The sequence below is a fragment of the Lonchura striata genome, chromosome 2, assembly GCF_046129695.1.
Source record: "Lonchura striata isolate bLonStr1 chromosome 2, bLonStr1.mat, whole genome shotgun sequence".
In the NCBI taxonomy this organism is placed as follows: domain Eukaryota; kingdom Metazoa; phylum Chordata; class Aves; order Passeriformes; family Estrildidae; genus Lonchura; species Lonchura striata.
The window spans coordinates 25,032,636-25,176,814 of record NC_134604.1 but is presented as its reverse complement, the minus strand read 5'-3'; the positions used below and the strand labels follow the sequence as shown (position 1 = coordinate 25,176,814).

The window sequence follows — 144,179 nt, the reverse complement described above, 5'->3', positions numbered from 1 at the left end:
AAAGGAATCTTATTTTTTCTTTTTCATCTGAAAACTCTTGTGGCAGCATTTCAAGTTGCTTAGACCATGTTTCAGTGAAAATTACTTCCTACTTTTCCTGTGCTGTGGAGTGGCCAACTGTAATGGAGGATCGGGTATGTGATTAGGTTTCCTAAGTGGCAGGCAGGGGAGTGCATCTACTTACAGAATTATTGTTAAAGTGAGGAGCTTTTGGGAGTTCTCTGCAGGAACTCTGGTTTGTTGGAAGCATTCCATCAGATTTCTCAAAAATACTCATATTCTGAAAAACTGCAGTCTTTCCTGCTGCCTTTTGGATTTACTAGAGCCTTGGGCAGGCCACTGGCCTCTCTGTGAGCATGCACTTGTTTAAATACACCCATGTAGAACAAAGAGAGAGAAAGACATGGCCAGGCAATATTTATTTCCATTTTGACTGACTTAAAGTGAAGGGTGACTGTGAGCATCTGCAGGACTTGCTGTTGCTCAGTGGACAAGAACTTGTCAGAAATGTTGGGCTGGTTATATGTTATGTGAATGGTGTGCTTTATAATTGCTCTTTTTAGTCCTGCATTATCAGAGGACAATCTTACTTTCTATGCTTCAGACAAGTGCAATTGAGAGTGAATAGCTCTTCACAGTGATACCTAGGATCCAGTTCTGTTCCCTTCAGAAAAATTGGCAAAAAATCCCCAAAATTATATTATGTGAAGAAAGAATCTCCACTTGGGTAAATGGCATGGTTTTAGACACACTGCACTAACTGAGGGGCTCCTGAAAGAATGGAGAATTTTACAGGCCTTGATTGATGCAGAAATGTCACAGAAGCAAGCATAAGAGAGGACAATGTCCATGTAATACTATGTATGCAGTGGACATGTGCATGGGTGTAGGAGTGACCTGATTTGGACCTGATTTGGACCTGATTTGGGAGAGCAGGGACTGCTGCAGGAGCAGGAGGGAGGACACTGACAGAGCTGGAGAGCTCTGGGATTTGCCCACAGTAGTCAAGTTTGTACCTTGTATGGTATAAAGCTTGATATTTCAACTACCAAAGGCATCAACTTTGTAGACTAGGCAGAAAAAGTATAAATGCAAATATCACAGAGGTTGGAGGGAGGAGGGAAAGGAGTGTTATTCTGGTTTGTTTATCAAGAAACAGAACTTTCCTGGGACACAATACAAAACTACAAGCCTATTATGCTACTGCTTTTCCAGCTCCAGCACCAGCTCTTTTCTTTTCCAGGTGAGGCATTATTGTGTTAATACTTGCAGGAGGAGGGAAGAAATGAGTCCAAATGCCCCTGTTTGAAATGTCCTATCAGTGCATAAAATATGTCTGCGGATTTGAGAATTACGCTGACTTCACAACAGTAAATTTCAGATAAATAATTTATCTCCTGCAAACACATTTCTGTGCTCTTACACATCCATTTGTTTCTGGAAAGCAGTGGGGGTGTTGGGGAGGCAGAAGTGATTGGTGCTCACTGGGGAACTTTCCATGGAGCTGCCTGTAGCTTGGGTGTTGTTGGCCGCTGGAGGAAGGGTTTTGTTCTCACAGCCACCAGCTCCCACATCATAAATAAAGCCATTTTGGAAACAGGAGGCACCTTGAGCTAAAACTGGCATTTCTCATAATATTGGCAGATCAAGCCAGCAACTGTTGATTTTAAATGTTTAATGAGCAATATGTTGCTGATTCTGATCATAATGTTGTGTTTTCCTAACCTTTCTCAATGTGCTCCCTTCTGCCGTATTGCTGGCACATTTCCAGGAAAGGAAGAAAGGGAAAAAACACAAACCCCACCACGAAGGGTGAAGAAGAAAATTGAATGAAAAATATGGAGAAGGGGCATAAAAGGCAGGGATAGAACTTTACTAACAGGAAGAAACAGCAGCAAGATATTGATGTCATGTCAGAGTATTAAATTGGGGATTGCACAGGAAAACAGCTTTTCCCTGCAGAGGTATTCATACTGAGAGAACTGGAAAACAAAGCTGGTTGCTAAAAGGAGATGGACAGGAAGAGCTGTGTGGAGATGAACCCCTAACCAGGGAGTCCCTTGAGACAGTTCAGTGTGTTGTTTAAAAGCAGGTGAATTGAAAGGGAAGCAGTATTGCACAAATCAGTAAGATGCTCAGTCACTTTCCTGCCAGGCTCATAGAACGCTTACTGTAGAGACTGTCTCCAGTATGCTGTATTTTTTCCAATTTGTTTTTGTTCTACTTCAAAACCTTTAGTGGTTCAGCATAAGCCTGTTTGACACTGAGTTTCGGGTTGGGCAACAGAGAGGCTTAGAAAGATGAGTGGGTATCTGTGAATACAAAGGAGGCTTCACTGGCCAGCAGAGACAGGAGTATGCAATGGAAACAGGGAAAGGCTCCTTTTATAGTACTAGATAGCACCTGGTTTTGCTGTTGCTCCCATCCTGGACCAGATCCACCTTTTACTGGTGTGGGTACTGGCCGCTGTTTGCTGGAGAAGACTGAGCTATCGCTTACTACACACCATGACTCATGAGCTAGCAGAACTGCAAGACTCCAAATACTGGGCACTGAACTCTTGTTTTCTGACCAGAGAGGTTTTGGGCAGCAGGGTCAAATATTTCCTACCCAAGTTCCATGCACACTACTCAGCAGGTGCTAGCCAGAGAGCTATTTTGTAAAAACATGGAAGATTTTTGTAACATGTTGATTGGGCTCTTGAATGAGACAAGGCATTTTCTCATCTTTTAATCATTACCTGTTTGGCTGATGTTTAAATCAATGAGTGCATGCCAAACACTCACTGCCCTATTAGAAAGACGTTTCTTGTTTTACACGATGGCTTATTTATTGCTTCAATTGTACGTACGGCACAATATATATTGTCCAAAAGGGAGATATAGTTACCAGGTCAAATTTGGTAAAGGGAGAATTTTTCTTTTCCTAATGAGGAGCATATAAATTTTGCAGGGCTTGTTATGCTTTCATTCCAGGCTGCTGCATACAAATTCTGTTATATAAAGTTGACCACACACAAATAGATGTATGGGAAAGTGAGTTGAAACACTGTGAGATAGAAGTGGAAAGAAATGGGACACAGAGGACTTATCTAAGAGCAGCCTTGCCAGAAGAAAGAGCAGAGGTCCAACCAGGACACTGTTTGACCTCTGGCAGTGAGAGAATTTTAAGGGCCTCTTATTTGTATAACTTGTTGATTCATTGTATTTCCTTCATGGTTAATCTATCACTTCCCTAAGTTACTTATTTAGTTGTTAACAAATGAGAGTGAAGCATGGATATATGCTCCGTACTAAATTTTCAATTTTGAGAGCCAGTATGCATGGATTGCTGGATTGACCTTCTCTCTCTCTGTGTTTGAGTCCCTCTTTTATACCACCATGGTGTCTTCTGTTGTTTTCTTGCTTTCCTGTTTATGTGCTAAGCATCAAAGCTACTACATGCAAAAAAATTTTAATTAGCCTTGAGCATCCCACTAGGGTCCTCAAGTACAAACAGGCACAGGTCTTTACCAGTTCAAATTAAACACATCTTCAGTGGGTCATCTTCAAGGAAATCTCCAGCAGTCTAGCTTCTGTAAGTGAAGTTCTTTGCTGCCAACACCTCCAAGTGATTTCTCTTTAGCTGTAGCATATTTCTTCAGCTGTAGCTTTTTTTTTTTTTTTTTTTTTTAACTTTCTCTGCTCTCCACCCCCTGGTTCAGTTCTTTACAACTTTGAAGTAAAAGGATGGAGTCTTTTCCAGCCATGTGGTGCAATATGGCATCATCCCCCTTAAAGCAATTGCTGAGTAACAGACAGCTATAAAAGCAAAACAAAGCTGCAAGTATGAGAACTCTTCTCCTAGATGTTTCACCAATACACTATTGCTGCATGAATGCTCTTTGTCATTGTAGGAGCTCAACTGCGTTGCAGTCAGGTTTCAGTCTTGTGGACATAAATACAGGTGTAAAGAAAAAAGGCTTCAAAGATAAAAAGGAGACTAATAGGGAAAGAGGAGGAGGGAGACAGAGTAAAAGGAAAAACTGAAAAGACAGAGGTATGGGAACTGAAGAGGGGGGGGAAAAAGGGTGAGGAATTTGAAGCAGGGATGTGATGGGTAAATAAAGCAGGAGGGGTGATTCAGATCTCTGGGATGGAAAGGTCTGAGGCTGAAAGCTCTTTTTGGCAGGGCAAAACCCTGCAGAATGCAATATAATCTCTATCAGGGTCCTTCAGTTTGGAGACATATATATGGAGCAGGGTTTATTGCAAATTCTGGTTAATAACTTTCTTGAAGGGGAAAACTTCTGTATTCTCTTTGAAATACAATTTCTTGTCTCATAAATTGAAACAGCTGTGGCTGTTCCCTCTGCACACAATTTTTTTTTTCATCTTCTGCCTTTTTTGCTGGGTGTGTGCATATGATTTTGCTTAATGATTTTTCTCTGCAGAAGGGACCCAGAGTGTGGTGCTGTATACAGGTTTGTGATCAGTGTCTTTGCACAGGCACAAGAAAAATGTCTTGGGCATTTTCTGCTATTAGAGAGAAACAAGTGTTAAGCTATTAGTCTGAATCTAACTTAGACTGCATTTCTCCTGAGAAAACTCAGTAAGAATTTCTGCAGCCTCATTCTCTAGAAAGACTAAGCTGAGATTTAATCTATCACCACGATCAGGCTCTAGTCTTGGACCTGTAAAAGCTGCTTATACCTCCATAGTAACTATGTAGAAAGCAGAGCAAAGAAGGTAGGTGAGGATATTGACAGTCTGTATTCCTTCCTTATATCTTAAGGCATTGCTTTCTGCACAAGGATGGTGATGGGCACCACAGTGCAGGTGGGGAGAGGTTTCCCTGCCTGGAAAGGGGAGCAAGACCATTTTCCTCCTTGTGATTCTGTGATTCTAAGCAGTGCTAGATATTCTCTGCCAGCATCAAACCATCTCTGTCTCTCTGAGGACTCCTAAATGTCTCTTCTTCCTTTTTTTTTTTTTTTTTTTTTTTTTCTTTAATTGAAAGAGCCAAGATTGCCTTTAGGCTTGTGCAGCTATCAACCACTTTTGAGGACTACTGAGTGTACAGAAACACAGGGACTCAAACCTTCCTGCCTTCAATTCACTATCTTCTCCCAAGCTAAAGTGGTCAAATCCCTAAATCATTAAACAAGTGATATATGAGTTAACATAGCATGCTGACAGCACCAGTGTGAACAAATGTCCCAAGGAGGTTCAAATTCAGAAGGCTATATGTCACCTTCAGCCACCTGCTGTTTGGAAAGAGTTCAGGAAGGCTTTGGGATTCAGTAAAGAAATATCTGAGTAGGTATCTCAGTTTTTCATTTCTCCATCTCTCTTCCATGACTCTCTACAAGTGCCTCCAGCTGGAAGAGGTAAGGGGTGTAGAAAAAGCCAGGATTCATTAGATCTGAGTGCAGAACTCTTTCCCCTCATAGCAGACCTCAGCCTTCTCAGTGTATATAGCAGATGAGAGCCTTTTTAGGCCAGCTGCTTGTTCAGGAGATCAAGACCAGCAAAGCCATTTCTCCTGTTGGGTAAGGAGCCAGACCTGGTGGTCTCCAGCAGGTTCAGTTTCATCCTCATCTCCTCTTGCAGCAGCTTCCTGCTGCATTCCAACCCATGGGCTCCCTCCCATGCCTGCATCCAGAGGCCCAGCTCTGCTGGTGGAGCTGGGGCACATGTCCTTTACCCATCAGAATAGATTTGTGAGAGCACCAAAACCTCAAATCACCCTGCTGACAAGTGACTGGAGAAGTTCTCTGTTTCGTTCCTCCCTGAGCTGCTTGGCAAGCACACTCCCCTCCAGGCAAACCACGCTGTGTTCATAGCAAGAGCCATGGGGATGAAGAGCAAAAGAAACTCACAGGGGCTCTTCCAGGGCTACATGGAAAGTGCTGCAGGTTGTCTTCTACATCTCCTGGAGTGCTGGAATGAGAGCAGACAACTATGGTTTCTTCTTTGTCTTTCTCCTGCATGAATTGCAGACTTTTCAGAGGACCTCTCTGTGTTTGAGAGGGTAGCAATAAGAGCATTTGTTTGTCTAGAAATGTGATGGCTGTTCATGTGGTGTATTTTGTCTGCTTTTAATGAGATGAAGCAGGCAGAAAGTAAGGAGGGGGAGCTGGCACCAAATATTCCCACTCCATCCCAAGCCCTCACTACCAAAGGTCATGGGAACTTACCTTTTGTCTCCTTGTATGCCTCTGCATGTATACACAGCACATAAGTGTCCAAGGTCCTCAGTGGTACTACCAACAGCCACAAATTGTCTGTGAGCAGTGGAATTGTTTACCACAGATCAATATAACAGTAATACATCTGGAAGACTCTGGCCTCAGTTGCCCCTTGTATGTTGTATTCCCAGCCAACACTAACTGCATTCCCCATTGCTTTCCCATGGCAATTCACCTTGCTCAGGGCTCTGCGTGTTTGCCCTAACCCTCTGCATCCCCTTGCTTCTTTTTAATCAAACTTTCATCTCTATCTCATGCTCTGTGTCTCTTTCTTTATTTATTTCCCTTTCAGTCCTTCTCCTGAAGACTTGAGTCTCACAAGCTATCTTCTCTATGCTACTTTTTAAATTATTTGTTGTCTTGACAGTTCTTCTCCTGTTCTCAATTCTCCTTTCTTCTCTCTTCCCTCTCCCCCTCTATATGCAAGCTCATACAGCCTGCAAATTATGTCAAGACCTTCTCCTCCTGAAGTAGTGGGGAAATACAGTCTGCAGGTGAATTTGCCATTTTAATATAGTTAACATTCCTCCCATCCTTAACTGTTCTGCAACTGCAGACTGCTGCGATTAGTAGCATAAAATCCCACCATGATATTGACATAACCTACAAGTCAGGAAGTTGTTATAATCAAACCCAGCATCCCTTTTGGAATGCTAGACTGAGAAATACAAGGACAGCAGTTTTGAGAGCAGTTGAGAAATAAGTGTTTAAAGAGAGGGCATTTGAAAACCTGTTTTTTAATATTATTTCAATAGCTTATGGTCAAAGTTGCAGGATTTTTTCCCTACTGAATCCTAGCCTATACAGAGTACTCAGACAGAGTACTGGTGCTGGAAAGGTGATAGAAAGGAATTTGATTGAAATGCTGGTTATTAAGAAATGCTATTATCCAGTAAAAGTGCCACAGGGCCTCAATCCAAGAGGCACAGATGATTATTGTGGATGAATTCTTAGTCCTTGGAGGCCAGGTGGGAGGGCACAATTGTTGTGGTTTTCCCCCACCCACAGTAAAACCTTAAGCAGCCTTGGAGGAGCCACCCGTAAAAAAACAAATATATGTTGTGTTCTTTGGAAAGCAGAGAACCAAAGAAAGAATAGAAGATACCCCAAACTATTTGTCATCCTCATACTCCACTCTCTTTGTTTCCCTCCCTCTGAAACCCACATAAAGCAGTTTGTATGTTATGGTGATGAGAGACAAGGGGAGATTTCTGTCCCCAGCTGGTGATCAGTTTATTCACTGAAGTATGAGGATTGATAGCACTTGTCACTAATAGCCCAGCTAATATAGCTGCAGATGCTACATTTAACCATATAAACTGTGAGGCACAATTGCAGAACAAAGGCCTCTGGCCTACACCACTGGAAAAGGAAGTGGAGCAAATTCCTAAAGGACTGATGGAGAATTGCAATGCTCCTGCACCCACAGGCAAAAGGAGGATGTGTCCTACTTCTCCATGACACTCTCTGCAGGATGTGTGTCCATGTGTAATTTACTGAGTGCACATGAAAGAACCAAATGAAAGAACCTTGTGCATGATAGCAAGGTATGGGCAGGAGAAAGCAGGGAGCTCCACTGCATGTAGAAGAAATGAAAGGAGCAGTTGGGGTAGGAGGATGTGCCCTGGCACATTTGGCTGTCTTTCATAACACCATATTCCTGACATCTTTGCCTTGATATCTGCAGCCAAAAGGAGTCAGAACATTTGAGAAGATGTGCTGCTGTCCAGCAGCACAGCTGCATAAAGCAGGGAGCAGCTTCCAGGCAACTTATACCAGAGCCCTTGAGCAAGGATTATGTAGTGCTGTGAGGACAAGTTAGGGAGAAAAAAGGGAAGGTTTGGGCTTTTTATGGCCCCCATCATCAACTGGCAGCCTCACTCCCCTTCTGCTTTCCAGGAGAGTTTGAAACAGGTGTTACAGATTTTCAGCCATTAATGAGGGGTCTTTTCCCACCTGCCAAATGTGTTATGTCACAGATGTGCATGAGGCTGCGTGGATGCAGGCACCATGCAACACTTGGGAGGCAAATGATACTTCATACTTCAGTCCTCCACATGCAGGACCACAGACACTCCCTGTGCTCATCCTCTCACCCTCTCCCCTGCCTGCCAGCATTCCTTCCTGCACATCCTCACCTAAATGCTCTGTCCTACTTCCAATCCCACGCCCATTATTCCACATGGTTTTTCCACCATTTGTAGACATGCACACATATGTGCAGTCTAATCCCCAGGCACCCTTTCACCCACCTGCATTTCCTCTTGCATCCCCACAGTCTTTGGCATTGCTTTCCTTACGATGCTCGGCAGCTCTTGCCCACACACCAGCTGGTACTCACTCATCCTCACCAGACTCCCATGTTCTCTGTCTCTGAATGCCCCGTGTTGTAACCAAGCTGTTACTTGTTCAGTTCAGTCATGTGTGTGTGTCCTGTCAGACACACATCTGCAGTCAAGTGGCCCAGAACAAGACCAGCATGTATCAGGGTTAAAAATGAATATGCCAGGAACATCCCTCTTCTCTAAACTTTCACCCTGATATCATAGCCCCCAGGGGGTCATTCTGTGGTGTAAAGAAAGCTGTTTGTGGTTTTCATTGAAGGAGAACACAGGGGAGGAAAGTCCAGTCCAACACCTAGCCCTTCAAATGAAGTGACTTGTCAAGTATGCAACTGTGGCAGGGATTTGAGAAGCAGTAAATTTAGCAGCACTCACTTCCACTGACAACCTGTCATGTGCTTGAAACATAAATAGTGGTGGAGACAAATCACTGCTGTTTTCCTATTAAGCTTTGGCCCACTGGCCCTCTAGCTTGCCAGCAGCATTTCTACCTGGCCTCCCTGTGTGCCTTGTCTCAGGGACAGATGTGCCTCCCTGTTAGAGGCTTTGGGAGAGTCAGAACAGGAATTATCATGTTGTTATTTCCTAGGTGTCCTTGGTGTCTGGGTACTTGCTCCTCAGCTGATGGATTTCTCGCTCAGGCTGTGTGCTGCTGGCACCTCCTCCTTCCACCCAAGGTTGAGGAAACATGGACCCTCTCCTTAGAGAGCCTATGGTTTTCACCCCTGCCTCTGCTTTCTGCCACACAGACTGGCAAGGTCACACTGATGGAGTAAATGAGGCACTGATTTGAATAAAAGGGTAGAGGTGAAGTTTTCCAATGCACCTGAGTGACTTACAGGCTCAAAAGCCATTTAAAGCCAAATGGTCTTGTCCTGTTAAAGCATTTAGTGGCTTTTGGAAACTCTGCTTTCAAATATTAATTATTATATAACCATTTAATAAGACATGCCATCAGAAGCTCACATTAATCTTTACAGAGATGAGAGACATCCCTTAGTACTTTAAATTGAGGAACCAGGGATTGAGTACATTTCACCTTCTTCCCTCTCTCTTACCAGTTTTGATGCCTCTTCCTCTCTCTCCTCAAGGAAGATGAAATCATGGCAGTGATTAAGGTGGCCTGCTCTGTGCTTTTTAATTAGAGCAACTGCTGTTTCAGTTCCAGTGAAATTCTCACAGGTGTGCAGTTGCAAAGGCACTCTAATGAGACCCCTGCCTCTCCGGGAGCTTGGCAGAAAGGAGCCAAAGAGCCCTCAACATAACACGGATAGTTTTTCATATTTTCTTGCATCTTTTGGCTGACTTGGCTACTGTGGGAGCAAGACATTTCTCTTCCCACAGGAACTAAATGTGTCTGGGGAGTTGAGAGACGAGAAATAAATGGATTCCTGTTCATGATGGTAATAGGGGGATTCAGAGAGGCAAAGCCCAGTGAGACACATTTTAAATTACACAAGTGGCCATGGTCTGCTCATGCCAGCACTGTTACAATTGTTGGAAATTTTAAGTAATCATCAGAACAAGTATTAAGGAGTTGGTATGAAGGCAATGAAATATCTTTTAGGTTTGTCTTCAGACCCCTTCCTAAACTTACGGGGTAAGCTGTAAGTCAGAAAGGAGTTGTTTTGATACTGTTTGTTCTACTTACAGTTTCCTGCTTTCTCCCATTCTGATGACTCCCTTCTTTTTTCCCATATATCTGGGAGAGAAACCCTGTTTCACAGCCAGGATTTTCAAATGTGCTGATGGCCAACAGCTACACTAGCAATGGGAGTAACTGCATCAGGGAGAAACCTCAAAACCAGGTTTTTTTTCCTCTCTGCCTGCCTCCCCTATAGGACTACACAAGATGCAATATTAGGTGTGGAGCAAATGCCTTCCTTCTCCTTCACAGCCACTGCTTTGCAAGTTTGAGAGAGAGAGTCTTTATTCTTTGGAAAACAAGGGAGTGGCTAAATGCATAAGAATTAAATATCCTGGACCGAAGCAATCATTTATCTGAAGTGCTATCACTATGAATCAACGGCAGGCACCTCAGATGATAATATCACAGGAGCCAGCCCAATTGATCAAAAGTCTCTGCAATGTGTGAGCCCAAACAATCTCTTCCTGGCACAGCCCACCCTGCCTCAAAACTCTGTGATTCTCACCTTGATAATGCTGGCAATATTTGATGCCTGCTGAATCCTGAACTCAGCTACTTAGTCTCATCTCCTGATCCCTTGTTGTGCTCCCCACAGAGTATTCCCCTTTCTTCTTCCACCAGGAACAGATATGGGGGATGGTGTCAGGAAATTACTATGCTGGATCTAATTGAGAAACATTGCAGCAAGGAGAGGGGTCAACAGAAAAGCAAACAAAATTATTTTTCAAGAAGCTAATCCACCTATACAAATATTGGCGCCAAGCATCACAACACTCTGGCATGTTTTTGAAAGGGTAAATCTTGCTAAGGGGTGGCTTAACTCTTTGACCTCATTTTCTCAGTTGAAAACTACAGCAGTTTAAAAGCAGAGTGGCTAGATTCAGGCTGATACAGAAATCCTGGTCTTTAGGTTTTGTTTGTGAAGTTGGTGTTCAGAGAAGCCTCAATGCAAACAGGGATGAACTACAGGAATTGCCATCTTGCAAAAGGACAGGAGATTCAGGGGTTGTGTTATCTGGTCATGAAGCGCTTGGCTTCAGCTTACAGAGAAAGAGCCACAGCAATGCCTAAGCCTCTGAATTAATGCTCTTTCCCATTTCAAGTAAATTTGTGCCAATTCGTAATTTCTCAAGACTTCTTCCAAGTTTCAAACATATAACAATGTAATTCTGTGGACTAAGTTGAATCATTAAGGAGGAGGGATCGTCAATTTTTAAAAAAAATTTTAAGTTAGCTCGAAGTTCTGGGTTCATCATTATCCTCTCATCCCAGGAAGTACAACTGAACATAGGACAGAAGGGAACAAACACCTTCTATTTAAAAAAAGGGAAACATTCTGGTGGATACCTACAAAAGCGAGCCACTTGATTCTTGCACAATAGTATATTGAGCATGTCTTGTGCTACATAAGGCACAAGAGACTTTGTAAAGAACATAACAAGGATTTTTAAAGATGCCACCAAACACAGACCAACCCCTATAGTTCCTAGAGTGAGTAACTGGCACAGTTGGTACCAGTGAGTGCCATCACACGAGGTTTCCCTAAAGTCTGGGGCTGACATAATGATTTGTGGAATTAAACTAGGGACTGCATTGCAGTCTATCATTGCTCTTCACTGGCAGGACAGAAATTACACAGTTCAGTCAGGTTTCTTGCCCCAGAAGGGACTTATTGCTGTCAGTCTTTTCTTTGGTCTTGTGTTTGTGAGAAGGAACTTGTCTTCAAACTGTGCAACAACAGCACAAGCACATTGTCCAAAATAAGAAATCTTGTAGGAAAAGGAGTACACAAGGCCACATGAAAGGAAACCATCTGACAGAGTCACTAGAGACTGTAACAGCTGAGTGCTTGCTGTTGTATTTTATGCCTTTTGTAAGTGTCCATGACATGCAAGAAAACTCAGTCCCCTCCATCAGCTCTGGGCTTGCATTACCATTTTGTGCTTAGCACAGTGGGAAACAAAGACCTATTGATTACACACCCACACCCCCTTAAACACACCCTGATGTTCCTCTTGCCAGGGGCAATTGCTGGCCCATCTTGTAGGTGGTGGAGGAAGGGAACACAATACCCTGCAATGCTGACCACACTGTTGGGAGTGAGATTGATGCACTGCCATCCACAAGTGCACCTCAAACAACTTCTGTGCTTCAGCTGTGATTCTTTGTCTGACCTTCTGTTTTCAACCTCCATTTCATTAGCTGCTCCAGCACTGTTCTCGCAGCCCTGATGAGTTACCAACCCCTGCCTTCCTAAGGCTCTCAAAGATGTGCTGACATCTCGTTCATTCATCTAGTTGATGGTGACTCCTACATCATGTTATTTTAAAGTATCCTTCAAAAGGCAGCAGGCAAAAATTTTGTGATGCAGAAATGGTGCAGCTATTGGTTTGTTCACGTTTATATGTCATTTTCTTGGCAGTAAAATTAAGGCTTGGTGTTTAGTAGCATAGTCATGACAACTTGCATTGCAGTACGCAACACTTAGGGAGTATAGTATTGTAGTTGTGACATTACATGACTTAATTTACCTCATGGTTTATAATTTACTTTATACATTGGCTTCGCAGCCAAGTTCTGTTCAAGAGTAATTAATCTATAAAAAAAATACTGTTTGTGTTCATTTAAAAAAAGTGTTAACAAATTTGGGCTAAATTCACTAAGTAATTTTGAGGAAAAAACATTGTGATCTTCTTCAACATGAAATTGTCTGATTTAAATTGTATCTTAAATTGATGCAGAACATTATTCCTTCTTCTGGTTCAGCAAAAAGAAGAAGAAAGCCACTGGTCAGAGGGCTTTGACCTGAAGTGGGTCTGGATTTTTTTCAGGGGATGGTTCACTTTCTTTCTGGCATTCACATGTGGATTTTGAATGGAAAATCGAATCAGCTGCTGACATGAAGTAGTATATTGCACACCTACTCCGTGCCCAGACTCAGGGCTGTGTGTGAGAGAGTGTGATGAGCCTTAGTGATCGTTTATTATAGAAAAGAGGGGGTGGAAATTCAGAGATAGAGCTGATGTGCTGAGGCTGCCTCAGGCAGATGACCCCCACTGACATGCACCCACAGCTGGGATGCAAACTGCATCTGAGCTGTCAGATTTTGGCTTCCAGCTCCTGGGTAGAGCCGTCAGCAATGGGCAAGCAGTCCCAAGTGGTTTGGTCAGTGCTGTCCCAAGAGAGAGAGCACAGAGACATTGTTCATTCTGGGGAAGCTGTTCTCAGCCTGGAGGGTTTTGTTTGCATGCTGGATGCTTGGAGTTTGAAAAGAAGGAGCCAATGAAAATCACAGGCTCTCTTAACCCAGGTCATGCCAGTGGGTGCTCATGTTCCCCCATCCAGGGAGCTCCTTGGGCACTGTCCTTGGCTCAGGAGGCAGGGCAGGCAGTTTTGCACATAAGGTGCAAATGTGATTGCTGATGAGCAAAGTCCTGGTGAACGCAAGGGGAAGCCATGCCAGAGTGTTTCCTCCCTGTCTGACTCATTCTCATTCATGAAACCAGAGCCAGGCCAGAGCCCTCCCTGGCGCTGCTCTAGTTTTTTGGTTTATGTGTAATAGCTACAGACCTGAGGGCATGGGAGGCATGAGGCCAGCTTAAACAATAAATACCCTGCTGTGCCTTGCTGCTTAAACAGAGTAATTACTGCCTTACTACATGTGACCCCTCTGTTCCTGTCCCTCTGGCAGTTGTTGTTTCATTGCTCCCTTTCCACAAGGGATGGCTGTGCTTCTCTCCCAGCTGTTCATCTCTCTGTCTGCCGCTGTCTCACCTCCCGTCTTTCTCACTTTCTCAGTGTGTTTCTCTTTGTTAGTAGCTGAATACCATTTTCTCTTTTTCTCAGTCACTGAAGAGTCTCTTTTTTTTTTTTGCGTTTCTCTCTCCCAGCCACTCTCCCTCTCTTCATTCTCCCTCTGTTTTTTCTCCATCTATTTTTGTCTTCTCTCAAGCTTTCCCCATTTTCACCACTTCCCATGCTACTCTAGATTTTCTGCCTGCCTTCCTCACTGTAGCTTTGTAGCACTAGCTGTCCCCTTGCTTATCCACCATCTGCTCCTCTCTACTGATCTCTTTACTAAAAACAAGCCTCTTCAACTAAGGGATGGGAAAAAATGACTACAAGCTCATTGGAATCTGTGAGGGCTGAGGAGACAGAGACTGATAAATGAAAACTTCAAAGTTTTGAATTAAAGAAAAGAAAACCCTCAGCTGGAGGTAAAAAAAAAAAAAAAAAAAAAAAAAAAAAAAAAAAAAAGTCAGAGGCTCCCTTAGCTATTTTTGTCTTTCAGAAGCCTGTTCTTAGGGAATAGAAGGTGCAGAGGGAAGGAGGAAAGTTAGGTGAACAAAACCTCAAACACTAAATGGATAGTGCAGAGACAACAAAACCTGCAGTTCAGCAATAGAAGTTTCTACACACAAAAAAACTTCAAATGGCATCCATTGATTTCCAATCTTTTTTATCTCCTTGCATCTTGTTTTATGCCCAACAAAGACGCATAACCTATTCTGCTCCCCTCTTTTCACATCTACAAAGATGCTTGGAGGGAAAACAAACACAGGAGCAGGGTGGCTGATCTCTTTCTCCACATATCAGATGCAAACAGATACTTTCAGCAAATCTAAATTTCAGTTTAATTTAAGACTGCAGCAGTGTTTAAAAAAAATAAATAAGACTGCTAAAGTAATCTCTGCCCAATAAGAAAGCTAATGTTGGATGCACGGACAAGAGAGGAGATGAAACAAAATGTATCTGCCACCTCTGGAGGTCAGCTCCCCCTTTGGAGATGTAAGAAACTAGGGCATGAAGGGAAAGGCCTCTCTGGTAGAAAATGTGACTGAATGTATTGCTGGCCCTGACTAGCTGAAAGAGCTGTCTGCACACAGTACAAGTGGGATTTTGACTGGGTGTGGGTCATTTGTAGAAAGATAGCATTCAGCCTTTGAGGAAAGAGTAATGGTGTGTGGCAGTGCAAGGGGCCATTTGGGTAGAGGTGAGAAGGGCCCATAAATGCCTGGGGAACATGATGTCAGTCTGTGTTTCTGCACACACAGGTGGATTTATAGATGTGTAAATACACAGTATATAAAATACAGAACACGTATTATATATATATATATATATATATTTATATATATATGCATATATGTGTGTGTATGTGTATATATATGTGTGTGTATGTATATATATATGTATGTGTATATATATATATGTATATATATATGTATATATGTATATATATATATATATATATATATATATATAAAAAATCTATATGAAAGCACAGGCAGGTGTGCACACCAGCAAGGACAATATGCAGAGCCAATGGGGTTGTACAAGGCTATTTCCAGAGGGTAAGGGAAAAGGAAGGATGCTTGCCAGCAGGCTAGCATAGCCAAGCAGATTTGCTGTTCAGCTTCATTATTTACTGGGTCCAATTAGGAAGCCAGGGGATAGGAAATGTGGCTGAGGCAAGCAGGCCTTCAAAGCCTTCCTCCTTCACACATCAAAGCTGTTACTGCAGATCCCTCTGCAAAAAAGGCTCTGCCAGCTCCGAGCAGCAGCAGCCGCCTGGCTCGCAGTGCTCAGGGTCATTCCCTCTTGGTTTGATTGTCAAGCCTCCTGGGCTCGTGCTCTCTCTATCTCCAGCCTCCAGAGCAGAAAGCTGCTCTTTCTGATTCACTGGGACAGAGTTAAGGAGCTAAAGCTTGGCAAGATGGTGTTTAATGGGGCTGTAGCAACAAGCCAAGCTAACTATGAACATGTGAAAGACAAAAATCCTGCAGGGAAGCAGGTTGCCTACAGACATGCAAGGGGATGGTTTAGGATGCAAAGAACTGCACTGAGTGAGAAGTCATCCACCTAGGGGAATCTGAAAGGATCCTCACAGGGAAAGGAGTGTACAGAACCAGGCAGAACAGCAGGACACAACCCTTGTCAGCAAGGAAGCTTTGGCAGTATGGTCAGAATTTCATCCCTTGATAATCTGCTGAAGGCAAATGTCTTCTCTTAATGGGATTGGAGTGGCTCTCTTGCCAGGAGTTGGCAGTCCCTCTTTCACCTAACAGAATATGTTCATTGCTATCAGTACCAAAGAGCATTGTCCAAACCTTCTCCCTCCCTGCTTTGATAAACTGCACAGTGACAACCATCAGTTCCCTACCAAAGCTGTCTCCTATGCAGAAACATTTGTAAATTCACTCAATGTATAAAGTTCTGTTCCTACTCCCCCCACCCCCTGTTTGCCTTAGAGGTTAGAGTTAATATGACTCACCTAATCTGGCTGCCAAAGTGAATTAGTGAAAACATCTCTACAGCTCTCTGCAAGATATCACATCCTGACATTTCTCTAACACATTGTGATACATCTTTCCTCTTGCTGCTCTGTACTACAACACCTCAATTTTATATAAATGCCTTTTGTTAGAAATGGTTAATGTGCTCTTAGAGGGGACAAGGCAGCAAGTAAAAGGGTCTGTCTTGAAAATTGAGAGCAGATCAGTTCTTGTAGCAAAATGTTGATGCTCAGGGTCAGCATTGCAGAGACAAGAACAGTGCTACCACTTATACAGCAAGAGACTGTCACAGAAACTTTCCCTGAAGTGTTATGCTTACACATGTGTGTCCTAGAGCAGGAGAATGAGGAGCTGAATAGGGTTATTGATGTCTTTGACATGGCTTTTAGAACAGAAGCTGTGCTTTTCACTTAATTCCAGGGCACTCCACTGGGCAAGCCAGCAGCTCCTCATGTCTTGGGAGGGGTCCAGTGTAGCTGTAAAAGCTCTCCTGCTGGACATGGTACACAGTACACTCCAAGTGTATGTATTTTTTTCAGGGGAGAAGCTCAAGAACATCTTCCCTTGGGAAAGCATCTACCCTTGTAGGTTACTTTGGAGCTCCACTGATGTAGTTCTCTGACAGACTTAACAGCACCCATAATGAGGGTGCCACTCTATTAAGAGCTGGTTAAGTCACCCTCAACCTTGTCTTCATTACAGTGACAGTCTTGTGACAAGGGCAAATTGCAGGAGAAGCAAGTCCCACTTGGAATGAACCCTGTGCATAAACAAGGCAGAATTGCAGAGCAAATGAGTTGCAAAACAGAGGCAAATTATATTTTAACCTTTTCTTTGTGAGTCTTTCCCTGATGTCTGATTAACTTTCCAGTCAACTCACTGACCTACCAACTGGGAGTGCTGCTGTGAAAGGAGTGTTGGTTGTCAGCTCAGTTTGGGGGTGGGATTTTTAAAGTGCTTTATTAGCAGGTAGCAATATGAACAATATGAACAATATGAGCAATATGAACAATATGAAAATCTGGGAATTAAGAGAGTTCCCCAACAGAAATTATCCCTGTTGTAGCAAAACCAGAAACAATGTGCTGCATCTACAAACAGCAGTGTGGTGCAGTAGTTGCAATGCAATCCTCCATCTGTGTTCAGCCACGATAACATCTCATCTGAAATGCTGTGTTCAGTTTGGGGTATCACACATCCAGAAAAATATAAACTTGTCAGAGAGGTCTAAAAGCAAAGAACAAGAATGATCAAGAGCCTAAAATTGTCTCACCTACAGAGGAAGGTTGAAAGACCCTGGCAATGTTCAGCTAAAAGAAAAAAAAAAAAAAAAAAAGATGACAACCGAGGGAGGAACTAAGTGATTTAAAAGTTGATAAAAGGCTATTGTAGAGAAGGAGGGAATGATTTGTTCTTTTTGTCTGTAGTGGCTAAGACAAAAGTAATAGCTTTAAATTGCAGCAAGGGAGACTCGGGTCAAACTTCAGGAAACTGCTCAAGTGGTAAGGACAGCAAAGCACAGGAACAGATTGTCAGGAGTGGCTGCAGAATCTCTGCTCCTGGAGGGCAGAGGATGGCTGTGTCCATGACATGACTCATGTGTCCTGCTTGAGATTGGGGAATGGATTAGATGGTGACTGAAGTCCCTTCCGCTTTTCTGAGACTCACCTAATTCTGGTTCTACTGGGGTTAGGAGTCCCTAATATATACATGAGTTCCAGCAATAAAAAACACCTGTGAAAATCCCACACTACTTCCTTCTCCACTGACTCATGACAGCATTAGCCCAGTGCAGAGCAGAGGACTGAGAGCCATGTCCTGGCAGCAGGAGCCAACTTTGCCTCCTTCCCCTGTGCAGAACGCTGCTGCCATGCAGGAAGGTCCTGCAGCAGACTGTTGGGGAATGCAAAAAACAAAGCAGTTGTAAATTCTAGACATAGCAATGAGATTTTCGCTACCTGAACATCTGGTAGGAGCTGGAAGAAGGGACTGCTGATTAGCCCTGCTGAAAGAGAGGGAGGGAGCCCTTGTCTTTACATGAGTTTAATAGGTACACTGCTGTTTTCATGCTGAGTCTCCATGACGGGGGGTTGGTTTTCTCCTAGAATGATTCTGAAAATTGCCTGTGGGGAAAAAAAAAAAAAAAAAAAAAAAAAAAAAAAAGACAAAAATAATTATGTAAGGGACAGAGTTCTGAGCAGATTTTGAAGCTTCTGAAGTTCCTCTCTGATGCTGAAGGGAACTGCACGCAACTGGCATCACCAGTGTGTGTGGCCAGGCTGACCTGGCCAAGACACTGCAGTAAGTCTGTGCCTCTGGGGTGGGATTTGTTGCAGGTGGCTCCTGAGAGGGAAGTTCAGCTCCAGAGACCAGACTTACCCACTGCTTTCATGCAGTTCCATAAACCAAGGTGAAGAGTAGGCACTATTTGAACTCTCAAAAACTGCACTTTTGTGAAGTGGGCAGGGTTTCAGAAGTGCTCAGCACCTGTTGAGCAGAAAATACCTTCTAAGCAAAGAGTTTTTTAGAAAATCTGACCACTCTCTGAGGAACCTGAATGGGAGCTCTTTTGATCTGACCTTTTCCTTTTTTTTTTTTTTTTTTTTTTTTTTTCTCAAATCTGTCTTTTACCCTTTTAGGGTTGGGGGCTGATTTCTCTAAACATACACAGGCACACAACTAGGGCTTGCCATTTCTAATGCTGCAGAGCAGTGCTTACAGCCTTCTGAGAGGAGGAAATGTGGTTCAGATTCTTTCCAGGAGATGCCTTACTTTGCTTTCTGAAGAAATAGGGTAGATGTACCAATCCTAATATTTCATGCTTCCCTGGCAACTTTCATGCAATGAATCCAATGTGTTTTACATGGGTTAACCTCACTGCCCTGCTCTAACCAGAGGTGGTGGGAGAGGGGGGGCTATTTGCTGCAGTTTACAGAGGGAGAGCAAAGGGGTGACTCACTCGAGGTCACACAGTGAATTAAAAGCAAGGCCACAGACCTCCCCCGATGGCTGCCCCATCCACAACCCCGACTGACACTCAAGTCACTGTTTTCCAAAGTGTGTAAGTGAGGCAGCACAGTTTAAATGTGTCATTTCATATGTACAGTAGCTCAGGGATGCGTGATGATTATTGGTCTCTGCAGATCAAATTGCAGTTTGTTTCTCTCAGTTTGGCCGTGTTTAACGGTAGCTTGATCTGATCGATGGCACTTCAGGGTGGTGGTTGCTCTGGGAGACAGAAAGATATTTTTCACAGTTTTGCAGTGGAGGAAAGGGTGCTGACAACACATCTGAGGACCCAGCTAGCCCTGATCCAGCACATCATCCACAGTGTGACTAACCTCTGGTGGTACTCAGCCATCACACTAGTGAACTTAGTCTGATCCTACATGGTGGAGATTTTGCTTCTCAGCCTGGGCAGCCTGTGAGATGCTATGTATTGTACCACCTGTATGGTGCCTGCCAGATTTTCAGTTTTCAGCGGCTTCTGAAGTTTTAAACGGCTCATGACTGTTGCTTATTTGCAGACTCCATGTTGTGATTGTTCCTCCATGACAATTTCCTAAATCTGAAAGTCTAACAGAAACACTCTCTGTATTTTTCTGTCCTACCAGGCAGAGAGTTTGAAGGTGAGGAGGAGTACCTGGAGATCCTGGGGATCACACGAGAGCAGTCGGGCAAGTACGAGTGCAAAGCTGCCAATGAAGTTGCCTCAGCAGACGTCAAGCAAGTCCGGGTCACTGTGAACTGTGAGTACATCACAGCTGGGGCTGGGCAACAGGGAGAGCTTTGCCCACAGGTGAGGGTTAGTTCAGTATAAACAGAGAAGTGTTTCTGGGCTTGGATTACACAATCTGAAGAGAGGGCACTAAGAAAACTGTCTGCAGTCAGACACTTGCCACAGGGTACAGTTTGTGCTTTAAACCTGGTAATATATAAGAAAAGGCTGGGGGAGGTGTGGTACAAAGAGACAGACAGAGAGGGAGAAAGAGAAAGAGCTGTGAGTTGGCCCCGTCTCTCCCCTCCAAAACACTGGCAATGCCTTGTTTTCACTCATTGATATTCGGGTGAAGAGTAGCGTGAAGAGAAGCTTCACCAAGGCAGCAGACAGAGATAAGGGAGGGCTCAGCTGGCTCAGAGCAAACACATGCCTGCCTGCACCCAGCCATCTCTGCAGAGCCTACACGGCTATCACAGCCAGGGGACACGGGGCAGAGGCACATGCTAATGACAGGGTGCAAACTTAACTTTTATGCTGGTTTCAGGTCATTAGTTTAAAGGTCTGTCTAAAAGACTCTTTGTGCACCAGTGCAATATAGAAAGGGGTTTTGGCCAAAGGATACAGCAATCCCCTAAAAGCACCAAGTAATCTGTGGCTTACTTCCACATGTGGATTGGGGCACGGATCCCATCCCATATGTGCTTAGACAGATGTCCACTCTGCTGGCATCCTCCTTTCACAGGAACACAAGATACTTCAAACTGATGTTACTCTTTAACCCTGCATGTGTATATGTCCACCTCCATACGTGTATGGCTTTGGCACCTGAGTGAAGTAAAGTGAGCTATCCTCATGTACCTGCTTCGTTTCCTTGCTTGGAGGCTAATAACTTTGCAGCAAGGATGGATGAATGGGAGTGTGTCCTCTCCTGACCTTCATCAGTTTAAATTCAGACTTAAACCAGAATATTAACTTAAATTGAAATTGGATATGGCTACAGACATATTTCTGGGTGCATATTCAAGCCTTGATTCACAAATAGAACTGCTAGGGAGGAGATTAGGGCAGAGAGCTGATGGCATCAAGGGTTTCATGTAATACCAGTCTTAATTTGACAGTAGGTGATTATAGAACTTTTCAATACCATTCTTGCTCTTCGTTTTTTTTCCCTTGGTCCCATGTGGGCAATTGACATCAAATCAACATTTCTGTCTTGCTTAGAAGTTGAGTTTATAGGCTCCCTGCAGCATCTTCTGAATATACTGGTTTTTATAGTTCCCTTAGAAACTGGGTGTCTGTGGTTTAGTATCAGCTGCCTCATGGGCCAAATTTGGCATTAATATGAACTGTAGTAGCAGATTTTCTGTACTGAAAGTATAGAAGTGTCAAAAACAGCTGAATTTATAAACGGGAGGCTTTGCACAAGAACCAATTAATAGTAGTTTCAAACATTTCCATGAAACATAATTTCTAATGGTGCTTTAATGTATTTGAAACTGATTGTTTGTATAAAGTCAGAATGTTTGATTTTGATTTAGTTTCAACACACAATAACTATACCACAGTAAGAAATTAAACATTTTAACTGTTGAAAAATATGAAAAAAAATGATGCTAATATGTAGTGTAATTTGTAATGTAAGCAACTTAAAATTCATTAAGGACAGATTTTTTCTTTTGAAAGAAAGGGAAATAAATCTAAGAGACTATGAGTATCAAGCAGGGAAAAAAACAGTCCTATTAGAGGAATGAAAACTAGATATTTGCATACATCTTTCCTCATCCTGCTTTGTTAAACAACACCACAAGAAGCATAAAGTGGGAAAACCACAGTAAGTTTGAAAAATGGGGCCTGTCCAACCTCAGGATCTTCCTGGCCATCTCTTATCATCTGCTGTGGAGCACTGTCAGCTCGGACTGCAGGAGAAAACATTTCACTTTGCTTTGGTCTCACACTACCACCTTCAGGCTTCCCAAGTAATTGCCTTGGCACATCACAGGGAAACTGAGGCCTGGGAGGAGAACAGCTAAAGGGAACCCACCCCTGGCTTCACAGGCAGCAAAGGGCTGCACACAGAGCAGCTGCTTTCTGCAATAGGCTGGTTTGTTTGGGACTGCCACCTGCCCCTTCTCCCGGGAGAGCACTGCACCAGCTTCTTCAAGTGGTGAATATGGGGGCTGCTCAGAGAGAGGGGCTGGGCTCCCTGCCAGCAGACTGGGAAGAAGGCACTTGCTGGAATCATTTTCTAGGACCATGGAAAGATGCCCGTTCATTCTGTGACTCGCCTCTTGTACCAGATTCATGAAATAGAAAGGTTTGTCTTGCTGTAGACAGTAAGAAGATAGACTGCGCAAACCAAAAAAAATCTAATAAGAATGGTTAAAAAATCATCTTCACTATCCTTTTATTATCCCTCCTCCTTTTCAAATTAAAACATTTACATGAACTTAAGCCTCTGAATGTAGGATCCTATTTATGTAAACTTATTAATATTTATGATGTTAGAGGGCGCACTGCAATATCCCTAAAGCCCTGCATAAAATCCCAATTAAGGTCAGGGAAGGGATCATATTGAGATGGCTAATGTGTTCACAAACAAATTTCCTTCCCTACATTCTCCAGACAGAGTTATTTTCTTCTCTTTGACTGACACAATACATTTTGCTTCTTTTTTTCTTTTTTTTTCTTTTTTTTTTAATTTGGCCTTTCAGTTCTGGGACAGATACAGATAGCAGAGTGTGTTTCATGGTAACTTGAGTCTCAGCAAAGTATCTGTCTGAGTCGCAGCCCTGTAATCTCAGGGTATGCAAGTATTAGTGACGAGAGACAAGGCACTTATTCCTTGATCCCTCTCAGCAGTCAGGTGGAAATAATTCTGCCTTTTAACATGTAAAGCTTATCGCTTAATATTTTGAACATGGGGCTGGGATCGAAGATGCCAGTGCCTACCCTACCTGCTACCCAGCCAGTACTGAGACCAAGCTCCGGCAGAGCACACCAATATATCTTCCAAGTTTGTTTTGCCCATGGCACAATGCTCAGACTTCACAGTAAGCAGAGGTGGGAGCACCATGCTGGGCTGAGGGCAAACTTTGCAGAGCAGTCACAAGCAAGCCCTTCTGGAGCTTTTCACAAAGGACCATGTCCAGGAAGGTATCAGGACTTGTAGCCTTGGACACCTAAGCGAAGTGTCTCAACATTGGCTCTCAGATTCACACCCACAGCTTCTGCTAAAGTTCTTCTCTTTTAAGCCATTAATGCATTTCTGTTTCATACATGTTCCCTCAGTCCTTTCTTAATATAGTTTTGGCATTAGGCAAAGAGTTTGTGTGGAATACAATTTTCACACTAGTGTTAAATTCCTTCTTTATTCCTTTAATTTTGCTGTCTTCCTTTACCCTTGATGAAGTCTTTCCTTCATCTTCTTCTCTCTGATAAGCCCATGTGAACTACAGATCCATAGGTAAATAGAAATAAATTGCAGAAGTCCATCATTAACCTTAACTTTGCCTGTGTATGCCTGTGCATTTATGACAGAACATTATTCAGCAGTGCTGAAGAGAAGCACGTGTAAGGAGTGCTGCTAATGTTGTATATTAAGGAAAGTTCAAAGAGCAGTGTTCTGCAGAGGAGCAGGGGAGGAAAGAGCCACAGCAAACAGCTGCTGTGAGCCTCCAGTAGCCCAAAGAATTTGCATGAGGCAGGTGTCCCTGACATAGTTTCACTGTTTTGTTCCACCTGGAAGTGTGTGGATTGACCACGTGTTTCCTTCCTGCAGACCCTCCCACCATCACAGAGTCCAAGAGCAACGAAGCGGCCACGGGACGACAAGCCTTACTGCGGTGCGAGGCATCAGCAGTGCCCACGCCTGATTTCGAGTGGTACAGAGATGATACCAGGTAAGGCCTTCAGCTTGCCTCTTCCCTCCTCTCTTCTTCAGTCCATTGAATAGGGGTTCCTGTCATCCTCCCCAGCTCCTCTCAAACAAATTGCTCCTTACAATCCATTTGAGACATAGCATCCCATCAGTCTTGGCAGAGCCAGCATGGTCATGGCTGGAGGAAGTAATTCCTCTCTGCACTGGAGATGCTGAAGGAAGTGCAAAGGATGGAGCTCTTGCCTTGAAGTAAATTATGGGCCAATACCCAATTAATACACTGTTTGTGTGTTTAGAAGCCCATGATACAGACCAAAAAGTTGGTAGTATAAGTCTTCACTTAGGTAATGCTGCTCCAGATGCATTCTTCTAGGGAAAGGAGCTGCTGAGGTATGAGATTCCCTCATCTGTGCAACCTGAGCCTTTCAGACTTGCATATGAGAATAAATGAGAAGAGAAAAAGGATCCGTCCTTTCTACCTGAGCCTTTACCTGGCATTAAGAAGGTTATTACCCTACATTTTAGGGTAGCCAGCCCTGAACAGGGTGCCCAGGTTCAGGGTGACTCAGCATTGGTACAGGCGCATATTGTGAATCAGTGTTTCACAAAAAATATGTTGCTCAAATACAGACTAGCCTTCAGCTGACCACGATGTGTTCATTTCCAGAGTGACTCAGTGCTGGATAAATTCTTCCTCCCTTTCCATTTTCTTGGGTCTTCACTGCTTTACCATTGGCATTTAGTCCCGCTGAACTACTACGTTCCTTTCATTTCCTCCTCCTGTTTTCCATCTTGGTCTCTTTCTTTGGTCTTCCTTCTTTGGTCTCTTTCCTCTCACATCCCCTCCCTGCTTCCCTCTATCCTCACCTGCCAGCTGGACTAAATGACTTTGCTGCGTGCTGGGGAGGGATTTCCTTCTCCGTACACAGCTGCCATTGCACTGGGCACCTCTTCTCTTGTCTTCCCAGGATAAACAGCGCCAATGGTCTGGAGATAAAGAGCACGGGGAGCCAGTCTCTGCTGATGGTGGCCAATGTCACTGAGGAGCACTACGGGAACTACACCTGCGTGGCTGCCAACAAGCTGGGAGTCACAAATGCCAGCCTATACCTTTACAGTAAGTACGGGAGAGGGTGAAGGGAGCCTCACAAAAACACAGCTGTGCAGGAAGCACATGATAGCCAAAACTCAGGAAGGCATCTGCTTGACAACCCAGTCCCCTCAGACCTCCAGCCATGACCTGGCTTCCAGCACTCTGCTTCAGATACTTAAGTGTTCATACTTGCCTTGGAACACAAACACAGCCAAATTGAAAGCTTTACAGTCAAGCCCTTTGATTGACTGGCTTTACTGAAGACAGATTTTGTTAAAATAATAAAAATGTGTTTGTTTTAAAGCTGGAAACAAAAAGCCCTTTAGAATGACAGACCCTTTAATAAGTAGACAGAAGGCCAGGACTCAGAGGATCCATGACAGCTGAGAAATGACAAGTAATTCAGAGAGATGGAGAGAACTAGCCACCGAGCCTGAGGAGAACAGTGACAGAGTCAAGAAAAAGAGAAATTGGTTTGAAACTGGAAGGGACAGAAATGAGAAAAGACAGAATGATTTTAAAGGGATATACCATAGGGACCATGGGGGAAAAGGTAATCAACAGATGAAATATGGAATAAGGTTCCTTGGATCTCATTCTGCTACCTTTCAGTTACTGAATTTGTCTTAGTAAGTATACAGACAGAAGCTGGGACTAGACCAAGCACTAGAGCAGAGTTACCTGCTGGTTCTGAATTTTGCAGCTGATTCAAACCTGACCCTAAACAGAGCCCCTCCCCTGCCCCCCACCTACCATCCACACACACATACAAACTGTGGTGTATTTAAAATGCAGTTTCCAATTCCAGGTCTAAAATTTGGGCTAGGCTTGGCCCACATGATATTGGCATCAGAGATACACTGCAGCAAAATGACCCACTCACACAAATGAACACGTAGGCACAAAAGTGACTGATGGCAGTGTTCCTGTGACAGTCTCAAATTGAATTAAAACTCTCATGTCATGACCTGCATGTCCTTTTAATCAGAAGAAAACAAAAAAAAAAAAAAAATCTGTGTAAAGCAGTCAGTATGGGATGCAGTTTAGTTTTAGTCTAGTTTCTGCTCTCACCAAAAAATCCAAAGTTATAGTTTGGTTATTTTTAACAGATGTAGTGCAAAAGGATAAATCCATGGGCATTCTTTGTTCACCACCTTTGGATTTATTTCATGGCAGTTTGAATATTTGCAAGTTGAGGTATATTTTGTGGCAGTTATTTTTTAAAGAACAGATATCATAAAAGAACATATATTTGATTTCCTGTAGCATTGCAGCACACAAAGCAAATTTGTACTTTGAAAGTCTTTTCACCCTGGTCTTGTGACTGTCATGAGAGTCAAAAAAAATCCTCAGGCAGCAATCTGGAACACAATTTTCAAATACTCCAGATTTGTTCTTGCTGATATTAATATAATTCTAAGTTTAGAATCCATTATTTGTGACTGAATTCTAAATTTGGCCCTCTCTGTTGGTTCCTGTTACACAGATGAGCTGAAATGCATCATTGAAACAAAATACAAGATGAAATTCAATAATGTATATATGCACATATGATTTTAGCTGGGGGGGTTATTTTGCTAGAGAAGCATTTTGCATGACTTCAGAACTTCACCTCAAAGGATCTCAAAGGATTTGCTAGCAATGAATATTTTAATATCCCAAGTCATTTAGAAATGGGTGAGTGGTGTTAGCACCATTTTGCAGTAGGAAGTTAAGGTACAGAGTGAAGAAGTGGTTTACCCATGGTCATAAAATGAGTGGCAGAACCAGTGAGAGACCCAAGGAAACCTTGCAAAGTTGCTGTTCCATGAGGAAATGTAGCAGCTCTTAAAGATTATTTGCAACAGTGGGGATCCTATTTTAGCCCCTTTTTGATGTGTAAGAACACTTTCTTTCAAGTTTTGGATTTGGTTTATCATTTTTTAGAAATTCAAGGCTTGTTTATACTGGAGGACACTAGAGCACTTCACAAGAGCCAGGAGGATGGAAGTGCAGGAGCTGAGAGAGATTTGATGATTTTTAGTGAAGTCTTTCTAATTTGTTTTTATTGCTTGGTTAATCCCTACTTTTTCACTGTACAATTGCTTCATATTGTTTCAGGAAATCTATGTTCTAGTTAGTGCAGAAGAAGGAAAGAGAGAGAAAAAAAATAAATTCAGGCAGACTACAGCTGCTATTTTGAAGGTTAAGAAATCAGGGGGGAAATGAGTGAAGGGAATCCAGCTTCATAAAGATAAAGAAAGCTGCTGAAAAAAACCTACAAGCTCAGATGAAAGAAATACTGTAGTGATCACACAACAGCTGAAATAACAGGTAATGCACATTCCCAGCCACACACCCAGACAGAAAAATATAGTGCCAAGTTTTTGCAAGGTACTGAAGATACTCAGATACTTGGGAGTGTTTTTCATCCCTGGAATCAGAGATCTTATTTCCTTTTTAAACAGAGAACAAGCTCACTGTATAGCAACATCCCACCAGGGAGGTAAGTACAGCAATGGTTCCTCAGCGTCCCATTGCAGCACAAAAAAGAATGGCAGCAAGGAGTGAAGAAACAACCAGAGAGTTAATAATGAGCTACTGGCAGCTCTGTCTGAGGTGGAGGGCAGACAGGGAGCCAGCGAAATGATGTGAAAGAAGAGTTTAGCAATAGAGAAAAATTGGTGGCTACCATTTCATGAAATCTCAGTCAGCATTGAAAAACTCTCAGAGAGACTGAGTGCCTTAGATGTCAATGTCATAGATAGAAGATGCATTAAAATACAAAAGCAGCCTCCTTGAGCTTCATGAATAGATACCTAGTGATCTTCCTTAAAGGATGTAGCAGTAGGATTGCCTGATGTAGGTGGAGAGATTTTACCCCTCACTCCTGGAGACTGAGTTTACAACAACATAAATATGGCCCTACCAAAGGTTTAACTTGCCCAGGAAACTGTCTCCAACAGCAAATTTGGAGTATGTTTGTAGAGAGGGTACTTAGGTACAGTTTGATGATACAACTGATCTAATAGCTTGCTGACATTCCTTGTTCCCCAGCCCTTTTGCTCATCCTGCTCTCTGCCACATGTTTTTGTTGTTTCTCATATTCTGCCACTCAGTGGACAACCCACTGAGGTTGTCCAACCTGCCAAACCAGTGAATAGGTAAATGAGCTTTACTGCTCATCTCCCTAAAATTCCCCAAATGTTTTCTTTCGCTGTACTGAGCTGAACTAGTTGATGGCTGGGCTCAAGAGGCACCAAAGCCCACGCAAGAGAGGAAGCTCTATCACACATCTGTGGGTGTGAGGAGCTGGGAGGCAGAACCATGTCTGGCAGCTCTGGTGAGCCAGTAGGTTGATTCAGCTCTGCAGAGCCTGGGAGCAAGGTGTTTACCTCTAAGCACAAGAAAAGGGGCAGTAATACACATCTCTGTGAAAATCACCTGACAGAGAGGCAAAGCTAGGGCTGCCATCACAGACCAACAGAGGCAAAAAGCAGTGACACAACTGAAGCAAAAGGGTTCTTCCTCCAAGTGTATTAGGAGATAGGGAACATGTTTTCTTTTTGTTTTACTCATCTAGCAGTATTATGAAAAGCATTATGAGTGAAAGTCACAATTTATATCTTAACACATGCTACACAGAATTGCGTGTGTGTATGTGTGTGTATATATATATATATATATATATATATATATATATATATATATATATAAGCACATAGCAGATACACATTTGCTGGAGGAACACAGATACATAGGTTTATGTGTAGGTGAGTATGAATACATAGGCATGCACCTCTGTGATGCAGAAGCAAACCCACACACCCCTCCACAGGCACACACAAGGAGGTGCAGCACCTGGTACATTCTAGCAAAACAGAGAAAAGAAAGAAATGCTTTTCCAAATCAGTTGCCTTCTGCCTCCTGCCGAGCTAGCTCATCCCATAGGCTGAAACAGGAGATAGCAGCACACCCTGATGCCATCCTGCTGGCTCAATTGGCTCAGTTATAGGAGACTGCCACATCAGCAGGTCCCCTGCTGCATCCTCTGCACCCTTTGGGGAATCAGCAAGCGCGGAGGTGAAGCAGAAGCTGGCAAGACAGTGCCAACTCAAGAAGCTTCAGGCTGAGCCCAACAGTTTTGTTTGCAGCAAGGCATGTTCCTAAAAGCTGGTATTAGCCTCTAACTTGTCTTTATTTGTTAGCATCCTGCCACAAGTGTGCATACACTGATACCCCTCCTTCCACTCTGCCCATGCTTTGTTGTGACCTGAGCATTTGGTTACAGTGGTGGCTGCTGGGGTTTGGAACCTCAACTGTGGCCAAAATCCCTTAGTGGCTCTTAGTGCACACCCCCTGTTTTCCTCAAGGCTGTCAATAACGGGGAGACTCAGGAGGGAGGAAAGTGGTTTGGGCTGGCAGTCAGAGGGGGCAAGGCTGAGACACTGCTAATGAGCCAGGGTGGAGCAATAAAAGCAGCACACAGTGGGAGAGGGGAAGAGACAGAGTCCTTGAATAGAAAGCAGCATGATAATGAGGCTGTAGTGCTTTGCTTTAACTGCTTATGCTGTGCAGCCTGCAGCCTGCTGTGCAGGAAGAAGGTAAAGGGGAGTTGAGTTATTTAACTAAACTAAATAACAAGGAAGTCTTGTCAGCACAAACAGCCTGCTTTCGCAGAACAATAGTCCCCTGTTGCTACATAAACAGAGAGATCCAGTCTAGACTTGTATTTGATCTCCGCTGTGCCTGCTGTGGATTCAAACAACTCCATTACCACTGTGAGGGCAGGAGGTCCGCCAGTGTCATAGGGATGGGTCTGACCTGCTCAATCCTCATGAGCTCCAGCAAGACACAAACTCACTCCTTGCACCAAGGATACTGTACAAACAGCATAGACCTCCAAATAGCTGGGCCTAGGTGATCCGAGAGTATTAGTGGCCTACTGATTTATCCTGCCAAGCTCTGTGTCCATCAGCAGTGATCTTAGAGGTAAGCCAGGAGATAACTCATTGCCCCAGGCCTATGAGCTATTGCAGCTAAATGTCTACCTATGGATCAGTCCACGGGTAAGAGCTTGTCTCAGTCAGTACAAGGCATCCAGCAAACTCTGAAGGCAAAGAAAGGAAACCTGGTGACAATAGTCAAGCCTGAGGACCTTGTATTCTTGGTTTTGTGTCTGGCTCTGCCAACAATTCAGCATTTGACCTTGGGCAAATTGCTTACTTGCTTACTTGCTCTTTGCATCACCTGCACCATCTGTGAAGCAGAATCAACGCTACTCACACAGAGGTCTCTGATACTGGTTTCCCTCAGTATCTGTGCAATTCTTTTGGGATCCTTTGTGGAAGAAGCAAACCGTGAAGCCAGCAGTGACGTATATCAAAGTCCTGCTGTGATGCATAAGGAGGACACATTATAAAAACCCTATAAACAAGATAGCAGGCTCTGCCTACACCTGGAAGATGATGAGTCTGCAAAAACTCTGTCCCTCTCAGAGGACAAAAACTAAAGAAGCAGAATAGAATACTCTTGAGGATTTGCCAGTGTGACTTCTCCCATGCACAAATCCCCAGGAGAGCTGTCCTTGGCAAGAAATCCATTTTGGAGAAGGTTCTGGGGAGGCAACAACTACCCATGGAGGACTTCCACAGCTCACCTCTCTGCCAAGACTAGCTTCGAGACAGAGGTGTAGCTAAGAGGAGCTGTAGAGTGATGACATGAGTGGTCTTGAAAGTCAGAGGGAAGACATGGACCATCAACTCCAATTACCTTCACTGCAGGTGCTTAATCCCTCTTGCTGTTTGGCTATTATTTGTTTAGTTTTTCAAATCAGTTCCCTCTGACTCCCACTCCCAGGGGATGCTGATGTGTGTTAGGCATGTTGCTAGCAAAATGCTCTGTATATGAAACTTACTCGAGTTCATTTAATTTGGGGATGGACAACTCCATCAGGTTTGTATCTGCTGCTTGCTTGGTGTGAAAAGTGGCTTGTCCTTTTCTCCTGCATGTTGCTTATTGTTTTTTTTCCCCCCTTAGAACGAGTTTTACCCACACTCCCCAATCCTTTTCCAGGTCAGTATGTGTTTTATGTTGAAGTAGCTCTTTAGCCGGGTCATTCTCCGTCATCCTGACAAATGCTCAGAGCTAGGCATGGGCAAAACAACTCAGAAATGCAGGAAAATAAGGGCTTTCCCTTCTCATTTACGTGTCATTTTGTCTTTTCTGCTCACCTTCCTCATCCTTCTCTTTCCCTCTCCCTCTTCAAAAAACCAATCAACTGAATAACAACAACCTTTAACCAAGCTGTGAGCCATGACACCAAGTTGTCACCCAGGTGTGGACAGTCTTTAGTGAGGTTCAATCTCCCTGCAGACCTCCTTCTAAAACACATTCCCACCCTAAGCTGTCTTTGCCCACTTGTTCAGATTTGGATCAAAAGCAGACCCAAAATTTTGCAGAGACAGTGGAAAGAACAAGTGGAAAACTAAAAATTAAAACACTGCCAGTTTTTTTCACTCTAGTTGAGCATCTTATCATCCACCGTGAAACACTTTGTTTTCTCATGCTTTTATAATCCCGCATCTGAGGCAGAAAGCATGAAAAGAGACACATGGTGAGGTGTTACTGTCTGCTGTATTCCAAAAGGGAAGAAGATATGAAGGAAAAACAGGACCTGTTTGGTTTTTTTCTGTCTCTGTGTAGCCCACTCCTGCTTTGGGTGCAGACAGCATGGTCCCAACATCCATATAAGATTTGGGATTTGGTTGTGAGCTTTTCATTCTGAAAAAGCACAGACAACAAACATGTCCAGAAAGCAGGCTACAGCATTTGAAAGTGGTGTTTGAAACTAAATCAACAGTAAGGCAGCAAGTCCCTGTGTTCACTGAAAAAATCTTGGCCTACAGCTCCTCAGTATCTTTGTTTTGCTGCCATATGAGGAGGATGCACTCAACTTATGGGCTGCTCAGAGACCTAAATTGTTAATGTCTGCACAGAGCTTTGGGATAGAGTGTTATTAGGAATCCATGTTGTTTTGCAAAAGAGCACCTGCTTGAACAAAGCACCTGCAGGTACTCCCATGAAAAGAACAATAAATGCTGGGTGTTACACATGCTCCGTTTAACTACTTTGCTGTTTTCAAATCAAGCTCTGCTCTTGGCAACTTATTCAGGCTCAGGATGTAGTCACAATTGCCTATTTAAAAGGCAAATCCACAAATACAATTAAAGAAAAGTACCTTAAAAAAAAAAAAAGGGAAGGGGGGAGGTAGAAATCAAGCTACCATTAAAATTAAATCCCAGAGAGTGATTTGTAAATAACATTCAAGGAGCTGAGAAAAGGAGTAAAGTAGGCCATTGGGAACCTACTGTGGAAAAATAAATCCAATTAAACACCATTATCTTATGTATTGCAAATGAAACTTGTGCTTGGATATTAAATTAAAGTTGCTGAGGCTGTTTTGGATGTAAGGTTTTGAGGAGTTTTCCAATTTTAAGTGTTCTTTTTTTTCTAAGCAGAATTTTTCAATGACAAATATTTTTGTCTGATGAAAAACCCAGGGCTCTTTGGTTTTATGATTATTTTTATTATATATCCTTAAATTCCACAGGCAGGCACTGTTAATTTTTTTCATAGCCATCCCTGTTTACACCTGGTTTTGAATTAGGAGCCCATTAAGCTAAATGATAAAGCAAAATCTGTGAGTGAGCAAGGCCAGGATTCCCATTACAAATACACCTCCTAATCAACTTGCCAAAGCCATCCTGCACAGCTTTAGTTGATCCTTTAAAAGACTTTCCCCTCCTGTGCCTGAAGCTGTTATATTTTTACTGCTCCCCAGTCTCCTGAGGTGGTCTTGAAGGACATCCTGGTGTGCCATCACTCCTGTGAGGAGTCTCCAAGAATTTGTGGTGCAAATGCTGGTGTATCTCCAGTTACCCAGGACACACCAAGAGGATTTTGCAGAGGGGGAAGGCAGAGTTTACATACTCTGGGCCTCACTTGTTTTCTGACAGCCCTTACCAGCTTCTTTGTTGAGGGACTTCAGCACAGTTGCTGGTGCTTTTCACATTTACTTTTACTTTGCTGCTCACCTTCAAAGAAACCTTGAGCATCGAATTTTTTTAGACCTTTTTCTTTCTATGAGTTGATGTTCTGAACAGTAGTCCTCAGCCCTCAATTAAGCTGTTCCTCAATGACCAGAATCACAGCCTTCTTCCTCTTTCTCCCTCAATTTTCATTTCTGTTAATCCTCAGTAACACTTCCCTGCCCTGTGGGGTTTTGAGCATTAATTTAAAAGGAAGGTGATTTGAGACGAAGAGCGCTCTGGTCCTGCTAAGCACTGCTATCATTAGCTAGCTGCTGTGGAAACATCTTGCTTTCAGGCAAGCTGAAGACTCAGAAGCAGCCCATTCAACTAAACAAATGGGACTTGAATTTGATGAGACACTTTCCTAAAATGCTGGTGGAGCCCAGCTGATTCAGCTCTCAACTGAGCTGTCCTTGATAAATTTTCCAGCTCTCCTGATTTTGCAGCCTGGCACTCAAAATGCCTTGAAATGTCTTCTGGGATGATGCCACATCATCACATCTTTCTGTCTGCATTGTAACATCATGTTATAATGGGCTGGCACAAGACCTGGCTGTCACCAAGCAGGGGCCTTACTGCATCACCAGGTGCCTTTTCAAAAGGATTTTTCTTCTGGAAAAAGAGAATTTGTTCATTCCACACCACATCTGCCAATGGAAGGGCAAGCATGGCTACTGTTGAACCTTAAAGGGACCTGTCATAAATATGGCACTAGCTCCATCTTTTTCCTTCATTGTCCCTCATCCTCAGCCCTTTGAACATGAACTCCTTTGCTTTGATTAGCACCTAGTGTCCACATCAGGATGGCTTGGCCAGACTGATGGGCTTCAAAGCCTGTGAGTCTTCCTCACAGGAGTTTTATGATGAGAGCTTGCCAGAGGCTAAGTAGGGGCTTTCTCAGTGTGGCTAGCTTGATGCCCTGGGAGCTACACAAGGGGGATGTGGTGTTTCAGAAAGCATCACATCCAGAGCTGCCCACAGGGCAACAAGTATGTCCATCTTTGGGGCCTGATAAGACAAAGTCACAGCCATCAATAGGTTGACACAAGATTTATAGCAGTGGCGTGTTAGCAACTAGTGGAGTGGGAGGGAAAAGGAGTATGAGGAGTCCTGCCTTTCTGCCAAAATGTGCACTGATCGGAGAATGACCCTGTGTGACTGTAGATCGTAGATAGTCTCCATTTAGCTGTAGTCTGTGTAGCCTGTACTGTCACTAATGCCTTCATCAGGTGGGTGGGAGCTGGGGGAAGGGAGAAAAGAGGTGTTCATTTGGGTCTGATGGCCAGAGTGGGAAACAGAGAGCAGCTTTCTTTCTAATACCCTCTGAGTCCTCTTTCCTCTCTCTGGGTGTCCTAGCTGTGTAGAAGAGAGCTCCTCTGTAGCAATGACCACCTCCCACTCATCTCTGCTCCCCTCTTGCTTTCAGCAGTGCGTGGCACTGCCGGTTCTGCTGAGCCGGCTGCTCTCGAGTCAGTAGGGTCTGCTTTGGCAGAAGGGTGGACCTCTGAAGCCACCAAAGCTAAGGAGACAAGCAAGGGGGATTACAACAGAGACTACAGGCTGTAAAGGGTTAACATTTTATGGAGGTTTGCTGACTAGGCAGTCAGCCCTGCCAGTGTGATGTGACCAGCTGAAAAACCCATCCACCTCTGGAAGCATCTTCACTGAGGCCTGAGGGTGCTTTCTCATTTGGGCTCCAGAAAAGGGTCAGTGAAAATCCAGGCACTGAGGCTTGTGAAACAAACTGGTTGGCAGAGCTAGGGAAGCCACAGCATAGACAGGCCAAAATAGACAATCTTGTATCTTTGTGATCCCGACAAAGAAACAGAGAAAAAAATAATGGTCATAGGGACCAAGCACAGGAGGGTGTATTTGGAACCATGTCAAGTCTGGTATTCCCATAAATCCTAAGACATTCAAGGGACATAGTTCAGCTGTACTGGTCACTCCACAGTGACGTGTGGCACACCTCACTTCCCTGAAAGCTGCCTGAGCCCTGGCACTGGCAGCTGATCATGGCCATGGCCCTGGATGGGAAGCACAACTCATGGCTCTCCTTGCTTCTCATGGGTGGTATCCACCCAGATTTTCCAAAGAGCTCAGTGTCCATTTGGAGAGTACAGAAGGGATTGGCCCTGCAGGATGGATGCTCAGACAGACCAAGCTTCTCTTGCTGCTCAGGGTCAGTGTCAGTCCCTGCGAGTGCTGCAGGCACTGAGGGCTGGGACTGAACTGGGTGCCAAGCCTGTGGGGCCTTCAGGCCAAGGGAACATGGAGAACAAGGCAGGGTGAGGGCAAGCAGCCAGCATCACAGTAATTGCTTTGTGCTATTTCATAGGTACAAGGCAGGGGATGGCACTGTATCTTATTTTGGCTGCGTGGTTTAAAGTGAGTAATAGCAAAGTCAGAGGTGATGATAGTGTCTTCCAAAAGGAGTTAGTATGAATGTAGACAAAAACAGCAACTTAAGGAAAAGAGACATGCCAAGAATTGATGCCAAGCTACCAACATTGCTTGGTGGGTTTTGCTGAATAGCAACAGACAGCTTCTGTTTGTTGAGATTGCTTAAAAAATTAAAAGCCAGTCTGCTTCTTCCCACCCCTCACCAAAAAAAAAAAAAAAAAAAAAAAAATGTAGAGAAAAAAAAGAAGCTTTCTTAGAGAAAAAAGAGAGACACAGGGGGAAAGAAAGAGAAATGGCTTCACTGCCTGATCTGTTTCTGTACTTTTTGTTCATTATTTTAATTTAGATTGATTTATTCCAAAATGTGCCTTGGGTTGTATATATTTGCATAGTACAGTGCTGTGGAGAATCCAGTGAGTGAAGATCAGCAGCAGAGGGTGGGAACTGAGACTGGAAGTCCCAGAAAGGTATTCCTTCAAGCTGAGCCCTTGTGGTGGATAAGGAAGACGTTTCAAGGTCTGTGCAGTCACCGCTGTGGCTTTGCATGCATGGAGAACAGCCCTGCAGAGCAGAGGTCAGGGCACAGCAGTCAGGTGGGAGAGTGGAGCTTGTATGGATCCAGTGGGGGAGAAAACACATAACTGCACTGCAGAGATTAGAAACAAACCCATGGAAGAGTGACTGTCGTGGAAAATCAGTTGTCAGATAGGCACAGTGATAGTATTAGTGTTGTAGCATGGATAGAGTACCCTGCAGAGCAGAGCTGGGGCAAGCTCTAACCCACCTGAGCCAGATATCCCCAACCCAGAGGACACTCATAGTCTGATACTGTCTGCATGTTAGGTGAGCTTATGAAGCCATCAAGTGAACCTTCCTCCTTTGGAGACATTGAAGATGACCTATCCCCACTGCACTGCAGGTGTAGTTAAATCTTTGCTCTCTCCCTTCTGATCTCCTTATTTCTTGTGTTGACTGGATGACTGGAACTGCAGAGGGCAGCAAAGAGGAGGATGAAGAACTGCCACTGTTGTCTTGATTTAATCCTTACACACACACAAAAACTCCTCCTACTCCTGTGAGAAAATGACCAAAGAGTAATTTCCACCTTCCTCCTCCTTGTCTTCGCCCTTCTATTTCCAATGTAAACCACTCAAGAACTTGCCTAACAAGCTGGCCTCCCCTCTGCTTATTGTCCCAAGTGAACAGTCTCTCCATTCACTAACCCATGACGGTGAGTTGGTTTGGGAAGCAGCAGGTTTATCTTCCCGACTCAGGCAGTGCACTGGGCCTGCTTGTGAACCGGCTGCCATTCAGTGTCTGCTCTGCTGTTGATAAAGCACATTACACATGGCTGGGCTTGCATGATTAATACAGCTGTCTAAGCACTCTCTCTAAAAACAAAAACAACCAGCAAGGAGAAGGGAGGTGTGGGATTTGGGAGGGAGGGAGGGAGGGAGGGTGTGCATGGGGATAAAACCCAACCATTCCAAAGAAATCAGGCTTGAAGAAAAAGCAGAGCACTCTTGAAGGCCTTCCCTCCCATGGGTGAGCAGGTCTGTCAGCAGAGCTCTCCTGCAAAAGGGAGAGGCTTTGTGGCAAGGTGAGCAAGGAGCAATGTGCATGGTCCTTAGCCAGCATCGCCTGCATGTCCCTCTGCAGCCTGGGGAGTGGATGCATGGGTGGGAGCATGGGATCAGGCCCTGGAGAAGGATGTGCTCTGACCAGCATGGCTTCTGCAGGTTCTGGTCAGGCAGCCCCTCCGGTAGGTGTTGCAGCTACATAGGCACACTGACACTGGTGACACTGCCCAGCCACGTCACCGTACTCACCCTGTGCTCAGAGGCACAGCCCACATGCACTGAGCAACCTCCAGGCACCCGAGAACATCTAATGAGGAACAGGAATAGCTTCCTGCATCTTTCCCATTGCTCCTACTCATCCGGCCAAAGGCCTGCTCAGCAGCCTCTGTAAGCTGTATTAACTTTCCCTTTTTAGTACTGGTCTGGGAATGGGCAGTGGGAAGCCAGGATTGCTTCCTGCTCTGGCTTTTCCAGGCCTGAGCCAGGTATTAAAGCCATTAATACTTAAATTAGCCACTAATAATTAAACTGATAGGGTGTTAAGGTGACCAGGAGTCTTACTCTGGGATTGCACACACAGACACCTCCATATTTTGATGAGAACTACAGGGAACACAAGGTAATATTTACTTAGACCTCACACTTTAGAGACATATACCAGCACATGGGCCCACTTCGATTATCATGACATCTCTAATTCACTGAAATACTGAGAGTGATATCCCTAAGACCTCAAGGACAGGCTGGGAGGACACTTCTATGCAGATATTAGAGAAAGATAGGGAGAGCAGAGGCCACAGTAGGACTGGATTTCAGTACTAGAGTAACCTCAAGCACACTGGCCACCCTCCACCCCAATTTAGTTCTTTTTCTGCTCCAGTCATCCCTACGCATGTGCCCCACCTTTCAATTCCTTTCCACAGCCACTCAAATCTTTCCCATGCCATATATCCAGTAAAGCTTGTAGAAAACCATAGGAAGGATGAAGTGAGTAAACAGACAGACATGAAACTGATGAAAATATTAATTTTTCAAGAGGTTCCAGAGCCTCCAATTAGGAAACCTGCTTCCTAGGGCTGTGTGTGCTCTGGGTGATGGGAGCTATGCTGTTTGTCCTCTATTGAGACACTGGGTTATGTGCTTGGCATCACCTTTGGTCTGCTGTGCCCTACACATGTGCTTGAGAGATGAGCAGGAGAGGGATTGCTTTTTCCTTGGAAAGCAAAACACAGAAAAAGCTCAGATCTTCCCCATAATGACTCCTGAAGAAGTCTGTGCTATGTGGTTTGTTTGTTTTGTTGGTTCTTTTATTCTTTGTTTGTAGAATGAGAGTCTTTAATGTGTGATTTGGAGAAAATGCAGTTTTAAGTATCTGATTTTGTATCAGTCGCTGGGGAAGGTTGGGTTTGGGGGGTGGTTTGTTTTTTTAATAAATCTTCAGTTGCTAGGGAAATTAAAAGGGTGGGAAAATATTCTTCAGCTATGAGAAAACATAGAAACTTTTTATATACACTAGACAGATCTGATGATGAAAGACTTGTGTAACCTTGAAACAAAGGTGGTCTTCTATCCACCACCAACCTCACTGGTCAGGATAACAGTTCAATTTTAGACTAGGACCAGCTCCAGGATAAATGGTGTAAGCAGACAGCTCTTGAGCACCACAAACTTCTCAGAAAGACACTGAGAAATACAATTTCAGGGATATTCTTCATACCTTAGGGAAGGATGGGTGAGCTGCATTACAGAATGAATCTGCATTCCTCTAAGACATGAGGCATGATAGATGAGTACTTCGAACACCATGAATGAGCTCCAAAACATGGGGAAGAACTGTTCAGTGCTAAAAAAGCATGAGCAAATTCTGAAATACATTAAACCGAGTGCAAAGATTGATAGACACTAGAGACATTTCCTTAATCTTGTTGGAGAGTTGCTGGAGGGTATTCTCCCCAGCTTACACAGTGGTACTTGCACCTCTAGGAAAGCCAGCCTACTGCCACTGCAGTCACAGTCAAGTTTTAATTACAGGAGCAGAAATGGAAGTGACAATGGGGAATGAGCAAATTAGCTTCAACGCTGAGAACAGGGAAGAAAAAAATGTGTCTTCTTCTAAGAGAAGGGGGGAGGAACAGGAAAGAAATAAAAAAAAAAAAACCCAAATGAACCCTAGTAAGTAGAAGCTGGTAATCCCTAAAGCCTCAGAGTAGAGTGCAAAGCCCTGGAAGAAAGAAATTAATAACTTTCAAAGTATGACCTTGAAAATGGAATTAACAGTATTCCTCCCTTTTAAGCCTCCATGATAATAAAGATTTCATCTTCTGAAGCCCTGGCAAGAGAGTCAACAGACTAGGAAAAATTACTTCCTGCAGAGCAGCTGGCAAGTGCAAACCCTAAGGCCCCTACATAGGCCCCAAGGAGTGAGATGATAGAGACACCTGCATGATGCACATCCTCTTTGCCTTGTGCCTTCTGCTTTGCAGGTGGGGTTTTTTTCTTCCCATCTCCACCTCCCATTTCTGGTCCTTGTCTTTGCTGAAGAAGCAGAACTCCAGCCTTCACTGTAAGCAGAGTCAGTTTATCAACAACATGGAGCCTAGAGTGTCTCAGAGTGGACAGCACCTGGAAAAACAGCAGGCTGGCTATACTTAGTTTGTCATCACTCCTTCCTTCCCAGCACAGACATGTTCCCCAAGCCCATCCCATGCTGTTTTCTGGCTTCTCTTCCATTCAGAAACTCATGTGGACCAATTACCCTCTAACACCAGATTTTACCTTGCACTCCCTGGCAGGATCCCCAGGGCAGATTCCCCAAAGCAGATCAAGAGCCAGGAGCTCTCTGATGCCCTTCGAACCTTCTTTGTAGGCCCTCTTCCATCAACAAACTGCAGATATGTCAAGCTCTGGGGTTTTGTTAATGTAAATAAGAGAAAAACTGGCACCTGCATTTTAGTTTACTCAGATGATGAGACTGGCAAATCTGGATGTGAAACATATAGATGGGTGGATGATTTTTTTCCTTTAGGAATGTATCTGCTCTCTGCTTGCATCTCAAATGATCCTTTTTAAGGATCTGTGCTGGGAATCTCGAAAGTAACGGGTTCAGTTTCTGCTGGTGATTATGGTGCACATATTTGGAGGCATGCCTCTGGTGAACATGTGGGTTCACTTACACATCTGCACTCATTTGCCTCTTGAGCAAGGCTCATGTGTCATGGCACAGCCTCCATCCCCCTCTCTAATGGAACCCTTCAAGAGTGCTGCTGGTGTTACAAAAAGAAGCTGGAGTATTGTAAATGCAGGTGAACCCAGTGGGAAGAAATTATGATGTCTGATTATAGTTCAGAAGGCTGAATGATTTCTTTATCATACCTATACTAAAATATACTATTTAAAGAAGAAACTAAATATACTATTTAATATACTATTAATATATTAATATATTATTTAAAGAAGAAACTAAAACTACTTACCTACTTTTTCTAACTACTATATCTAACTCACAACTTGTGACCCTCTCTCAAGAGTCCAGACACAGGTGGATTGGATTGGCATTCAGGCTCAAACAATCCTCACCAGAATCTAATCAAGTAATCACCCTAGGTAAACAATTCTCCAAACACATTTCACATAGGAAAAACAAGGAGCAGAAATAGGAATTGTTTTCTCTTTCTTTCCTCTGTGCTCCTCTATGAAAAATCCTGAAAGAGAGAAGAATGTGCCTGCCACACTGGAGGGCGTGGAGAGACAAAGGGGGCATACCTGTGTGGGGGAAGTAGAATAATAGAATGGCTTGGATTGGAAGGGACCTTAAAGACCATCTAGTTTCAAATCCCCTGCTATGGGCAAGGCACCTTCCACTAGACCAGGTGTCGGAATCTGTGGTATTGATGATTCTGAGATTGTAAAAAGTCTCTGTCTTTCTGCCCCATTGTCAAAGAAGAATCCATAATTCATCTGTGCTGGTTTTCAAGGTTGTTTATTCTGTTTATCTCTAACATGTTCTGCTGCCCTGCCGCAGGTCTGTCCTGCAGGGCAGCGTGTGGGGCTCTGCCCTCAGTGGAATGTTACAAACATTATATACCAGAAACTACCTGTGCTGTATTTACAATAATGTGCCAATATCTGTCACCTACGTTGAACAGTGTGTCCCCAGCTTAAACCAATAGAAAAATGCCAACACTACAGTGAAACATGGAGGGCATGAAGAAGGAGAAAAAGGACAAGACACACCCAATTTCCTCCATCTTGTCCCTTTTAGACCTCTAATCTAGAATCCTAAAATTTTACTTTTGCACTGTGCCACACTTAATTATTACTTATATCAAACACTCAGAGCTTGTAATTCATCCTGTAAGATTGAAAACTCTTTTCCATGGACAGAGATCAGAGTCAGTGTCTCTGGGGGCTCTGTACAGGGGGGTTCCTGACCCCCTGCCAGGGTCCCAGGCCTTCCAGGGCAGCCAGAGGGAAGCCCTGGATTCCCACACCAGGTTGCTCAAATCCCATTCAATCCAGCACTGAACATTTCCAGGGAGGGGATATTCACAGATTCTGTGAATGCCTCACTACTCTCATAGTGAAGAATTTCTTCCTTATATACAATCTAAATCTACCCTCTTTCAACGTAAGACCATTATCCCTTGTCCTATCACTACACACCCTTACAAAAAGCCCTTCTCCAGCTCTTGTCAGCCCCTTTTTTAGGTACTGGAAGACCATGGTGAGGTCTCATGGAGCCTTCTCTTCTCAAGGCTGAACAACTCTGACTCTCTCAGCCTCTCTGCCTCTCTTCATAGAAGAGGTGCTCCAGCCCTCTGAGAATCTTCATGGCTTTTTTCTGGACAGCAACAGGTCCATTTTCATGCTGGGGGCCCATCATAAGTGGAATAAGTAGAGTGGGTTGCAGACTTCACCATCACTCCCTGCACCCTTGGTTTCTGCTGCTGTAGTGGGTATGTTAGCGTTCAGAAACACACATAATCACAGGATATGATTATATGCAGGTGCTTTTATTAAGAGCTCTGGGAGTCAGGGGTACAGACCCAAATCTGACTCCGCCATGGCTTTCGAGCTGAAAGCATTTTATATTCTTTCGTCATATAACTTACATATTAATTATTAAACATATTGTTCTATTGTATACATTGACATGAGTTTCTTGTGGTCTTTCTTAGGTCCCTGACCACAGTTTCTCATGATTATTCTTATGATTAAACAGTAATTATATTTAATTACAATCATCACATCTAACAATTATATCGTTTATCATGTACTAGCTACACAGGTGCAGTTCTAGCAAGTACTAGTTCCTCATGTGCTTAAGGTATTTATTTTTCCAGGGCGTACTAAGCTTATTTTCCTGTTAACCCTAAACCCCCATGATTTCAAAACCCTTTTACTGTCAGGTAGATATCCTGCTTTTTATGTGTCTTCCAAAGAGGTTCTGCCGAGGGTGCAGCTGTAGTGGCTGTGGAAAGATGCGGGCTGGCGGGAGCAGATTCCCTGCCAATGCGTGCGGCGGTGCGCGGCTGGCTGCCGGCGGCGGCTCGGAGCGGCAGCGGGCACCGTGCCCGGTGCCGGGCGGGACCGGGGCTGTCCCGGGCGGGACCGGGGCTGTCCGGGCGGGACCGGGGCTGTCCCGGGCGGGACCGGGGCTGTCCCGGGCGGGACCGGGGCTGTCCGGGCGGGACCGGGGCTGTCCCGGCGGGACCGGGGCTGTCCCGGCGGCACCGGGGCTGTCCCGGGCGGGACCGGGGCTGTCCCGGCGGCACCGGGGCTGTCCCGGCGGCACCGGGGCTGTCCCGGCGGCACCGGGGCTGTCCCGGGCGGGACCGGGGCTGTCCGGGCGGGACCGGGGCTGTCCGGGCGGGACCGGGGCTGTCCCGGCGGCACCGGGGCTGTCCCGGGCGGGACCGGGGCTGTCCGGGCGGCACCGGGGCTGTCCGGGCGGGACCGGGGCTGTCCCGGCGGGACCGGGGCTGTCCGGGCGGGACCGGGGCTGTCCGGGCGGCACCGGGGCTGTCCCGGCGGCACCGGGGCTGTCCCGGGCGGGACCGGGGCTGTCCGGGCGGGACCGGGGCTGTCCCGGCGGGACCGGGGCTGTCCGGGCGGGACCGGGGCTGTCCGGGCGGGACCGGGGCTGTCCCGGCGGCACCGGGGCTGTCCCGGGCGGGACCGGGGCTGTCCGGGCGGGACCGGGGCTGTCTCGGGCGGGACCGGGGCTGTCCGGGCGGGACCGGGGCTGTCCCGGGCGGGCGTGCAGAGCCGCCCAGCCCCGGCTGATATTTATTCCCAGCGCTCCCCGTGCCATTCCGGCCCGCAGGCTGCCGGGGTGGCCAGGCGGGTTTGGCGTCCTTCGCTGCCACCTCGCGGGGAAGGAGCGGCGCTTGGGCGGCGGGGACGGAGGGGCCGGGCCGGCCGAGGGACGGTGACAGACTCGGGGAGTACGAGCGCTGTTCCCCGGCAGGAGGCCCCGGCCCTGGCCGCACACCTTCGCTTGCTGCCGCTTTTCGCACCTGCTCCTCCGGGCGCCGCGGCCAGGCCCGAACAGCTCTGCTGGAAGCCCCGCTTTTCCCCCTGCAGTTCTGAGCCCAGGCTGTACTGGCTGCCCGCCTTTGCAGTCCTGGTACTGATGCCCTCTTCCCATAAGCATCATCATTTCCCTCTACCTGTCTCGCTCATCCTTGCTCTCCTCTGCCTGGTCAGGACCTAATTTCTTCTCTTTATTTCCCCTTTCCCCAGGACCTGTTCTCATTACTTACCTAACCTTTGTGCTTAAGTAACATACATCATCCATTTCCCCATCCTGGCTGACCTCTCCTTCCTTTGCCCTCTTCCATGTCATGAGCCGAGCATTCCAGTATTACCATTTCAGCTGAACATTCCAGTATTACCATTTCAGCTGAGCATTCCAATATTACCAGTATTACCTGGTATCATTGCCTGTGCTGTAGCCCAGCATTGGTACAAGTGCAAGGTTCATCTGTCACCTCAGTCCACATTACCCCCTTCCTATATCTCTTATCATAGCAGCCTTTTCCCATGCCTCTGCCCAGATGCCCTTAGGTATTTTTCACTGCCTTATGCAGCCCCCAAGCCCCAGTGGGCACTATAGTTTTCACAAGCCATGAGGCAAGGCCAGTGCAAGGCCAGCCTTCCAACCTCAGATGCTGCTGCAGAAACAGGATATGTTGCAAGTTTTCATGATAAAAAAAAAATCTAATTTCTCCCTTTCCTGGGAAGATCTGAACACTCCACAGCTAATTCTTCCCACACTGAGTAGTTTCCTTAGCCTGGCTCTCCCTTAATGAGCAGAGGAGGCTGCAGAGCAAGGAGTGACTAAGACAGTTTTAATCTAACCAGTTCAGGTAGCAACTAATAGCAGGTGACATGCCAGGCCACGTATTAATGCCAAGGTCCTAAAGTCACAGAACACAGCACCCATATTTAATACGGGGCCACAATGTCATCGCTGGCAGCTGACTGCTGCTGTGCTTCTTCAAGAGCTGAGGGAGGCTGTGGATATGGAAGTCTCCAGGCAGTCTAGAAGTGACCAGATAAGTACACAGAAGAAGAAATAAATCCCAAATTGATGCAGCTGAGGTAGGCCAGTATGATGCCATGCTGGCCACATGCTCCTGGCTGGCCCCCACAGAGGACAGCACTGAAGGTTAGACAAGTCTCTTGGACTGACCCAGCAAAGGGCTTTCCTTGTGGTGTGTTCCTCAGGCTGTTTTTGAGGATGAGAGCAGCTCTTGGCTTTGCAATCTGGCTGTGGTTTGCTCTGAATGTAAGCAGCACCCTGCTTTTCTCATCTTCCTTTTCCATCTAATCCAAGTCCCCCATTCTTCTTGCTGTGTCTTTTCCTACACTCTTAATGGCAGGAGGAGCAGTTCTTGAAGCATCACACACACAAGCATTGCAGCTATCCCACGCCAAGCCTGGTGCAGTAGCACACACCCCACGTCCTCTCTAGTGAAATCTTGGCTAGGTTGGCTGGCTGGCAGCCCTCTGCACGTGGGGTGCAGATGCAGCAACTCTTCTGCCCCATGCTGCGTGGAATGGTTTGCCTGCAGGAGTGTTAGGCACTAGGTGAAATTACTGATGTCCCAAACTGAAGGGCCTTGCCACCCCTTCTGCATCTTCACTCAGAACTATGTGGAAACTCTCCCAGAAGCATTAGGGGGTTTCCTGGAGCCTCTCTGTGCCAGGCTGTTGTTCTGGGCTGTTGCACACAGGCAGGTGGGCAGGAGCAGTGAGGCCACCATGGCATGGCTCTGTTTTTCCCATCGTTAAATTTAAGGATGCAGCTACAGTTACACTGCCTTGGGGAGAGGGGTTGGATGGGGGCTGCACATGGTCCCCTTCAGCCATGTGAGAACTACAGCTCTGTAAAACTTGGCCAAGGCTACCTTGTGGCATGGCACCAATGCAGATCACCCAGCCTGAACGTGTGGCACAAATAAAGCTGTGGAAACACAGGATGCTGTGTCCCATGAGGCTGTTGCAGCACAGTTAGGCACCATGGCAGAGCTCCAGCTGCCCCTGCACCAGGTATCCAAATATCTCGCATTTGGAGCAAGGAATAGCAGTGCAGTTGTTCTGCCCTTGACAGTTTTCAGTCTGCTCCTTCTTGATTTGCTTAATGGGATCTGACTCGGTCAGCATTTAGGGTCTGGGGTCCCTTAGGGTTTAGCTGTGAAATGCTGCCAGATATTCATATTAGCTCATCAGCATCAGAAACCAAATTTCCTCCCCTTCAAAGCTGTTGTGTGGTCACGGACTTGACAGTGCTGCTCAATTGCCGGGGCGGGGTGGCGGGGATGAACAGCTCGGGATATTATAGCAAACTCCCAGAGCACAGGCTCAAGGTCAGCGAAGCGGGAGACCGCAGGGACAGCCCCGAAGCTCCCGGTGGCAGCGGACAGGGAGCAGGGATGGGCAGCCGGGGGTGTTCCGTGATGGGCTTCCTGCGGGCTCCACCGGCGGGGGCAGCTCCGCGCCGCGGCCGCCAGAGGGCGCCGGAGACCGCGGGCTGGCCCCGTGCTGCTGCGGGCCCGGGATGGGCAGAGGATGACACCCGGGATGGGCAGGGGATGTGGCACCCGGGATGGGCAGAGGATGTGACACCCGGGATGGGCAGGGGATGTGACACCCGGGATGGGCAGGGGATGTGACACCCGGGATGGGCAGAGGATGTGGTACCCGGGATGGGCAGGGGATGTGACACCCGGGGTGGGCAGAGGATGTGACACCCGGGATGGGCAGGGGATGTGACACCCGGGATGGGCAGAGGATGTGACACCCGGGATGGGCAGGGGATGTGACACGGGAGCGAAAGGACCGGGATGGGCAGGGGATGTACGGGATGGCGAGGGGGGCTATGACATGGGGGTTTTGGAACCGGGACGCCGAGGGGATGTTCGGGGACGGCGAGAGGGCTACAGGGCAGGGGGTTTGCGAGGGGTCTGTACGCCGGGGGCTGCAGGGATGGGGGATTGTGGGCAGTCTGTGCGCTCGAAGGCTGGGGGCTGCGGTGTGCATGTGCACACCTTGGGGAGCCGTGCCCACCAGGGGAGCCGTGCCCACGCATGCCTGACCACATGTGCAGGTCCCGCCGTGCAGCAGCCTGGGGATGGGCACGCTCGGGGAGGGCAGTGTGCAGGTGTGCGGGTTCAGCAGCACACCGTGCCCGCTGTGGGGCTGGCACTGTCCCCCCAGCGTGGGCGCTCACCCGTGGAGCTGTGGGGAGCGGTAGAGTCGTGCACAGCCCACAGCAGCAGCTGTTCGTGCATACACATGAAGAAGTCATCATGCAAACATGGGCTGGCACAGCCTGAGGTGTGCCTGGGAGGGAAGGGTGACAGCGATAGAATGAATTGAAAATGGATGCTACTTCCTGCAGAAAATCTCGCTCAAAGACAAGCATTTTATTTTCTTCTAGCACTTTCACACTCTTTCTTATTGCACTTGAACAGCTGTTGTCCTCCAAAACATTATTTTGTGATGGAATTATAACCTCCCCACATTTTTACAGTGCTTGTGACAGTAAATGTAGCACCCACGGCGTGTACTCTATGTGCTCTAAAACCCAGATTCCATGTGGCCCCCAGGGTTATGTGCAGAGGCCACACTGGATCCCAGTGTTCCCAGTCAGCCTAACACAGTGCCCAAAATCTGCGTGGCCTGCTGGTGAGAACAGCTGCTGGTCTTAGCCTGTGGTGTAGCACAGAATACGAGCAGGACTGCACATGGAAGGTTTCTGCAGCCATCTGACTGGGACACACAGGGAGCCACAAGAACATGTATCATTTTTCATCTCTAGAGATGGGAGTTTTGGCTTTTCAAAAGCCCTCAAACTCAAGCAGAAGCTGGTGTGACCCTCTCCCAAGTTCTCCATCACACCATATGTCTTTGTGTGTCTTTTCTTATACATGGATATTGCAGAGGCTCATCTCTTCACCACACCACACCATGTCCCTGCCCCCAGTCCCCACCAAGCTCACAAACCCCGATCTGTGCATGTAGATGCATTAAGGCAGCACTACCCAGACAAGGCTAAATGTCCCCTTGCCTCTGCTCTGCTGGGTGTGCAGTGCTTGCCACCATTGGTGCAAATGCTCTTGCTCTGGTTGTATGGATGCCCTAGGAAAATGGCAAAGAGGAGGAATGGTTGTCATGAGTATGATATGTACATGTCCATATTATTTAAGCCAGATATTAAAAATGTGGTGGCTGAATTTTTTTTGTGGGCAACAAACACACCTTGCCTGGTGTACTCTTGTTTATTTGCTGGGCCAGAGGAGTCATATTTTGTGCCAAAAAGGGATGCAAAAGGTCACAAACAGCCACCACACCATTATTTGACTGTGAGAGATACTTTTTCTGAAACATTGGTGAGGTAGGGGTAGTAGCTGAACTCAAACTTGTTCCTGAGTTTAGGGAAGGAAATAAAACAAGTGAAAAAAACACAGTGTTGTAGGATTTGTGTGACAAGACACAAAAGATGCAAGTGGACTAACTGAAAAAAAAGAAGCCATAGATGGAGCATAATTTTTCCACACAAATCAGCACATACTTACTTAATAATGAAAGAATAGAACTGGGGCACAAACAGCTACTCTAGTCATCTACCTTAGGAAGAAATCAGACAAATGGAAGTACAACGGAATTTGAGGGATTCTGGAGATATCCCTCTTGGATTTGCTGCCTCTTAGTCAGCAACTTGAGTTTAATAGTGACTGTGCTGCTGAGCAAGCCTGTGGCACCTGTGCTCCACCCAGGAAGCAGGGCTCTTCACCTTGCAGGTTGTGAGGGAGCAGTTGTACTTCAGTCTCAAGGAGCTCTCCTGAACAGGGCCTTTTTTTTTTTTTTTTGGCTCCCCTCTGCCATAAGAAACAGCTTTTTTTGGTAGTAAGCATGACTTCTTTCTTCCACAGCAGGATCAGTTCCAACATAAAACCTCACCTCCATCTCCACACTCCAGCATCTTAGAGGCACATACACATACAAATGCACACGTACATGCACATGCATGCATGCGTACATGAGCACTTTGTGTACATATGCATGGGGAGCCTGCATTTACAGACCCACAGCCACATACACCTCCCTGACCAGAAATAAAGAAAAGGCTGCCGAGGCTTGGGATTGCAGGGTGAGTTTAAAACAGCATCACTGCCGTTAAAACCATCCAGAAAAGGGAGCCCATAAACGAGAGGATGAATGAGAAGATGTCAGGAGTGCTAGCGCTTAATATTCCCGGAGCGAGGCTGCATTATTTGTTGCTGCAGCAGCGCGCTTCTCCCTGCCCCCTCTGACGGAGCCGGCAGATGCGCATGCACACACGTGCAACTTCATTTCCCACCCTCATGAAAAATCAACCTCCCCGTCATACCCTGCACCTTCACCCCATAGGTGTCATGCCATGGGGCTGTAAGTGCCACAGCGAAGCCTTCCTCCACCCCGATTCAGAAACAAATAATTCCAGGGCAGCCCTGGGAGGGAGGGGACGTGTCTGCTGGTTGGGCCCGTGTTTTATTGATCAGATCACGGTGATGAATCAGCTCCCGTGGAGCCTGCAGACAGGTACCAGCCACTGCGCAGAATTACAAAGAGTCCTGGCATCTCAGGGCCACCACTGGGAAAGCGGCAGAGCGGGCAGGTGTGGGGGTGGTGACCATCTGCAAAGGTGTGAACCATATCCCTGCACTAGAAGGCCAACAGCTCCCAGCTGGAGGCACAGCAAGGGCTGGGATGTGGTCAGCAGCCAGGGTTGAGCCTTCCCGCTTGCTCCAGGCATGTTCCTCCAGTGTGGGTGCTGTTTAGAGAGCCACATGCCACTGGAATGTTGGGCTGAGGGAAGGAGGATGGTGATGAGCAGGCAGCAGCAGCCTGGAGCTGGGCTGGAGGGAGCTCACCAAGGTGGGAAGGCGGCTGTGCCCTGCAGTCCAAATCCACCACTGCAGGAGCAGCCTGGGTCTGAAGCGCTGTGTTCCTGTGTCGCCCCCATCTCACCCAGCCTCGTGTAATCTTGTCTTCTTTTCTCTCCCTTCTCGCACCCTGCAGGACCCGGCACAGGGAGAGTAGACAACGGCTCCATGAGTTTGGCCGTCCCACTGTGGCTTCTGGCAGCATCCCTGCTTTGCCTACTCAGCAAATGTTAATACAAATCAGAATTAAAATAATAATATTAATAATAATTAAAAAAAAACAACACGACAACAACAACAACAACAACACACAAAACAAAACGCGTTATACAGGAGACAGAGCGAAGAGAGGGGAGAGAGAAAAAAGGGGGGGGGGAGAGAGAGAGACGACTGTTTCTTTCACAACTTTTGTGTGTTCAGAAGCGAAGAGGGGGGAGAGGAAAAATTACAGCAAAGAAGACTCAGCAACATTTAATCCAAAACCTGAAAAGCCTGCTGTCAAGTCATCGACTGCCTAGGAGGCAACACGAAGCGAGGGAGAGAATGGGGCACCAGCAAGGATCGTGTAGCCAGAGGATGCTGCAATGCAAACAATCCAACAAAACCTGCAAAGCCAATCAAAAAGAAGATCCCTTTTCTTTTCTCTCCTCCTTCCTCTTTTCCATACTCCCTCACTTTCCTTCCTTCCTCCTCTTTCTTTCTTTTGCAGAAAGAGGTCTTTGCTTCGGTGTCTATAGCCATTTAACTTTTTGGATGCCCTGGGTCATTTTTGTGAGCTAATGCTCGACCAGTTCATACTTTTAAGAACAAATTAAAAAAAAAAAAAAAAAAAAAAAAAAAAAAAACGGAGAAAAGAAAAAAAAGTAGCCACAAACCAGAGCAAGTCACCTGAAGCTCTCTCTGCACACTGGTGTCCTGTGAAGAACTCCTTCCTGTCTTCACTTCACCCTGCACTCATGTGCACCCAGCCCTTGCTAAACACCTTCTTTCCTGTCCCCTCCTTCATGCAACATCACCCCCTCAGGCCTAATCTAAAGCTGTGTCAACTCCACTGAAAGCCTACTTTTCTTTTTTTCCTTTTAAAATACTCTTCCTTTCCCCCCCTCTCAATTCAACCAGGTGTCTTTCTCTTTCTCCTGTGTATGCCTGTGTGCGTGCGTGCATGCATGTGTGGCTCTTGCTCCGTCTTCACTCTTTCTTTCTTTCTCTTGCTCTCTCTAAGCATGCAAAATGAACAGTCCATGTGTACTTACACTCATCCTGTTGTAGATAATGTCCTGCCTTGTAAGTGTGAGACAAGATGCAGAGAGATTACTTAGGCAGAGAAGAGGGGTGAGGAGAGAGGGGCAGCTACAAAACAGGTTCACATTTTGTCCCCTCTCCTGTGTCCTCACTGGCTTTTTGTCTTCTGGCCACCTTGCTTGCAAGAGTCAGTCTGCACCGTTGTCTAAGCTTTTTCTCCTCTCCTACTTCCAACCTGTTTGGCTCTCAGCCTCCAAGTACCAGCTCTTGCTATGCATGAGTGCTTGGACACACACATGGGGGTGTGCACTCATGTGCAATTGTCCAAGCAAGCAGAAGAAACCAGGACTGGCCTACAACACTATGGACTGAAGAGTGCAGTCACCATTCCTCCTGGGGATGGGAGGCTGGGCCGGTGGGATGTGAGTGATGAGACCTTGGATGTCACCAAGCAGCCATTCCTTTTAGGTACAGTGTACAAAGGAACGATACCTCAACATGAAAACCACAATCTGGTCATTCCTAACCATTTTGGTAGACATGCAAAAATAGAGCCAATACCCTTTTTTGTTGCTTTGTTGGTTTTGTTCTTACTGTCCTCCCCGGTATAAAAGGAAATGTAGGCTGTGTAAGGGTGAGTGTGTGTGTGTGTGCATGTGTGTGTGCTGTATACCACTGCTATTACAAAACTCACTGGAAATTCCACATTTGAAAGAAATTGGATCAGAAAATATCCAGGACCTGCGAATATAAGAAATAAAACAAATATCAGGTCCAAAATCCTGGGCTTACAAAGAATCAGCTTAAAATGATGCAGTGAAGAAGTGGGTGGCACAATTTCCCCTGCTCTTCTCTTATCTCAAGGGTGCTGGTCTTGCTGGAAAGTGCCCCACACTTCCCACGTGGCAGAATCACACACAGAGGTGCCAACAGGAGAGGTTTTAGTGGTTCCAAATGGGGAGGCGAGAAAAAGCTGTGAGAAACAGGACTGAGAAAATGCTGGGTGGTGGCTGGAATTTGCCACACCAGCACAAGGTCTGCTGCAAGAGCCAGAGTGAGCAGGGGCTGCAGTGCCTGTGTGTTGGTCGGGGCAGTGGAGAGAAGACTCCTGTGTCCCCTGGCCTGTCACGAGCCATAAAATCCACCAGCAGCAAAGATGATAAAACACAGGGTTTATCAGGTGGGCCTTTGTTGGAGAGAGAGGTGTGCAGGGGAGAGCTTGATTTAGCCCAGTGAAGTCTAGTGACCATCCCAGGACAGCAGAGTGTTTTACAGGTGCTCAGCCACTCAGCTTTCGAGCAGCCAGGTTGCTCCTCTGTCTTTGCCCTGGGCACTGGGGCAGTGGCAGCACACTTGGCAGCCATGCCCACATGCAGGCAAGGGGGAAACAGCTTGGCCTTGCAGTTTGCGGGAGGGGATACCCACCAGGTGGTCCCCTGCCGGGAAGGAAAGTGGGAATTTCTGCCTGCGAGCCCGTCTCCACCTTTGCTTGGGTGGGGCACAGTCCGGCGAGGCTGCTGCCTTGTGCTGCAGCACTGCCAGCGCTGCTGAGCTCAGCCCTTCCAAGAGAGCAGGCAGGCAATTAAGCAGGCAGTCAAGGGCTCCTTCCAGGCAGCCAGAAGTGCAAGGAAATTCATTAAAGAGGCACATGAGAGGCTGAAGTTTGGGCATTGCAGGGTTGGATGGTGGTTGTTTACGATTCTCCAGACTCCAAAGCCATACCTGCAAGTTGCAAGTGGGCAGCTGGTGTTTGAAATCCATCCAAGACATCCAGGGATGGCTCCCTTCCTCCAAAATAAGGCAGTCATTGGTGGGACTTGGGCATTTCCTTTGGAGTCTGGTGTGTGTCAGCCCACAAAAAAAATGCCCTGCATCCTTCAGAGCACTCAGACATGCCAGACCTCGTGCCTGACTTTCAGGAGTGTCATTGAATTCAGAGTCTTAATAACAAGTCCAGATTTTCTGCCGCAGCAGGCCTCCTCTTTCCCATGGTATGGTGCTGAGCTTATCCAGGTTCCATGAGCCAGGTCTGGGAGCTGCACCCTTTCCTGCACACTGGCATGAGGAGAAACACCACAGAGCTCTTTCTCAGGGCTGTACCTATGCCTGGATTTATTGCCACAGGATTTATTTGTTGAAAAACGTGGGCAGCCTGCAGTGTCCTGCTGTGACAGGCTGCTCCTAAGGGCTGAGTCAAGCCCACTTTAGGTTCTTTGATGTCAACCCGGTTGCTATGGTAGCACCTGTTCTCTGCATGTGTTTTTGTCACCGTGGGGTCACTCCTAGGCAGTGGGGTCACACACATCAGAACCCTGCGGTGTGGTGGTGGTCATCAAGTCCTGGCACTTCATTATCTTATGTCTGTTTTAGTCTGTTTTGGTTCAAAGGAATTTTGAGGGGATTTTTTTTAGATGTCAAGGCATATGGTTAAAATGGAGATAAGTCACTAAAAGCAGGACACACATTTTTTGAAACCATCTGCCCATTAGTGGGGGAAATGGCCCCAGCTCCTGTGGTGGGATCTGGTCTTTCCTGCAGGCCCTGAGCAGATCTTTGTCTCTGTTGCATGGCTGTGAAATAGGGTGAAAGCCAGTTAATTGCAGACCTCTCTGAGAAAATTCACCAACACCAAGTATGCCTGTTGTCTGCAGAAGTGCTGGGAACCCCGCTCCTGGCAATGTCTTTTCCTAGGGAAATTGTGGGTAGGTTGGAGTTTGAGTTTCTCCAAGAAAATGTTTGATCCTGTGAGCTGCAGTGTGCTTCACAGGGTGCTGTAAAAATCCCCGTTTCTCCTGAACTTTGAGAGACTGCTCAAAGCACCTGTTCAGAGGTGATCCCAGATAAATACAGGAAACACAGGCAAGGTCTAATGCTTTTTACTATTCTTCCTCTGCTCCATCCTCTGACGGAGATGTTGCAATGGCTTTTCTTGTGTCTCAGGCCCTTCTCTCTGAAACTCTTTCTCCTCATCATCTCTCTTCCCCATTTGCATTGCTATCTTTCTCATCACCTCCCAAAAAGCTGTGTTCTTGCTTCCTGCTGCCTCTCAGCTGATTGGGGACCAGGGAAGGTGGGTGTTTGGAATGGGACACCAGTTCCTTGAGCTTGTCAGTGTAATTGTGTTTGATTGATGGAGATTTAACATTTAGTGTTATAAAAAGATATGAACAAAATGGACAAAAAAATTGTATTTCTTCTACTGGTTTGTAAATATTACAAGAGTTACATGAGATGTCTGGTAATGTCAAAGCAGAGGAACAAAAATGTAGATTTCATATATGGCCCCATAATTGCTAGCAGATTTCTAACCCTTTTCGGATGACCGAGAGGAGGGGTGAAGGCAAGTCTTTCTGGAAGGAACTGGACAGGGGAAATGCAGCCACCCCAAGCCACATGAACTCCATGTACGATTGTAGCATGTTGCTTGGAGCGTGTGCCTGGTGAGATGGAAAACGAAGCAAACGCCTGTCTCTGAACGGCTGGGAAGAGTGATGTGGGATGCTCCAGCCGACCGACACCTGTACCTTGGCAGTTGTGTTCATTTCTGTTTGTTTGCAGCCCCGCACTTGTGAGCTCGTTGCTCAGTGATGCACCCTTTCCTCCTGCCCCGTACCCGCTTCCTTCACCAGTGAAGTTGTGTCGCCCCACGCTAGCCCCGAGTGCATGTGGACGTGCCATTCATGGAGATCTCATTGGTGACATGCATTGTGTCAAGAGTTAGTCTTTGTCTGCACATCTTTCTCACACCACTGACTGTTCACCACTTGGGCAAATCACCTGTACACTGCTGCTTGCCCCACTGTTGGTCAAAGAACAACCAAGCCCCACCAGCTCTTCTTAGCTCTAGGTGCATCCAGACCATGCCCCCAGGCCAATTGTCTGAGCAACCCTGTTCTGAAAGTCCAGGCACACAGCATGGATAAAGCCACCATCAAAAGCCATGTGGTCTCCAGGCTGAGTGGAAGCTACACATCTGGAAGGAATTTGGGGGAGCAGCAGAAAGTCCTGATGAAACAAGAGGATCTGGGAAGTTGGAGTTATGCTAGAATCCTTCACAGACCCACCAGCAGATGATATTTCAGCTCAGCTTTTGTGCAGTGTTTCATCACTTTACCATTCCCTGGTGAGGGCATCTGTGGGCACAGGGAAACACCTCCTCTCCTCCCAACCCCTCACACCTCTCCTTCCTCTCCTCCAAGCACACTGACCTGCAGCACAAATCATCATGGTGCTTGATGTGATGTAGCAACTGACATGGGGGATGGCTGACCAAGACAGTATGGCACAGGAGGTGCCAGGGGGGTGAGCAGCTCTCTTTCTCTCTCTCTCTCTCTCTCTCTCTCTCTCCTGATGGTGCACAATCTAACTGCTTCTCTGACTCAAGGACACAAAACTTCTTGAGTTAGGGATGCTGGGAGCAAACTGTCCTGTGGGAAGAGCAAAACTTGAGCCAGGGAAGTGATGGAGAAGCTGGATGGTAATTTCCAAAATGTGATGCCAGTGGAAAAGGGTAGGGATGAGTGCTGTCCATCATCCATGTGCAGAACTCTCAGGTTCACCAGTGAGGAGACCATGGCCTCTCAGCGCTAATCTTAGAGTGGCTTCATTTCCAGTGGGATGCCCAGAAGATGATTTTTTTTAATTGCATGACTTTGCTGACTAAGAGCTGTGTCATACCACTAAAACCTCTTCCACTTTTCCTTCTTGTAACTTGCTAGAACAGTGATTGGGCAGCTCCCACAACCCCCAGAATTTTGCCTAATGGTTGGCTTTTATTAGGGCAACATATGGTGCTTGCTTGTTGGTTCACTCACTGTATGGGGAGCAGAACTCATCTTGGTGAAAGTACCTCGGTGTGGTTCTCTGTACTTCTGTGGCCCAAGGTGATGGAGTGAGGCAAGGAGACCTGCCAAGGCAGGCCTTGGGTGAGAGAACAGCTCTCCTCATCAGCCCAGGGGGGTGGGAAGCAAAGGGTCCTTCACTTGCTGCAGGCTTGGGTTAGCTGGTGCCACAGCAACTGCCCTGCAAGCCTTGTAGAAGTGCCAGGCAGTGGAGAAGGAGGGGGCAGTGACAGGGGGACATGACTGCAGCACAGGTGGTGGGGTGGGGGCTGCATGAGCAGCAGGGCTCCTTGGGCAGTGCAGCTGGTGAAGGGGCAGAGATTGCATGCCAGGTGGGCCCTTCTTTCCCTGCCTGTCCTCATGGTGCATCAGGAGCTCCCTCCTGGCCTCCCAGGGCATGCTCACCATGCAGTAAAATGGGCCTCGGTGAGTAAAGCAGTGTGACACACACCACGGTGGCTCCAGCCGTGTCCTGAGGAAAGGCATGTGGATGTTTCTGTTCGTAACAGAGGGCTGACGGGTGGAGACGAGCAGCAGGGCCTGCCTAGGAGCCAGCCAGCGAGGAGAGCACATCCCAGGCGGGGCTGTCCTTCTCCAGAATTGTGCCATTTGCTCGCCATGCAGCCACACACAGGCGCATACGCACATGCCCGCCAGCCCCAGGCGCACAGCTACGGGAGCACTGTCCATCCCCACACCTCCACCACGCACAGCCGGGCTGACATCCTCTGCAGCCGGGAGAAGGCGTGTGCGTGCCTGTGCCTGTGCCTGCGGGAGCACACGTGCGTGCCAGGAAAGGGAGGAGGGGGCACAGAGCAGGAACTTGCCTCCATGGTGCCACCTCCCAGAATCATTCAACCTTCCCTGCTGGAGCCAAGATTCATCCTCTAGACCTTGAGAATGAAGGCCAGTCCCTTCTTCTTGCTACACGGTGGGGTGGTTAGAACTCTCCTCATTAACAGTGTTATATACATATAAATATATATATATATCTATATCTTTATATATATTTTTCCCCAGCACTGTAGACATGAGCTGAACTTCTCTTTAACGAAACGAGAAAATGGCCATTTTATTTTTTGCCATTGTTTTGGTTTTGAAAGTAGCTCTGTGAAAGAAAATTTTAAAAGCGCAAGTCTGTGTGTAAAAGAGCCAATCAAAAAAACTAAACAACCCAATGAACAAATGATCAAAACCCAGTGATGGAATAAAAAAAAAGAAGCTTTTTATTTTTTCTTTTCTCAATGTATTTAACTTCTGTTATCTCGTTTCTGTTTCTTTACATGTATGAATGCTCTGCTCTTCTGTGATCTTAAAAAAAAATACAAAAAAATACAAAAATTAAATAAACGTGAAAAGGAGGTAATGTTTCTTCATTTCCCCTCCCTTCCTTGTACACTCTGGCTTGTCTCCTCTCTGATGATGTCTAGCAAGGACTTTCCAGCCCACAGGGGGAATGTGGGCTAAGATACCCCTTCCTTCACCTTCCTTGGAGGGGCAAGGTGGTCCAGTGGCTTGGGACTGAGGGTGCTGTATCCCCCCCAAGCAGTCTGATCCCTTCAGTGCAGTGCCTGACGATGAAGAGAGCAGGCTGGCTGGAAACAGATGTGTGATGGGGCTGCCAGGAGGAGATCCCATAGACAAAACTGCAGTGCACACCCCTGAAGTCAGCACTTGCCTTCAGCTCCTTGTTTGGTTTGGGTTTTTTTAAAATTAGTTAAATCGCATGATTGTATGTGTGTGCACAGATAGAGGTTGGGATCGAGGGGGAAGAACAAGGAAGATAATGGAAGGAATGGGCTGAGGCTGAGCTGCTTAGGTGAGCACAGGACAGGAGCACCAAAAGACAGAGCATGATGGTGGAGATGGTGGGGAGAGAGAAGGGGGCTGGTGGGGGAGAAGGCAAGAAATGCTGGCCAGGAAACATCTGGGTGCAGCACTGGAGTGGTTTTGTGACATGGAGGGAGTGGGAAAGCAGAGGAATTGAGAGGGCATGGGGCTTGGAATGAGGGCAACCAGGACACTGGGAAAAGGGGCAGGAGTCTTGTGCCATGGTCACAAACAGGCATGAAAGGAATAGGTTAGAAGGGAGCCCGAGGAAGAGGGCAGCAGAGTAGCCTGGGCAAGTTTACAAGTGAACACAGCCAAAGGGGTAAAGAAACCAAGGAGCAGGAAAAACCCTGGTCAAAGGAGAAAGCAGCACCTGGGCAATTTAAATGTGAGGGCTGGGAAACCCAGGACATCTCTAGCCAAATTATTATAATGGGGGTGTGTCATGTAAATGCCACCTGACTGTCACAGCCTGGCATCACTGTCCTTTTCCCAGTGGGAGAATCTCTATTTCCTGGTGGCACCCAAGCACACAGCTAACTGTGCTACTGCATGGGGCAGCATGTGCCTGCACCCAACACCAGAGCAGCAGCACGAGGCTGCACATGGCCAGGCTCAGCCTGGGCTGCAGGAGAGCCTGGCTGCAGCTCTGAAAGGGAGGTGGTCTCATCCTCGCTCACTGCTGGAGCATGAAAATCCAGGGCTTCTTATTTCTGCTCACACCTATGGTCTGCTCTGCCCATGCCTATGTGTTGCCTTCACTGCCTCTGTGTCACCTTTCACTGTCTCTCCTGTTTCCTATTTACAGTCCACTGGGGCAGAGACTTGAGACCTCCATAAAAAACAGGAGTATTTTCTGCGAAAAGTAATAGCTAATTTTGTTTCTGGAACATAACACTTAGAACAGTGTAAGCCTGGTTTCCAGTAGAGTACAGACTTTTCTTAAATTGTGTGAAATTAAACCAGAGCTGTCAGAAGCACACCACGAACACTGGGCTAAGCAGAGGTACATCACTGAACACGAGGTGCAAGCAGGATGGTGAACTTGAACGTGAGTAGCACTTACTACACCTTTGCTATTTGAGACCAAAGAGCAGCGAGGGGTTATGAACCCTCCTCCATTACCATCACTCCCTTCCATGGCACTTCCATTCCCTTCCAGAGCCAGGAAGTGCAGCCTGGAGGATCACAGCAGAGCTGGTGGGGAGAGTGCCAGGGCAGGGGGTACCACTGTGCTCTGTGGATATTAAGGTCAGTACTGAGCTTTACTGGCTGATCACTGAGGTGGAAACAGGCCAGGTTTATGGGCTGTACACAAATAAATGAGAGCAGCACTACCAGGTCTTCACGTCCATGTGTGTGCCCTGAAAACGCCTGAAAAATCTGCCTTTGCCTTAAGGCTGAGGGTAAAAAGAAGACAAGATAAACCCTGGCAAGAACACCTTCTCTTTTCATTAACATTTTAAATGGTTATTTTTAATGGTACATTTAACTAACACTAAGTTATCCACGGGAAGAGAATTTGGCTGTTAACACTGGCATCTGCTTAACAAACAAGCTTTGCATTTGGTGAGGCATGAGCGTAACACCAATAGTACTCCTTGCTAACAGCAGACTCATTAACATTAATTCCTGCTTTTACCACCATGAAGAGCTTTTTGTATCTGTAAGAGCAATAATTAGATGTACCCCATTTTCCCTGTAAAATGTACACAGGAAATTATTAGCAGTCATGCAGTCCTACCAGTAAATGAGGATCTGAATTCTTAGCACTTACTATAACTCAAAATTTCCATAAGAGTAAGAAAAGTGAGGAGATGTTCTGGGGATGGTGCTCTTCATCTTTCCTTACTGAGGAACCTGGACTATGTTCAAGAGCTGCTAAATTGCACTTGGAAATTAGTTAAGGGTTATGGTACTCAAAGGCTATGGGAAAATGCGTGTCCATAAAAATATCTTGTAATTCAGCCAAGACTGGCATTTGCTATCCAAAGCAGGCATTGTCAGGATGGGCAATGAGATAAACATCTATGGATGAAATACCAGAACTTAAGGTGCAGCCTCACCAGTGCCAAGTACAGGGGACAATCCCTGCCCTGGTCCTGCTGGCCACACCACTGCTGACACAGGCCAGGATGCCACTGGCCTTCTAGGGGAACAAGCTGGCTCATGTTCAGCCACTGTCAACCAGCAGCCCCAGGTCCTTCTCTGCTGGACATCTTTCCAGCCACTCTTCCTCCAGGCCAGTTTCACTGCATGGGGTGGTTGTGGCTCAAGGACTTTGCCTCACTGAATCTCACACTGTTGGTCCCAGCCCATCAATCCAGCCTGACCAGAATCCCTCTGCAGAGCTTCCTACTCTCCAGCAGGCCAACGCTGCCACACTTAGTGTCATCTGCAAACTGACCAAGAACAAGCTGAGCTTTCATCTGAGAGCTGGAAATTGCACCGATTTCCACAGAAATATCTGTACTTAACACCTTTGTATCGGTCTGTTGGCTGTGTTATGAATTCTGTCCACACATGCCAGGTGTGGTATCTGCAAAAACTTGAGAACACTCTGGAGACAATGAGCTTTACACAATGCTTTCTGATGTTTAATACTTTCAGAGTATATGGTTTGTAGAACATTTACTGCTTCCCTTTCAAAAGTGTCACCTTTGGAGTTAAGCTTAAAACATGATGCATTGACCAGGAAACTAGAGGAAAGAATGTGTGAACCATTTTCACAAAGAAGAAGGCTAATTGAAATGCTTAATAGAATTGTCACACATTCCAATAACCTTGATCATAAATCTGATTTTATATCTTTTAAAATATTACAAATTATAACAAAATGCTGACCAGGAATAATATTACTCTGCCAGTAGAAATCTACTTCAAAATTTTTTACAGGGCTGGAGAGCAGCTAAGCTTGGTTTAGAAATCACATCTCAGCATTGATCTGCTGGTGTCCCATTTTTCATGCTGATGTTTTTTTTCCAGGTCTGTGCCTAGGATTCTTATAGGGGTGGCAGTCCCCTGATATCTGAGTTGACAGGATGCAGTACTAGCAGTGGGAGAGTTTGTGGAAGTCACTGGTAGAAGTGGATGATCCCATCTTCTTCTGCCAGCTCAACACATGAATCTGGGTTTTCCATCTCATCTCAGCCTCCCAGGCTTTTTTCTTAGCTTGCAACTCATTTTGCAACCCAGTCCTCCTGAACAAGGCAATCACTCCTGGATCTTAGCTTCTCAAGGGTGCCACACTGACAGAGGGTCAGTGAGGATGCACAAGCCACTTGACACAAGTGTAGGAATCCAGCAAAGCTTCAGTCCCTCACAGTGCACCTGGCTCCCAGTGCTGGCCCTGTATTCCTGTAGGGAATATACTGATCTCTGGATGTGGCTTCAGATGGCACAAGTTGTGGGAAACAGGCATTGAGCAGTCATCCAGAGTACCCACGAGCTGCTGGCAAGCTTGCACTAAGAATCCTCTTTGAAATGTGGCTTGGGAAGCCTGCTCAAATAAAGCAGACTTGCCTGCTTGTGGGTCCACCACCCATCATAGAGCAACCTGAGAACTTCCAGCCATGTAAAACCTCTCCCAGATCATCTCACTGGCTGCTGACTTTACTGCTTTGCATAACAGAGCCAAGACAAGCCCCTTCCCAGCACATTGTGTGTAGGCTGTGTGTCTAGTGAAGGGAGGCATGGGCTCTCCACATCTCTCCACAGGCAGTACTTAACTCGCCTGAAATTCCTCCCACCACAGAGCCTCGCACACCTTCCGCACAGCCACCTGCCTCGCATCAAAGCTCTTCCCCGTGGCACAGCTTGAAGATGTGCAGAGGCTCATTGCTGGAGGCAGCTGCTGGTGACAGCCCCTGCTGGTCCCTCTGCAGGCGTGTGGCCTCTCGCTGTGGGCAGAGCAGGAGCTGCTTTCCTTCCCACCCGCAGCACACAGTGGGAATCAGCATGGGGCCACGCTCTGGAACAATCTGCCCTTGCTGCTGGTGGTGTGGGGCTCTCCTGCAAGGCTTTTCTGGGGCAGCTGTTGGCACAGCAGAGCTGCTGACGGGCATCAGGGCAAGCGTTCCATGCTGCAGGATGGGGCTGCAGCTGCCACGGCCCTGGTACCCAGCACAAGGATCAGAGTGTGCTCTCGTAGCAGGGCAGATCGTGCACCAGAGCCCAGCCAGGCCCTTCACTGCCAAGAGGTCTGGCAGTGAGTGGGCTGTGCAAGCATGGTCTGGTGTCGGAATCTGAGGTATTGATGATTCTGAGATTGTAAAAAGTCTCTGTCTTTCTGCCCCATTGCCAAAGAAGAAGCCATAATCCGTCTGTGCTGTTTTCAAGGTTGTTTATTCTTGCTTATCTCTAACATGTTCTGCTGCCCTGCCACAGGTCTGTCCTGCAGGGCAGCGTGTGGGGCTCTGCCCTCAGTGGGATGTTACAAACATTAAATACCAGAAACTACCTGTGCTGTATTTACAATAATGTGCCAATATCTGTCATCTACGTTGAACAATGTGTCCCCAGCCTAAACCAATAGAAAAATGCCAACACTACAGTGAAACATGGAGGGCATGAAGAAGGAGAAAAAGGACAATACACACCCAATTTCCTCCATCTTGTTCCCTTTGGACCTCTAATCTAGAATCCTAAAATTTCACTTTTGCACCCATGCCACACTGAATTATTACTTATATCAAACACTCAGAGCTTGTAGTTCATCCTGTAAGACTGAAAACTCTTTTCCATGGACAGAGATCAGAGTCAGTGTCTCTGGGGGCTCTGTACAGGGGGGTTCCTGACCCCGTGCCAGAGTCCCAGACCTTCCAGGGCAGCCAGAGGGAAGCCCTGGATTCCCACAGTCTGGGGCTGCTGTCTGCTTGAGGATGATATAGGAGGGCATCTCCCTAGGGAGATGCACATCTTGGAGTGCTCGAGGACCAGAGGGCTGTGGAAAAGATGTGAGGATTTGTGCTGCTGGCTGCAGAGACAAGATCGCTTCCTGCGGGCTGAGGTGAGCAATCTTTGTAAGTCAGCAGCTGGGAGTCAGCTCCTGACTCCAAGCAAACCTGAATTAGCTTGAGGGTAAAGAACCTCAAGAAGCTCAGAGGACATTTTCAATGCTGTCCAAACCCTTCCTCTTCTACTTGTTACCCCATTGGCTATTTTCCATTGAAATGGAAATATAGAAAGATAGCAAACATCTCTCGCAAGGGGCTGTAACACAATAAAGGTTCAAAAGTGCTCTAAAGCACCTCCCTGGCCCCAGCCCCAGACAGCGACCCCAGGCAGCAATGTGTCCTTGGGAACAGGAGGGATGGGGCATCCAGAGGCAGCAAGACCAGACTAACAGCATCTGATTGCCACTGAGTGATATCTGAGTTAACAAAACAAGAGCTATTAAGGAGAATGACTGAAGAAAAGGGGGGGGAAAGGCACTGGAGGCACTTTGTGCATCTGATGATGGCTTTGATGTGGCAAATGAGGGAAAATTAGCACCAGACAGACAAATGTAAACTCATTTCAAGAAGCTCTGAATGAGACAGAATTGCAAAGAGAAGCTCCGAAGATTGATTCCTTAGCAATGAAACTTTATCTCCCAAGGAGTCGCTCTGCTCTCACTCACTCGAGTCAGTTCTCACTCACTCCCTTGCTTACTGTCTGTACTCTGGGAGCTCTCCCTTCATGCCCTTTTAGTGATCCCCCCTTGCTCTTATATAAATACTAGAGCTACAAAAACAGTTATTCAGAGCAGGAGTGTGAATTTGCTTTGATGCAATCCTCCCCTCCACCTTTTAAAATTTGTGTCTACAGCGGTTTTTTACTGCATCAAAGGTGAACAGGAGCAGGAACTCATCACTACTCTGGTAGCCAAAATATGTTGTGTCCAGCTTCGCACAGCAGCTGAAAAACTGGGATGGTCTGATCACAGCGAAGGGCAGGGAGGTCTGGCTTGGGATACAAGGAGAATAGCTGTGTGAGGTGGTTTTTGCTTGTATATCAGAGGGAACATGCCCCTTCCTCAGTCATTTGAGCAATTTAAATAAAATTAATTGCTGCACTCTGCTCATCTCTAAAGCACCAGCAATGCCATTGCATTCTTTTGGTTTGTGACTTGTGGTTGTTTGGTAGTCTTGTATCCTATTTCCCTAAGAGACAAAAGCTTGTCAAAGGTGGGAAGAGGGGCATGTCAGGAGAAGGGAGCCCATGCACTGTTCCGTGCCTCCTTCTGCATCTGGTACCGACTCCAGGGTCACCTGTGAACAAGGAACAAGGCTTGACAGCCAGGCCAGGGTCTTGTGTTCAGCCAAAGCAATGCAGTAACTCAAGGAGTGGGAAGCCTGCAGCATGGGACTCTTACGATGGCAGCAGTTTCTGTCCAGTGCTTACAAACAGCAGGGATTCATACCAGAGGTAGACTCGTACCTGCCTAAAGTCCTTCTTAACACCTCCTGAGCTAACTGTGCCAGACCTGGCTCATTGCCCTGGATTAAGCCTCACTTCATAAGTTTAGCACCCACTTGGAGGGAGAGGTTACTCAATGGTGAATCAGGCACAAATGTTTGGGTTTTTTTTTTTTTTTTCATTATATGCATGTTACCAATGTCTATGGATCACCCTAAGGGGAAGAGCACAGTGATACTATTTGTGCTCACCATCATGTCTGTTGTCGGAACTCAAAATGTCACTCAGACATTTTTGGATGTTCCGGGCCCAGGTCAGAAGCATTTGAGACCCTGGCAGGCAGCTGGAAACAGCTGTGGTTTTGGATTTGAACCATGGAATGATTTACCAACCTTGCAAGAAGAACAAGAAGTCACAAAAGTTTAGATATTATAGTAGAAGTAGTCACAAAGTAAAGAAAATTTTTGAGTGCTATACAGGGGGTTTTAAGTCTTGTACAGGGGGGTTTTGGTTTTGTACATGGGGTTCAGAAGTTTTAAGATGAAGGGATTTGGGCCTGTCTCGTCATCCCTCTTTCTTCTTCCTTACCTCCATGTTCTTGGTGATGTTGGTACTCACAGATTGGTTTAGAGTAGAAGGGCACCATTTAATACAGGTAGTAGGTATTGGGGAAAAACTGTAAACATTTAACACGTAATGTACCACACAAAAGATAGCAGCAGCCAGGGGCAGGGAGAGGAGGAGGAGGAGGAGGAGGAGGAGGAGGAGAAGATGAAGAAGAAGAAGAAGAAGAAGATGAAGATGAAGATGAAGATGAAGATGATGAAGATGAAGATGAAGATGAAGATGAAGATGAAGATGAAGATGAAGATGATGTCAGGGGTGTGTGTGCCTCTGCCTGAGCTGCTGAGCAAACCGCAGCAGCTCAAGAAGAAAATCTTTTAGATAACTTACAATAAACTACCTTGAGATGGGACAACAGAAGACTTCTGAGCCTTTCTTTGGAAGCACGGGTTGGAGGAGAGACTTTTCCAGCACACGGAGCCACCCCTGACCTGGAGGTGAGCTCTGGCACTCTGTCATTATTGTGCAATTTTCATTCTCACACAGACACCTTCTGTAAGGACCAGGCATCCATGTGGTGAAAACCAGCACTGATCTACCAACATCAGTGAGTCTGCTGGGCTGGCCAGTGAGCTCCTCTCCCATGGCAGAGTTATTAGACATAGAACCTGTCAAACAGAAGAGATTCACCCATGTCACATAATGATGGACCTCTGGCTTGACACATGCCAGAGAGGCAAAGGACAGCTGTGACATCTACTCTGGAAAACTGAAGTCCCTCTGTACTAAAATGGCAATCTTACCTCAGAAACTTAATTTGCAGGATAGCCCATTTAGCTGAGCTGCCTTTTGTATGGCAGCCCTTGAGAAAGGCTGTCTGGGCTGTCACTGATCTGTGCACACCCCGTGTTTGCAGTGGGACCTGCTGCTGGGCTCATGGGTCCCTCTGATGCTGGTTGCACATCTGCATCCCTCCAATGACAGCAAATGGTCATGGGCAAACCCATCAGAGGCGTGGGCAGTGGCTGAGTCTCACCCAGTGACTAGCAGGCACCAGGCTGCTCTAATAACTTTATTTTAATGAGCAAATTACATGAATCAAAAACGGCTTCCAGATACTTTGCAAATAAAGGCTAAAGACGTGTTTAACAGGCGCTCAGCTCCCTTCTGCACTCTTGTTCTCTTGCTTCTCTGTTTTTCGAATCTCCTTTCCACATTCTTTGGCGTGAGGTGTGGTTATTTTCCTTGCTGGGTTAGTGTTTGTCTCTCCCCTTTCTGTTTCTCATGCATGAGTTTGTCGAGCAAGCACAAGCCATTTGGCCCACATTGATTATTTATGAAGGTGGGAACCTTTTATCTCAGCTGTTTAGTAACTTAACGCTGGTGTAGAGAGAGGCTGCCTGCAAGAAACTGCATGTCTTGCAGGAGCTGGGAGACAGGGAAGGAGGCTGAGGCATTTCAGTATCTGATAGGAAGGGTGTGGAGAAGGGAGACAAATAGGGCTGAACCCAAACTGAAGGGTGATTTATATATAATGCCACCAGAAAGCAGGACTAAAATTATACCTTTGGGATTTGATAGTGCTTTGTGTTCATCTTGCAGAGTTCCTAAGAAAATATCAGTTAAAAAAATGAGGCCCATTATTATAAATTCCAAAAAGAAGGGATAAAATTTTCAGGAATGACTGCAAAGGGAACATGGCACCTCTGCTTTTGTACCTGCAGATGCCTCACTGTTGCCTGGGTACCAGATGTACAGTCTGACTTCTGTGAGTAAGGGCAGAGCCAAAAAAGAACAAAAGATTTCCAGTTCAAGCTAGGCTTAGTGGGAGAGGTGCTGCAGCCCTCCGGTGAGACTGCATACCGTGATTTCTGCAAACCCAGGCAAGTCACGCACTCCTAATGGGTCACTGGGACGTGGTCAGGTGGAAACAGAAAATGTGTTTGCCTCCTCAGCCCCCACCCCTTCCTAGCCCAGCTTTTTGTGTTTTCTCTCTTTTCGTTGCCTATCTGCTCACAGTGCACTCCACTAGTCCAGAAGATGGGGAAGAAATACATCTGGCCAAATGTTCACAATGACATTTTCAGAGGGTCACGCAGATGAAATGTGCTGTTGGGAAGATCCATTCTCAAGATCCAACATGCAAATATGAGTCTGGAAGTCTGGAAAGGTGTTGTCCCTCTCCTGTATGCATAAGTATGCAGGAAGGCAAGTTCATTGTGTGTTGGAAACTGCTCTAGAGCAAAACAAATAGATCAACACCAAAGGACAGGAGCTGAACTGTTTTATGAATGGAGATGCTATTAGAGTGCACTGCAAACAGAATAATGGAATATCAGCTGAAATTTCATTTTACTGTTACTACTAAATCAAAATCCTACAGAGAGTTTAATATAGTTCTCCTAAAAATTTCCTGTCACTTCTGCTCTTCTGTTCATCCAGCAACAGCTGAACATGTCCAATCTGTCCCATGACTTATGAAAAAAATGTTGTATGGAAAAAATATTTTATGGGACCATAAATTTAAATGCTGCTCCAGCATCAGTGCCTTTCAGACAGAGCATGTTACAGGAGCTGCCTTTGAGGTGACCAGCCAGAACAGAGTATGGGTGATGTGAGGAAAGGAGGGAGCACTCTGCCCCCTTATTTAGCTTCCTGTTGTCAGGATGTGCCATGATATTCTTTGTTGGGATGAAAATGGAAAAAGGGCAGGGCATATCTGGGAGGCATCCGCAGTCAACCAAGTGAGTACACACATGCACCATGGGTCTTGAGCCCCACTTAGCAAAGCACAGGCTCCAAGGATCTCTGCCATCCTTTTTGGATTTTTCCACCACAAGCAGAGCAGCAGACATAGCTGTTGAGGGAGGCTGATGTCTCTGTGGCAGGGACACAGTGAGCTCTCAGAGCCAGCTGTGAGAGGAGGAGGCTCAGCTCTAGGGGTCCCTCTCAACTGAGCCAATAACAAGTGCAGACACCATGAGCAGGTTCTGATTTTCACCCAGCTGCTGAATGAGGCTTTCTGTGAGGCTGGCTGAACAAAAGGCAAATCGAATTTTCCCCTCCAGCAGTCTCAGCGGCAGCAGAAAGCAGGGCTGAGCTGTTCTGAGCAGTGCAGGGATGCTTTGCTGTGGCTCCCACACAGGCTGCAGGACTCTCCAAACCTGCTGCTGCCCTTGACTCCCCATTCCCCAGCAGGGAGCAAGGCGTGCACCCCCAGTCACAGATTCAGCAGAGCTCTGCCTTCCCTCTGCCAAGGCCTCCTAAAATCCTCATTTCCTTTCCTATTAGGCCATCTACTGTGTCACCACATGGCAAATGCTGCCCAGTGCAGGTGGCTGTCACTGGATGGCCGGTTGGATGGCAGTGGCATTTAAACCTGGATATAACAGAAGCGTAAGGGGTGACTGGCTGTGCCCATGCGCAGTGCCACGGCAGAGCAGCTACTGACAAGCAGCCCAGTGAGCTCAAAAGGTGTTCCTAGTGTTATAAATGAAAATTTGCCCAGTCAAATTAATATGAAAAAATAAAATATTTATTTTGCAATCAAATTCTATCTAGCCAGCCACAAGGAAAGAACAGAGCTGAGCCCTGGGGTTGGCCCTGGGTGTGCAACAAAGAGGTCAGCCTCAGCAGAGGTTTTCCTCTGTGCCCACACATCTCCATCCTGGTACAAGCTGTTTTTATAGGGAAGATTCCACCTGAGGCCAAGATTTCAGCAATCAGTCTTTTCTTCCATTCAGAGTCCATAGGTTAATAAGATTTCTTTTTTGGTGATAAAGAAGAACAATTCAATGTCAGGAGTTGGTGAATCCCTTGATGAAGTTTACGGGAACGCTGCATTCACATGGATCTGCCGAGGATTTCCATGATATCCATCTCGGGTCGTTCATGCTACGATCAGCACCTGGGGTCCCCGGTATCTCTCCAGACATGGCCCATCCCCATCTCTCGGCCGAGCCACATCCTTTTACGTGTAAATCAGGTTTTGCCTGCGAGGGTGGGGGGGAGTCCTAATACAAACGTGTATGCTCCAACAAATATTCAATATCACATATATCATACTAGAAATGGCACGAATTATATCTAGTACACATAACACTAGTTTAAAATCTGATCTCATGAGCTGTCTAAGGGTGAACTTCAAGGAAGTCCTACCCTACATGGACGGACTTTTCTCTGGCAAGCGTATTCTGAGCCGCAAGGACAGGATGTGCTATTTAAGGAAAGGCAGAAGCAAGCAGAACATCATGTGGGAACGTGCCCTCCCCAGGCATTCCCCTTAGGAGCACTCACCTACAGACACACCCCCTGAGAAACCCCTTCCCTGGTGGGTGTTTTGCTTACACAGGCATTCCCCAGAGATAGTCCCTGGAGACAGTTTTAGCCTGAGAGGAGAGCTGTCTTCCTAGCATGTATTTTTAACAAGGCTTCAAGCTATGTGTTGTTCCCATCCCCTTCCCTGCAGAATAAATTCTTGGGGCAGAGCAGTTACTGACCTGATCTGCCCGAAATCCTGAGAGATGAGCTTCATTTTGTGTGTTCTGTCACAGCCTCTTCCCACGCCCTTGGCAAGCAGCAGAACCCCTCTGCCCAACCAGGAGGAAGGCATGGAATGTCTGGAGGGTCTAAGCCTTCACAGCCCTTTGTTGTCATAATTATCCTTCCTACAGTGCTCCAGGGGTTGTGCAGATAACACTGGTAAGAGTAGTGACAGCCCCTGGGTGCAGGGTGATAGGAATGCTGTGAGGCTGGCAGACTTCTGAGGTCTGGAGACATCACCAGCAACAGGAGACAGTCTTTAGGTTTTGGCAATACTAACAGCAAACCTGAACAGCTAGAGATGGCCAGCAGGCACCCAATGCTGCTGGAGCATGTTATAAACTTGTGATGGCAACCAACAGCCAAGTGCCTGTGTGAGCAAAGGCCTAACATACACAGGGCCTTGAATAGCTAATGAATTGGGATGTGGAAAATTGGGCAAAATGGTTAAAATTTTACTTTGTTCATAGAACAGAGAAGAAAAGTCACATCTCCTTGTGTAATCATGCCTGGGTGGAGAAGTGAGCCTGTGTTTGTGAATTGCTCCCTTGCTTCAGATCAAACTGCTGGTTTGATGATATGTCTCTGACACCAGGATTTGTGTTTTAAATAGAAATTTCTTGCCATGTGATGACAAGCACAGTAGAGGAGGGTTCCCTGGTTCTGGCCCTGTGATCCCCAAGCTCCACCAAAAAGCAGTAAATTATTAAGGTCCCATTGAAGTTTGACATTAATAGCCCTAAATGCTTTCAGTGTGTATAACAATGTGATGGGGTCATCTTGTGGGTTTTGCTAGTGCAGTGCCACAGGGAAGGAAACTAAGTCAGCTACAGCTGTCTGAAGAGTCCAAACCTTATCAGACTCACAGATGGTAACTACAGAGTGATGAGGGGAAGCTTGAATCTTTAGCATCTCTGTGAATCACCTGAGAGGTTACATGAGGGGTTGTTTGCTGTGGGGCTAATAGAAAGTGCACTGACTAAAAGCAAAGACATGGCCATGATCTTTGTAAATGTCCACAGCCTCAGCCCAGGAGATTCTTCAGAAGAGTTTTGAAGAGCCATGAATGGTGCTCTTCCTTACAGGGAGTGCACTTGGCTGCCTCAGAAAGCGTTTTCTTACCTCAGCAGTGTGTCTTCTGACTGCCTCGGCTAAACCAAGGAGTCCTTCATTTCTTTAGAAAGAGCCTATCTGCTGAGCACCCAGATGTGCCAGGCTGCAACCTATGGATGGCAAAACTTCATAGCTCCACAGTTTTTGGTACTTGGTACTTGATTTTTGTCTTTTCAACAGAGAGAGTTAATAGCCAGACTATGGACCTGGCATGTTTAAATCTCTGATCTGGCCTGGTTAAAACTGGGATCGTTCACAACTCTATCCTGCGTGGAGAGACTGCTGCAGAAAATCAGATGTCACTGTCGGGGCAGGACAGGAATGAAGAGACTCAGATCAGAAGGCTGTGAGAGTAAAACTCATATTTATTCAAAATGCACTGCTCTTTTATACAGAGCTTCGTGAGGACCAGCTCCATTGGTCCTGAAGTGAAAAAACCCACACCATTGGTGCACGGTGTTTGATGCACAGTGATAGAACTTAACTATAAACAATGTGAAAAACAAGAGAGATAAAAAATTATTTACATTCTCTCCAGCTCTTTCCCAGGCATCTGCCTGGATAGAAACTCTCAGTTTCTTTCTTTGACTGAATCTGAGTCCCACAATCAGAGGTGGCCAGGTCTCACCCTGAGACACTCTCATGTTCTGCTGCTGCTTTACAAATGTCTCTCTTCTCTCCTGGAAACAAATAAGTAACGAGACAACCCAGCAGCTCAGGTGTGAGGGCCCAAGCCCTTGATCAGGAACCGTGTGCGGCAGGGGAGGAAAAACATGCAGCCCAAACATGCAGCCCCATTCACGGAGATGCTGCGTGGAGCTGCCCTGGAAGAGCCTGTGGGCGTTTGCTGAATGCTTTGTAATTAAGCTGATTCTGGGCATGCTGATTATGATTTCAGGGAGATGTGGAACATCCTGCAAATACTTGCATAAACATCTGATTCCCAGGACACATGCAAGCAGGCGCCTGGATGGGTGTATGGGAGGGAAGGGGAAGCAGCCTGACAGTGGGTGTTTTGAGAGCAAGAATAAATAGGTGCTGTTGCATCTGTGACATTGTTTTGGTTTTTAATCCAGCGGGGAGGAACCACAGGAAATGGTACATTTATAATCTTGCCTTCTGTCTCTGTCAGCCAGAGTGAACAACTCATTAGGATGCAGTTTGATCTTTGTTTTCATCAAAGCAATAATGCAGAGAGAAGCTAAGTGAACTTGGAAGCCCATTGTTGAGCATCTCTTGTACTTTTTGAAGGGATGGCACTGGTGAAGGACCACTCTGTTTTCCAAGAGCACTGTCCAGGTTCTACTGCTGTCCACAGAGTCCTCAATAAAAATTTTATTAGGACTTTAAACTGTATGGTTTAGGAGTGTGACTACTGCAAAAAAGGTTTGACTCTGGAGCAAAATGTGACAGTTGCACCTCTCCCCACCCCCAAAATCACAGAATCATGGAATATTTTGGGATGGAAGGCATCTCAAAGATCATCTAGTTCCAAAGTGCCCCCTGCCATGAGCAGGGACACCTTTCTCAAGAATCTTAGAGATACTTGGTTGTAGACTTTGGTGGGAGTATATCAGTTAGACTATTAGAGCCCTGGTTTAGTACCTAACAGGTCTGGAAAATGCTCCAACATCCCACCTGCCCCAATCTTTTGGGACATTTCATACACCAGAGTGCAATCTAGCACTATTTATTGCACCCTTTCTCCAAACTCCCCAGCAGGATTCTTGCTGGGCCAAGTACTGCAGACTACATAGGGCATCCATAATCCAACTGCTGTGCTTCTGTGCTGTCTCATGGAAGCTCTGGACTTTCCCTGTATCCTAGCACAGCATTAATGCTAAGGCAAGGGAGGAACTAATTGCCTCCAGGCATTTACAGCCTGTGCCATTCTTACAGAGCTCTTGGCCTTGCACATTATGAAGACAGGCAAGGAGACAGATGTGGGTGTATCTGCGTGACAGGGGTGGGGGCAGCAGCTCCAGACAGCGCTCTGCTTAATTGGTTTCCTTCCTTTCCCACTGTATTAATCACCTCCCTGTTCATGCTGCCCAGGGCTCATTTCCAGTCATTTTGCAGGCCTAGTGAGAGGGCCATGGAGCAGCCCAGGAATGGATTGATTCTCAGCAGTCCCTGGGCAGAGGCAGAGGTCTTTTTTTCTGTCTCCCTGGCTCCAGAGCAGCCTACTTTCCACCCAGTCCCTCTTCAATGCTCGTTAATGGAGAAGGAGGTGAGCATGAAATGGACTGCTAAAACCTATGAATATTTCAGAGGAAAAAGTCAAGGGACTCCATTAAATCCTGTTCAGTTTCTGCAAATGGAGCTGGGGGGTGGGTGTGCTGCTTAATGAGAAACTCCAGCGCTGTGTGACCACGTGATGCTTTCCAAAGCCTCCCTTTTGCAGTCTTCCCATAGAGTCACCACACACTGCTGCCATCCTTTCCTTTTCCAGACAAGTCAAACATCTCTGCTGTCAGACGTGTCTCCTGCTGCCTCAGCCTGCCCCTACATACCCCCTGATATTCACCACCCAGTTGTCCACAGATGTACCTCTTCCTCCTATCACATTCATAGCATGAGGGACCCTCCTGAGCTGCCCAGAATCCCAATGTCCTACAGCAGCCCACCAGCTACCAGCATACTGTTTACCTTCTCAGCATATCCAGCATCCTTCCCAGCTCACCTGCTATCTTCCCCCGGCCCCTTCCCAAGTGCCCATCCTCATCACAGCCTCCTCCAGACAGCTGCTGCCTCCCCCCAGCAGCAAACAGTGAGAGCGGCGGCAGTTTTCAGAGCAGCAGACAGAGCCTGACAGCCCCATATGTTCCAACAGAGACAGTTCCTCCCTCTAATGGGCCCAGAGGAGCGTGGCTTTCAAAGGATTCAGCGTGGAAGTGACAGGCTGGAAAGTCTTATTAACGGTGTGTGTGCCGCAGAGCCAGCCCTCCCCAGCCACCAGCACCCTGCCACAGCCCGGAGGGAGCAGAACCCTGCCCTGGGCTGTGAGGTGGGATGGTGATTGCCCTTTGGCTTTTTCCTAGAGGCCAGTCAGCATGTGAGCTCTTCCCAGACCAGCACCCTGCACTGCAGCCTGTTCTCCCAGCCCTGACTGCCAGACATGCCCTGTGGAGTGTCTGGCACCAGGCTTGGGTGTCATGCATGGAGAAGAGCCTGGGGGAGACAACCCACAGCTGTAGGTCTTCTCTCTCTTTGCTACTGAGAAGCAGTGGGTTCAAGGAAGCCTAAGTGACAGCATGCAGGGACTGCTCACCCTTTTGCTGGGTGCTGGCATTCAAACAGGAATTGTTTTCTGGTCTTTAAGTGACTTCTAAAGATGGTGACCTGTCATCACTCATAGAGCTGCCCCTCAGAGATATCTTCTCCAGGAGCATTGGTCTTCCACATCCAAAAGCTCAAGGTGTCCCTCCTGTTGGACACCAGCACCCCCTTAGGCCACCAGGACATGTGGCAGTTTCTTAGCCTTCACTCTGTTCTTCCTAAATCACACAAGTGTGCCTCAGAAGGAAAGAGACCCCAGAAGGAGAGATTTAGGACCTGGGCAAACACAGAGAAGGACCCTCTGCACCACAGCACCCACAGTGAAATCATCTCCACACTTAATCAATGAGCTGCTGCACAGACAGGTGTTGAATGAGGCTTCATTGAAATTTAAGCCGCAGACTGTACACAGATAAATAGCCAAGGATGGGGACACCCAATGTAGAGGGGGAAAATGGAACCCTCTCCATTAGATCTCACCTCCAGTGAGAGAAACTGTTTTTCCCTCTCTGGCTTAGGGTCCTAAGGATGGCCACAAAACCCTTCAGAAGATGACTGTCGCAAGGTAAGAAAAGCATAATTATGGGCTCAGCAGAGACAGGCCTCAGCAGCAGTTTTCAGTTCACCCCAATTATCTCTTCCTTGTTATGCAGCCACTGATGACCTGTACCACCCTCCCTCTCTCACCACAGATAATGAAGCTTCTCTCTCTCTTGGCTTAGCATCCACCCACTGATCTCAAAATGCTAATTACATTTTACTCATAAATTGCTTAATCAACCACCATAATTAAATTAAGCAGTGACTTTCTAGATATATACAGCTTGTATTTTGGGTTGCAGGCTGATGCATTTGCAGAGACCCAAGTACCCCAGTCTGTCTCATACAAGCTACCACCTCTCTGCAAACCCTGCCTCTCAGCCACAGTGGTGTTCCTCTGAGACAAATGGGCTTTCACTTCCTTGCTTCTCTTATTATTAATGTTCACAGTTTCATGCCAAGCTAGAGGAAAAGTATTTCCTTTTTAATATATAAAATTGGTCCTACATGGGGAAAAATAATTTCATTTTTAATATATAAAAGTGATCTTAGGTACAGAAGTGCATAATTTCCTTCACTTTTTCTGCTCATCTTCAACAAGGGAGTAGCCCTGTTCAGACTTGTTGCCAGCTCTATATAATGGTTAAAAAAGGACTGAGTGTTGCATATTGGGAGGCTGTAAATGTCCATTACAGAGGACTTCATATACTCTGCTGGGTAAAGGAAAGCAGACTCAGAAATTGGAGTGATTCTATGAGAAACAATAGTCTTTTGCCTGCGACCTCACTAGAGCAATGAAGGTGGCAAGTGTGCTGTGAAGCTGTTGGCATTGTCAAAAAACAGGCAAACCTGAAGTTCCTGTTGCAGGTAAAGATCTAGTGGGCTAGGCCACAGGAACACCAAAGGAATGGGAAACACTTGGCTCACTCAGAAACTGGGAAAAGTTTGCTGTTGTAGTCCATGGATGTGGCAAGATATCCAAAGGTAGTTCACCTGGGCAACTGGAGGAGATTGAACACCCAAGGTGAGTCATGGGTCCATTTTCTACAATTCAGGCAGAAAGTTTATTTCTTCTTGCAGTGACTCTGGAAATCATGCAGGGCAAGCTTTGTGTACCTTGTTAGAAAGTCTCAGGTGGAGATTTAGATGAAGCTGAGCTTCAGCTGACACACATGCCCTGGGCCAACTGCTCAGCTCCTGCCCTCCCCCCATCCTGTTCAGCAGATAAAAGAGTGCAAGGCAGCCTTGCTACCTCAAGACAACCATTTACTTGGAGAGAGGTCCTTTTAGAGGTGTTTTGCCCCACAGAAGCAAAGCAAATATGCCAGGGCTAATCCCTGCAATCTAGTGATGTGACTAATTGAAACCACTTGATTTTGAATGCTTAATATTTGTTTGCACACAAGATGTAGTCCACGCCTTTTTTGGAGAAGCCACGAGGCAACTGATGATTACATACAAGAATACAGACATCTAATTGTGTCATTTGTAAATTGGCACTTTGTCCAGAGCCCATCTGAGGTGCTGAGGTCTGCTCTGTTTCCCAGGCAGCTCCTTGGAGCCTCATCAGGAATTTTCTGGGCCCTTGCTAAGCCAGCTGCTATATTTCATAGATGAGTTGCAAGCGATTTCTAAATAGTGGTTGTAAAGCTTCCTGGGATGAATAGATGTGACAAAAATGCTTGATTTCAGCTCTGCTCTTGAGCTGCTGTCAGATACAGCTCAGGATTAAGTCAGATGCCTAGCACAGCCCAGGCTGCAATTCCTGCTCTGTTCTTATATCATTGCACTTGGCGCAAATTTGATACTGAGAGAAATAATTGGTGAGGCTTCTTAAGCTGAAGCTTCTGAGCTGCTAAAATATATATTTCTGACTCAAAAACTTCTGGAGTTTCTCAGGGAGCTACTGAAGATTTAAATCCAGTGAGGAATTTGATATCTTTAGGTAAGCTTGCACAAGGTTGCCTAACTTCTCTCCATTGAGGATGGCAGAGCACTGGAACAGCTGCCCAGGGAGGTCACAGAGTCTCCCTCTCTGGACACATTCTGGCTTCTGTGCCACCTGCTCTAGGTGACCCTGGCTTGGTAGAGGGGTTGGGCTGAATTATCCCCAGAGGTCGAACCATTACTGGTTGGCAACTCCCCATTCCCATTTCTACATCCAAGCAGATTCCCTGACTAAGAACAACCCAGGCCCAGATATGGCCACGGACATTTTGCATCTTTGTGGTGCCCAAGCACAGCGGTTTTCAGTTCAGCCTTTTCCAGGCAGTTTCCAGGCAGTGCCCAGACAACCACAGGACTTTCCTGGGTCAGAGTGTCCATGGGGATGTGTGTGTCATGTTATATAAAAACACAGGACTTTTGCCCAGGTGACCACATCTTCCATTAGGCCAGTTAGATATTCTACCTCAAGGGATATTAAGGATCATAAAAGCATACTGGCCTGTACTGGCCTTTTACTTCACCATTTCAATGTAACACAGCTTTTTACCCAGACGGGATAAGTAGAAAGCATTTTTTTTTACCACAATAGTAGGACTTGACTGAGAAGGTCAAGGAAGAATGAAATGAGATTTTTTTTTGTAAATTAATCAAAGTCCTACACAAGGGAGAAATTTCTGTTCCAGGAACAAATAATTGCACACAACTACACGTATCTATAAGTGAGAGACTTTATTTGAACCAATTTTTCAAATACAGACATCTGTATTATTCTCACTTCTTGGGAATGTTTTCTGCTCATTTTTGAAGCTTGCAACCTTAGGACAATATTCAGGACATATGTGTACATTAGATCTCTGCAGATGGACACATTCATAATGCACAAGTACAATGAGTGAGAGACTCTTTCCAGATCCTCACACAAGAGCATCGGAAATGGGCCGCTCTAATTGTCAAGTTCTGCTCTTTTTAGCTTCCAGACACATCACAGTTCTTGATACTCTCTAGGCTGTAGCCACCTTCTTCAGGCCCCGATTTATTACTGTGTTATTTCAGCTGTATGCCAGTGGAACTCCTCAAAATAGGGCTTAGGTGATGCACAGGGATTTGTTTTATTCATTGGGAACAGGCATGAGCAGAAAAACCAAGCTATCAGGTGAACAGTTCACCTGGGATTTTCTTTTGTGAGAGTGGTCTAGGTCTCAGGCTGGGATTTCTTTTTTTAGAAGTGACCAGTGGTTCTGGGTGTGTAATACATGAATCTTGATGTTGAGAGCATACAGGGGACCTGTGGCTTGGACCCCAGTGAGGTGTCTCTCAAGCTGGGCACTCCAGATGTGAGCCACTGGGGTCACTAGCCTGTTCTGTGTATCTCGACCTTCACCTCTTCTTCCAAGTATTGCTCAACAGAAGAATGTAGTAATAAAGCATTGTAGGTAAGAATGCAGGCTCGCACATGACCTGAGATCAACACCCTGAAAAATGGATAGAGGGTAGCGCTTTCAGGACCACCTAAATGACTCATGATCTTCAGTTCCATTTTGGGAAATGATTGGAGAATTTCAGGCCTGAGACCCCCAAATGCGCTGCAGAGAGGAGTTTGGACATCCTTCAGCATCTGGGCCTTAGAAACTTGTGTCTCTTTGAAAGCCAGTGAAACGTGTGCTCTCAAGTGCCCGTGTCACTTAGGTTATTCTGAAAACTGTACCCTATATACATATAGGTAGATAAGGGGCAGACTTTCACAGGCACAAGTGGCAGTTAGACGTGTAACTCCCATTGATTTTTTTTCCCCCTCGGGGACCTGGAAAATCCCCCCCCGAGGAGTTGAATCCTCCTCTCGCATTATTTTCACACCAGATTAACACCACTGGTTCCAGTGGAGCGACTCCTGAGTTACCCCAGTGTGAGCGAGAGGAGAACCAGTCCTGAGGTGCTCTAAATATCCAGTGAAAGTGCTAATGTGGCAATGCAGAAAAGCAGGGAATCTGAGCACAGGCCTGGAAGAGGACCCCCAGCATCACCTCTGGTGCTGCTGAGCTGCAGGTGACCACCAAGCAGACTTCTTAGCCAAGAGGAACCACAAAAACATTCATTCAAACCCTTCCCTCCACCTCTGCAAACCACAGTCACTCCATTTCCTTCCTAAGATACCTATGACAAACAGCAGACCTTCAGTAGGAAAAGTCACAAGTGCTAGTTTGCTGTTTGGAGACCACAGGAAAAAAGAAATAACTCCTGTGAGGAGTTTGGTATGAATTCCCTCTTCCTTTTTTCATTATTTCTTTCCTTTTTTCATTCTTTCCATTTTTTTCTAAACTCCTCTCCATCAGTCATGGCTATTTCTTTCATCTAGAGTAACATATTCCCCAAGCAGTGATGTTTATGTGGTCACCATGGGTGAGTTCTTTCTGGCTAAAACCTCTCATGGGGCTGCATTAGGGTTTAGAATTGGAAAACACTGGGTCTGAAGGGATCTCAGCAGAATGCCTTTTCCCTCCCATTGGAATGTGGCTCACGGAAAGGCTCCTTGGCTGATGCACCCATTGCAAGGGTTGTGGGGTTTCATCTGCTATCAGTCATCTGCAGACAGTCAGGATGGTGCAAGCATTGCAAAGCAGACCAAATTCACGCTTACAATCTACTGCATTGATGGGGAGTTTATGTCAGAATGTTTTTCATTTTTTCAAAGCTTAGTGTAATGAAATGTAGTAGTGAAATGTCAAGAGCTGGCCTACAGCTGGTATGAGCATTCAGGATAGCTGTGGGTCACTAGTGTACCTTATAACAGGGACATGGAAAAAGCCCCTCCAGGACTCTGAATTTCCACAGCACTGCATGGTGAGGTCAGGCACCATATTCCCAGTGTGAGTCACTCTAACATGTCCTGCCCTTTTCTTACACAAAATAACAACCACAGGCACCTCCAGGCAAACTTATATCATCTTCAGGGAGAGAGAATTAGATCCATACTCGCTGGGGAATTCCTGTAGGTTGTCACAGCAGGAGTAGTAGAAAAGCTTAAACTACTCTGCTGATGACTCTTTGCCCACTGTTTACTTCTGGGACCTCCTGCCTCTTCTGCTTTCAGCTCACTTGATGTCTTGCTAGAAAAATCATTCCTCAACTACCCTTGTTCTCTTTCCAGTTTCCATCCCTTGCTACATCCTTTATAGTGTTTCCTTTTAGCCTTTGAAAATCTGGCTGAAGAGGCAACTCAAGGAAATCCAAATGCTTTTCTCTGCTCTCTTCTTGTACCCTGAAGACAGCCCAGCTTCCTATACAAATCTTCTGTATTACACATTAAACCACTGCCTGCTCAAGGCAGTGTTTGTCTCTGTGCTCTCTCTCACACTCTCTTTGCCCTGACTCTCTGGCAGGATCAGGACATGGTACAATAATAAAGATAGGGGGTGCTTGGTTACAGCCAGTAATTTTAAACTGGAACCAAGGGAGAGGAATTAGTATTTAAATTATTTAGGTTTGCAGTTGGTAACCACATATCCAGTTCACTTTGTGGGGGGAAAAAACCAAAACACAAAACCCAACTCTTTGTTGTCTAAGCAACATGGCAAAGTATGTTCTTACAAACGGTGACAAAACACACGCAATGCCCCAGCCATCAGCCAAGGGGGAGGCAACATGAGAAATACAAAGGTAAAACGTCCCTGGGGAGAGAAAGTTGTTTCATTTTTTGAGGAGGGAGGAAGGCCTATGTCCAGGAAGACATGAGAAGTAGTTTTCTTTTCCTTATAAAGTTAAAAGTAGTAATAGCAAAGTGGAGGCAAGATGAAAATTTTCGGGTCTGAAATCAGAAGAGCAGGGAAACCACATGGTCTTTGCAGAAACAGGCAAGACAGAAAGCCTTTTAAAATGGTCATGACAGGAGAAACAAATACCATGGTCCCTCCTTCCTGCCTCCTCCCAAACACCTCTCCCACAAATCCTGAGAGCTGAGCCTCAGTTCTCTCAACTTGGTGCTAGAGACACGGAGTGTCTGAAGTGTCTGCGCTGGGCTGGCCCCTTGTGTGCTACGAACAGCAAACACCTCTCCTGCCTACGCCTCAGCCCCGTGCTCCTCCCAAACACCATCCACACCCTGCTGCTGCCATGGCAGGCATGGCTGGGGTGGTGAGACCTGACATACGGTCCAAGCAATGCCTGATGTCTGCGCTACATTTGCTGAATTGAGGTCAGGCTGGAAGGTGTCTCAGGGTTTACCACCCATCATGACATGGGAATATTAGCATATATATCATTTATGAAATATGACACAATACCTATCTGTCAGTCAGCCCATCTTTCTACCTATTTAGTCTGTCTAATCTACTTTAGCTATCTACGTTTCACTATCTCTATCAATCATCTATTGCTCCATATTATCTAATTTCTTCCTGTCTCTCTCTCATCTTTTGCACTCTAATCTTTCTTTCTCTAGCTATACTCCCCTCTCTCTCCCTATCATCCATCTATCCACTCAAAAATCTTTTCCCCCCTCAGCTCTCTAATCCCTGTTTTTAAAAATCTTTGTCCAATCTATCTCCCACTCTCTCTTTCCCTCTCTTTAGAAAAAACCCTCCCTGTCTCTCTCTCTCTTATTTCTACAGAATGCCAGGAAGCACATGGAAATGAATCCTGACATGTTTTGATGGCACTTCCAGGTGAGCAGTCTACGTTCAAAGTGATCATTTCTGAGGAGACACTGTTCATCTTTTCTCCCTATTTCCAATAAAGAGATGGAGGAGAACAAAGGAGTAGGACAAGGAGAGCCAGCCAGCCCTCCGAAGGCCATGGGGCTGCCACTCCAAGAAGCATCGGCCACCAAAGGACATTGGAGCTGTCAGCATTCCCATCTATTGGTCTTCCTGCTGTGAGGACAATTTAATCCTGGTCCTGCAGCATCACACATTTATGCTGCAGGGTACTCTGGCTGTCATTGCCAAGGAGGCCAGGAAACCGTGCAGGAGCTGCTGGGAAAGCCCATTAAAATCATCAGGGCAGTGAAAGAGCAGTAATTAGCTTTTATGAAAACCCAGATATTACTAAATGTATTTTAACTGTTTGCTCTCACAGCTCCTAAAGACAGCAGCAGACCCAGATGGCTGCACAAGCTCGGGATTTGGTGTCTGTCATTCTTCCACTGGGACAGGCTGGGTGGCACCAGGGAACAGCCCCACAACGTGGGGGAAGCAGTGGTGGAGCTGGGCCTCTGCCCACAGCCATAAATGACAGTTGAATGCCTTGGCCCTCACTAGAGCTGGGTGAAACGCCCGGGGTCTGGCAGGAGCAAGGATGAGGTATTTCTCAAAGTGCCACCCACTGGCTCCTAGGCCACCAGGCCTCATCCTTCCCATGTGCCTATTTATTCAATAAATATTGAATAATAATTGGCCCAATTTATTTTGGGCCAATTATTTTGGCCCAAACAGAACACTTCTGGGGGGCCACATTATGCTACGCAGGGATGTCAATTCCAGCCCAATGTGGTGAGAAGCTCAGGTCCTGGGGCCCTTTTCCCTCACAGCCCTTGGCACACCCCTTGGCAGGAGTTAGACCTTGGGCATAGACCAAAGCTGGTCCTTTTGCAGGCTCATACCTTCAGGGTCACCGTAGTTCCCCAGATTAGGGCCTAGAGGTCTCCTAGAGGGATGCTTTCAATGAGCTTTCCTAAAACTGATTTTGCGACTTTCATTATTTATGTTAGTCAGTGCTAATATCTCGCTCAAAATCCAAGCCTGCTCCCCTTAAAAATCCCCTCAGTAGTGCCAGGGAGAGCAGTCAGCCACTGACTTGTGGCCAAGGAGCACGGCTGGGCCACGCAAGAAGTGACCCACCAAAGATCACAGGCCAGCAGGATGTACGGCAGCATAGAAATGCGACACGGTGGTATTAATGATAATTATTCTCATTTATTATAATTATTGTTCAGTTTGAAAAAGGAGCCTGGAGCCAAGCATTACGCTAATTGGCACATTTTCTAGTTGTTATTTTAGTTCTGGAAACAAACTGGGGTTTAGTATTCTTTTTTGTTCACTTGTTTTTTGTGTTTGGTCTTTTGTTTGTTTTTTCTTTCGTTCATTCCATCACATTGAAAAAGGAAGAAAATAACCTTTTTTTCCCCCCTCTTTTGTTTTTTTACTCACTTGGTAAGTCTGGACTCCTCAGATGAACGTAACATTGCACACACACACACTTGGAGGAGAGGAGAGAGAGAGAGAGAGAGAGAGCGCTCGCAGTGGGCAGACAGACACACGCACGCGCCAGGTCAAAGAACTCTGATACAGTGCAAGAATTTTCCCAAAATGATTGGATCATCATTACCAAAAACTTGCCATAACAACACCAAGAAACAAAGAAATGTTTAAGCCACACTGTTTGACTGGGATTTTTCCTGCTTTTTTTTTTTTTCTTTAAATGTTTGCCACACAGAGAGAAAAAGGGTTTAAGTGGTAATGGGAGAGGGACAGACACAGGCTCACAGATGTGAGCAGGAAGGGGGGAAATCGAGATTGGGGTGGGAAGGAAGGATAGAGGATAGGGGGAGGGAGGGAGGGGCAATGGGGAGTCATTTCTTAATGTTCAGGCATTTTCTTGGTCCGCCTTGCTCTCTTCTTCTTTCACCTCTTCCTGCTGGGCACTTTCAGTAGGTTTGGTTTCTTCTACAGCATCTAGTGGGGAAAGAGACGGTCCAGCGTTAGTCAGCCATGGTCTAAAACATCCTGCATGTGCACACAGCATGATGGACTGCAGGGTTTCAGGCTTCTCCCTCTCCAAAATCACCCAGGTCTCAAAGTCCCTGGAATTTCTGCAGCATGAAAAGAACATGCCAAGGTTCAGCCCAGCAGGCAAATATGTAGCTCTCACAAAACACCTTCAGCCAGAAAGCATGTGCCACTGGAAGGAGCTGCCTTGCTTGCTGCTGATGCACCAGACAACCACTGTTCATTTCATTAGGGGCATTGATTAGACTCCTGGCTTATCACTGGCTTATCAGCTACCTCACACACCCTTTTAAAGAACCCACTGACTGTACCAACCACTGCTGAATCATAGTCCCCCAATTACAATATAGATACTCCCAGCCAAGACTTAAAGAGAGTCACAAAGAACAAAATTTATACACACTTGATGTCTGAAAGACCCAGAAGGAAAAATTTTATATCCAGTAACTCAGACTTATCTCACACTGAACAGAGAGCTAGAGAAATGTCTCTAGCCTTCAAGAATGGGAGCCTTCATCCAGAGATTGCCACATCTCTCCAGTTTCCTAGTCTCTCTTTTCAAAAGCAAAGCTGGCCTGGGGGGAAGCACTGAGTATAAATGGAAGCTAGGTCTGCCTGTCAGTCAGACACCTTGTTCTGGCACACCATTCACATGAGAAGCTAAAACTACTGCTAGGAGCTGTCCCACAGTGTACTAGACAGAGGATCAGAACCCAAGAGAAGGCAGAGGCAGACAGGAAGAACAAGGAATGCCCCTCAGGATGGACTGATCTCACTCCTGGGCTCATCTAGCCCATGCCTCCTTCATTGCAGCAGGACATATTTAATTGTCTTGGAGTTTCTACTGCCCAGCTCTCATCAGGGTATGCTAACATTTTCCCAGCCTCTTTCAGAAACAGTGCATGAACTGTGTGGATTGCTTTGTACAGGACAAGGTAGTGGTGGACCCAAGGCTACAGAATAGTTGCCCAAGGGTCTTGGTGCACTGTACTGACTGGTCTGCTCCATTGCCATCTCTCCCTTTTCCTCACTGGCTCCCAGTCCCATACATACAATGCTCATGGAGAGGTCAAGGAAGCAGCAACCCACACTTGGGATAAAGAACAGGGAAAAGAAACACTTGGGAAAAGAAACAAGCACTGAAGGAGGACTGGGTGATGTGGGACAAACCACATGTCATTGGTATGACACATACTGTACCCATCTCATTCAGAGAGCACTGTGGGTTCCCTGCACAGTTCCTGGCATCTCTGATGGGTTATCAAACTACATTGTACCAGTGAATAAAATGGGCCAGGGATTTCTCCCTGGCCCTGAGGCCAACTGGCACAGCTTATGTCCATATGGCTAAACTCTCTTCTTCTCCAGAGCAGGGTATGGGACCTGTCTGATGCAAAGCTACTTAGTGTACACAAAAATCACACCAGGGCCCGTGGTGTTGGCCTAACAGTGAGGATTTTCAGTTGCCAGTGTTTAGTTTGTGAGGATTAGCATTCTCATACCCATATTTCATGAGAATTCTAACTCGGATGTGAAACTTTCCTTACTGACACCATTCACACATTTTGGCCTGGTCCATTTGATGCCATCAGATGGCAGACTTGTATTTGCAGCCAATACTGGCAGTAGGTGCTACATTCCTTCTTCCCTCTTCCCCTCAGCTCTTTTAGCCTGGGTTTTAAACATATTCCTAAGCACCACTTCCTTATGAATCACATTTAAGTTGCATGCAACTTTCCATTCTGAATCATCTTCATTAAAGGCTCTGCTTCTGGACCTTCAAATATTTTTTTATCTTGGTAAATTCTGACTGCTGATTTTCCAGAAGGAAAAATTTCTGTAGGAATATCCCCATGGCCTCAGCCACTGCATCTGCAAACCCCCTGTCAGCAAAAACATCCGTGGACTCCCCTTCCCTGGATACAGAACAGCTAAGCAGGATGCTATTCAAGGACTCCATCTATATCTGGTACAGCTACCACCACAGACCAGAGACAAAATAGGCTACTGATTAAAATAGGATCACAACAAGTATCATTGGGAGGCAAAGCTTGGCCTACTTTTTTTAAATTTTCCTGAATGACTTGGGAGGGAGGAGAGTCCCTTTAATGCTGCTCTTCAAGGCATTCATAGCAGGAGACACACTGAATTACGAAGCTGAGAGTAAAATCCCAGTGTGCAACCATCTACCCCTAAATCTGAGTGAAAAGACTATTGTTAGCCAGCAGCAAACTCTGATTTCTTACTGGGCTCTGACAGATCCTAGTAAGGCTCACTTGATGTGAATTTCTGGAGTTTTCACCTCACATGAATAGAAGATGAGTGAATGAGCAACAGAGAGACATAACATGGCTTCAGGAGCACAAGTCTGACACTGCTTTTCATTCTGCTTAAAACTTTCTGTGTCTTCCTACCAAAAAATATGCACAGGTTTTAGCTGGCAGTCCCACAGCCCCGTCAGTGCAGCACAACAGACAGTCCCATAACATAGCAAGCCAGGGACAGACAGACAGACACTGGGGGGTCCTGAACATCTGCTGTGTCACCAAGTCACAGAGATGCCCTGTTAATCAGCAGCTGAAAGTGGGGTCCAGCTCTTACAGTGGTGGGCTCTTGACAGCACTCCAGGAAGGATGGACAAGAAATCTACTCACACTCAAGGTGGAGGAGCTGGCAGTGATGTTGGTTATCTCACAGTGTTCCCATGCTGTCCTTGCTCTTAGGATAAGCAGGCAAGTTGAAACACAATTTTCTGCCATGTTCTAGTCTGTGTTAGCTCACCACAGTGGCAAATCTAATTTCCAGGGAGTACCCACGGCGCCTAGAGATCCCTGGCTGGCAGAGGAACTGCACAGAGGTGCCTCACTGTCCCCATTAATGTTCTCTAGGGAGCAGATAGTGGCAGGCTGATGACTGTCTGCTGAAGAAGGCCAGAGACTGCACTGATTTCTGTCATGGATGAAACAGATTGGACTAACAAGGATCATGGAGCAGCAGGAGCAATTTAAGGCCACTTCATCACATATTCAAGTCAACAGAGAGGGATCATACAACTCAAATGGTGGACTGTGCATATCCCAAGTATAAACAAGAACTCTATCTTTTTGAATAAGAATTATCACACAAAATTCAGTGAATTGCTCTCCCTCTTTTCTCTTGCAGGATACTGAAACAATAAGGGAAAGACTGTACTGCTACACCCTAAGCTATGTCTTAATTCCTAGCAGCTTTACCAGCACTTCACTGATCTTTGGAATGAGGGAAAAGAAGCAACCTGGTGTTATTATGTAGCAATGAACTTCAGCAACAAGCAGTATCATGAAGGAAAAAAGAATTCTGCACAAAAAAAAAAAAAAAAGAAAAAGAAAAAAAAAAAATTCAAGCTGTGGCACTGCCAAACAACAGCAGTAAAAGGAAGAGGATTTGCTCTGCGCAATGGGGGCAATGCATCACAACTCCAGTGACATCAGGGCCAGTTAACAGCAGCTTCTGATTCCTCAGGAGAGGTGAGCCATTTTATCTGACTCACCAGTTTGTTTGATGTAGGATATTCCTGCAGTATGCCTTCTGGGCTTTCTCCAGCCTTGTTCAGTGTCCCAGCAAAGGAGGGCAGGGTATCGCCAAAGAGATTAGCAGATAGCTGTCCTGGGGATTCCACACATCAAGGAGATATCTCTTACAGTGCTTTTTACCCAATACTAGTCTTGATTTTCCTTTTTTTTTTTTTTAACTCTTGGATATCGTACCTTTGGGTTTGCAGAGGACAAATGCCATTATGCAGCCAGAACTGCACAGTTTGGGCATTTTTCATTAACTTTGTACTTTGTTGCAAAGGTGACAAAAAAGTGGTTGAGAATTCAGGCCATCCCCTGCTTGAGGAACAAAGGCATTTAATCCTGTGTAGCCAAACTCACCTGTCTAAAGCTGCCTCCCTTCTGAACATGCCAGCACTGTGAGATCCCCTCCTGCCTGCACGATCAGAGCCCCTGTGTCCACTTGCAAGGGACAGAACAAGCAGGAAGAAATGAGCTCTTTCTTCAGGTGAGCCTGGACTGAAGCAGCATCAATGTGCACATAGTGATATCATGAAATGAGAATGCTGAAGTCGAATGGGATGGACATCCCACCTAACTCCAGATATCTACAGAGAGACATCTGCAGCTGATCTTCTCATCCTCTCCTTCCTTCCTAATTAGTGTAAATAAATAGGAGATTTCCGAGACTCTATTAACTTGTGTTATTTGGATGCCTACTTTAGGACAAATTGCAGGCTTGGAATATCTACACCTGCAGAAAGCCAAGGTGGAGACATTCATATTTGTTCTAGAGCACTCCAGCTACAAAGCAAAAAAAAAAGATCCAAACTCACAAAATGAGAGAGTGGAGGAAAGAGAGCAGGAGAGGAGGCAGAGCTGTAATATAAAGCAAAAATAAACAAACTTGAGGAGGGGCAAAACCCAAATTCAGTCCTGAAGAGAAAAGCAAGAATGACTAGGTCAGAAAGATAAAAAAAGTAACCTCAAACTAACAACAAAACCAACCTAGTTTGTGCTTGCAATGACCACCCTTACAGTTCTTTTAATGCACACCATTCATCACTTGCACTGTTTGTGGTTATTCCAGTCCTCTGGTCACTCCAGTCCTGTGGTCCCATTCTTCTAGCTCTGAGATATTAGTTTGCTTTTTTATTTCAGTCTTTGCTGCAGTCCAGATCATCTTATAGCACAGGATAATTTTGCCACAGAGACAGGCATCTGTGAGCTGAGCTGCCACTGTTCTCACTTCCATTTAGCGCTCTGGATGGTGCAGTCAAGTTGAGAAACCTTTTGGGCAGCTTTGGACAAACCTTAAGCCATTACTGCAGAATTGTTTAAGGGTAGAGCTGCACGGTGGGAGAGGCTGATGTGTGTTTGCTTCCCAGCTGAAGGACCTGTGTCAAACAGAGGCTTCATACCTACATCTCCAACTGGCACCTGCTGGGGAACATAGTGGAAGTGTAACAACATGAAGTGACATACAGAGCCTCACTGCAATGGGGTCTTAAAGAGCTCCTGCTCCTCAGCACTCCACTTATTTCCTGGAAAGGGTGAGAGTCATGTCTGTGAGCCCTGCTGGGCAGCAAACACCTGGAACATCTGGTTGCTGTGCAGCTCTGGTTGCTGTGAAGCTGAGGCAGGCATGCGAGCAGCAGTGCTGCTGGATGCTGGTGCTTCCAGCTGCCTTCGCTGATGCTGTGCTCTAATGGGTGAGCATGCAGGCTCCTCTCCAAGTCTCTCCACTGCCCTACATTAGTGAAATTAGGTTGAGTGGATTTCCGGGTAAAACACTGTCTCTTGGGACCTGCCCAGCTCCCGTCTGACTTGCCAAGATTAATTAAATCAGAGCAGACATCAGCTTATGACCACAGCAGCAGCAACCTCTCTGATGATCATTTCTTTTGTGACTGGTGGCTTGGGTTTTGTTTTCCTTTTTGTCTCTGTTCCACTGCAGATCTTTAAATTACCACAGCCAATGCCAAGAGATGAGAAATTGCACAACACCCTGGGATTCTAATACAGATGCAGAGATATTGCTTTTGCTGCTTTCTCAGTGTTTGCATAATTATTGCTGATATTGATTGCGCAGCTAGAACTCTCCTGTGCATTCACACTGAAGTACTGCCCAAATCTACTCAGATGCTGCTCTCTATAGCATTTGTCATTCTTCCTCCTTTCTCTGTCCTTTGCCAGCTACAGCTTGGGCAGAGATTGAACTGAAAACCTGTTCCTCATCTAGTCATCACTCTGCTTCCAGATATTAGTCTGGGCTTTCCTGTCCTCTTATAAGCAGATCTCACATGACCCAGAGGTGACTCTACTTAAATTTTTTTTTTTTTTTTTTTTTTTTTTTTGAGGATAAGGAGCACTGGAAAGCTTCATTTAAAATCCCTGCCCTGAGCATCTCCTAGTTTTAATGACATTTGGATCCAGATTTGGATCCAGGCTTCACGGCTTGATTCATCTGTCCCGATCCATCTGTCCTTCTAGCCAGCCAGAAGTCTATTCCAGGCAGACGATGGTAGGTCTGAGACTGCTGAAACAAGACACTCTTCAGGTTCATAGCTGTTGCTTACACAGTTCTCTTTCTGATCTATGTTAGCCCATTGCAGTCAGCCCTGTTATGCATCATACGCAGAGCTAAAATCCTTCACCTTTCTGACTTGCTGCTTCTGAAAACTGGTAGACTTATGCTGCCCCAGCTAAACACTGAGAAATGAAGGAATTGAGTATTTCATAAAACTGGCTGTGTCTGGTCCAGGATACTGACTTGTATGATTTTTCCCAAATCCCTGGTGAATCCTTCACTCACTAGAGACAGACCCATGGTACTGATTCCAGGGGCCCTGGTGAGCACATGGCACCTAGGAGGTCTGCAAACTCTTGGCACATTCCACAACAAGGTGGCGGGAGGAATGTCCCCAGTGCAAGTAGCAGGCAGGAGGTCCAGGGAAGTCACACAGTAATTACTGGAAAGCAGCAAGCAAGTAGCCTGTTAAGGTTGAAATAAAAATGCTATTATGGCCCAAATACATGGTAGCTTGGGCCTCCTATTCCTATACCACCTCATCTTTTTCCAGAACCATGTAAGAATGGTTCAGTTGCCCCAGCACTGAGGAAAACGACCCAAAAAAATACAACTTCTGCAAAACCCATGGCTGGTAACTTTGGCCCAAGCGTGGACATTTGCCTCTTTTTCTGATCCTGCTAAATCCTCAGAGGACAGCCAGACACAGTTCTGTTGCTCCAGCTGCCTTTGTGCTTTGTCAGGGTGAAGAGCCAGTGGCTTAGAGATTTCCACTCCTTCTCATCTCACCCCATGCCTTTCTTCCCCCAGCACCACCATGGAAATCCAAGCCTGCACTGGCATCCATGTGTGCAGTAGAGGGAAAGGGAAGAAATGGTGGGAGATATGCTCAGAGTGCATAGCAGTGGGGAGGGGATGTTGAAGGGAATCAGGCTCACAGCTCCATTGCAAAGCATCTTTCACAGTGTCTAGACACCAGCTGCCGGGTTGCTGAGGAAACTCCCAACTTCAGCTGAGGGAAGGGAGCATTGAGGTCTCCAGAGAAATGGGAGTGATGGAGGAAAACGGGGGGGAAAGAAAAGGGAGAATGTGCCTTGTGAATATGAAGTGTTAACCCTGTTAAGAGCTACAGTTGCAAATATTCCTCCATCCTGGAGAATGGGAAAGAAGCAGCTCTCTTTTTTTCTTCCATTGCTGTTTCTTTCCCACACCCATGGATGCAGAGAAAAAGACATGCCTACTGCTGACTGTTCATTTATCACTGCCTATCATCAGCACTTTTGTCCTAAACTCCCTTCCTACTGTACCCAAAACTTTAAATTTAAATCCAGCTACAACTGGAAGAAGCCCTACCAGAGTGGTTAGGTTTTCAGACAGCAAGATCTCCTTTAGCAAGACCAGTCCCTTGGCCACCGTCACACTACAAGCAAAGGCAGCTCCAGGAGGACAGAGTGCTCCCACCTGGCAGCTTCTGTGGGGATGCTCTGTTGCACCAGAAAGCAGTGGGCAGGGGGAGGCTGCATAGTACAGTGGCCAAAGGCAAGCTAAAAGAGCTCTTTCAGGATGAGAGTGCCTTGGAGGCAGATATTTTACACTGGCATTGAGTGGCCTCCTACCAAACAGCATCAGAGGTGTTGTGACCTCAACAGACATCTACCAAGGTTCCATGGTCTTCATAGCCAGGGAGCCTGAAGGGGAGAAATGGGAAGTGACTTGTGCAGGGGGTCCTCCAGCCATCAGCTGGGATCAGAGTTGATTTGATAAACAATCAGGTGCTCAGCTGACTTGATGAACCAGAAGGGCTCCCTCCAGGAGAGGTTCCAAGCTACCAGCCCCTCTATCTCCTGTGCTCATTACTTCACCTCTAAGGAAAACCTTAGGAAAAATTACCCTTAAGTTGTTCTTTACTCCTCTTTTCCCCTGCCCCTGTTGATTTCACATAGAGCCTGCAGACCAGAAAGGGTACTCTTTAATTCCTTAAATACCTTATGATTCAAAGAGCTTGAATATAGAGGTTTTAACTTCCTTCCAGCTGTGGAATGTAACAGTTGACAGCTGCTCTTGGCACGTGTATTGGAAAACAGGATGTCCCCATCTCATGCAACAGCATTCTTTTGTGTCACCCATCTTTTCTCCCTTGATAGTTTAAGTTCTGGAGGATGAATTAGAAGCAGAGTACACGTGAGGGGACAGAGGAACAAGATCTTTCTAAAACACATCCATTTATTCTTTAGCTTCTTTAGAGCAACAGCCCTATGAGATTATGGGGGAGAAATCAGAGAAAAGATAAGAAGAAATTGAAATACCCTGAACAGATATAGGCCAATTGAACTTTACTGAAGTGACAGATAGATTGTTCTACAGCCAGGACATTCCTAGAAAAGTAATTAATTCAGGGAATGAAGCTTACAGCACTTTGGGGATGGAGGTTTGAATTTGGAGAGGCCAAGCAGATGCACAGAGAATAGCACAGCAAGTGACAGAAGTTTGACAGACAGATCAGGTCCTCAGAGGTCTGCCCATCTCACAGCTCTGCTGAGAAGCCTGGCAATGGTGTCAGGATCAGTAGGGGGATAAAAATGAACCTGAAACTGTGGCAGACTGCTGGCATTTACACACTGCTGATCCTGAAATAAAGAGGGTTAAGAAGAGGAAGGAAACATGCAGAGTAGTAGAGCCTTTGGGTTCTCCATCTACAGCTCCGACCTTCTCACAAAGGACCGGCTGTGAAGCTCTTCTCCTCCCCTTCCCCAGCAAAACTGGCTAGGGAAAAGAAACTAAATGAGGAAATCTTCTGTAATTGCAGAAAAATGGTCTAGAAATTCCTTCAGTGCATCCAGAATTAAAGTGCTGCTCCTCCTCTTGTACTCCTCCCCCTTCAGCTGTCAGTGGTAGGAAAACAAATTGCTGCAGCCCTTACTACAAACCATGCTCCTGCCTCCCTTCCCCCGGCCCAAAAGACATGTGCCATTCATAAGCTGCCTGACTGCTGGTCTCTGTTATTAGAGCCTAGAAGACTGATAAATTGGGGATTCATGGAGCCTGCAAGCCTCCAATAACCACATTGCCATGGAAACCAGAGGCAGCCTCCATCTCCAGCAGAAATGATATTGATCTAGCTGAAGTCAGGGAATTACAATCAAGGGGAGGATATAAAATGTCTCTTTTTCTTCCCTTTGCAATCCTCCCATTTAGAGTTTAAATGAAGGAGAAATTTCATTTAGAGATCGTTAGTTTGTTTCCATCCACCATCAAACACCAAGGCTCTGCAAATTGGGTGCTAAAATTATTAAATGCCTGTTGTCAGGCTTTCCACAGCCATCTTTTGATAACTGTCCCCAGCAGCTGCAACATCAACACCACCAGCTCTTTGCATCAAAGAAATTACTAGTATTTCTCAAACGCACGGCTGGTGCGCACCCATAGAATCCCAATGTGTTTTGTGCAGGATAAAACACAGACACTGCTCTCCAGAAGGCAGTTGAGGCTTCACACTGTACACAGGAAAACTCCTGGAAGCCTTTGCTTTTCATTTCATCAGGAGGAGGCTTGAGAGCCCAGATGTGGGAAAGGCGTTTTGAACTACAAACACTCGTGGGAAAAACCTCATTTTCAGACATCACAGTGGCATTTGTGGTGCAGAGCAATTTTCCCCTCTTCTTGAAATCCCTTGTCTGGACTGCTTAACAACTGCTTTCCTGAGGATGGAAAGATCAGGAGTCACAGCATGTGTCCTGCAAAACTGGGTAGGCAGCTGGGCACTTTCCCCAGATTATATACGGGCCAGATCCTCCTGGTTTGACTTCTTAAGGTGAGGGGTTGGGCTGTGTAGTCATCCCTTCTGCCCCAATAAATCTCTGTGACCAGAGGTGTGTTATGCTTGCCCAGTAAGTGGTCAGCTCCATGGAAACAAAGGTATAGAGCAGCCCTGAGCCTGGCACTGTCCATTTTCAAAGAGTCAAGTTGTATAGCAGGAAGGAAGGAAGGAGCTGTCTGGAAAACCTCTCATGAGTGCTTTTACTGCCAGCACCAGTCTTCTCTGCGAAGGTGGCAGGAGCTTGCATCAGTAACTCTGATTTTAACTCAAATTTGGCAGGCTCAGATTCATTTCATTTTTTTGACCAGATTTGAGAGCTGTTTCTCCCAGTTGGACAGGGACTATTGACTCTCTGAACTCTCTGAGTGCTGCGCCAAGCGAACCGATGCAGCTGTCCCACAGTAGCCATCTCGGTTTAATTGGCTTTTCACAATAACAATTCCATCAGGCAGATAATGAATTCGGCCGTGACATGAGGGCACTGCGTGGGACAGCTGCAAATGCTGGGGAGACCACCTAGGGGCACAGCCAGGCAGCCCCATGCCCTGTGCACAGCCAGCTGTGCCATAGCCAGGATGCACCACCTCTCTGTGTCAGAATCTGAGGTATTGATGATTCCGAGATTGTAAAAAGTCTCTGTCTTTCTGCCCCATTGCCAAAGAAGAAGCCATAATTTATCTGTGCTGGTTTTCAAGGTTGTTTATTCTTGCTTGTCTCTAACATGTTCTCTAACAGGTCTGTCCTGCAGGGCAGCGTGTGGGGCTCTGCCCTCAGTGGGATGTTACAAACATTAAATACCAGAAACTACCTGTGCTGTATTTACAATAATGTGCCAATATCTGTCACCTACGTTGAACAGTGTGTCCCCAGCCTAAACCAATAGAAAAATGCCAACACTACAGTGAAACATGGAGGGCATGAAGAAGGAGAAAAAGGACAAGGCACATCCAATTTCCTCCATCTTGTCCCCTTTGGACCCCTAATCTCGAATCCTAAAATTAGACTTTTGCACCCATGCCACACTTAATTATTACTTATATCAAACACTCAGAGCTTGTAGTTCGTCCTGTAAGACTGAAAACTCTTTTCCATGGACAGAGATCAGAGACAGTGTCTCTGGGGGCTCTGTACAGGGGGGTTCCTGACTCCCTGCCAGGGTCCCAGGCCTTCCAGGGCAGCCAGAGGGAAGCCCTGGATTCACACACTCTGGAGCATCAGGAATGTCTAGGTTGTCAACAGTTCCTCAGCACTGTCCACGATGGTGAAAAAAGTACCCTTACAGGGAGCTAAGACAGCCCTTTGCTGAGCTAGTCTGCAATGACAAGGCTTCTTTTCCTCATCAAAGGACATTTTCCTTGGCCCTGACTCAGCTGTGGGACTAAGCAGTAGCTGCTTCTCCACCATCTCGTGTGCAGCCAAAGTCTGCCTTGAAGCCCAGCTCTGCACAGGTCTACAGAAGCTACCAGTTACCACAGCTTCCATGTGCAGAGTTTGTAAGTTTTTGGCCAAGGTGGAGCAACCCATAACTTTGGATTGAGCACTGTAATTTTGACAACAGTGGTCACAAGAAGAGGGCCTGATATGAGGTATGAACTCATCAGGCCTGTGCTGCTCTGACATTGCTGTGAAATTGCACTGAGGCATAGGAAGTGGCATCTCACCATTTTGTGCCCTTATTGTCTTGTCCTGCTGATTTTATTTGCTACAAAGTTCCTTGGCTTGGGTCTTGCCTGCTGGTCACAGGGCAATGTTGTGAGGTATCCATGTGAATGAACATGTCTCTCTTACTCTTCCTCTCCTGCTGGAACTGTTCCACTTCCATAAACCATTAAATATTTATTGGGCCAGAGGAAAACATTTACTCTGTAGACCAGTGGTGAGGGCACTCATCTGGAACAGGAGAGTCCAAATGCCACATCCTGGCTCCAGCAAACAGTAAATAATTTATACAAAGTGGAATAGCTCCAGCATGAGGGATCAGAGGAAAATGTGTCCAGCAGCCCAATGGCTTGCTTGCAAAGCTCACTGGATTTCAGCTTCCTAGCATAATGCCCCCCCTGTCTTCTGTCCCATTCAGGGAGGACTTCACCCTCACATACTAGCTACCCTAAAAGCAAGCAAAGATTTTTTTACTACTTCATTCTACAAATCCCATACAAATCACCATAATTGCTGGTAATGGCATATAATATGTTTGGGTTTGATTAATTAAATGGTCCTTTAATAAAAAAAAATATTATCCCAGAAAAATTCCAGTCTATTAGGACTCAGAAGCCCTGCACAGTTGTGGTTTGAACTGTGATCAGGTTTATCTCTTCTGTTTGGCAGAACCATGTCTATGTCTTTTGCTAGAAATGAGGCCAAGAAGTAGCTGCATGCTACATCAGTTAGGAGCATCTGGAATTTTGTTTTTCTTCCCTGATGTAAAAATCAGTGACTCCATCCATCTTTCTCACAGTCATTTGGCTTCAGCAATGAAAAAGGTTTCTATCTTGAGGCACAAAAACCCATTTTCTTTCTCATTTTCTGTGTCTTTATGGAGTGCGGTGAACAGTGTTGGGTTAGTGTCTCTGGAGACAAAAGTCTGCTGCTCAGCAGCAGTGCTGTGCATTTCCTCACTGTGCCTTCCTGGTGGACCTCAGCTGTGTTTGGGAGAGGATGTGCCATGGGCAAAAGGTCGAGTTTAGTCCAAGCAGGCACCATATTGCTAAGTCTCCCAACAAAGGCTTAGCAATAGTGCTGGGATGGCTTTGTGAAAAAACATCTTCAACCCCAAAGATAAGCTTAAAGGCAGGTGCCAAAACTGTTTGCAGTGTTTGAAGAGAGTTGCAAGATCAAGGTGACACTCATGCCTCCTCACTGTTTGGCAATAAAGAAGTTACCTCCTTTCACCACCTGGATCCCTGGTGTACCAGTTGAATAATGGTCTGTGAATGCAGACAAAGGGCCAGATAGAATTGCTGCTCCTATGAACTGTAGCAGTCCTACTGAAGATAAACTCACAGCAGCCCTCTGATCAGATCAGATCAGATCAGATCAGATCAGATCAGATCAGATCAGATCTCTTCTGACAAAAAGGGAAAGCAGAGGACCAGTGTTGCAAGATTGCACTGAGTTCCTTCCAGAGGACAAATATAGAGACCATTTGTGAGCACATCTAAGATTAAGACAGACTCCTTCAACTCACAAATATTTCTGAAGCAGGGAAAACCCAGTCCCAGGGTTTGGTCTCCTGTGACATATTCCTTGTTTCAGCACCAATGATCAGAGGTTATTCTGAACAGTTTGTGACACTGAGGCTGAAAGCACAGGGGAAATCCTAGCCTTGCATAAGCAGAATAGGTAACACAGGATGTCTAAACTGGAATACCTATCCTCCTTTTTTTTTCTTCTAACCCTACACCCAGTGAGGGAATGGAGTCCTATATTCATTTAGAAACTAGACTGTTATGGACTCAGTCCACACAAGCTTGCATTCACAACTCCCTGTTACAGGCTTGTATCATTTCCAAATCAATGTGTGCCCCAAGCTTTTAAGAACATCAAAGAGTGTTTTACAAGTACTTGCCACCACCCCAACTTTAAATTACTTTTACTTTATTCCATCTTCCATCTCTTCAAGAGGTTATTAAGTAAAGTCTTTGAAATATTTTTCAGAGCTGCAAAGACAGTTTTGTCAAAGTCAGCAGCACTGAGGAATGCTCCTGCAAAATGGTCACAGCTCTTGTTCCTGCTCTCCTAACCCTTTCCCTTTACCTGCAATGCATTATCAGATACGGTTCTGTGCCACTGCACCCACTCCAGCATTGGGATTTGGATGCTCTTCTAAATGTCAGAGAGATTTTCTTCTTCATTAAGCCCTGGAGGTTACAGGTAATGTCCAGTTATCATTACTAGCATTACCAATTACTATGTTTTGCTGAAGGAAGATGGAGAGTTTGAATAGTGTCTTCCACCTTCTGATTTCTTTCATAATGAAAGGAGGACTCATTTGCTATTGCCTCAAGGTACAGCTGGGAAGTCTGTGGTTCTTTGAACACTGGCTAATTGGGACCTTATGACCTTTATCTAAGACTTATTTGCATGAAGCACTGAGTCTCACTTTTCTGGTCATTAGGGGAACAGCATTTTTCTTTATATCCCTGGACCCTGTCCAGCTTTCCATAGCTCTTTTTCCTGACTACACTACAGTGAAGGGTAGGTGTCCAAGGTGGACTCCTGACTGCCAGGACTTCAGCTGAGATTTTCCATTCTCTTCCAGTGTTCCATGATGACACTGATGTAGCTAAGGATACAGAAAGAAAAAAGAAACATTTCACCAATTCACATTTGGTGATGATATAACCAAGGCTCTTAAATGGTACAGGCCATTAGAGCTAAAGGGAGACTTTGGCAGGGAACACAGAAGTAGGAAAGAAGTCACAGTTCTAGTAACCTGCAAAACCAGACCAGATTCTCCTTCAAAGAACAGCAAAGAAAACTACAGCAGTAGTCTCTAACATTTGGGTTTCCCAGACACATTATTTTTAATATCTTGTCTATTTTCTTCCTGAATGGTACCCAGAGAGGAAAGCTAGGAAATGAGGAAGCCCTTCTTTAAATCAAGCTTGCAGCATGAATGTAGTCTTCAGAAATACTGTGTCTAGAAACCTGTTCAAATTGAGCTTGTGTAATATAGTCTTTCACAGGTCTATTGGAGGTCCAGAACTGGAAGTGGAAACTATCCTACAGAGCTGATGCCAGTGACTTGACTTGTAAGCCTTCTGTCGCTGCTTACATTTTGTTTGGTTCTCTTGGCCATTGCCCAGTCTCACAGATCATCATATGTCTAAATAAAATATTTCAGTAGTGTCTTTACAAAAAGAGTCATTGCAGTCCTCTGTGCTCATACAGTAGCTGTCTGCAAAAAGGAAAGAGGTTGGTGTGCACAAGGACTGGGATGAGGAACAAAACAGAAGAAGTAATGCCCTTTTGGAAACAGGTAAACAGTTACAGCTTTTTTTGGACCAATGTGAAGAGTATCTGTCATTCCATCTCATGAAACAGATTTGCAGATTTGAAGGGAGTGCAGAGAAAAGTGACAGAGTTTCTAAAAAGCATGGGAATAATTTCATATAAAAAGCAGTTGAAAGCACTGTTTGCGTTTTCTTCAGGAAGGAGATGAACTGCGAGGGCTATGAGACTATGCCCTCTGTGCATAAATGCATACTGTATGATGCTATATACCATAATCAAAGGCATGAAGTAGGGCTATCACAAGCTTTTGCTATTTCTGTGACATAGCACAAGTGCAGAAAAATATTTAAGGCAATGGTGGCCAATTTGTCACTGAACTTTATGGCCATTGTACAGCTGGTTGGAGTTGGGAAAGCTGTTGATATTTAATCAGATATTTTGTGTGCATACACACACAAATATGTATGCTATACACCACCATAGTTATATTAGCATCAAAAGAGAGAATACACCATGCTTTACCTGTTAAGCCAGATCTCAGACAGTAGAAGACAGGGGTGAGTCCCAGCAGCAGAGAAGTAGTTTACACTAGATCTGCCCATAGCAGTGCTTTGTGCTAGCCACAGAGAGCAGTACAATAAATGGATGTTAGCTCTGACCTAGCTTGGAAATTTCTGTGTTCCTCCACCAGTTATTTGCATGGATCCTTGTGAGTGCAACTTCACCTTTCCAGAGTCTATGACATTTCCACAGAGACTGGAAATGATCGCTGCACTGACATTGATAATCTAGTATTAATGCACCTATTAAACAGCTCTTGAGGAATGTCTAACTAATCTGACTGTGCTGACCTGGTGAACTTTACAAATCCTTTTCCTCTGCAGGTGGCAGTCATCTGTACCACAGAGTCAGTATTTCTACTTCTGAGTTTCAGCTCCCTGGAGCTGTAAATTCCAGCTGACACTCTGCAAGCTCATATCTATCTGAAAAGTCCAGTCTACTTGATCCTAGTGTAAAGAGATTACACTGGCAGTGGTGCAGAGCACTTCTGGCATCTACGGCAAACAGCCATCACTTAAATTTCATAGACTGTCTGTCTAGACAGTCCACAGGTCTGCTATTTGAGCCCTTCTCAGCAGAAATTTTGTTTATCATTTTTGACAGAAAGCCTTCTTCCCATGGAGCATTTTCTCATGATGATCTGAATGCAGATGCAGTGAGCCACTGTGGAAACAATTGCAATGAGAGTGATTTAGAGCAAAATCTAGGTGGAGTTCAACCACTGGTCTTGGCTGTAGAGAACCATGTGTTATCGTGAGTGACTACTGTACAACATGGTACACACTGTGACACAGGCAGGCACTGCTCTAAACAATGTCACCTGTGTGTGTGGTTTGGAAGAGCAACAGCTGTACTTGCCAGCCAGAAGGAGTGAAAGATTGCTGTCACCTTTCCTATAATTTGCAGCCTTCACAAAATAAGCCAGTGACTCCAGTAACCAGCCTTGAGTGTCCATGCAGTCCTTACTGAGGTTCCAGAAGAACTGGTACCTCTTAGGTACGAAGGAGTGGTTACCCTGCTCTCCTGAAGAGGCCTTTTCCATAGTTGGCCCACACCCTTTCATCAGTAAATATTTTTACTGTCACCTATGATTTTATTAAATCATTAAATGTAATATGTCACCTATGATCTTATTAAAAAAGGTCAAATACTGCTTCACCACTGGCCCACTAGTGCAGTTCCCACCTCTAAAGGGGAAGCTGCACCTCATTAGGAAACAGCAGACCTGAGGCATACATGGGACAAGAGACAGTATTGCACGGCAGTAGAGGAGAAAATCCTGCACCTGTGTCAGGCTGTGTGTAGGAAAATTGTGACTTTCCAGCCTGCCCCTCACATGGCTGTTTGCACCAATACAAAGCCAGCTATGAAATAGGTGATGTTTATACCCATTTAGACACAATGCAAAGACTAAAATTTCAGAGCAACTGGGGACTAGACACAGACTTTATACTTCAGCATGTGTCAGGCAACCTAAACTGCATTTATATACTCTTTACTTTGTTGCTGGAATAGCACTACACACAAAAAAATGCTGCCATGCTTGCTTAGACTGGTTCCCTCTGGGGCAGTCATGGGAAGACTATTGTATTTGAATTGCTTTCCTTGGCTACCAGGTGTAACAGCAGAGATAAGCTCCCTTGAAATAGGAATAGCAATGAGGTTGTTCTGCCTTGTGCCAGCTACTCGTGGGCCAAGACTGAAATTCCAAGTCACACAGCTGCAATCCTCTCACATAGTGCAGATTGCACATTCTGGCTGCTACAAGACAATAGACGGTCTCCCTTTCCAAATCTTTATCCAGCCAGTGCTCCCAAAGTGCAGCAAGTATTGTCCTTCCATCAATATGGGGACTGAACTGAAAACAAAGAACTGATTCAACTGTGAACCATTAAAAAGGATCCACAGGGACTTGCTCCCTCTGAGGAAGTGAAGGGAAGATGGTGCCTCCCAGTGCTCCTTGCTTGCAGGATACAGGGCCCTGGGGGAACTGCTAGCTCTAACATTCAAAGCACTTGTCACCTGGCTGATTTTTCATTTCAGCTGTGAAGCTGCTCCATTGTAAAGCTATTTCATGAAGCAAGAAAAGCATTCTTCATATCCCAAGAAAAAAAGATCTGTTTGTTTCCTTAGGCACAATTTACTCTTTCACATTTCTGGGCTTTGTATTCTTACCTGACAATCTGAGAGTTCTTTGATGTGAGAGCCAACTCAATTTGGAAGTGAGACTTGAAAACTTCTGAAATACAAAACGAATCTAAACTGTGTGACATTCACCTTCTCTCCACCTTGGGAGGACATCATAGCCCATCTTCTTCTATGGTCGCTGTGATGGGTGCTGATCTCATTTCACATCTGCACTACCAGACTCTTTCCAGTAACTTTCATGGAGACTCTCTGGATTTAAGCCAATGCAACCACAACTAGAACTAGTCTCACTTCCTCATCCATATGTAATGTATATATTCCCCTCATCACCTTTGGATTTTGTCTTGTTGAGTAGGCTGGCATCTAAGGGAGCCTATCTAAGTGTAATACCAACACCAAAGAGCCAAAAGCTGGGTCATAAGAAGAATACCTATAAATCTAAGTCTTAACAAGGATGCTCAGATGACAAGACAATTTGTTGGCACTCCTGCCATCTACCAAAAGATATTAAGAGGTTTGAGAGATTGTCCTTCTTACATCAATCCTTCATTGCCATTGAACAAAGCCCACTGACTCATTTCATGCCTTACCCACATCCATCTCTTGGATGGAATCCATCTCTTTTTCACTTTTACATACACAGAGGATAGCTTAGGAACTGCCCTGCTGTATAACTGTGAATGCCTGAGGTCCCAGACCAACTACCATTGCATACAGGAAGTTGTTTGAAGCCATTTTCTAGGCCATTATCTAGAAGACAGATAGAGCATATAGAACTGAATAACAAGGAGAGAGGTGAGGGCTGTCAGGGGAACTACTGACTGGTACAAAAAACACTCCCCACTCCAGAAATATTAAGCATTAAAACTGTGCACTTCTCTTTATCAGGTTTGTTATTCCTTTCCCCACACCCTGTCTTTTTTCTGTCCTGCCCTTAGATAAAGGCAAAAATACCCCCTGGGTATGAATTAAATGCCTTCCCTAGTGCTAGCACTAGGGAAGGTATCAACAGATAGCATGACAGAGCCATTGTAGTAAAATTCAAGGCAGATGAGCATCACCACCCTAAAGTAGCACGGTCAGCACGCCTCGAGGTAGTAGCAGCCAAGCATGCCATGGCAACCAGCCAACCGATGACACTGGCCAGGAGCCAATTCCATTTAATTTTGGCAGCCTGACACTGCACACCTGTGTGCCAGTCTTCAATCACAGAAACGATATGAGGTGACCTTTGAAGGCCAAGGGGACAGATGAAGCTGAAAGAGGATCTGTCCCTGGGCTGGAGGAGCACTGAAGTGGCAGATGTCCCGTCTTTCATGAATGACCAATGCAGTCACACCAGCAACCACCAGTGCAGTGTTTGCCGGGGAAAGACCGGGAGAAAGGTTGAGATCTGGCAAATGTGTTTAAGTCCATGGAAAGAGTAAGTAATAAGAGAGACAGAGAGCTTTAAAGATATGAGAGACTAATAGGAGAAAGACAGTAAAAACAAAACACAGGCTTTCTGTCAGGAAATATTTCCTGTCTGTGGGTACTTTTGTCCTGTGATGATGCTCTTCAGAGGAATATTCTGTATTGCAGAGCACAGCCTGGAACCCTCAGAGAGATGTACAAGGAGACCTATTTAATCTTTTTTGCATTTCTTTCTTGGATGACTCTGGGGTCACTTAGCCAGCTGTTCAGATTTGTGACTGGAAGGCTGATATCATACTGGAATAGGAATCCAAGAAAAATCTATATTCATTAACATTTTAAAGAGGCTATCAGCTTGACTCTGGCCACACACCTTCCATGTTTGCTTTCTGCAAACATTGCTAAGCTTGAGTATTACTGCATGCATACTGAATAAGTATAAATGGATGCACATACTGGTCTTGAACACTCGATCACTGAAAACTCATTTTTAAATATATATTTGATTGTAGATTTTCCAGCTTCCTCTGTTGGCTAGTTGTTTACATAAGTGATAGTATCATATGCAAATGCATATTAAATTGTGCATTTTAAATAGCCACTTCAAATGATGTGTCCATTAATGGTTGGCCACTTTAAATTATGTTAAAACCAACAAGAGCATGGGGAGGATATCTGAAAATTATTCAGAATATTGCATAGAAATGACTCATGTCATTTTTCCATGTGTGACAACTCAAAACAGGTAAAATAAATTAAAATTAAAATTAAAATCAAATAGCTTGCAACTATAAATGTCCTTCCTCTATCCATTACAGCAGATTAATCTAAACAAAAATGGAATGTCAATTCAAAGCAGAATCATTATTGCTTAGGAATAAGGCATCCCAGGTAATAAATAATAGGGAATTAACATTCATTATCCTGTGTAAAGAGGACCCCAAAACACTGATTCACACTGCCCTATTCTTGCCATTGATGTTTATGCTTTTCCCAAGTATAAAACCAACATAAGTACAGCATGCAACATAGCAACTTATATTTCACTAATCACATGACTTTTATGTTGCCACCTAACTCATCATATAAAGTAAGAAGAAATAGCTGGAGACTTGGACAACAAAAAGCAAACCTAGACAATTCAATTTCAAGGCTTATTTCTAGAAACTTTTAAATAAGTAGAAGTAAATCCAGCAGCCCTTTGTAGTTATGAAAAATCAGTTTAGACTCATGTTCTTGAAGGCTACTCCCCTTGACCATCCCTTAAATCACAAATGTCCAGCATTAGTTCCTTTCCCAGTATTTAATCTGTCCTTTTGGGTATATGTTCTTCCCTATCTGTCCACTTTTGTTAAGCAGGAATAGAATTGCCTGAAGCCCCAGGTTAGCTATGAAGCTTGGAAGCCTAACTGGAGAGTGGGAGGTGCAATTTGTGGAGGAGTAGTGGGACAAATGAAATTATGGAGAAACATCTGTAAGTACAAGACTGGGTGCTGAGGCACTCTAGAATTTACATCAGGCTGTTTATGACCATCAAGGTGATAAGCAGCATTTTCCCCCAACAAGCTAATGAATGCAGGCTGCCCTGTACAACAGATTAGTTCATGAATGTGGGTTCAGTTTTGCTTGGTACTGCCTCATAATTGAGTTTCACACAGACTTACCTCCAATGTTACCTTTTCTATTTTTTTGTTTAGGTTCTATTTCTTTGATAAAATAAGAAAGGTCAAGAAAAAAGAGAAAAATATCCTCAGATCTTTGATTCATTTTCTACTCAGCTCAGTATCACAGTTTATAATAAATTCTTCTTTATGGTTTGTAAACATTATAGGTTTGTCAATAAATTCCCACTTTTGCCTCTCAGAACTCTTCACCCCTTCCCAGGGGAACAGGTTAAGCAGACTTGCATTCAGTCAACACTGAGGAATTGAAAACACCTCCTAGAGTGACTTCTCCTCTCTAGAGGACTTCTTCACCTCCTAGAGGACTTCTTCCTCTCTTTTGTCCTCACTCACTGAGCTGTCAGGGCCATTAATATTTCCTTTCCCTGTATGATTCTCTTGCTATTCATGTCTGAATTAGCTGACACAGCTAAAAGCTTCATGCTGGTATGGGGTACTCTAAGTAGAAACCCTGTAAGTATGGGTGTGGATGAAACTGCTTATAATAAGATGTTCCTGACGAGGATGTGGGTGTACTAAGAATCTCATCCATACACAAGTAGATGGAATAAAGACCCTTTTGTCTCCATGACCATGCCACCAGCAAGGTTTCCTGCAGTATGAGAATGCTTTTGTCTTGTGACACTTTCAGCTAAAGCTGGAAGCCTCCAATAACCTGGCCAAGTTGCCCCACCACTGGAGTTGTCTGTGTTAGTGTGACTGAAAAGGTTCATCACTATCTTCAGCATATGCAGAGCTTGGGGAGCTCTACCTCCAAGCCTACCAGCTGGCAAACACTCTCCTGTCACCACAGAAAAAAGGGCTGATGACACCTCCATCTAGAGGAACAGGAACCTCAGCAGGAGCTGCAAAATTTCTAAAAGCTGACTGGAAGCAAGAAAGAGGGTGTTAAGCAAGAAATTAATCTCCCACACCCCCAAAAACTAGCAACGATTCCCTTGTTGTCTCTTATCTAGTTCCCACACCAGCTCTTGCTCGCAGGAGACCGAGGGAGGTATCCATTTCTGGAGAGGCCCGTTCCGCAGCGAGGCACTCACCTGTCTTCTCTTCGCTTTGGCTGCTCTCCACTGTCTCCATTTGGGGTTGCGCTGTTGCCTTGGCAGTAGCATCCTCTGCAGCAGGGGTGGTGGTGGCAGTGGTGTCAGCAGCAGGCACGTCGGCTTGTTTAGGCTCCTCTTTGTCTTGGGCTTCGTCAGCCTTCAAGGACGGCGAGTTCTCAGTGGAAGCTTTAGTGGCACTTTCCCTTTCGGGGGTGGCGGCAGCAGCGGTCTTTTCCTCTGAGGAGGCAGCAGGAGTGGCAGCCTGTGGGGCTGGCTGCTCTGAGCCCGTGTCGGCGGCTCCATCTCCTTTTTTCTCCTCCGCTGGCACGCTGCTGTCTTTGCTGCCCTCCTCCTGCTGGGCACTGTCAGCGGCGGCTGCTTCTGTGGCAGCAGGAGCTTCGCTTTCTTTGTTCTCGGCCGCTCCGCCAGCAGGGCCTTCCTCCTTCTTGTCGGCAGCATCAGTCTCAGATGCTGGGGCATCTCCCTTCTTCTCTCCCTTGAGCTTTTTCCTTGTTATGTGTCCGCGGAAGCTGGCCTGGATTTTGGTGGCTGCCTTATGAGCTTTGTCTTCTGGTTTGATGCCATCTTGCTCGATCTTTTGGTCTCCATCCTCATTTTTTTCAACCTTTGAAGAAAAACGAGGGAGGAGAGCAGAGGAAGAAAAGAGGGAGATAAGTTTAGATATCTTCAGGTGTAGCAGATGGTCTAATTTTATTGAGAATATCCCATTTTCCTCTCCTTCTAACCACTGAAAAGTTTCAAAACAGCCTTTCCATTTGGTATGGGTTTGGAGCCAGGAAGCCCTAATTTCATCCTAAGGATGGACAGAACATAGGTCTCTAGCCAAACCTCCAGCCAGAGGTTTGTAATAGAAATTGAAAGCACCTCATCATCTCTGTCAGCAGTGCTGAAAGCATCTTGGCTGTGTGGAAAGGCCTTCACCAGCTGGCTAGTCTCTATTCCCATGATTTATTTTCCCATTCATTTTGAAATACACCAATTTTTTTCCCCTACTCATTTTCAAAACACTCTCCTGAGGGAGATTTTCACAATCCTTCCAAATCCACCTCTGCTTTCAAGTCGGTGTTTCTTCTTAACGACACCTTGTTTCGCAGGTGTGTGACTCTAATGACACCAAGTGCTTTGTCTTTTATAGCTTTTTGGCTCGGGATTGCCAGCAAAGAATAGGATTGCTGCACCCCGCCCCAGCTCCGTGCTGTCAGACACGCACAGATATTCACAGGATGTACTCCTCACAAACTCCTGCCCACAAGCACTCCAAGTGCTTTGCCTTTGCTCTCCACTCATGGCTTCACTGAAGGATTAATAGGCAGATTATTATCACTCTTTCCAATTTCAGCTATTATTATTTCTCTGACTATTGGGGGGGGCGGGAGGGGAATTCAACCTTCTAACAAAGAACAGGCATTCCCTGTGTTTTTTACACTTAAATCATGCATTAAAGTCTTAAATGGGACCAAAACAGAGCCTGTGTCTCATGCTGGTCTGCTTCAGAGAGATAATGCTCAGCTTATAAACCTTAACTGAATCAACAGGACAGACCATGCTTCACCCCAATAATTTAGCAGGCCTTGGGCAAGTAACAGCTCAGCAGCATATTGATGAAAGGACACTGTTCTATTAATAGTCCCATGGGGAAGCATTCAAAAGGCCTCCTTGGAAGCAGAGACACTGGCCTCTTTGCTGTCTGCACCTGGTTTCCAACACTGACTCAGGTCACAAAACAAAGAAAACAAGCTGACTGGGGAAGATAGAAGCATTTATTCCTGCATGGAAAGAGGGAAACACTCCTTTGGCCATTGCAACTGGGATGTGCCATCTGGGAAAAGGCTCCAGACTAGAAGAAAGAGGGGACAACCTACAAACGTGTTCAGTCAAGGTGTGGCAGGAAGAAGGGAGAAGAAGCCACTGCAACGTGAAAGTGTGGCACTGGTAACATCATGATTGTGGAGAGGGGGAAAGAAGAGTGGCAACAGCAGCAGCAATTCCTGGGAAACAGACTTTCTACAGCACAAGAAAGGGTCAAGCACACATGGGAGTGATGCTCAGCCAGGGAACCAATGTGGTGTCCACTGCCATGCCAGAAGTGGTACCCCCTCTGTCCCCCTTGGTCTCCAGTGAGCACAGATGCCTCACCCCAGCACTGGTGCTTATCTTTCCTTAAGTGGCTATGGTGGCCAAGGAGTGAGGAGCCCCAAATCATCACGGAAAATTGCCACCACACACAGCTGTGCAGGGATGTGGATGGGTCTGTATACAGTGGGAAGTGAGATGGGAGGAGGCACAGGATGCTTATGTAGGGGGTGAAAAAGGCTGTGAATGAATATGTAAATGGTATTTATACACAGAATTCTGCTCAAGGAGTTTTTCTGCTCCTGACCGTGCCCAGGGACAAAATGGTTGTTGCACCAATCACAGGGTAAACATTATGTCAACACTCCCTCGAATGCATTAAATGACACAGTATGGAAGTGGGCTTTTCATGTTTCTCTCAGCTTGTCAGAGAGTAGGTGATGGTTACATGGAAAGACAATACAGGCACCAGCAGGCTGCAACCATTCTTGTGTGTCTTGCATAGCTAGCTCAACACTGTTACTCAGCATCTGGGTAAGCCTTTCAGCCTACTTCAGCACAAGGAGGTGGAAACAAGTTTGAAGCATGTTTAAACTAGCCAGATAGTGCAGAGCTCCACACAGGCTCATCCATCCTGTTCCTTAGACAAGTTTTGCAGCTTGCAGTAAGTCCTGTGTTGCTGTGGCAACCTAACTGCTAATACCTGAACTAGTTGGTTTAAGGAGATCTTGGATGTGCCAGCATTACACCGTAGCCACAGCAACATGAAAATAGACTGGTACTCCTTCAGAAAACTGTAGGACACTTAAATGCTGTAGCTTTGATTCCTTCTCCCCAAGGACTGAGGCTAGTCTCAAACAGCAGCAAGACTGGGAGACTGGAAAGACAATTTAGACATAACTATGAGGCCTTAAGGGTCCAGTCCCCCTGCCTGATTCCTGTGAAACCATTAATGAATGTGACCTAATTGTTAATCCCTGGACAAATAAGAAAAACACTGACTGAAGGGAGATCTCTCTTGTCACTGGCTTTGTAGCTCTCACATGCCACATAGTCCCTACACCAACCAAGACAGCTATTACGGGTCGTGGGCTGACTCCAGAGGAGCTGCCCTGTTACCTAGTCTATGCAGCCCTGTAAAAGCTTATCTCCTTCCCCTGTCAGCCAGAGTCCAGGGTACAGTAAGACACAGGGGTAGCCCTGTATCCCTGTCAGCCCCTGACCTGGCAGGGGATGGGAGAGCACTTCTCTCCAGAGAGGTCAGACCAAAACCTCTCACCTGCACCTATAGCATAGCAGAGCTAAAAGGCTCCTTTGCTATTCCAGTGACATCATTGTCCTCTTCTCCCAGTTAGGATGACATCTAACTGAGTCCTTGCCAGATCTCAAGTTGTGCAACTGCAAAGTGTATTCCCAGCAGGGTTCTTTCAGCATAATTTCAGATACAAAAGATAAGAAATAGGAGACTGGGGCAGAGGTGGAGTTCAAGATCCTGTATGAAAGAAATGTATGAATAGTTTGTCTTTGCCCACTGTGGCCCTCAGGAATCTTGTTTCCATTCAGTCCTTCCCCAGTAAAGCATCCCAGGCATTTGAAATTACTTTTTTTTTCAGACTACTGGCCTGAAGCTACTTCTGGGGTAGGACACGGTATCCATAAAGAATGTGTGTCATGTTGTATAACAATGGGTTGGGTGAGAAAAAGGTTGTTCAGGGGGAAACTTCTGTTCACACAAAAGGAAAAGCCCCAAGGGCTTTTCATCCGTGGATTATGTGCACAGCAGATAAACCTTAATTAAGGAAGCACTCAAAAATAACCTGTACACAGCAGAAGCTCCTGGAAAGCAATTTGTCTTCCTTGGAAAGCTCAAAGGGTGAGTAAGCCCTGCCAGGATACATTCAAAACCATCTCAGTGGAAAACAAGAAATCTGTCTGTCTTATCTATCTCCAAGCATTCATGACATCTTGGCTGTAGTATTGTGGCTAGAATAAAGTGACTCTTGTTACTAGTGTTTGCATGGAATCTAGAGTTCTCTGTCAGGAATCAGGTCTGGCAGGGATAAGTTTCAGATATTAGTATTCCATCACCTCCCTCCCCTTCATTTACACATTTATGTGTAAACTCACACCAATACTTAATACTGAGATATTCATGATACTGTTAGGGTACATGTAATGTATTGCCATTTTACATAGAGCAAATGTCCTCTGTTTCATTTAGGTTTAAATAGATCATAGATCCTGTAATGGCAAAATGGTATCACTGAGGGAGTGGGTGAAGAGCTAAACAGATCCATAAAAGGACACAGTCAAACATGTCCATTTGTTTATTTAGACTATCCTCACACACCCAATGAAGTCAGCGTGCAAAGCTCTTCCTTTATGAAACACACATTTATGTCTCTATCTACACAGCCCACAGCATCTTTCCAGTCCTGGAGGGATGATCCTCTCACCATCCCCATCTGCTTGTCTGCCAAACCTCCAGGTTTCTAGGACATCCCTTCCCATGCAGACTGTTCCTGTAAGTGAAAATTTCCTTGCTATCATGTAGATGAGAGAGTAGGAGATAAATTAATGTTAAATCACAAATAGGGCAGAGGTTAATTCTCAGGTACCAGGAATGTAGAAATTTCCTGGAGCCATGACAAGAAGATTTCTAATCTCTGGCTGCTTTTACACCTTCCATCTCCAAACTCACAGCTTATTGGAGGCGGGGGCAGGGGGGTGTCAAATTATGGAAAAGAATTAAGGAAGTATTCCTATAAACTCCAGACCCTTTTAAATATCTCCTGTCATGGTACTTCAGGAAAGGAGAAATGGAGAACCTAGGTGTTTCCTAGATGCTCCACGTGTTTGCAGCCACATATAGGCAAAGAAAGGAGACAACTGAGTGCTTTGGTCCTTGTTTGCTGTTAATCCACTTGTCTCACTTGTCTCTCATGGTGTACCTCATTGCCCTTCCTTGGAAAAAATTATCACATTGTTTTGTATTCTGAATGCTGGGGTGGAGAGACCAAGAAAGAACTTACTGTTTCACTGAAATATATTTGAATATCACACAGCTTCTTCTGCTTCTCTCTCTAGCTCTCCTTTTCCTGGTATTTCTCTGCCCTCCTTAACATTTATCCTAGCATCAGGCTGTGATATGCTCAGCCATCACCCTGGTGTCTTGCTCCTTTCTGTCCTTAGTTAGGAGCTCCTCTTCAACATGACACCAAACCTCATAGCCCTTTGGTACATGTGGCCATCTCCCAGTATTTTGGAAATGGTGTGCTGGGAGCCCAGATTTAGGACTTATACACCTTTCACCAGACAGGGCTTCAATACTGGCCAGAGCTTGGACATCCATAGGACCATTGACAGTTATCAATAACACACTTCACCCATGTCACCCAAGGGAAATATGATACTTGATTATTACTGGGGGAAAAAAAAACCTAAACAAACAACTGTGTTCTCCACACAAAGGAATAAGGGCCCAGAGTCATTCTTTTCTCATTACACCTGTGCTGAAGTACATGTGGAAACCTTTCCTTCAGTTATTTAGGGAACTAGTGCTGAATCACCCAAATACTAGTGCTATTTGTTAGGTTAAGAGGCATCTCAGCCTATGCTCTGTTCCTGACTAGAACACAATGTATGTTCTTACTGATGTTACTCAAGGCCACTGGGACTCACAAAGAAATTTAGGCATTCAGCTCCTAGTGATTTCCCAGGATTGAGTCACCTCATCCTTTTTCACGGGCTTGGCTCCACATGACCTGATTTGTCTCAGAGACAGCATTTAAGGAGCAGAATGTATTTAAAAAAAAAGACCAGCTGTCTCCCCAGAAGGAGCGAAGCATGGACACGTGAAAGAGCGAAAAGGCTTTCACGCTTTGGGAAGTGAGGAAGCAATTTAGCACACAGAACAGCTTTTTTAAACCCAGTTAAATGGTGTGAAGACACCTGGCTAGAGGATGGCACCTGCTAGCACAACCTGTCTTCAAGGTGAGGAAACAAACAGAGTTCCTTTATTCTCCCAGGATGACTGTGGTGATGGTGGGTAAAACATCCTTGAGAAATAAAAGGTTAATTCATCCCTCTGAAGGCCTATGCAGGATTGCTCCCCAGGGTGTAACTAGCATGGTTTCAGCTCTCCAGTTTCAAATCTTCTAACAATGGGGTTTCCACCCTTTCCTCTACAAGATCCTCCAATATGTAGGAAAATTCCCCTCTATTTTATGGTGCCTAGATTAAAAGAAGATGACAGTCAGGCTGAGGGATGGATGTTATTCACTCATTACAGTGGCTGCAAAGAGAGGTAGAAGACAATTAAGCTAAAACCATTTAGATATTTCTAGTGAGCCTTCTCAATAAATCCATACTCACTTCACCTGTTTTGTGACCCTCCCTTCTGTCTGTCACCCTGTTTCTCTTAAGCTGGTGGTCAACCACAGTGTCCTCTACCACCCTGAAGCTCCAACAGCTCCAGCAGTTAAACAGAAAATAAAAAACATCACTACTGTTTATGTTGCCTTTGCAGGCCAGGTGAAAGAAAGTAGAGCCTTGTCCCTGAAGGGGACACAAAGAGGATGATGTTCAGAATGATGTTCATGTTTCTGGAGCAGAGAAGCTCACAAGGGAAAACACTTGCCTTGGATCTGGTCTGGGCTCTACGGAGCACTTTGGTGGCTGCGGGTCACAGGCTGCACTCACTCATCTTTCAATTTAAAGCACCCAAAGTCTCAGAGACAGGACTGGGGTAGAACTTGAGAAGGTGGTGCTTTTATAGTTCATGCCAAGCGTGTGTGCATACCCTGGGGTGTGGCCTAAGTGTATGAGGGCACTTCAGGCCACGAGGTCTGTGGGGACTGTGTCGAAGGTCTTGAGGGTTTGGCACAATCAACATCTATTCCCTTGCTTGAGGCTGGATCCTAGTGTATACTGTACTGTCAGTTGTGTCTAGTCTCCTTTTTGGAGGGAAATACTTGTGTCACTCCAGAAGGAACCAGTCAGCAGGCATTCAAATAGAGGGATCAAAGCCTAGAAAGGAAGCAGGAAAGTATCCAAGCTGACAATGTAAATCTACTACCAAAATAGCCCACACTGAAGAAATTCAGCAAAAGGACCCAGTGGAAAATTTCCCGTGAACTATGATTTGATTAGAAAAGGCCATTCAAAGAACAGATTATTTTTGATGCAGTTGTGCTTAGATAGAAATGCAAGCTTGCATGTCACTGGACTAATTAGAAATTTACCTTTTTAAGCTCAAACTATGTGGTTTTCTTGGTTGGGTTTGGGGCAGTTTGGGCAAGGATGTTTCCTGCTATGTGGACTATTTTGAAGCAGCACATTCAGACTCTGAAATCAGAGTCTGATGACCATGAGCAGGTAATGAAACCCAGAATTATCAATGTCTCTCCCTCCCTCCATTTTCTCTCCCGGTCTTTTTTTTTTCCCATTTTTTTTTTTAGTTTTGGACTCCACAAATCTTTTAGTGAATTGTTATATAGCCTCTGGTGGCTCAGACTGCCTGCCCCTGAGAGCTGGACACATTTGCTTCTGATCTAGCTTTGCTCAGGGCACAGAGGCTAATTTCCTGCTCAGACTTGCTCCCCTGAGATCTTGGGCAGACAGCTGCTGAGATTCCCCAGAGTCCAGGCTTATGCAAGGTCTCCAGAATGACCTCCATAGGAAGCAGAAGCTTATGTCCTGCTCCTACCCCATTCCCTCCATGGCAACACAGGGCATCCCATCCTTCAGGCCTGTCAACAGCATTCAGCTTGGTGTTGTCTACAAATATACTGATAGCACACTTGATCCCACTGTCTCTGTCACTGAGGAAGACATTAAATAGCACTGGTCCCCATATAGAGTCCTAAAAGTCATTACTTGCCATCAGTGTCTACAGGGGTTTCAAGCTGTTGACTGCTACTTTCTGGAGGTAACTGTCTAACCAATTCCTCACCCACCAAAGAGTCCTGCCACCAAATCAATCTCTCCAGTTTAGAGAGAAAGATGTAATTGGGGACCATGTTAAAGGTCTTGCAGAAGTCCAAATGGTGACATCTGTACCCCTTCCCCTGCTCACCGGAGTAGGCACTCCATCACGGAAAACCACTAGGTCAGTCAGGCAGGACTTGCCCTTTGTGACACCACCACTGCTTTATACCAAGCACCTGCACAAAGAAATGGTGTTTCTTCTCCTGAACTGCAGCTATAGCCAGGTGAAACCCTGTGGCTGCCACCTGTGCCTTCGGTGTCACACACAACAATTAAACTTCAGGAGGGACAAAGATGTGTATCCCAGCTGAAATTACATGGTGAGCTGAAGAAAGCAGAAACAGGATTTTGGATTGGGATCTAGCAAGGCTAGTACAGTAAGTAGTGCCTTTCTTACTATTCCATTAACCTACTGGTCAGACCTTTGTCTTTTGTTTTTCCAGTCTTGAAAGAGAGCCTAGCCCCAAGCATCACCTTTAGCCAACAGCTTCCCCATTCACTGAGGAGCACCATACAATCTTTCAAATCATCAGATCTGCTCTTAGCAAAACCAAAAAAAACAGAGTTCCAGGTCTACACAATTTGACAAACTGGCTTCAAAACAGCTCTGCCTAAGATATCCTCTTCCACAGCCTCTTCAGCTTTAGTTCCAAATACGCCAACCCCACAACCCTGCTTCAGAGCTGAACTCTGTGTGCCCCATGATACTGTATCCCCAAAGTGCAGCAATCCATTGTGAAGGCTTCTGCCTATCAGTATAGACTCTCTCTTCTCACTGGGGTAGCAGGCTTTTTATCAGCTTCTAGTTCTGATGGATTCAACAGGTCTCATTGGCATGGCCTCTCCTTAACCAGCCAGGAGCAGGAACAGCCCTATTGGCTCTGCTTCTTCCTCCATAGGATTTCCTGACCCTGTTAATACCAGCCTCAGTTTCACTAGGACAGGATATCAGCCTAACTGCTGGAAGGCAGAGAATGAGGGTGTCGAGATTGGATCTGATCTTCATAGAAGCTCAGTTTATTGATTTGTGTTGTGGATCATCAGGCCCATTGGGATTTGACTGATCCAGAGATTGCCTTTATGCATCCCCTGGCTTGCCCTAGCCATTGTCTTCACCCATCTTTACTTCAGTGGCACCAGTGTTAATATTTGCCCCCCAGATCTTCTACAAGGTTTCTGACAGGACTATCGTGACAGCCTGTATATGAACTCACCACAAGCAGTGGGTAAGACATGGATCCATCTTATGAATCTGAATTCTTCTGAGCACCTCTGTATCTTGGATGCAAAGGGACCTTAAAGAAAACTTTATGTAAAATTATTCTTGGCCTACATTTACTGTTCATTTCTCATACTTGTTTAAAGTAGAAGCAGAGAAGGAGAGCTATCAATATCTCCTCCCTGCTTAGGCACTACTACAGGTGAGAACAGGAAGAGTTAGGCCTACTTTTAAGATGTCAAATACAGGAGACAGGTCATTGGTCCCACTATAGGCTCTTACATACTGCTGACTCACAGAAAAGTGTGAGACGATCCAGACCATTTTCTTCTGTTCCTTCTATTCCAACTTATTTACTGATTAACAGTAGTATAGTAATCTTAATTGAAGTCCAGTGCCAAAAGCAATGTCAGATGATGAAAGTGGAGTTTCATTTCATTGATTCCAGTGACATTTTGCTAGGGATAATTTTTACAAGATCTCTGTGGTCCACTGCTCCAAACAACTTACAAATTGGAGATATTGTTAAGTTCCAGAAGGACTCTGAACATAATTAAATTAGTATTTGTAGTGCTGCAAGAACCTCAAATGCATGGTGTGTAGCTCAGTAAAGCATTGTGCAATATTTAAGCCGGGCTCTTATCTACTTCCTCCTGTCAGTGCAGGATGAGAACATCCTAAAAGGGGGCTTAAGTGTCTGCTGGAACCTGAAAAGATCTTCAGAGGGGACATGTATGACACAGCTTCTTTCACACAGAATCTGGGCTTGACTGCCTGAAACTATGCCTGGTTTGTGTAACTCCAGTGCTTCCCAAGGTCTGTAAAACTGATAAATCAGGCCTGTGATTGCTGCTGTCACTCCTTAGTGGCACAGTCCCAAGGGCACAATGTTGTGCCACACCCCTCTCCCCTCTCCCCTCTTCAGGTGGGTTGTCACCAGAGTACAGGCATGGTTTTGACTGGGAAGATCCTGAACACAAGGCTCAGTAACCCCAGGGCTTAATCATTTTTTCTAGACCCTGGCACTGAGCTATGGGAAATACACATATGGCTTTGAGCCATTCTGTTTCCTCCTTTGCTCCTTATTCAACCCTATTGAAAAGGGAGGAGGGAGAAGCAAGCCTGCAGTGCCTGCTGCAAAAACCCCTTTGTGGACCCTGCTATTTTCATGCTATAAAGACCCTGGCCAAATGGAACATATTGAATAGATGTGCTAGGGAAAAAGCCCTTGGAAAAAGTCTTTGAATCCACCACTTATAAGGGCTAGTATATCACAGGCACATTTAAATAGTCATCCAGATCTTCTCCTAATCTTCCTGTTTCAGAACAACTGTTATTTATTTCACCTCTTTCACCACCCTGCTTCCAATTTTAAAGCTTTTTTTTTTTTTTTTAAAGGGCTTCAATAAGTATTTAGCATCTTGGTCATAAGGTCTTCTAGTTTTTTTTCCATCCTTCAGTCAGGAAGCATGTCAGTAGCCTTAAAGCACTGCATATCACAATGTCTTTTCCCCAGGCACACAGTTTAGATGACTCTGAAACTGGTGCATCTGTAGCAGAACTGTATTCTACATCCAGAAACCCCCAAAGCCCAACCTGTGGGGGCTTTATTCAGAGGCCCCCTGGCAGAGAAGCTGAGGAAAAAGGAACCCTGGTAAGGACTCCTACGATGGCTGGGCAGGCAGAGTGCACAGAGCTACTTCCACGTCTTTCTACTCTGATGCAGTTGTGATATGGAATTAGGGTTTTCACCCTGAGAAGGACTTATGGGTTTCTGGAATAGGAACCTTCTTCTCTCAGAACTCATGCAAAGCCAGACAGAAAGCACTGGGAAGCTTGCACTAACACCAGAAAATGGACAGTGTTTCCTCTTCTCTTAGTAAGGGCCAGTTCAGGCTGAGTGGCTTTGTCACACACTAAAGAGAAAATAATTTAAAATCTCCAGGGTCCTCTAGACCCTCCCTGTACAGTGCAGCATGGCTGATTTTGTTCATCCACCCTGCAGGATTGGTTTTTACCCATCTCTGGACATTTGCCCCAAAAAATGACTCTTTGGATTCCTGTGGCAATTTATTCCTTTGGTGAAATAAAAGATTCCTCCCCACATTTCAGCCAGCCCCTGCATCTTGTCCATGCCAACATTAGTTTCTGCTTTCTTAGTAACACTCCTTCACATATCAACAGCTCTCAGTTGTCATACCAGCTCCTTTGTCAGATCACTCCTCCTAGCCCTCTTAAACCCTAACCAGAGATCTTACTTGATTACTGAATTTACATTTGTTCTGCTTAGAAATTACTAAAATGTCTCCCCAGCGTTAATGAATAATGAAACACTATACTTACAAAAAATATTAATTAGCAATATAGCTCAAAATAAATCAATGTGTGGATCAGACTCCCAAAGGCAGGAGGAAAAGCTGCAGCCTTTAAAATAGGTGGAGCTGAAAATAGCTAAACACTTGGGGATAAAGAAAGGGGGGAAAAAAGCTTAAAGGAACTTATGAATGGCCAAGTCCTATAGATAATTAGCAATCCACACATGCATTGATAACACTGGGCTGAGTCTGACTGCTCCGTTTCCTGTCAGTTCCCCTCAAATACTATTCAACATATTTAGGAGATTTCTGAGGATGTCAAGCAGCTGAACAGGCAAGTAAATTAAGAGGAAATAGAAGAATGTCACACCCTCATCAGTGGTTGTCCAAGAGTTACCATCAGGGCTCCTATCATCCTTCCTTCCAGATGAAGGAAGAGGTACTCACTTTAAGAAAAAACAAATGTAGTAGGATTTATATCACTGAAAACCATTATTATTTCCACATCCTTGGGATGGATCTCCCTTGTGGTTTCAGAAAGGAAGCAATTAAACAAGCAATGGGAGACAAGACAATAGGAGTGTTTTGAAAGGGCATAGGGAGCACACTGATTTACAGAGGAAAAACAATTCAGATACTACAGCAGCCAGCTTATTTCCCCTAGCACCACGTAAATATAGTGTTATTTTTTGGTAGAAAGTCATGATTCTACTTCTTCAGGAAGTCACAGGACAAGGCTGGTTCTTGCCAGAACAATTTATTGACCCATTAACAATAAAAATACCGAATAGTTCATCAGACACATCCTTGCAGTCAAAAAACTCATAGATCTGCTCAAACAACCCAATTATGGTATGCATATGTCTACATTACGTGGCCAGGTCATGTCTTCTTATACTGCACTTTTCATATAACCAGTCCCTCTGTCAGGGAGTAGCCCCGGAGTATAGTGGTTTTAGTGGTTTCTTTCTCTCTCTCTCTTTTTTTTTTTTTCTTTTTTTTCTGTTTTGTCTTTTTTGGTGACTCTTTCTTTTACCTTCTTCCCAGTCGGGGGGAGGAAATTATATGGTACAACTATCACCAACTGCATGTCACAAACACACACATATGTATAAACATAATGGAATAGTTGAGCAAATTGCAACAAATACACACTGCCTGAAGTCAGGCTGCATAATGAATTCATTAAATCCCACTGAAATTAAATCAGAAATTAATCCTAAATAAAGAATACTTTCAAACAGATTAAATTCAACAAGACTCACTTGATTCTTTCCAGAAAGAATGAGTTACGAATGTACAAACACTTTCTGTACTCTCTCAAACCAACCATTAATTTTTTGGAATCTGCCTGATCCTTAGAATATCTGAGGATACTCATGTAGAATTGCACCTGCTGGGGCTTTCAGGTGACTAACATTTTGATTTCAGTGCAAAGCAGAGAAAAAAGTTTCGACATGTAATTTCCTTTGGTTGCAGAAGCAATTATTTTGAAGTCTGAAGAAAATACAACACATTCCCCCAAGATGCCTGCTTTACAGATTGTACTCTCACAGAACTTTACCATGAATTATTAACATTTTAGTATACATTCCTATGCTTAAGCTCTAATGGTTCCCTATAAACTTGATTCAAAGAATTAAAGGGCCAGGTTTTAAGGAATGAATGGTGGGATCTTAACAAATACCTCATAGCCTTAATCCTATTGAAACCAGTGTGAATTAGGCACCAAGGCTTTCTGAAAATCCTGCTAGGCTCCTGCCTATATAAATCTTATTTGTTAGAGCGGTTCTGTAAATTACCTAATACCACCCTGCCACTGTTTGGAAAAAGGCTTGTAAATATCTGCTGCGAGATTGCAGAGTAAAACAAAGTAGCTTAAAGAAGACTTAAAGCGCTAGTAGGATATCTGGATATTTGGAGATTAGGAAACTCAGGGGTATAAAGGGATTACACTAAAATCTTGGTCCTAATCTTTGCAGTTGGAAGTTGGAAGTTAAAATGCAGGAGGAAGAAGTTCGGCAAAGGAGAACAGAGGTTCAGGGTTAGGGCAGCTAACAGATGGCTGTCCTACACCTCTGCCCCACCTTTGCTGCTGATTCCTCTGTTATCCTGACCCGTGTTTTTCATGGGGTCATTCCAAGTGACAAGTTCTGCATCTCTGAGTAGCTGACTTCAGACACCTTGAGTCTCATTTGGAGCAGAGCCGAGCACTCAGAGCTGCAGCTGACAGTAATGGGAAATGTTTTCAGATATGTGAAACTGAAAATGAAAACTATGAATAAAGGTCAGGCCCTCTGTTTCTGAAATTCAGGACATAAAAACTAGGCATCCTGCTGACCAAACTCTTCATGCCTCAGCTGTCCACCTGCAAAAATGGAATAAAAATATTCTCTTATCTCACATGGCTGTTGAAAAGATTTACTAAGTGATATCAGGGATGTGCTCAGAATCACAAGACAGCTCAAGAGAAAATTTGTACTTCTGATTTCAGAACAAGATTTGAATATTATTAAGCAAAGTTGTGGAGGTCACACACTGACTTATCTGAGAATTCAAAATATTGAATAACTGCTCATTAAGTGAGCACTGTCCATTCTGTGACCTGAATGTGGTCAGAATCCCTGAAGAGAAAAATGTTCTCCTGTCGTTAGAAATGTACTGAAATGCATTCACAAGAGAAGACCATACTGAGGTTGCACAGACAACTACATTCCCAGTGTTGGCTTGTTTTTTTTATATTTGCCTTAGCATCTTTAACACCTTTCTTCTAACATAGTTTCTCCGTGGTCTTTATCACACATATATTAGCTCATGCTGCAGCTGAAGTCTAAATCTATTTCCACTCCCAATAATGTGGTATGATTCAACTTTTACCCAGATTTCACTTTCTAAAATGTAATTAACTACATCATGGGAGCTCAAACCTTTTGTCTTCATCAGCATCTTACGACAAACCCCAAAAAACCCCAAACAACTTTAAACGTCCAAGAGGTGTCAAGCCCCTAACCAGTACCCTTAGTCTTTCAACAAGCAATGGCTCCCCAGGGTGCCAGCATCCAGTGTGGGATGGGATGAGGCCGAATGTCCAGCTGACTCCCAGAGCTTGTAGGAAGCTGGTGGCCTCAGAAGCCCCTGGGGGCTTCCTCCCACATGGAGATATGGATAAAAAAGCACTCATAACATCAGCAGTGTGCTGGCAGTAACACAGCGTATCTCCATAACCCCAAGCTGCACCAGGGGAGGTTAAGGTTTAACACAAGGAGGAATTTCTTCACAGAAAGGGATATATCGTGCATTAGAATGGGCTGTCCAGAGAGGTGGTGTAGTTGCCATCCCTGGAGGTGTTCAAGAAGTGACTGGATGTGGCACTCAGTGCCATGCTTTAGTTGACAAGGTGCTGATTGGACAAAGGTTGACTCAATAATCTTAAAAGTCTTTTCCAACCTAAATGATTCTGTGATTCCATTGTGGGAGTTACACTCAGTATCTGCCTCTGGGTCCAAAGCCACAAGTTCTCCATCCTTGAATTAGGTGAAGGATTATCAGTGGAAAATGAAGGGCTTTTCTTAGCAAAAAAAAAAAAAAAAAAAAAAGAATTAATAGAAAGTACATCTTATCTGGCAATTTAATGCATGCACCACTACTGCACCAGGGAAAAGTCCCCTAAAGATTTAATCACTTAATATGTGCAAAAATGCTTCTGAAGAGAGAATTACTTTGTTCAAAGGATCATCTATACCCTTGCCTAGGTTTTGTCAGCTCTGTAGCTACCCTGGAACATCAGAGCTGGAATAGCAGGGCTGCTGCAGGGCAGAAGCACAGGGCATTGATAGAAGTGGAGCAAAGGAAAGGCAGAAATCCTGTTTAGGACTTTCCATGGTCTGTATAACTGAGCACTATTTCACTGCCACTGTCAATAAAATGACCTTCTGTTTATACCACAGTACTTGAAGCTTGTGGTTTTTAAAAAAACTGTGCCTATCTCCAATTCTGATTAACTTCTCCAGGCATTTCTGTGCTGCTCAGCTTTCAGAAATGGATTTCCAGACAGCAGAACTGCTTGGTATGTTACCCCTCAGAGGTACTCAGCATCCTCTGCTGTCTGCTACACCTGACAGCAAGAAGAGTTTAGAGGCAAGTATCTAAGAGAAGCTGATAGTATCTACAGGTTGGGGGTATCAGCATCGATGATACAATAACACATGAAGCTGAGAAAAAATGAATCACATGTGAAAGATGGAACTGGGTGGATATAATGAAGCAGAGCAACAAGAAGCACATTTTGCCCTCTGCAAGAACAGTTCAGAACCATGGAAGAGAAGCAAGCAAACCCTGACAGTGGGGCCACTTACTGCACTTTGTGAGATAGGAAAGCTGACCTTAGCTGGTAAGGCCCCTTCAGTTCCAGGGCAGGTGCTTACAAGTTACAGTATTATCTGCTGTGATCAGTGCTTCTTCTTCTAGAGGGATATGAAGCCAGCAAAGTCCCACAATCACAGATACTTTCAAAAAATGTCTCTCCTGATGTAGTCTGGTGCCTTTTCTGCCACCTCTTCCATTTCTGTGCCGTAGCAGTGCACATTTCCACAAGCGTTACAGCAAGGATAAGCTAAAATCCCATCTGCTTTGGGAATAGTAGGGACTATAAAATCCCCACCATCTCACAAAAGCCAACACAAGGTCTACATTTCCACTGCCTTCCTGGCAAATATGCATCAGGTTTGGCCCAGAGAGACAACCACATTTTCACTTTGCAACATGGTGTATTTCTTCCTTATACTGACAGCATCTCCATTCTTAAGTGGTAGACGGACAGTGTCCTTCCACCAGACCTGAGAACAAGACCTTCTCTTCTGGCCACCTACACTGCCTCCATGAAATATCTCTTCTGATGACTCTGTCTTGGCTGTCAGCAGTGCTTTGTGCACCCGTTGGGGAAGTAACTTTCTTCTGGAGATAATTCATGGATACAGAAGCTTAGGAGGCAACAGCAGTTCAGCAGGAGCTAGCACATGTAGCCATGGTAGGAAAAATTCCCTGCCTGTGCCTGACCAGAAAATTGTATCCTATCTTACAAACTAGAGATTTGATACAGGCAATACAAATATTCATGATCTCCACAGCAAGCAACAGCATATTCAGATTTGGAGAAGGCTCTCATCAATAAAAGTGTATGACTACCACCAAGGTTCTTGCCTCTTCTCATGTGCCCTTAAGCAGAGTTTGAAGACTGCTCTCTTTCTTAAGCACATCCTGGTGTGGAGCTTATGATCCAGACCCTGTTGTGAGCACAACCTCCCCACCTGGAGATCCTCTGGGGCAACAACCTGGAACTTCATGAGAACAGGACAACCTCAGAATCCAGGCTCTATGACAGCATGGACCTGCTTGCTTCCACTACTTCAGGGTCAGCTCTTCCTTATGAGATCCTCACACTAAGTCCCATAGGCAGATATATGTTCCACCCCACAGACACAAAGAAAAAACGAGTGGAAAATAAAGCAAACAAATTCTTTTCATTACTCATTTTATTTCAGGTGAGAAGAAGGGAGGGAAGAAGAAAGGAACAAACATATCCTTTTTCTGTCCTTTCTAGATTAATTCATTCAGCAGAGACATGAATGCTAGTTTAAGAGCTGTTGGCTATATAAAGAGAAAGCAGGCAGGATTACTGCAGCAGATTATTCCACTTTCTTCTGTGCCTTGGTTTCCTCATATACAAATGGAGTATTAACAAGAGTGTTCCAAGATTGGTTTATTAAGGTTCTTCCCTCCAATATCAATGAAAAGTGTAGTACTAGTCTCAGTGATAACAGCTTTGGCCCATTTTTTCCCAATTATTTTGCAACCTAACATTCACAGGCACAAGTCAAAAGTAATGGGACTCATGTATTACATAAAAAGCCTGTCTCAAAAGCATCTTTCGGTGCACATGTTAAAGGCAGAAGCAGAAAATGTAAAATGGAGACTACCTCTGAAACCTCACTTTGACTTCCTTCTGCAGATGCCTTTTAATAGTCTTTATTGTATCTTTTTTTTCCTTGAACGTGTTCCCCACCTCAGCTACTACAAAGGACAGAGCTCACAGAGTGGGTAACAATTCAGTATTCTCCTAATTTCCAGTATTATCCTAATTTCAAGCACATCAAAATGCCATATTTGCCACACACCATTCAAACCCATCACTGAATTCAAAATTCTGATTTCTTCATGGTCTTTCTCTGTGTTGCTATTTTGCCATAATATTTCATTGCTTCACGAGCCTTAATGGATGTTCTCCCAGGGAGATAGGTGGGGTTGTTATCTCTATTATACAGACACTAAAATCAAACAAAAAGAGGCTAAGATCAAAATGGCCAGAGCAATGACAAATTTTGGGTCCCAAATTTATGATGCCTAGGATTAGTATTTCCCCAGCTCTGTGTGTGTTGACAGCAAACCTCCACACAATACCAGCTCTGCTTTTCTGTAAGTCAGACCTCAGGTGTCTCAAACTGAGAATCCAGAAAACAAGAACACACCAATTAGTGGCCACCTATGGAAAACCTCATTTACGTGGCCTTTTCATATCACATAGGAACTTGTGACAAGAGGCAGGAAAAAGCCTAATTCTTCAGGGCAGTATTCATTTGCCAAAATATGAGACCATTCTTCTGTTTTTGAACAGCCCACTGCCCAATTCAATACATAACCTTCATCACTGGCAGTAAATGCAACAGGAGACCTATAGAAATCAGCTTTGTTTACGGCAAAACTCATTCAGTCCCTAAGTGTATTCCATTCTGTGCACTGAATGAGACAGGGATCCTATTGAAAAAAAAAGGTACCAGTATTTGATCTTATAATTAAGAACCACATTTTTATGTCTATTCATGAAAGAAGACAAATTAAAGATGGATAGGCAACCCTTTTAATTAATTTTCTGTATACTAAGTGTTTGACTTTGAAAACTAAATATATGCTTAATAAAGGTGTTTAATCTTTACTTTTAAATGTAAACTAAAAAGGGAGAAAATAGGAAATTTCATCATTTTAAATCATAACATTCCCCTCCTTTGTATTATAAAGGTGCAACTGTTACCTCTTAAATGGTTGCAAAATTCTTTGCACTTTCAAAGCTTTATTCCTCTAATCTCATCAGACAAATAAATTAAAAAGCCACAGTGTCTATTTGAAGAAGACCCCTACCAAGACAATTCTTGTCCAAGCCAGAAAAGCCCAGCAAAGTTTGATGTAGATGAAAAGATTGTCTTTGACTATTGCAATTTATCTCATCTCCCAAAAGCTGGGTAATCCTGACTATAGGCAGGGTGTCTTGTGTTGTGAAAAGACTCAGGAATAAACAAAGAATATATTCCTATGGGTTATACAGATTTAGCATGAGATACTGGAGGATACCACAGATCAGCTTTATCTCTTCTATACTTCCATGTAACAATAGCTCTTCTGCTGCATGAGAATACAACCAGAGAAGGTGAATTATATCTCAGTATATTTTATTCTGTATTCCCAGAAACCACTGGGACACACCATAATGGCAGCAGAGGGGATTAAGCACTGAAGGTGACTTCTGGTAGGAGTACAACACTCTGGTTGGGAATTTCTGAGTGACTGCCATATGATGCTTTGAGATAATTCATGTCAGGAAGGTAGATGGAGCCATCAATTAATAAATCCCTTGTAAGAATTCTCCCATGAAGATGATGAACAGGGTCCCTTAGTGTGGAGTTCCAGCAGATGTTTGTGTTCAGGAGACAGATGTTGGAGCTAAGTCTGGGAGGAAGGTGAGACGTCTTGCTGAAACCATAGCCTTAAGTCCACTAGAAAATATGGGTAGAACTGGGCACCTCAGTACCATAATACACCAAGTGAATGCTTTTAGAACCTGGCTATAACAAATGCTGAAGACAGAGTGACATCTAAACAGTCTGGGTTTAGGCATCTTGCTATGGTTATTGGGGAGGTATCTTTGGATTTGGATCCAAGCCCTGAACCACTGTACTGAAAAGAATAACTCTAGTTCCTCTCCAACAGCATGTAGTAAATAACTATTTATTCAGTATCTCAATGGACACACTAGCTTCCCTAAATTATGGAAGATGTTGATCCATCTCTAATGTACCTGAAAAGATCTCAAGTCTTACCTCCCTCCTACAAAAGATTGTTTAGAATAAGCTGCTCCTAGCTTTTCCTGTGTAAGCTCCTTGGCTTATTCCATAGAAGAATTAAATAATCATCAGGCCAGAGACAGAGAGCATACAAAAGTAAATATCACTTTATATCCTACTGGTTAAGCACGCCCCTGCAAGAGGACGGATTGGGTCCAGGTTCTGCTTCAGTGAATATTTGATAACAATCATATGAAATAGTGTTGAAGGAGCACAAGAGACCATTTAGTCCATCCTCTGCTCCAGAGGTACTTCCTGCAGCCCTTCAGTGACTGAAGCTGCCATAGTTTACTCAATATATCACAGTGCATCACAATCTTTTCAGACACCCCATTAAAGACCATTACTCCTAGCTTTATACATCATGGGCAGCAGAAACAGATTACTCCTATTTTCTTTCACTTGCCAGACTAGCATCTATACCACTCTTTGCCTTATTTCTTTTGGGTTAAACAACCCTAATTATTTCAGTCTTTTCTTCTTTTACCTCAAGCAATTCTCACTGCTCCAGTCTACATCTTCTCACTGGACCACACTTCCTCAGAGTGCAGTACAAAACTAAGGCAGGACATTTCAGCTGAGTCCTACATGTGCACATCAGAGCTGAAGGCTTATGAGATGTGTCTGATGGCCTGTGCTCCCGCTTGCACAGCCTGGTAAGATGGTGTTCCCCTTCCTGGCAACATGACAATGTTCTAGCCTAACCCTGAACTTGTGGTCCTCTAGAGACCCTGTCTGCCTTCCTGAAGGATAGCCTGTGGTCTCCCATGTAGAACTGGCTGCAATATATTAATCATTCCCATGGAGAGCACTTCATATTCACACTGATGCTGTTCAAACCAGGTCCCTTGTTTGGCAAGCTTTTCTTGAATTACAGCGGTTTTCCCTAGCTCACCACAGCTGGTTTATGCCATCTGCAGATTTTATAAACACTTCCTCTAGATAGTTATCCAGGTTAAAATTATAATATAAAGTACAATGTTAGTTAATGAAAATATGAAGCACTAGCAGGCCACAGCACAAGCTTGTGGCATCCTGTTCAATAGCCTTCCATTTCAACAGGAAATCAGTGAGAATCGCTCATTGAGTAAAATTATCTACACCATTTCTGCATCTCTGCTGTAATGCCTTCCTTTGGAACATGTTTCTTTGCTTCATTTATGATAAAAGACTGTGAGATAATGTCAAAATTCTTACAAATGACAAGGTATGACAACTACTTCCTCTGTATCCACAAGGCTTGTTACAGAAGAAAGCTAAATTAGTTTGACATGATCTGTTCTTGACAGATCTGTGCTGCCTCCTAATAATCTCTTTTATTTGATTATTTCCACCATTTTTTTTCTCCAGGAATGAAGTTAAATTGGGTAGTCTGAAATTTCTTATCTTCTGCTTTTTTTCAGCCTTCTGACACCTCATCCAGGCCTTATGAGTCTTCCAAGCATTCAAAGCTTACGGTTCAGATTGCTTCCCTCACCTTTGTAAATAAGTTAGGATGACTTCAAAGAACCATCTTGCACCAGTACATCCTGATTTGTTCTGCCCTTTTCCTACATCCTGATCTTCCTCCTTTGTGGCTCCTGTTACCTGTTACCTCTTTTAGCCATCAACTTGCAGCTGATCACATTACTGAAGATATGCAAAATGGGCATAAAATGCTTTGGCCTTACTGACAATGCTGGATGTAAAGCTTCAACCACAGCTCTCCCCTCCTCTCCAAGAGCACCATAAACAGAGAGAGTCGGGATAATATTATTTCACTCTCTTGCTCTGGCTCAATTTTTTTTTCTGTGTATTGAGTTGATTATGGATTATAAAATGACCATCTAGTCATGCCAGTAAACAGCCTAAGAATGTTATGGGGACTTTATGGTTTTAAGTGTAATTGTGTGAGGGCTTTAGGCACCTCCACACTTAGAAAGGAAGGAAACCTGAAGTTCTATATCCTATGACAGACACCTCTAAGAACATACTTCAGTTTAGAACAATCCCTTATTTCTCAGCTCAGGACAATGCTAAAATATTGTGAGGTATTTCAGACTCCTCTTGACAGTCACACCCTCATTAAAAAGTAATTAAATTCTACAAGAAAAAGTATTGTCTCATGGTATCTCTTCCTGATTTGTGGAATCATAGCACTCAAAGCAAGAAGACAATAATATAAGTAAGAATTAACTGTAAGAGTTCCTATGAGCCATTTCGGTTATTTTTCACTAATTTGTCTTTTTTTTTTTTTTCACCTTCTACAGAATTTTGTAAACTGACAACATAATGGAGGGTTCTTTTTGCTGCATGTCCAGTTTTACCATATAACAGTGAACTTCAAATATTGTTTCAGATATTAACTTCACTAAATTTTCTCTGGACATTATCCAACTTCTGTTTACTTCATGGAGATTTTAGCTGGCTTCAGTTCTTCAGTTATTTTGGGGGGAGATCTTTCTTTTCTTGCTCCATTTGTCCTTTATTAGGGTTTTATCTCTTCCAGCTGTTATTCTGAATGGAATTTAGGATACAAGGGAAAGGCCATTTGCCAGTGTTGCACTATAGGCAGGATTGGCTGCATCCCTATAATGATTTTGACTGCAATTTTAACAGTCAACATTAAACATCAATTTTCTGTTGCAGTTGTCAGTCCTCAGAACTCTGTGTAGGACTTGAAATTCTCTTGGGGTTTCCACAGGAAATGTAAATAGGAAGGGTTAAACCCACAGTGTTCCATCTTCGATCAGACAAAACCTCCATTCTGACAGAATCATCTCAGCCTGTGCAATCCAGGTTGTTGCAAGTTGCCAGTCTGACTTCTCCAACATAACAAGTTAAGAATTAAAATGTTAACAGTAGGTAAAGTGAAAGTTCACAGTTCTAAGGAACACAGTGAAGTGTCCCTGATGGGGGTAAACTTTTGGTCCAGCTTCTAAAAGCCCCTTTGCCTCAGTTCCCCCATCATTCCAGTACAGTCACCCAGCTTCATCACTCCTCTCAGGCACAGCCAAGCAGGCGATACCCTCCTTGCATTTGCTCAGCAGTTGATTTTCAGCAGTGGATTTCACTCTTACATGAAACCAAAGACCTGCAATTTTACTGTCAGCAAATCAGGCACTGACACCTGTTTCTTTATGTCTACCATTCCAAAAAAAGTCTAGATGACTTTTTGTTAAATTATTTATAAATTCACCACTGAATGCCTTACTCCTAAAGCTGTGTGCAGACAGAAGGTGAAATGACACAAGGCAAACAATGGTCAGCTCAAAACCATTGTGGTTTACTTCCTGCTGGTTTCAATCTGAATTAATATAAATGACTGGCATCTTCTGCAAAAAAGCATAGCATAGTACCATGGTGCCCAACCTGCATACCCTGGAGTACTTAACATTGCAGATTTATAAGGTCATTGGATGCTGTTAATAAAATAAATGGATTAGACTCCACTCAATAGTCTGCTGAACTGAATACTAATTGATAAGTCTTAACAGTTATAAGAATAATCAGAACTGTAAATTATTCTGTACTTTACCAGTTATTAAAAATCATCCCAATTAATAAAAAAACCCTGAAGTTCCTGAAAACACAGTAGCACTTCTAGGCAATTATGGGAAGGGTGGAATGAAACTAGCTTCAGAATGGGTTTCAGATCCAAACACACTCCCCTGCACCCCTGAATTTTAGGGGCATTCAAACCAAGTGAGTGAGATTCTTTTGGAGCCCTTTAGCTTTACTAATTACCAGCTGTTACAGAAAGGTGTATCCTCCAGAGAGAATGCTTAAATATTGTGAGATACCTAGCTTTCTATATATAGACATATACTGTGATTATGGCTGGAATTAATTCAAGAAACTTCAGCTGCAAGATGAGTAATGAACGGGACTGACATTTATTGGTCATAATTTAAGAGACTGTAAGTACATCCTGGCTTCCCTTTTGAGACATAAATGCCAACCATCCCTGGTTGGCAGGTTCAGGACATCCTGTCTTGGGCCAACAAGACATCTGTAACACAGCCTGTCACCCAACAGCGGCATTAGAAGCCAAGGGACAAGCCTGGAAGGAGCATGAACCATCAGGAAAGCAGGAATGCTGACACCAGTTTGTTCTGCATGCATTGCTCCTGTTGCAGCCATATCCTTCCCAGCTGCTGCTGTGGCTGGGCAACCTTACACTTAAGCCAAGAGCAAGGTGAGAAGTGAAGATTCACCACTTAGCTGTCTCTGTCTAGGGATGCTCATTTGTGTCAGCTGCAACTCTGCCCAAGTGGAGAACTAGGACAGATACAAAAGCAACTGGAGCACAAAGAAGGAGCCCAGTTTTCCTTCAGATACTGGTGCCAGGAAAGGTGAAGGGAGCCAGACCCTGGTGGTAGTGGCTGATGCTGCCAGCTGGAGCACTGCATGGTCAAGGGAGCAGGGGGAAGGCAAGGAGCAGAACAGATGGGGAGAGGAGACAGAATGAGTAACAGGTGGAGACAGCAGGAGCAGTGTAACTCCAAAAGCACAAATTCCTTTTGCTGTATTAAAAACAAATCACTATTTTCGTTACACTATTCCTTCACCCCATACACATATTGTAGGCTGAATCACTGTGGTGGTCAGGAAAGAACTACCACTCTGGTGTATAGCAGGGAGAAAACTAAGTTGTAGCCCTACTCTCAGGCTCTGGTCCATTGTAATAAAGGTGGGTTCTGAGAAGAAAATCAATGATTTGCGTTAAAGGAACTCAAGGGGCTAATAAACATCCTAGCACTGCAGGAGTGACTGAGGATGGATAAAGCAGAGCTTTGCCTGTCTAAAGCATCTCTCACTTGAGAGCTTCTGAATTCCTTTTTTTTTTTTCCCACTCTAATTGTTTCATTTCCAAATTAAAGAAGTATCTTGCAGAGATGGCCACAATAATCAGAGAATGCGTGCTTAGATCAAGTCAGAAAGCAGGTTAATAGCACTGCCAGAAAGAGAAAGTGGCTCTCCCTAAACCAATTCCTCTATACTGCCCTGTGGTGCTCACAACCATGAAAAGCCATTGAGTTTTACACATACACTCAGCAGGTGATAGAAAGAGCCCAAAGGAAATATAAACACCTTCTCTACTTGAGGCCATCAGACCTCTGAAGTTACATGTCACCTCCTGGTGTGCTCAGGAGGGTCTTGGAATTATAGATTAAATGAACGTGGATGGATTCCTGACTTTGATTTTGGACTTCAGATGTTGAAAGGTATTTCATTGGGGTACCTGCTCCAGCAAGATATTCTACCAGCTAACATTTGTACCCTCCATCATGCCTTTTTGGATGACCAACCTCCTCTTATCAGCCCAACATTCCTCTGTGTAGAGTTACTGGGCTATGGTTGTTTCTTTACAACACTGAACATTGGGATTTCAAAACTCAGATGCAGACAGGCAAGGACTGCTGCCAAATCTACCCCTGAGACCTGTCACTCACAGTAAACAGGGGAATCACGCAGTGACTTCCAAAGGGCATCGAAACAGAGAGCAGCCATCAAAAGCTTTATCATCCTTAGGTGTCTTTAGAGCAGTCATTAGAGCTATTGTTCATTCTCAAATCCAAAAAGAGCCCTCCCAGTTTACGGAGGAAGCCCAGAGCAACAAAGGAAGCACAAGTCGTTTATGTTCAGGAAGAAGACAACAGGAGGGTTGTACAGAAGGAAAGATGCATGGACCAGCAGGGCATGCACAGAGCAAATGGCAGTCAGCAATGCACCACCAGCCTTCCACAACCATGCAGAGGCCTCATCTTACAGAGCATGGTGCTAATAACACCAAGGTTGTGCGTTTCATCCCAAATGGACCATTCACTAAAAAGCTAGACTCAGTGATCTTTGTGGGTCCCTTCCAATTCAGAATATCCTGTGATTCTGGTGTTTTTGCTTCAAATTATCTCAGACAAAAGCAGAAGCAACCTTCAGGCTATAGCTGCTGTTTTACCTGGTAATACACCAATCCCTCAGCAGATACCTGTCTGCTTGGTAGAGATTAGGCAGAACCCACTTCTGCCCCATGTCCTCTGCCATGGACAGCACATGGAGCACACAAGTCACTATGAGGAACACACACGCCTCACAGCACAAGCACAGCAAATCCAAGCAGGAATACACATCCTCCATTTGCATCATGCAAGACTATCAGCCTGCCTTCATCTTGCAAAGGGCCAATGGGCCTCGTTCACCTTCCCACTAGCACAAGGCATTGCAATTTGGCAGCTGCCAGCAGCGAGAAATTCCTGGTCTTGGGAAATGGGCAGAGGAAAATATAATGTCTGTGCGGGATGATCCTGGGATGGCTTCATAATATCCAAATCAAATAATATTCTGAGTTTAAAGAGATCTACAAGGATCATCAAGTCCAGCACTTAAGTGAATGTCCCACCCAGGTATTGATTCCACAACCTTGGTGTTAATAGCACCATGCTCTATCCAGCTGAGCTAATCTCAGGGTCCAACACAGCTGGCCCGCAAGGAGAGTGGATTTGAGATGAGAACACTTTGCATTTTCTCATTCTAGTCAGTCAAAGCCATATGACTGAAGGAGAGGTCTCTTATCTCCATCCACAAGCAATACCCATCCTCTCAACATACCATGGACAGAAGCCTGGAGCTAGAGCTCATTTCCTTATCCTGTGGCAGGAGTGGCTCTGAGAACATTCAGGCAGCCTCAGCGTTGGGCCAGGACAAGTCCTTAGATAATACATGTTGGTTCCTTGGGCTGCACACGTGTCCCCAGCCTGGCATGGTCACACAGAAGATTCAGTGCACACCAGCGGGCACTGCCTGACTGGTTTTTGCTGGGCCGTCGATTCAGGAGCAAGTGGCCAAAGACAATTTGGATCCACAAACTGATTTCTTTCCCACTAAGCACTACCACTGTCCTTCTCCCACTGGAATCTCTGCCTGCAATTAGTTCCTTAAGAGGGGGCTTGCCTGTGCCATTAAGAAGAGTTACATTACATATCTAGAAGAAATCAATGTCTCTAATAGTAAGAAAAGGCAGTGGAGGAGAGGGCTGTTTCTCTGGAGACACCCTTCTCTGTAGAAATCCCAGGGGTATTTCCCCAGGAAAAGAAATAGTGAGGACAGTAATTAAACTTCCATGGAACAATTGTTTACTGTAAGAAGCACAGAAGCTGCTCAGTGTCTCTCAGAAAGGCAGAGGCAGTGCTAGACTACCCCTAGGTGCAGATTAAGTGCCTCTGCCCTGAAGTTAGCAGTCTGTGGTGATTTAAACCACAAGTGGTGGGAGGAGGGGTGTGGATAGATACCCTTCCTTTAAAATACCCTTTTTCCTCTGTCCACAGTGGTGTTTAAAGGCAAGACCACGCCTTGCAAGTATTGAAGCATCTGGATCATGCAGTATAATTGAGCTATCCTAAATGAAGCCTGAGACATTTTAATATCCAGAAGCAAGAAAACCTTTCCTCTGCAGGCATCTTCCTTTCTCTCTTTTTCTCCATTTCCTCCCTCTTGTACACCTCTGCAGTTCCTGGAATGACAAGCCACCTCACCAGCTGGCTGTAATTGCTGGAACTGTTCCCTAATGCTTTTGCCTTCTCCAATTGCATTAAACTGCATCTTTAGAGGTACAGCCCTATTTATTCATGCTGCTCGTGTGGAAGGGGGAAGAAATGCAGACTGCCTCTTACTCCCTTCTCCCTCCTTTGATTTGATGGGTGTGGCAGGTTTAAACCTTTGCAGCCGCTGGCTCTCCGGCGCTGGGGTGAGGAGGAGAGGATGGAACGGGAGGGAAGCCGTTGTCTATGGCTGGTGATGAATGGGACTCATCTCACCCACAAGTGGGAAACCTGCTTGCGGGTTATTGTTTAATCACTCATGCAATCCAATAGTGAGCACATAACCCCATAATGTCCATCTGTTCTAGTATGCAGCGCATGCAACACTTGCATTTCTAGCCACCTATCTCACTGCCCAGCCCGGTGTGTTACTGACTGCATCTCTCGCTGGCAGGAAAGGTTGAGTTCAGCTTCTCAGACATAGCTCAACCCAGCTTTTCACTTATGCTACCTCTCAGCTGATTATTTTGTGAGCTCATATTCAGAACTGCAGTCAACTGTAGGCAGAAACGACAACACTTAGCTATCTACATCTCTCATGGGCGGGCACAGCCAGTCAGTCAAATACTTCACTCTTCACACTGGCATCACACCCACAAGAAAGAATGATCTGCAAGGTATGAGCGTATGAATATATTTGTCTCTGAGGGGTGGGAGGACAGACACACACAGGCACACCAAGACACAAATGTGAAGAGATTTCTTCCACACCCAAGCCTGTAATTTCAACATTTTGCTCCTTAGCTGCCAAAAAGGCGGGTCACCAGGGACTTCCCCTGAAAAATAATTTGAGGAGGGCTGCATTTATTTTGGGAAGGAAACTCCTGCCAGTACTGAAGAACCCATTCCATCTTTTTCTCTTAGTGAAAGGTCTGGGTGGGGACAGAGGAAGAGCACATGCTGAATACCGAGGTCTTTTTCTTCTCCCAATCAGAGCTTTCTCTGGTGTATCATCGGCTTTCCCGAGCGAGCCTCTGCGCTGCCAGTTTGGCAATCGCGCTGCGTCTTCAGGTCCAGGAGCAGCGGCGGGGCTCCGAGCCCAGCGCTATCCGCGGGTAGGCTCGGGGGCGGCGCGGCTGCGGGAGGCTGGGGGAAGCCTGTGAAGGAGCGCACGGTGCGCTGTGCGTATCCCCGTAGTAGCGAGGCAGCGCGGGGCCGTGCGCTGCCCGTGCAGGCGCACAGGGGTGTGTACCATGCGGTGCAGCCGTGCGGGAGCGGGCACACGGCGCTGCCTGCCAGCAAGGCACCTGCCGGGAACGCCGCGCATCCCTAAGTGCCACGGCACACAGTGAGCCCAGAGAGGCGTAAAGAAAAGGTAAATCAGAATATCATTCGGCAGCTTTAATGCCCAACCTGCGATGGTACGGGCAGAATGATCCCTATTCCCCTGCAGCTCTTTTCTGACACCAAAGAACCCCAGAGCTCCTACTTTATTTTAAAATTTGCTGTGCACCTCCGCCCACTGCTCTGCCACTTTGCCTCCCTGTCTGCCTTCCTTCTCCTCCTCTGCTCTTTTCATCCCGTATTTGCCATCAGAACGTGCTCTGCTGGCTGACTGCGACGTGCTCCCCCCTCCCCAGCCTTCACGCCCTCCTCCCAGATTTTAGTGAGCATATCATTAATTGCAGAGCATTTGAAAACCTGCATGAGGAAAAAACACAGGATGACGCAGGGTCTCTTTCTATCCCAATCACTTGCCCCTCCCCATTATTCTACCAAATTCTCCTTCGTTTGCTAACACACATCTCCATTCAGAAACACACTTTAACCTGAATCTTCTTTCAACCCTGTGCTGTTCACACTAACTGCCCTGTTCTGTTGAATAGAACACTGCAGTGCTATGCTGTAAAAGACATTGAAATTTACACATATATAAAGAAAGTAACCAGTATGGTGCCGTGCCTGAGTTGAGTTTTGTGCTCAGAACAAGCATCAAAGCTCCTTGTCCTTACCTACAATTCTTGGAAGTTTCTAAAATGCCTTGCAAAGATATCTAGGGTCAGTTCCTGCCTCCAAGTTCCAACTGCATAAATCCAGCATCCTCCAGAGGAAGTCCAAGAGGTTCTGCCAAAAAGGCAGGTTTGGGCTTTCACACAAAATAAAAGGGGGAAGGGTGAGGGGGGAAATGATCTAAGTAGCTTTTTTTTTTTTTTTTCTCATTTCATTATCATTTTGGACACAACAATTTTGACACTGAAACGAGCCCCCACCCAAACCTTCTCATCATCTCAATTCCCTTACAGCAAAAGCCAGGCGGTGCCAGGACAGAAAATGAGCGTGTTTCCAACAGGTTCACACCGTGAGCTTCTCTTATCCCACCCGAGTTCAGAGCTAACAGAGGCGTGGTCCTCTGTCTCTTTACCAGCTGGTGCACAGTTGTCTAACTGGTCGTACTATGAAGGGTATTGCAAAGAGGGTGACTCTCCCCCTCCTTAGGCTAATGCTTTTGTTATTATTTAATTGGATTTTTCACTGTAGCATAGGTTTAAAAAAATTCCTTCAGGTTGATTCTTGCTCAGATCGTTGCAGCACAAAAAAAGGAATACACCTGTCCTCCGCGCCACCTCACAGCACAGGCACATAAAGCATCTCCCATTCATCAGAAACAGGAGCAATTGAGAGCGTTCTGACCAGGGATCAAGGCTCACTGGGCATCCGTTCCTTTTTGGCTTAAGATGAAGAATTGCTTCCTTTATCTCCAAGGTAGAGCCAGATCGCATCACGTTTCCTGCCAGCCGCAACACTCCCCTCCACTTCCCCCCCCCCCCCCCCCCCGCCCCATCCACACCCTCAGAACCACAGACAGAAAACCCTAGGCAATATAACTGCCCCTAGTAGAAAAAAAAAAAAAAAATAGCGGGGGGATTCTGGTAGCTCCCCCAAATGTGGATGTAGGCCACCCCCCTTCCCCACATCACCAGCCCCGGAAAGGCAAAACAGTCACGTTGCAGGGTGTGAAAAGAACCTTCAGTCGCAAGATGCTAAAGAATTGCAAAATAGACGTCTGCTGAAAGGGGCTGAAATTTCCTCCCCCCTTACCCCATACCCCAACCCCTACCACAGCCCCTCACACACTCAGGCAGACACGCACCCCACGGACATCCAGCAGCCTGGGATGTTTCTCAACAGAAAGAAATATAAAAATCTTAAGCTCTACCTGTTTTGTTCTTCTCATACAGCACAGCATGATCGTATTGTCCCCTTCCTTCCTTCTTCTTCCTTCCTTCTCCTCTCTCCTTTTCCTCTTCTCTCTCTTATCTCTCCCCCCCACCCTCTCCACTCCCTCCCTCCCTCCCTCCCTCTCTCTCTGCCTCTCTCTCTCGCTCACACACACATACACACACGAGCACACGCGCGCACACACACCAGGGCAGTTAGCAGCAACTGGAAGGTCCGCAGCTATTGCTCATCACACATGCACACGCTGCCTCTCCCTGCCTCCCTCCCTATCCTTCCCAGAATTGTTCGCCAGCTCTCCCTGACTCGTCACCTCCCCACCCCACCCCCACCCCGGCAGCCACCCCCACCCCCCCCCCAAGTCCCTCGCCAGCCTCATGAATAATTAAAATCTTCAATCTGGACCCAATTACCCAACGACTTTCCCACTGTACGGAGGCGACAGGGGAGAGGGGACACTGCGGGCTGCGGAGGGGTGGGGTGGGGTGGGGTGTGTCTGGGAGGCACCGGGCGAGGAGGGGACCGGGCGGCTGGGGAGCCCCTGGCCCTACTCCCACCACAGCAGCCGAAGCCCCCTGGCCACGGCCAGGAGTGGAATTTATGAACGAAGAAAGCATAAATCTTTGCTTGGGTGGGGTGGGCTGGCGTGGGCACGGAGAGGAGAAGAGGGAATGGAGGTACTGCCACGGCAGGCACTATATGCCGTGCACAGGTGATGTACCGTAGGTGGGAGCTGCGAGCTAAACGGGAACTGGTAAATATGTTAAAATGGCTGTTAATAATCCCTCTCCCCAGCACACTCGCAACCATACATGCACGTGCTGCCTTCTCCGTATGTGCAGGTATAAACCCTGAATAGTGATGTCCTGCACCACTGAACGGGACAACTTTCTCCCTTGCTCCCTCAGTCCATCCCACAGACCTTCCACAGGCACAGAAAACTATCAGAAAACGATACTCCTGCAATACTTTTTTTTTTTTTTTTCTTCCAAACACATAGAAATCATCCCTTTTTCTTCCGTATAGATCTCAATTAATTTCCGTGTCAAAGTAATTTCTACCCCTATTGATCTCTGCCTGCAAATCGCTGCAAACTACTGCATGTTCACACACGGAGGCACCCTCCATGCACGTGTGGGAGCAGGAGTGCATGGCTCTGCATGCACAGGAGATCATGGCGATGCAGGAGCCCCAGCAAACATTAATGCGCACATGCACTCGTTCCCAAGCACACGTCTGGAAAGTTATAGCGCCGTGTTTTCTTAGAATATACACGAGCTGGATAGCTGTTATCTGTCATTGGGAAAAAAATATCCCAGACAACAGTTAAACCAAAGTGTGACAATGCTGGGCATGTTAAAAATATGGGTTTTTTAATTGCTGGATTTTTAGGATTTCATCGACCAAAATTCAAATGTTGCTTATTTCACTTACTGAGTCTGGGAGGCACAGTCAGATGCTGTTCTCTATTTAGCACTAATGTCACTACATCAGCTTCTCTGCCACACCATGGAGTTACTTCTAATGTATTTTTAAGATAAAACTGCCTGCAGAAGAGAGGAAAAATGGTCTTAGGTTATTACTTAGGTCTTTGCTCTTTAATTATATCTAAATACATTATTAACACAAATATTCATGCATGTGTGCACACTCATACAAATAAATGCATACATCTATAGATACAGTTTCTGGAATACCCCTCAGTACAGACTCCTACATAATCATATCCTGTTGCTATGATATCATTGCAGTTCCCAGTACACCATTTATTTTAAGAAAACCAAACAACATTTCAAAGAAAATCTAGCTAGCTATCTACATCTGTATGCAATTTGAGAAAGTGTATTTTGGGGTCAGAAAGGTATCAGCATTAGTCCTGGGTTACAGACTAGTAAAAGAAAATAATGATATGGTAATGACATTAAGAGAAGATACTAAACTGGGAAGAATTGCAAGTACCAGCTGACACAGAAGTAGACCAAAGGATTAAGTAACAAAAATCAGATCCAGCTTCAGAAAAAAGCATGCAGAGAAAAAGAAGACAAACTGTGCAATCATAAAAGAAGACAGGTATGGAGTAGTAGAAAGCAGTGGACATCACATTTGAGGAAGAGATCTCTGTGACGTACGTCGCTGCTGACGACACCATGCCAGGGCACTGAGGAGCAGTGCAATGGCATTTTGAATTACACCTGTGGGACTTAGGAGCCTCTGCCTTGGCCTCTGGAGTTGCTGGGGGCTCATCTCCATGACGGAGACAGGGTGTCATGAGCTTGTGGGCACTTGCCAACCCACATGGCTGTTCCCCATGCCTTTGGGAGATGGGAATTCCCTGGTCAAAAGTGTCTTAGAGCTTCAACTGGGTCTCCCTTTGGTGACAATGAAGAGAAAAGTGAACTTTGAGGGTGTGACTCAGATCATCCTAAAGGAGAAGCCTAAACTAGGTCAGACAAATCATGCTTCAGAAGTGTTTTAGAAGCTTCATTTTCTTCCTACTGACAAGGCCTTTTTAGGGAACCTCCCTGTGCTAGGGAGCCCTGATGAGGAAAGCCTTCCCAGCCCCCAACTTTCTCAGACACCCACCTCGAGGTGGCAGGCAGGCTGGTGCTTCAGGCTGGCAGCAGAACTGTGCTGGTGCACTCAGGGAGGGTCAGGCCGTTTTCCTGTGCTCACCCAGGGCAGTTGCTCACCCCCATCAATCACAGCCAAAGGCAGAGCCAGCTCTCTTCATGCCCAGCCCCATGAGCACTGTACGCTCCAGTTTATTGCAAGTAACTTTTGACACATATACAAAACCTCCTTAATGTGTTCCCCAAACATACAGACTTAGTGGTGAGTAGCTTACAAGTCTGTAGGCTCACATCCGTGTTTCCTCTGAGTTAATTTGTTACAGAGAAGAGTCATACATTGAAACCTGAATTTTCAGGGCATGTCAGTTCCTAACACCACTGTCTTTCAAATCGGGACCCTTTAAGTATATTTAAAAGTTGGATCTGAAATTATTCAGCAAATTATATGGTTCTGAAAATCATATCTCAGCATCCCTTGCCTTGCCATTTTGGCTGTTTTCACTTCAAACTGTAAAGTAAATTATAACACAGCAGGAAGAAAGGACAAGTCCACAGCAATGAAAAAGCGAAAGAGAATGAGAGGGAAATAAAGGCACAAACTTCAGCCAGGGAATAATGAAAATCAGAAGCAAAAATTAAAGGAAGAAGAATAGGTGAATCTCCATCTCTTTAAGTGCCCAACTGAAGATGCTTTCATCCAAATGACACCTTTGTCTCTTCAGGGCACTGCCAGCTCTGGCTCATTCAGCACTCCTTCAGAGTTGCAGGATAACACTGCATCATGCAGCGTACATGGGCCCTGAAAGGCCCCTTTGACCTTGGCTTTTGAATCTACACAACTAAAAGGAAGAGCAGTTCCGAAGAATAACATGAATGGGGGACCAGGGAAGTGAGCTAGAAGAAGGTGGTGAATAACAACCACAGATTTTAAAAGCTTCATCTGTGAGACTTGACTGAATGACAGCTAAGGAGGTGGAGAGGTGTGATATTTTCAAAAGCTGCAAGCCTCTAGAAGGGAATCATTCAGAGTGATACACACTCCAAAATACTATTTGCTGTATGTTTCATGTTACTTCACCATGAAGGGGGGTATGGTTCATAAAAAGTAATTAATATGGTGAGTCCTTTAATTCAAAGTCATATCTTTAATTTAAAAGGGTAATGATAATTTCAAAGTAACAAGACATATTAGTGGTTATTACAAAATAAGGTGGGTGGAGTAAGAGACACAAAACTGTGCTTTTAAAGCCTGTTCAGTTCTGCTGCAAGGTTACCCCAGCAGCTTGAGGTCCCTTCAGATTGAAAGAAAAAGTATCTTCAGTCCAGCTGCTGATTTCAGTTCAATAGCAAAACATCAGATTCAGTTTCATTTTGAAGAAGCACATAGTTCCTGCTCCTGGAACTGTAATCAGGTTGATTCCCTGGCCAAACAAAACTAAATGAAACCAAGAAGAAAACAGTTTGCCTATAGGAGCTGTCCCAGTGGTAACCATACTAAATTGAAGAGGCATCTCTTTGAGAGAAATACTGTGAAAGTCCCGTTACTAGGGATATTTAAAGATTCAGTAAAAACAGCTCTGAAGTAAGTGACTTTCTTTCACTGGGAGATAGACTGGGTTTTCTCTCTATTCATATGTTCCACATATAGTGGTAGCCTTGCCTTTTGTTAGCCAACTTTCAAGCTGGTGGGGAAAAAGCCAATTTTATAACGATTTTTTGGTATTCTCATTTGAATAAACATTCCTGAAAATCCCACGTGTGGGACCACTTGTCATTTCAGTCTCCTCAGTAGCTTTGCAGCTCTGGCCTCATTTGGCCTCACTTTCAGCCATCAGTGATAAAAAACCAGTGCAGTGCAACACTACAACCAAACCAACCTTTTCTAAATGATTTAGACACAGTCATGAATCTCCTTGGAGGAGTACCCATTTTTCAGTATAAGGATCACTTATGTCAATTTACCTTGGATTTCACCTAATCCTGAATTATTAATATTAGAAAAGGATAGCCTAGTTTATTTTGACTTATAACCAAAATAAGAGGCTTTAAAGCCATGATTTTCAAAGCCACAATACCACTTATTTTTGCAGAGAAGGCTTCAGAAAATGCCAGTCCAGGAATGCTCTAAATCATTCAGTGTCTTTAATGACTTCTGCATTACTTATCCTGGACAATACTGAGCTCATGTGACATTAGCACTTGTTGCCATCAAGCTAGTCACAGGGATGTGCACAGGTGCTCTGCATTTATTCCCTGTGATTTCCATTTTTCTTCCCATGCCTGCATGGCTGGGCTCACAACACTGAAGACACCTGACTTTACAATATCACACATAATAAGAAATGGCCTCAATAATTTCCCTGTTTTCATCATTTTAGAAAAAAATGTTTTCTGTAAATTGTGTGGTGTATACAAACTCAAATACCTGGGTAAAAGCAAGGGGAGAATAATTTTAACATGCACAAAAAATGATCTGAACAATCCCTGGGTCAATGTTAATTATTACTGAGCTTCAGAATCATCAAAAATTCAAACATAACAGTTAAATCCCAGCACATCTTAGTGTTGAAACTATAACTCTTAAATAAAATGAAATCTCATCTGCTTGTCTGTCAAAAAAGAAAAATGTCATCACAGAAAGCAGTCAACCTATCAGCTATTATTATCAGTGTAGTTGTAGTTTGCCATGGTGGAATGTGATACTTTACAAGCCAAACCAAAAGTGAGACAAGATGACCCAGGAAGCCCCTTTCTTCTTCTCCAGGGACCCTTCAATATGTGCTGTTCAATACAGTCCCTCTTGCTGTAGCACAGGCTCAGAAAAGCAAGCTTTGAAAGAGAATCAGTGTCAGCCAGGAGCTCAGCATGGGCCAATTTACCCTGCTTCTCAGCTGGCCCCAGCCTTCACTCTTAAGTCCTGCAGTGCCACAGCAAGTGGCTGCCAGTACCCAGGCTCACACCTCACAGTGCCAGTGGGGATGGCTGTGCTGTTCTGTGCTGCGGGGTGTGATGGAGCTGAGATGGACACAAATGCTGAGGTGTGAGTCCCACACACTGACTGCACAAATTATTGGAGAAGGAAAGTCCACACCCAGTTCTGTTTTACTCCCCTCCTGGCTTCCTCTGGTGATATATTGGCATTCCTCTGGCACTGCAGTGCTGAACAGGGGAGGTGCCCAGTGATACCAGTATGATGACATGAGAGCACTGTGGTGTGAGGCACGATTTCCTGAGCCTGCTTTGGACCACGTGGTCCTGCTCTGCATGTGCTCACAATGCACCTCATTGATGCCAGGGTGGGGACGATGACCTGGATGCTTCAGCACTGGGAGGAAGATGGGCAGAGACAGGCTCATCCTCCTTCTGTGCTGTCCCCTAAGCTGGCCAGACTCCTTCTGCATAAGAGCTAACTTGACCTGAAGCAGCCTGCATGAGGGAAGGTACATGGGATGCCTTGGACACAGATAGGAAATGAATGAGAGAAAACAACTGAACACCTTCCTATGGCCTTAACTGGCACTTCAGTGTCAGCTGTGGAGTGAAGTTTCCAGAGATGAAGGACACCCAACAGGCCAATCTGCCTTTCAGGAAAGGGATTAAAAATTTCTAACCATGGTCATGCTTCAGTCATAGGCACATGGTGACCAGGCCACGTGGATCAGGATCAATGATAGAAGATAGAAGCAAACTCCAAAACATAGACTGGTAATAGATGTATGAAGTATTTATATTGGAGCAGAACCCTTTCACTTACCCACAGCTGAACAGTTAGAGCAGCAAAGATCTACCAAGAATTAAAAGAGCAGGAAAACTGTAAACATCCAATTGCCTTTAAGGCCCTAAAAATACTCTTTCCTTGCCATGACTTCATTTAGTTTAGCCACAAGATACCCACTGAGAGGAAAGAGGCAAGTCCAGATCCCTCAGCCTGCCAGGCAGACATGATATATGCAGAGGATTGTTCCCTTGCAGTAGAAGCCTCAACACAAAACTCACTTCATCTGACTGAAGTGGAAGAGCTCCTCAGTCCAAACGCAGAGCACAGGGCTTGTACAGAGAATGGGTCATAGTTCAGTCTCATCACAGCTAAAATTTTGTTACAATTAAAAGAATTCTACATTATCAGATCCACACCATACCCAACCTTCTTAAGAGTGCCCTGGTACAGCAATTATTATTTCTTTTCCAAGACCTCACTGTTAGCCAAAGGAATTCACCCCAGAGGGCAGGAAACACAGATGGAATTTTATTAAGAGTCCAGGTCTGCGCAGGCAGGAATCCAAATCTGCTGCCCCGTGCATGGAAACTGCATTACAGCAAAGGGCTCTGTTTTCACTCGGCTCTACAGGATACCAAGCTGTGTTTCTGGACTGTGATTTTCTGGAGGTTTAGGAGTTGCCCCAAGCATAATGGTGAATTTTCTGTGTAAATCTGAGGGATTAGCTCCTTCCCCAAGCAATTTTGGTGGCAAGGAGAAAACAAAACTTTCTGGAGAGGGTCAGCCTAATTTCTCAAAGCAGTCCTACTCACCACCTGACATAACTGTTCTGTACAACAAAATGCCATATCCCATGCATGCCTGGCACTGTGACATGCTAGAGAAGCATGTGACATGCTGCCAGTCTTAGTTCCTACCAGCTGCACCCCTTTCTTTGCCCTACAACCTGCATGCACAATTCACTCAGCTTGTCCCCTGGTGCAGTTGCCACCCAGAGCTGTCAGTCCCCTCTGTCCAGTAGCTGAAGCACAACCTGACACAAGTAGAGGCCAGAGAAGGTTTCAGAGCCTGCAGAAGGCAGCAGGAAGAAGCAAGGGAGGTGATGAGGACCCACAGTCAAGCACACAGAGACCTTTATGCCTGGTAATGACACAGCAGATGCAGGGCTCAGTGGAGGGGGAAAGGTCTCCTTCAGCTTGAGGGAGAAAGGAGGAAAAATGCATTAGTTTACCACCTACATCAGAGAGGACAAGCATGCTGAACTAGATGGTCTCCTCATGTGTATTCATCTCCGTGGAGTCAAGTTTAAATTTATTTTAATAATGTATGTTATACAATTTGAAGGGTACTACTTCTGTGTTGCCCTAATTTATTCAGTTAGAGAGGAGGAAAAAGAAGTTCATTCTCTGTTTGTTATGAAAGCTAAGCTCAAATATGAACAATGTTCCATAGTAAATGATGGAGAGTTTGACAATCTTATCTGTATCATATCATCATATATTGAAAGGTTCTATTGTTAAGAATTCCTACAAGAGAATACAATTTTATCTGCTTCAGGAAGTGTAATTCTGAGCTTTCTCATTTTAGAGTTCTTTTCAAGACCTAACACAAGGAATCGGTGTTATGTCTTTATAAAATTAGAAAAGCAAATTATGTATGTCCAGCTTTCTCAAAATTAGTCACAGTTCAAAAATAACACTGCCATTGCCTGGGCTACATCAAAAGCAGTGTGGCTAGGAGGGCAAGGAAGGGGATTCTGCCCTTCTGCTCTGCTCTGTGAGATCCCACCTGCAGTGCTGCACCCAGCTCCAAGGTCCTTGGACAGGAGAGACATTGACCGCTTGGAACGAGCCCATAGAGGGTCACCAAGATAGTTGGAGGGATGGAAAACTTCTTCTATAAGGCAGGTTGAGAGAGCTGGGATTGTTCAGCCAGAAGAAGAGAAGGCTTCATGGTGACAAAATTGTGGCCTTCCAGTACCAGAAGGAAGCCTGCAAGAAAGATGGAGAGGGAATTTTAACAAAAGCATGTAATGACAGGGCAAGTGAGAATGGCTTCAAACTGAAACTAGGTTTACATTGGGTACTAGGAAGAAATTTTTTCATGTATGGGTGATGAGGTACTGGAAGACATAGGCAAAAGAATTGGTAGATGCCCCATCTCCTGGAAGTGCCAGGTTGGATGGGGCTTGGAGCAACCTGGTCTGGTAGAAGATGTCTCTGCCCATGTCAGGGATTTGGAACTAGATGACCTTTAAGATTCCTTCCAATCCAAACCATTCTATGATTCTGCTCAAAAACAGCACTGAGCTCTGCCTAAAACTTTATATGCTATTAATTTCCTTCCTAAGGCTAAAAGCTTAAAAGCAAAATAAATCAGAGAAAACAAAACACTCAGTCATCAAGCAACATGAAACACAAAAATGTAGCAACCTGACAGTGTCAGATAATCTCCATGTTGCACAGGACACAGGCCAGGCCCTTCCCTACTTCGCTGTCAGCCATTAACAAGGAATGTTAAAATGTTAAAATGGCAGCATGGCTATTTTCATTTTTGCATTAAGTTTAGTAGTTACCAAGCCGTGGTTTGAGGTTTGGTGATGCCCTCAAGGTCTTCCAGTATTTCCTGTAACCCTTGGGAACTAATAGTCCAACAGGGAGAAGAAAGCTGCTGAAGCACAGAACTCATTTAGTATTGTTGTTTAGAAGCCAGTAGAGGTTATTAATTCTTAGATCTTTGGCAAAAAATGCCTTCTTTGTATGTTTAGTCATCCAAGAAGTCAAAATTATCTCCCAAAGGATGCTGAGCTAGTCTGTCTGACTTAATTTTATCATACTGTGCCCACTGAAAATGGGACTTTGCTGGATCTCCCTTTTTACCATTTTGTCAAACTCATGCAGGCTCTTATTAGATGTTTTTCACACACAGTGCAACCTCACTGGCTCAAAATTTGTCTTGT

The 144,179-nt window shown here is 45.3% G+C and overlaps 2 protein-coding genes across 5 annotated transcripts in view; one reads left to right on the top strand and one right to left on the bottom strand.

Annotated features, from left to right (window-relative positions):
• LSAMP (limbic system associated membrane protein) overlaps positions 1-57,136 on the top strand; it is a 1,016,243-nt gene extending 959,107 nt beyond the window's left edge. For 3 of the 4 annotated variants that reach the window (XM_021549182.3, XM_077781239.1, XM_021549181.3), the window contains 5 exons: positions 20,130-20,264; positions 24,015-24,135; positions 25,082-25,230; positions 31,225-31,260; positions 49,832-57,136. In XM_021549182.3, coding sequence (XP_021404857.1) covers positions 20,130-20,264; positions 24,015-24,135; positions 25,082-25,230; positions 31,225-31,260; positions 49,832-49,929 — 539 coding nt within the window. In that variant the 3' untranslated portion in view covers positions 49,930-57,136. The remainder of the gene's footprint in view (positions 1-20,129; positions 20,265-24,014; positions 24,136-25,081; positions 25,231-31,224; positions 31,261-49,831) is intronic. The other variant, XM_021549183.3, reaches the window with a different exon arrangement.
• Positions 57,137-76,702: 19,566 nt separating this feature from the next.
• On the bottom strand, positions 76,703-135,252 carry GAP43 (growth associated protein 43). Its single transcript, XM_077781238.1, has 3 exons — positions 134,913-135,252; positions 104,389-105,016; positions 76,703-82,657 (listed from the first exon to the last, which is right to left on the bottom strand). Exons 1-3 carry the CDS (start codon positions 134,940-134,942, stop codon positions 82,569-82,571), a joined length of 747 nt encoding a protein of 248 aa, XP_077637364.1. The 5' UTR covers positions 134,943-135,252; the 3' UTR covers positions 76,703-82,568.
• Between the last annotated feature and the right edge of the window lie 8,927 nt (positions 135,253-144,179).

Coding starts and splice junctions, on each gene's coding strand:
- GAP43 (XM_077781238.1), bottom strand. CDS start 134,942: ATGCTGTGCTGTATGAGAAGAACAAAACAG. Junction 105,017..134,912: donor GTATGAGAAGAACAAAACAG/GTAGAGCTTAAG, acceptor TTTTCTTCAAAG/GTTGAAAAAAATGAGGATGG. Junction 82,658..104,388: donor CCAAAGCGAAGAGAAGACAG/GTGAGTGCCTCG, acceptor TTTCCCCACTAG/ATGCTGTAGAAGAAACCAAA.